Source organism: Rhineura floridana, chromosome 22 (genome assembly GCF_030035675.1).
Source record: "Rhineura floridana isolate rRhiFlo1 chromosome 22, rRhiFlo1.hap2, whole genome shotgun sequence".
NCBI lineage: Eukaryota > Metazoa > Chordata > Lepidosauria > Squamata > Rhineuridae > Rhineura > Rhineura floridana.
In genome coordinates this window covers 10,591,824-10,710,291 of record NC_084501.1, presented here as the reverse complement: position 1 = coordinate 10,710,291, position 118,468 = coordinate 10,591,824, and the positions used below count along the sequence as shown (strand labels likewise).

General features: G+C 46.1%; 4 protein-coding genes and 1 long non-coding RNA gene across 5 annotated transcripts in view; 1 reads left to right on the top strand and 4 right to left on the bottom strand.

The window, feature by feature from the left end:
- Positions 1–16,167: 16,167 nt before the first annotated feature.
- On the top strand, positions 16,168–29,772 carry LOC133374725 (transforming growth factor beta-2 proprotein-like). Its single transcript, XM_061605924.1, has 7 exons — positions 16,168–16,611; positions 18,803–18,966; positions 22,075–22,207; positions 22,871–22,981; positions 23,076–23,241; positions 26,280–26,433; positions 29,513–29,772. The coding sequence occupies exons 1-7, from the start codon at positions 16,263–16,265 to the stop codon at positions 29,669–29,671; spliced, it is 1,236 nt and encodes a 411-aa protein (XP_061461908.1). The 5' UTR covers positions 16,168–16,262; the 3' UTR covers positions 29,672–29,772.
- Positions 29,773–29,998: 226 nt separating this feature from the next.
- On the bottom strand, positions 29,999–67,273 carry LOC133375024 (trichohyalin-like). The gene is made up of 18 exons (XM_061606476.1): positions 67,169–67,273; positions 61,327–61,393; positions 57,888–60,052; positions 56,824–56,869; positions 56,580–56,641; positions 53,782–53,827; positions 52,911–52,960; positions 51,587–51,635; positions 50,331–50,383; positions 49,092–49,137; positions 47,472–47,524; positions 45,395–45,452; positions 42,334–42,409; positions 37,742–37,833; positions 36,060–36,113; positions 35,520–35,586; positions 33,733–33,908; positions 29,999–30,048 (listed from the first exon to the last, which is right to left on the bottom strand). The coding sequence occupies exons 2-17, from the start codon at positions 61,381–61,383 to the stop codon at positions 33,808–33,810; spliced, it is 3,075 nt and encodes a 1,024-aa protein (XP_061462460.1). The 5' UTR covers positions 61,384–61,393; positions 67,169–67,273; the 3' UTR covers positions 29,999–30,048; positions 33,733–33,807.
- On the bottom strand, positions 67,169–96,254 carry KCNK4 (potassium two pore domain channel subfamily K member 4). The gene is made up of 8 exons (XM_061606477.1): positions 96,180–96,254; positions 85,012–85,328; positions 82,961–83,081; positions 78,068–78,228; positions 76,637–76,823; positions 74,956–75,095; positions 67,625–69,859; positions 67,169–67,241 (listed from the first exon to the last, which is right to left on the bottom strand). The coding sequence occupies exons 1-7, from the start codon at positions 96,241–96,243 to the stop codon at positions 69,335–69,337; spliced, it is 1,515 nt and encodes a 504-aa protein (XP_061462461.1). The 5' UTR covers positions 96,244–96,254; the 3' UTR covers positions 67,169–67,241; positions 67,625–69,334.
- A 906-nt stretch (positions 96,255–97,160) lies between these two features.
- On the bottom strand, positions 97,161–100,508 carry LOC133375242 (uncharacterized). Its single transcript, XR_009760108.1, has 3 exons — positions 100,331–100,508; positions 98,512–98,666; positions 97,161–97,310 (listed from the first exon to the last, which is right to left on the bottom strand). It is a non-coding gene; the product is annotated as an uncharacterized LOC133375242 (long non-coding RNA).
- An 11,294-nt stretch (positions 100,509–111,802) lies between these two features.
- GPR137 (G protein-coupled receptor 137) overlaps positions 111,803–118,468 on the bottom strand; it is a 12,044-nt gene continuing 5,378 nt past the window's right edge. The window contains exons 3-8 of the mRNA XM_061606211.1: positions 117,794–117,843; positions 115,828–116,053; positions 114,340–114,489; positions 113,372–113,500; positions 112,360–112,454; positions 111,803–112,055 (exon numbers count right to left, since the gene is read on the bottom strand). Of these exons, the coding sequence (XP_061462195.1) occupies positions 111,890–112,055; positions 112,360–112,454; positions 113,372–113,500; positions 114,340–114,489; positions 115,828–116,053; positions 117,794–117,843 (816 nt within the window). The 3' untranslated portion in view covers positions 111,803–111,889. The remainder of the gene's footprint in view (positions 112,056–112,359; positions 112,455–113,371; positions 113,501–114,339; positions 114,490–115,827; positions 116,054–117,793; positions 117,844–118,468) is intronic.

The window sequence follows — 118,468 nt, the reverse complement described above, 5'->3', positions numbered from 1 at the left end:
CTATGTTTTTCACAAGTATTGCCGCCCGCCCAACACTCCAAAATTGCACTCTGCTGGTATGGCAAATGTTCATGAATTACACACACCCCTTGCGAAGTACGGGGCTTCTCAGAAGGAAGCTAAAAAGGATCTCTGCCTGCAAGGTGCTTGCCACCTAAAAGCTTGAGAGTATGTCATGTGTGAACGCTTGCTGTGGGGTGGAAGGAGCTTATAGGGACCCTGTTGTGCCCACCTAAACTCTCCAAGCTGGGGTATACCCTTTCACCCAACTCACCAGGCAAAAAACACACACAAAGGGAACCATCACACACATTAAACTCTTGAGGTGGGATCCAGAATAAGGCTGCAATCCTATCCCCATCCACCTGGGATTAAGACCCATTGAACTTGTGTCTGAGTAGACACACATACAGGCTCAAGCTGTACTGTTTGCACTGACTGGCAGCAGTGGCTCTCCAGGGTCTCAGACAAGGAGGCTTTTTCACAGCCCTACCTGGAGATGCCACAGGGGACTGAACCTGGGAACTTCTGCGTACCAAGCAGATGCTCTACCACTGAGCTGCAGCCCTTTCCTAAAGGTAAGGCAGTGGGGTTTGGGGACCCTGCTGCTCATTCTGCATGCTGGGCCTCCCGTATGTCTGCCCCCTTGATGACACCTTTGGAATTGCATAATTGAGGTGAACCAATGATCGTCCCTGTTTACCGTCAGAGACTCTTTCCTTCCTTCCTTCCATCCATTCATCAGATTTTACATTGTAAGCTCCTGGGAGCAGGGAACTGTCTTCCTGTTGGTCTCCCATAAATACTCACTCACACTTTCCGTCTCTTTCATCAGGTACAATTTATTCAAATGTATAAACACAGAATTCAAATGCAAGTGACCAAGCAGAGATGTTTAAGACTCTTAGGCTGTAAACACGCTAGTTGTGTTTCCATTAGCCAAACCTGCAGTGGGGGGGGAGCAGGTTGATCTGCCGATCAGTTGCAAAAACTCTTTGAAGCTGATTTTTTTTAAAAAGAACACAAGCTGCACTCACCTAGTTTTGCAGTAAAAAAGGGCCGGTTTGACGAGCATCGTTTTCAGAACAGAGAGGTGGAGACGCACTGGAACCGACAGAACAGTGAGTGTGTTTCTACACAAGTTAAGCATTCCAGTTTACTCAGTCAGCAAAGCTGGGATTTCAAATGAATGCTGAGAGCCAAGGTGGCCTATATATAGTATTTCTTGCAGTTTGCTACAAGGAAAGATATATAACATACGTACACACATACAGTGCAGTGTACACAGAGAGAACACAACATAAGAGTGCTGGATCAGGTCCATCTAGTCCAGCATCCTGTGCTCAGTGGCCAACCAGTCGCCCCAATGGGAAGCCCACAAGTAGGACCCGAGAGCAACAGCAATCCTCTCCCCACCTGCAATTCCCAGGAAATGGGACTCAGAGGCACACTGCCGCCGTCTAACCTCCTGTTGAAGCCAACCAAGTTCGTGCCCATCACTGCCTCTTGTGGGAGCAAATTCCAGGGCTTAACTATGTGTGGCGTGAAGAAGTCCTTTCTTTTCTCTGTCCTGAATCTTCCAACATTCAGCTTCATTGGATGTCCACGAGTTCTAGTGTTATATGGGCAGGGGGGAACCCTCAGTATTCACAGTGCCTTGTAATATTACGGCCACTTGGCAACGTTTTGGCTTGTGGATAATCCGTCCTCCACAGGGGTTGCCTGTTATTCTGTTGGCAGTTTGGCACCTAGAAAATGGCACAGGTGGGTTAATCAAATTTGAAAGTGAAGCTCTTGTTACCCCAGAATCAGGCCCGAAACTAGATAAGGAGAATATTCTCATGTATTTCATTAACACGCATGTGTAGATACAAGCAATTTAACAAGGAGTATGAACAAAGCAGGGCAATAGCCATATTTGAGGACAGTAGACCCCCAGGGGATGAGGCAGGCTCCATCAGGCCACCCTCAGAAGCAGTGTTTCATTTTACGTTAACAGGGATTGTTCCATCAAAATCCATCCCACTGGTTTTGGGGTTAGGAAAGACTGTTGTTAACTCTACAATGAGATTAGTTGGGCAGATCCAAAGCTATGAGGTCTTTGGAGGGGAGAGGCGGCAGGCACAGCCAGGGAGGGGTTCAGCTGGTTCGGCAGGAAGGTGAGAGACAACAAGAGAGATCTTTGCACAGTTTAAGAAGGGTGCATAGCCCAGTCAGGTTTTCTATCAGCCACAGGCCTAAAACTGGGCATGCTGTGTGTGGGAGCTGCTGGATAGAGGTTGCCCAACTGTGGGGCGCAGTGCAGGCCTTCCCCTGCCACGTGGGGAACCACAAACAGTTTGCCTTTGCTGCAGGACCTGGCCTCCAGCAGCACGAGCTCAGGTTTGACCCCGTGGCAAGCCTCACCAAAGGGACTAGCACCATGCTGAACCTCCTTCTGCTCTTCTTCCTCCCAAGGTGCCAGGGTAGACTCAGGCAGGAATTGTAGTCTCCGTGGTGTGCTCATCACGTGGCCTCGTGCCACCAAGGAGTCCAGGGAATGCTCCTCCTCCTCGCTTCAGGAAGAGTTGATACCCACCAGGAGCTGTTCAGCTTTTGGGATGGCCAGCTGGCTCTGGAGCAGGACTCTTTCCTCCAGAGGCACCACAGCTTGGCTTGGGTGGAAAACATGACCGGAAAAGGAGGAGGGGTTGGGGAAGAGGGGGCACGGGGGCGGCACCACAGGGCAGAACTGCAGGGCAGGATGGGAGGCAAAACCTAGGGGAGGGAGAGCTGTCGGGAAAGTGGCCAGAGGGTGGTCTTTCTCCTGGGTTCTGAAACAGCAGGAGGAGCTGAAGATGCAAGAAGGTGAGACAGACCCAAGACCCGGAGAGGGAAAACAGGAAGGAAACGCAGATCCCAGCACAGCTAAAATGCAAAGAGGCATCCAGAGGTTTTTTTTTGAAGGACTGTTATTTCTAACATTGTTCTTAGGGCTGAGAACTTTCACTGATCAATCGGTTACTCGATCAACAAACTTTTGCTCAACTAAAGAAGGCTGCTCCCAGTTAATCAGGCAGCAGGTATTATTGTTTTTAATTAATTCAAGCGCATGCATTTTTATAAACACTGCAGTTGACAAGGGCATTTTTAAGAGAGACTCCTCTCTCCTTCTAAGGCAATGTCCATCTGTGTCTTACTTCAAGACTATTATTCTTAACAAAGTAAAGGTGTCCCCGCACTTGTAGTGCAAGTCGTTTCTGACTCTTAGGGTGACGTCTTGCGACGTTGACAAGGCAGATCGTATATATGGGGTGGGATTGCCAGTTCCTTCCCCGGCCTTTCTTTACCCCCCAGCATATGCCGGGTACTCATTTTACTGACCATGGATGGATGGAAGGCTGAGTGGACCTCGACCGCTTTAACCGGAGATTCGACTTCCTCCTTCCACTGGAATCAAACTCCAGCCGTGAGCAGAGCTTAGGCTGCGTTACTGCCGCTTACCACTCTGTGCCACGGAGGTATTATTCTTACCCAAATACAAATTTGATTGATTGATTAATTAATCAATTAGCTAACAGTTCAAATTCCACGATCACAGGAGCACAAAAGTCAGACCATTGCTTCATCTAGCTTAGGACTGGCAGCAGCAGCTCTCCAGGGTTTCAGACTCGGGGGTCTCTCCCAGCCCTACCTGGAGATGCCGCCATTGGGGACAGAACCTGGGACCTTCTGCATGCAACGCAGGTGCTCTGCCACCACTGAGCTATAGAATCACAGAATCATAGAGTTGAAAGGGGCCTCTAAGGCCACTGAGTCCAACCCCCTGCGCAATGCAGGAATCCAGCTTAAAGCTTCCCCGGCAGGTGCCTGTCCAGCTGCCTCTTGAATGCCTCCAGCATTGGAGAGCCCACCACCTCCCGAGGGTATTAGCATGGCGCTTTCCCCGGTTGTTTATCCAGAAGCAAGTTCCATTGTGTTCTCTGGGACTTACTCCTCTCTAATCGCTCACAGGGATGGCAGGTTAATGGTGCTTCTAGGTGGGTGTTTTCAGGTGGGACCTGTGCTGCTCACAAGAACATCCAAAGAGCCAAAGGGGGCTCATCCAGTCCAGCATCCGCTTCTCACACTCGTCAACGCATGCAAATTTTTCACAGCATCCATATTGACTTTGTTGGCGTCAAAATGTCAGCCTATATCCCTCCTTTCCATTTAACCTGAATTTACCCTTTTCACAGAAAACCTGATAAATTTAAAAGAACTGTTGCCAGTGATCTGTTTGCAATACCTGAATGACCCACTTTGCGCTATTAAGCCTCTGTGCAGAAGTAAGCCAGAGCACATTTGAGGACATTGGGCAACAATCCTTATTTCTAATGCCGATTTCCCATCCTAACAGATTCCTGAAGAGGCACAGAGCCAAACAACAAGGACAAACTGAACATTTTTTAAAAAAGACACAATATTTTAAAAAAACAGCTTGGCCTTTGGGGACTGAGGGGGATGGCTATTCTCCTTTCTGTTCTCTGTCATTTATGTATTGCTGGCAGATCAGTGAATTGGATAATTTTATGGTTTTATTGTTGATTTTTAAGTCACATTCTACTGCAATTCTTGCACACAGCCCACAGAAACTTGTTAGTCTAAAAAATGTAATAAATAAAAAGAAGCCCCACAACTTTGCAAAAATTTATGAGAGTGACAAAAGGGTAAAAAAAGGTTCCAGCATCACTCAAGTTCTGTGGAAAGGCGGGGTATAAATCTAAGAATAATTAAAATTAAGTAAATTTCCACACAGCAGGAAACTAAAGCAGAGAGTTTGGAGGTGAAAGGGAAAGGCCACCTACCACATCAGCGGTGGAAGGGAGCGTTCAAATGTCTCCCAAATCACTCCACATGAGTCCTCCTATAATTTCAACCTAAATGCTCTCCAGTCCACGGAAATGGGGCTTTTAGAACAAACATAAACTGAGCCAGGTAAGTGGAAGATGTTTGAACAGGCATCAGTCACTAGGGGTCACAAGAAGATAACAAGACCAGGGCCACAGACCTGTCTCAGGCAGCGCAGGTGTGTTTGTGGCCCTTTCCATTACTGGCTGACCTACTGGAAGAGCCTCAGGAGATCACCTTGGAGGAGCAGACCCCATGGCTAGCATTTTACCAGCTCTGAGTATTCAAGCACAGAAGTGAAGGAGAAGGTGGCTGCTCAAGTGCCAGACTACAATTCCCACCAATTCACGCAGAAGCTAATCTTGCTGAAATGTTAACACTTCCATTGTGAATGGTTTCAAATTAAAATGTAATTATTTCACAACCCTTTCTGACATTTTTTTATTTAATTCGCAATTCTGCAATATTTTTATAACTTTTTAAACTGTTTTTGGAAATGGACTGCCTTCCAGTCGATTCCAACTTATGGTGACCCTATGAATACTGTAGGGTGTTCATGGTAAGCGGTATTCAGAGGGGGTTTAGCATTGCCTCCCTCTGAGGCTAGTCCTCCCCAGCTGGCTAGGGCCTGCTCAGCTTGCCACAGCTGTACAAGCCAGCCCCTTCCTTGTCCGCAACTGCCAGCTGGGGAGCAACTGGGCTCCCTGGGACTATGCAGCTTGCCCACAGCTGCACAGGTGGCAGGGCACGTCACCCCTGAGCCACTCACTGTGGGGTGATCTTTAGCTGGCCCTTTACACCCAGGAGACACAAGTGGGGATTTGAACTCGCAGACTCTGGACTCCCAGCCAGGATCTCCTCCCCACTGTGCTATACAAGCTGTCGACTGTTTTTAGAAGTTGTAATTGTATTATTATTATTAATAATAATGATAATAGTAACAGTTATGAGTCGCTTTATGTAATAAAAAGTTTCAAAATGATTTGACAAGGTAGAATACAATACATAAGGCAAATTAAAACCAGGAAAAAATGTAAAACAATGATCAAAACAAAATACAAGAACAGCTCCTGTTGGCCACCATGGGCTCCTTTGGAGGAAGGGTGCAATACAAATTTAATAAATAAATAAATAAATATTCTAAGCTGCTCAGTAATTAATGTCCCTGCTGTCCTAAATTCTTTTTTTAAAAAAAGCTAGCCAATTTATTTTTTTTTTACCCCTGCTGATGTCTTAATGCTCTGGAAAACAAAACTGTCTTTGCCTGGGGCCAAAATTATGACAAGGTTGGCGCTAGGTGAGTCTCCCTAAGGTGAGCTTTCCATAAATAAGGGGAGGGGGCTACTACAGAGATGGCCCCTTCTCTCGTCACCACCCTCCAGCCTCGCTTGGAGGTGGCACATGCAGAGAAAGGCCTCAGGTGACGATCTCAGGGCCAGGGCAGGTCCATACTGAGGAAGGCAGAGAGAAGGGCCCTCCTGTGTAACACACACAGTGTACTTACAAGCACCACTGGTGGTGGCTGTTCCCATTTTCTCCCTAGGGTCTTCTAGGTCCGACGTCAGGTCGTGGGCACCCCTGTGGCAGGCAAGGGGCTCAGGACATGCCCTTCTGCCAAACATCACATTCTGCAAGAGCTGAAAAGGAAGGGACTGCATGATGGCCGTCAGAGTTTTTAAAGGTTGCCCAGTACTATTTTTTTAATTTTTAATTGTATTTTATAGCATCTTTTCTAGTATTGCATTTTTGGGATTATAATTTGCATTCCATAGGATTCAAATTGTAATACCATAAAAAATGTAAGAAATAAAAGAAGCAATAAAATTACCATTAGAAATAAATAGGAATATTTAATATGGACATGCTGCAGACCACCTCAATGAAGCTTGTGGACCACAATATGGGAACCCGATATATAGTATTCCTGCTGGTACTTTCCTCTGGATAACACTGTTTTAGCAACATAAGAAATGACTCACTGAGAATGAAGTCACTATTAGTAAATGGGATTATTATTAATATTAATAACATGAGCCTAGAACTTTCCACTTGACATCTCGACTCTACCATATAGTCACGGTGACCTGGCTTGAATGTAATGGAGAGCCAAACCATAGCTTAGTGCAAATGTGCAGGCCATGGCTTGGCTTAGCTTTATGTCCGAACCTGGACTCATAGTTTTATCTCCTCTAGACAAATCAACCAACAGTGTTAAGCTGTAGAACAAACCTTTACACCTTGTGGTTTGTCCATAACGAAAAAAAAAAAGAACCTGGGTTTTGGTGTAATGCTAAGACTTGGCTCACACAACAGCACAGAGGGAGCAGGAACAGAGGAGAAACAAATCAGCTGTGATCTTCTGTCTGGGGAACCCACAGGTTTACTCATTCACAATAAGCCATGGTTTGGATTAACATTATGTACAAACTGTGCCGATGTGGCCTTGGGAATACTCATTCTCCACCTTTCACCTGCAATATGGGGATAACAATACTGGCCTACATTTCAGGGTAGCTGTAACTATGACCAATGAAAAAATTTCAGTGATGATTACTGAAAGAGCCTTTACAAAGAACTGTTGTCATTACTTCAGTCTTCCTGACGTTCAGCTGTAGTCCTGCTTTTGTGCTTTCCTCTTTAACTTTCATCAGCATTCGTTTAAAATCATTACTGGTTTCTGCTAAGAGTATGGTATCGTCTGCATATCTGAAATTATTGATGTTTCTCCCTCTATTTTTGCTTTGGCTTTGTTGTTGAGCGTTATGCTCATTTATACTTTGATGTATATATTTTTTTCTTAATGTTGTAGTGATTATACTTTTTATTATGTGTTTATTTATTTACTTACAGATTTATATCCCGCTCTAGTCCAAAGAATCCAAATTCAGAGCGATGTGTTCTGCTACAGCATTTGGACTCGTTGTGTGAACCGCTTTGGCACATGTGTATTTGTGGAAAATGTGGTATATAAATAAATTAAATAATAATAATAATATTGATAGTTTAATTATATTTTATTATAACTTTCAGTGTTTTACTTACATGTTTTTAACTGTTTTAATTTTTGTAAGCCAGCCTCGAGTCCCAGTTCTGGGAAAAAGGTGGGATGTAAATGAATTAACTAAATAAATGTTAAAACATAAAACAGCATTTAACAATAAAAATGGAAACATGGATAATCATTAAGGTGACTTACTAATCAAAATAAAAAATCAAACAGCTATATAGTCCTATTAGCATTATACCCTACCTTTATATCCCACTTTTACTCCAAGGAGCTAAAGGCGGCATACAAAGTTCTCCCCATCCCCATTTTATCCTCACAAAAACCCTGTTAGGTAGGTTAGGCTGAGAGGCGGTGACAGGCCCAGGTTGCTGGGGGTTCAAACCCTACACCATGCTGGCTCAAGGCAGAAGACAAAGCCCTCTCAGGATGGCTTACCCAAAAAAATGCCCATGAAACACAATAATTAAAACAGCAGTTCACATTGCAAAAGCCAGCACAGCATTCATGATCAAATCCATTTTAAACAGCTAAAAAAAGAATCATTTAATTAAAACCGGCTATTTAAACCCAGCAGCAATATATATGCTGTCAAAAAAGGTCAGCTGAGCCCAGCATCTATACTGCAAGCACCTCAGGAATAAATGGGTTTTAAACAGGCCTTGAAAGCCATCACCAAGGGGGCCAAACATGCCCTTGAATAAATAATTTACATCAGTGGAATACTGGAGAGTGCAGTACTTGAGCTTTCCAGCTCTTTCATCTAGCAGAGTTCTTCTTCCCACAGGCTTGTCTAGGGATACACTCTGGACTTAACAGCCCTGCCTGCATTTGGGGCCCTCCTGCTTATTCCACATTCCAGAGCCTCTGGGCCAAGGGATAGGAATCTTTTCAGCCTGAGGGCCACAATTCCTTCTGTGCAACCTTCTGAGGGCCACATGCCAATGGTGGGCAGGGCAAAAGTGGGCGGAGCAGTGGATGTACATTGTAGTTTTGTACAGTAGACTAGTTTTTATACACTCTCTCTCTATCTCCCATCCAGGCAAGCAAAAGGACATATCAGAATTCAAGTGTGCATTCCAGCTAGGCGAAAACATTTGGAAGCAGGGCCCGAGAGGGGCATGACCTAGGGAGAGGGGGGTGTCCTTGAGAGAATTCCAAGGGCCTGATAGAGAAGCCTGAAGAGCTGTATTCAGTCTCCAGGCCTGAGCTTCCCCACCATTGCTCAGGGTGATAATGGATTTTTCAAAAATGAGTGCTTTTTGCTGCCCTTCTGTCATTTCGAAAAGTTGAAGGGATCTAGAGTACAACCTTCCTCTTGCATCAGGTATGGGGAACTTGAACTACACAACTTCCATCGACCCCAACAAACATGGACAATGGGAGTTGTAGTTCAGCAACATCTGGAGGGCCAAAGCTTCCCCACACGTGCTTTACATGATCTGAAAGTTCCTTTAGCAGGGATGATCCAGGGGCCTAATCCCGCTCCCAGTTCAATTTTTAGGACTCCCAAGAGCCCACCAGTTTCAGCAGGGGTGGCAAAATGGCTATTAGCCTCAATGATTATGTTGTGCCTCCACTGTCGGACACAGTATACCTCTGAATACCGGTTGCGGGGAATTGTAAGTGGGGAGAGTTGCTGCTGTGCTCAGGTCCTGCTTCCTCTAATGGGCATCTGGTTGGCCACTATGAGAACAGGATGCTGGACCAGATAGACCACTGGTGTGATTCAGCCGCAGGGCTCTTCTGAGGTTCTTAAAAAGAAAAGGGGAGGGAAAAGCAAAGCCCTTGGGTCAAAAAGGGTTAGCCGACTCCGAACTGTAGATAATATTTATATCATTTATTTTAGTAATGTATTATTTATATCGTTTAATCAAAGGTGTCATTGGAATCCAGACTCTTTGACCCTAAATTGCAATCCAGTTCTTTCAATGACATCAGAGCAATTAAGCCAATGGGACCAAGGGGTAGTGATATCAGCACAGTTCACCTATGGCCACATTCACATCATACATTTATTCCACTATTATTCCACTTTTAACAGTCATGGTTTTCCCCAAAGAATCCTGGGAAGTGTAGTTTGTGAAGGGTGCTGAGAGCTGTTAGGAATTATTAGGAGACCCCTAAGGAGCAACAATTCCCAGAGTGGTTTAACAGTCAGTCCCCTCTTTCTGTGTGGCAGGATGACATCTATAGCCTGTAAATGTGATTTCCCAACGCACACTTACCTGGGATTAGGTCCTGTTGAACTCAATGGGAGTTACTTTTGAGCAGACATGTCTGGAGCTGCAGCTGCAGTCTTCACAACAGGCTAGCTGAGAGGAAAGTGATATGACCAAAGGCACCCTTTGGCTGCGGGAGAGATCCATAATCAGAACACAGTATCTTGGAGACATTGCACTGCTCTAGGAACAAACATAGGAACCTGCTTTATACCAAATCAGGCCATTGGTCCATCTAGCTCACTGGCCGTGGGTCATCACAAACCCTATCAGGACAGGCCTGGGATTGAACCTAGGGCTTTCTACATGCAAAATACATGCTCAGCCACTGAGCTACGGCCCTCCCGACTTAGCTTAGCAGTCCTCTTCACAAAGAAATGATGAGTCCTGATTGGGAATGCCCCCTGTCTGAAACCTTGGAGAGCCACAGCTGGTCAGTGTAGATAGTACTGAATTGAATGGACCAGCCGTCTGAGGCTGTGAGCACTCTAGTAGCCTACAGCAAACCACTCCCATTGGCCACACCTGGAGGGGCAACAGATTGATCTGCCAATCAGTTGCAAAATCTCTTTGAAGCAATTTTTTTAAAAACACACACTCAAGGTGATCCCACCAGGTTTTAAAGTAAAAAAAGGTGGGTCTTGACTAGTGTCGTGTGTCCCCATTTTCAGAAAAGAGAGGTGGAGACATACTGAAACTGTCAGAACAGTAAGCATGTCTCTACCCTGACAGTAAGGCAGGCTTCCTATGTTCCTAAGCCAGCAGTCCCCATCTCTCACCAGGTATTAGGAAACTTTGTAGTCCCAGTGTTCGCCACTAGATGTCACTCTTCTCTCAAAAATAATGTCTACGAACCAAGGAGTCCTTGGCTCAGCTCAGAGTTCCTCCTAGCTGTGCTTGATAGAACCCACTCTTCCCTCCTAGTGGTAGTGATATAACTCATCCGTCCTGGTACTCAGCTTCCCCCCCTGCACAAATGACTGATTGATTGCTTTATTACGGTCAAAGACCAGCAAAGACCAAAGTACAGAATATAAAACATCCTAAGAAGTTAACAGTGCAAAAAAACTGTATAAAAAGTTAACAGTACAATAGACCCATTCAATAGACGTCAAGCTGCTGACCAGGGAGTTGATGTAAAAATTGAACAGGGAAGGGGCCAGGATACAGCCCTGTTTAACTCCCTTAAAAGTAGGAATGCACAAATGAGAATAAAACCCAAGAGGCAGAAGTCAATTTATTAAAAAGAGAAAGTATTTGATCCTGCCTAGAAGCCTCAAACCCTTGACCTGGAGACCTTCACATTCCAGCTGTGAGGTTACTCTCTGTGGTACGAGAAACACTCTGAACATGCTCAGAGGCACTTAAAAACTTGTTTTCCATGACTGAGCCTGGCATAAAATCAACAAGGTCCAGGGTTAAGCCTGGCTAGGCCCCTTAGCTTGTTGCAGCTGTTGTAAGCTAGTCACCCTGTTGGCATCTGCTTTACATGCATAATGCCCAAGGTTCAGTCCCCAGCATCTTCAGGGAGAGCTGGGAATGTCCCCTCTCTGAAATCCTGGAGAGCCGCTGCTAGTCAGTGTAGAAAATACTGAGCTAGACCAGCCAATGTTCTGACTCAGTATAAGGCAGGTTCCTATGTTCACTGCTGGGTGTGTGTATTATATAGGAATGAAGGAAAAATTAATTGCGGTTCGCATTTAAAGGTGAGCCTACCTAATTTGCAGCTTCCAAAACAAATGTAAAACAAAACACAGCCATCCTTTGAAATTCATTTTTCCCTGAATTTTGCAATGTAGTTATCCAGTCAAGTAATGTACACAAAAATGCATATCCTAGGGCAGTGTTGTGCACAATTTTCCCTCTTTGGACCACTTGAAAATTGCTGAGGGTCTTGGAGGACCATTTAATGATTTTTCTGCCAGTTGTTATTCCACAGAATTCAACTTTTAGTACAGTAAAATACAAGGGAAAAACAATAAAAACACAATTAAAAATCAATTATCAGTATTTTATACGACAGATGTGCCGTCTGCCATCGTCAGTCACAAATCCACAGACATGCCACAGACCACCTGAATGAAGCTTGCAGACCACTGGTGTTCATGGACCACAGTTCGGGAACATCTGTACTAGGGGAAAGTGTGCATAAACATGTATATATTGGTGAAAATATTCAAAACTACGTTGTATTAGGGGAAAGCACTTTGCAAAAATGTTTACATTAGTCAAAACTGCACGCCAAAATGTGTCTACTAGGAGAAATTCACTCTAAAGAATTTTATGAGGCTTGAACGATTTGCAAATGGCTATTGAAATGTTGAGAGCTGAACTCGAGATTGGGGGGGGAAAGAAATTGACATACTATCATATATTTAATAGTAGGGTTAGCGATGAAAAGATGTGTCAGTTTTGGTTTTCTCAGTGTATCATTTTTCAAGTCTTAAATTCAGTTCTCCACATTTCAGCAGCAATTTTTAAAAATAAATCATTCAAATTCATCAGCACTTTAGTGTGAATTTCTCCTAATAAACATTTTTGTATGCAGTTTTAACTAACATACATTTTTGCCAGCAATTTCTCCTAATGTAATGCATTTTTATATATTATTTTCACTAATATATTCATTGTTGTGTACACTTTTCTCTAATATATGCATTTTTATAAACATTGTTTGGTTGGAGAACTGCTCCACAAAGTTCAGAGAACTGTGCATTTTGAAAGGTGGCTGTGTGTTGGTTCTCACATTTCAGAAAGGGCAAATTGGAAAGATTCAACATTAAATGGGAACAGAATCAAATTTCTTCTCCATCCCTAGATATGAGTCAGTTTTTGGCCCCGGGAAGATTCCTGCATAGCTGACTCACATCTATAGCCCTGTCTGGTACAGGCCCACAAAAACATTAAATCAATTGCGTGCATGCGCGCACACACGCATCCCCAGCCATTACAGAGATAGCCCATCACAATTATATCTCCAGGTTTTTGATGCCTGCCTAAGTATGCAAAATGTGTGTGTCTGTGTATCGTTTTGAACTTGGCAAGCCCCAGTGGGTGGCAGGCTGATTTATGCAAAAGGAAAAAGCCATGCTCTGAGTTCCTGGATGGGTGCTGCCATCTCAGAAGGTTAAGGGAGATTACATGGCTCAAAGGGCTTTCAACTTTCACCACTTAGCTTCATTCATAACCAACTCAACCAGTCCAGGAGAGTCTCAACAGTGCTCTCCGGTGGCAATAGGGAGAACCATACCTCCGTTAACGAGAGCAGGCTTTGCAAGCAGAAGGTTCAATCCCTGACACATCCAGGTAAAATAGGATCAGGGAGCAGGAGATAATGAGAAAGATCCTTCTCTCTACCAGAGATCCTCCAGACAACCAGTTTATTGTGGATTTATCATGATTTGCTTGCCCAAAACTTTTGCGGAGGTTAGATTATATCCAGTATTTATTCAGCATTTTTCCCGACTTGTTTGTGGAGAGGTTAAAAGGCCACGAGCATTCATCCTGATGTACTTGCGGGGTGTTTATACATTTTCCAATGAATAATTCATTCATACCACACTTTCAATGCATTTCTCCATCTCCTTATTAGTTCATTTCTTTATTTTTTTAAATGGGTTTGCTGTACTAGGGTATCAGCACTTTAATTCATGTTAATTGCAGAAACCTAAATTTATGGTATGCGCTCAAACCCTTCCTGCTCAGGTCAGTGCCTAAATGGATTTAGCAAAGCAGAGAAAAATGTTCCCAGCTTATTTATCACCAAAGGTGATGCTCAATGCACCTTTGCCTTTCATGTCTGCATTTGGAAACAACAAATAGCATCAAGGGTATGTGATCATTACTGGGATGGCAGCAGGTAGAGAGGGGGATTTAAGCCTTTCTTCCCCTGCCACAGTCCTGGCTGAAGTGTTATTTTCGCTGGGAGGAAATCCCCCTTTGGTGCCAATGAATTGGTTCAGGCTGCAGAGCAGAGGAAGAGAAGGGAAGCAGGGCTGTTCCATCAGCTCTGCTGAGCAGCCAGCTGCCTTTGGCTCTTCTTCAGCATGGCAACCACTCCATCAGATTACCTGATCTGTTTCCATCCGAATAGGTCCGTCCTTTTGCTCTCAGTCACATCACTGTGTTTACCCACCCTGACATCTTAGCTGTGCCAGCTGCTGGGGCATGAACTCTTCATTTACAACTCCCTGGAGCATGTTCGCCTGACACTTTAAAAGATGAAAGAAAAGGTGGAGGGTGGGGGACAGAGACACTTTGCTTCTATGATAATGTTGCTGCTGACAGGCGAATGAAGCACAGCCCAAACGCTGCTCAAGATCTAGCAGTGGAACAGAAGGCCAAGCACAGATTGGCACGGGGCATTCGCTCCGCTCATTGCTAATGACTTGGCTCGCCCCCATTTGTACAGGAGCCAGGTCCTCAATTGATCTTTTCTAGCAGACACAGAAGCATCATTAACAATCGATACGGGCCTAACTGCTGAGTGTCTGTTGGTGTACCTGGCCTTGATCACAAGAACTTAAGAAGAGCACTGTTGGATCAGGCCAGTGGCCCATCTGATCCAGCATCCTGTTCTCACAGTGGCCAACCAGATGCCTACACGAAGCCTGCAAGCAGGACCTGAGCATGACAGCACACTCCCCACTTGCAGTTTCCAGCAACATATTCGGAAGCGTACTGCATCTGACAGTGGAGGCTGAACATAGCCATCAGGGTTAGCAACCAACCATGGATAGCCCTATCCTCCATGAACTTGTCTAATCCTCTTTTAAAGCCATCCAGGATGGTGGCCATCACTGCCTCTTGTAGGAGCAAATTCCATACTTAAACCATGTGCTGTGTGAAGGACTTCCTTCTTGAGTTTTGTAGATGAGTTAAAGATTCTAAAATTCCTTTGCTGGCTGCTGGACCTTGGGGTTACACTTACTGCTCTGCTGATTCCAGTGCGTCTCCACCTCTCTCTGTTGAAAACGGGGGCACACAACACTAGTCAAACCCCACCCCTTTTTATTGTAAGACCTGGTGGGATCTGTTCCAGTGGGGGGTGTTGTTGTTGCTGTACATTCGGTTCAAAGAGATTTCACAACTGATTGGCAGATCAGCCCATTGCCCCTCCTGGTGCAGCCAATGGAAACGCTTTGCTGTAGGCGACTAGTGTGCTCACAGCCTTGCTCTCTTCCTCCTCAGCAAGGAACTGCTCTTCCACACAGTATACAAGCGGACCTTCTCCCTACCATCACCAAAGAAACAGTGGAGAAGAGTCCAGATCAAGTGGGATCAACGTCCAAGCCATTTTAAACATCTTTGGGCGGGTGGTTGTTTTTGCAGTTTTGTTTTCTCTTTTCTTTTTAAATTACCCTGCAGTTTGGCCCTTTCCCCAAACAGCCAAAGCCCCTGACTCAAAGAAAAAAAGGGAGGATTTGAAACTTTTGCCTACATTTCAATCATTTGGCGCGCCAAAGGAGCCGCCACGGCAACGTCAGTGCCAGGAAAGCTTAAGCTGGAGTAGGAGAGGTTGAGAAGAGATGTACTGATGCTGGCATCGAGAGGCACACAATCCAGACCTCTTTGCAATGCTCATGGGACTTTGTGGCGAGAGCGGGATCAATGCTGGCTCTGTGGAGCAAAAGCATGTGGCAGGAAGGGGGTGGAGGATGTGTGGGAAGGCTGTGGCTGTGGGGGTGGAAGAGAGCCTGTCTCTGAAAGGCTCTCCCAGCTTCCTGAGGCGATGGAGGGAGAGAGCAGTGAGCAACTCCTCGCCCAGTTTTTGGCTACATCTAGCCCAGCAGAAAGAGTTGTGACGAGAGAGATGAAGGTGTTGTTACATAAACCTGACAACCGCACACAGAGTGTTGTCCAGTACCTCCACTCCTTGTGACTACGACCAGGTTTGCCCCAGCACTTTGGCTTCTGCAGAACTTCCACATCTTCGTGAATTCATCAGGAGAACTTCAGAAGCTCCGAACCTGCTCTAGGGAGAGGACTGAGACTTAGCATTTGATCGTCAGCCTGTGGTCGACCCCATCGGGATAGACAGCTGGATCTTTGCATCTTCCAAAAGCACTGGCAGACTAGAGACAAAACATCCTCAGCCTAAAAGGATATTCAGAGCACCACCACTCCAGTCTTAAGTCTGGCTTTCAAGGATCATAGCACCCCGAAACATGCTCTTGCTTGTGCTGCTGGCAATGCCAGCAGTTCTGGGCCCCAGCGGCACAGCCGTGGCACTCTCCACTTGCCAAACCTTGGACCTGGAGGTGGCCCGGACACGGCGGGTCCAGGCCGTGCGAGGACAAATCCTCAGCAAGCTGCAGTTGGTGACGCCACCCAAGGAAGAGGAAGGGGTGCCTGAGCAGCTGCCCCCTGAGGTGATGTTGCTGTACAACAGTGCACGGGAACTGACACGGGAGCGGGTGGCCTGCGGCGGACGGAGTGCTAGCAGCAGCGAGGAAGAGGAGTACTACGCCAAGGAAGTGCAGCGTGTCGACATGTTGCCCGCTGGGCATGCTGACAGTAAGGGGTGTGAAGAAGAGGGGTAGTAGGGAGGGGCCGAAATGGCCAAAGTGACAGGGTCAAAGTTCAGAGCATGTGAAGGAAGGATGAGTATATTAGGAGGAAGAATGTGGAGCACAACCAGAACTGGGGATAGGTCTGTCTGGAATCGTCAGCCATACCTAAATGAAGCCTCCATTTCCAGAGGCAGTCTTTCAAATGCTGGGGACAAACAATAAGAGGAAGGTGGCTCCTGCCCTCATGCGCTACTTGTGGGCTTCCCAAGCAGCATCTGGTTGGCCACTGTGAGAAATAGGATACTGGCCCAGGTGGGCCCTTGGTCTGCTCAAAGAAACATAGGAAGGTGCCTTATCCCAAGTCAGACCACTGGTCCATCTAGCTCAGTATTACTTGCACTGACTGGCAGAGGACATTCCCAGCCTTATCTGGAGATGACAGGGACTGAACCAGGGACTTTCCGCATGCAAAGTAGGTACTCCCCACAGGCATGTGGCAGGGCTCTAAGATATTCTTAGAAGGCAAAACAAATAGGAGGATAGGAGAAAGGTCCCATCCGCAGGAGCATATTCACCACTCAGTGACCGCATTTGCATGTGTGACTGGGCTGTGGCTGATTAACCACAAATGGTTTCCTATTGTCTTTCAGTCACAGTAGGTTGTTGTGTCCTATGCACAGAGTTATCATCAAATAGCAAGGGATCTCTGAAAAAAGTAGTGGATCATGTTTTTCAAAATTTCAACAAATTAAACATTGGTTAAAATATATACAATATGTATTTGGGGGATGGAGTTGTGGCTCAATGGTAGGTAAAGATGGGCAAATCTGACTATTTTTTTGCTATCTCATTTTTCCAATCTTCAGTTCTCCATATTTCTGTAGCAATTTGCTATTTTTTAAAAACTGATGAAAATTTTTCAGCGTTTCAGTGCAAATTTCTCCTAATAAACACATCTTTTGTGTACAGTTTTGACAAATATACAGTTTTGACTGCATTGAATTTCCATCCACATTCCTAGTGGCAGACAGGGCCGGTGCCAGGCATGATTGGGTCTTTGGGCACCAGCCTGCCCTGGGCCCACGGCACCATAGTCCAACACCCCCCCATACATGCACTGTGGGGCTGATAAACCTACCCACGTGCCCCACCTACCTCTCATGTCATGTGAATGATGTCCGCACATAGCGCACATGCCTGCCATCAATCAAGATGGTGGCAGGGGCATCAGTCCCTTTGGGCAGCCCCTGAATGGCATTCAGACTGTTGGGAGACTATGGAGCGTTGGGTGGGCTTATTGAAGCTCACACTGTCCGTGTTGAGGGGAGCTCCATCTCCGTGAACTGCAGCACGGTTGGGTTGCAGGACCCAACACTGCTGCAGATTACAGAATGGGAGCGCCACCCTCCCAACCCTAAGGAGGGCCCCATCTGGGCTGCAGGGGCCCTTGGCCAGGGCCCAATCTGGCCACCCTCTGGCGCCAGCCCTGGTGGCACAGCAGATGGCTTTGCATACAGAAGGTCTCAGGTTTGATCCCTGGCATCTCCAAGTAGTGCTGGGAGAGACCCCTGCCCGAAATGCTGGAGAGCTGTTACCAGTCAGAGCAGATCAGGGATTCCCAAACTGTGGTCCATGCGCTTCACTCAGGTTGTCTGCAGCATGTCTGCATTAAACATTCATATTGATTTTTAACTGTATTGATGTTGCTTCTTTTTTCCTCATATTGTATTTTAAGGTATTACAATTTGAATTCTATGCAATGCAAACTGTAATAGAAGAAAACATAAGAAATAAAAGAAGCAATAAACATACAATTCAAAATCATACCGCACCCAGTACAGTGCTTTAAAATGAAAAAAACACACAGAAAAATAATTAAGTGGTCCACCAAAACCATTGACAATTTTCAAGTGGTCCGTGGGGGAAAAAGTTCAGGACCCACTGTGGTAGACAATATTGAGCTAGATGGGTCAGTGGTCTGACCCAGTATAAGGCAGTCTCCTATATATGTATGTACTGATTGAAAAAATATTGACAATGATAGATATTACTAGATAAATAAAACAGGCACACGTATCACCCGCCTGTGGACAGATTGGCTTTCAGTGAATCAAAAGAGGTGGAAGAGGAAGGGTTCTGTTCTCTCCATCTCCCTAATCTTCCTCCTACGATATCTCTTTTTTCCTTTCCTGCAGACTCCATTGCTAGCACCCAAAACAATCCCTTCTTCCGCCTTCTACGTTTTGATGTCTCAGGTGCTGAGCCCAACCGCAGCAGCCTCGTTCGGGCCGAACTGCGTGTCTATAGAGTTTCAAACCCCCGGGCACAAGCCACGGAGCAGCGCGTGGAGTTGTATCAGGTCAGAGGCCCATAAGCACCTTAGGGATGGACAGATCCGTCCAGGCCAGTTTCTCCTTTTCCCAGTTTTGAATTCAGTTCTTCACATTTCTGCAGCAATTTGCAATCTTCTTCTTTTAAATCCTCATGGAAATCTGTCAGCCTTTTAGTATGAATTCTAATACACCCATTTTCAAAATTAGTTGAAATTGCTTCCAAAAACGTGTACAATGCATTTTTGTATGTTATTTTACACTAATGCACACATAATTATGCGTACTTTGCCATAAGAGATGGATTTTTCATACACATTGCTTGGTTGGAGCACTACAACACAAGATTCAAAGACCTGTGAATTTTGAAGGATAACTGTGTTTCGGTTTGCCTAGTAGTTCAAGAAGTGCAAATTCGGTAGTTTCTCATTAAAATGCAAAGAAAATCAAATTTCTCCCCCATCCCTAAGTGTCCCGCACCCACTGGCACAAAAGACTCATAGCCAAGACATTCCCATTGCTCCCATCATCCTGCTTTGCTCTCCTTGGGGAGGGACCACAGCTCAGTGGGTAGAGCAGCTGCTTTGCACGCAGAAGGTCCCAGTTTCAATCCCTAGGACCTCCAGTTAAAACAGGTGTGGGAAACCTATGGCCCTTCTGATCTGGCTGAACTACAACTCCTATCAGCCCCAGCAACCATAGTCAATGGCCTGGGATGATGGGAGTTGTAGTCCAGCAACATCTGGAGAGCAAAAGGTTCCCCACATCTGGGTTAAAAGGATCAGGTAGTAGTAGATGGATGAGACCACTCTCCTTCCCCATTACTGCGTCTTTTTATTTTCACTGCAAAATTTACCAGTGGAAAGCGGACATTTTTCTCTCAAGAAATGCCCAGTGCCTTTGTAACAGCCAGACAGAAATTTACTAGGTGTGGCTTTCTCCCAACATGCAGTTTGTACTACTTCTGGGGAAATGGTTCATACTGGGTTTCTGGCTGTTTTGCAGCTGTTGTAGATACAGGGCTTTGGCCAGTGGCGGGGTGGGGTGGAGAGTTCGTGTAGTTTGTGTTGTGTGACTGAGCTCTTCTGCTTTGCTGAAAAGAACCTGGGCCTGGCCACAGCATGTTGCATCATAAAGTTTTGGCTCTGGCCTCTCAAGTGCCTGGGAGGGGGATATTTGAAGGACCGCCTCCTTCTGTAGAAACCTGCCCATTTTGCTGAGATCATCAGCTGATGCCTTGCTTTTGGTGTCCTAACCCTTCAGAGGTTAGGTGGGTGGTTGGCTGGCTGGCTACACAGGGCCCTCCTCTCACATGTTAGGAAGCTGACTTATATACTGAGTCAGACCACTGGCCCATGTAGCTCATCACTGTCTACACTGACTGTCAGTAGCTCAGGCAGGGGCTTTTCCCCCAGCCCTACCTGGACACGGCGGGGATTGAACCTGGAATGCTCTGCCAATAAGCCACAGCCTTTCGCCTAACCTAGTCACTGATATTACTATCTTTTAGTCCCAGGAAAAGGCTCAGGTTTTGTTTTAGCTTTTAGTGAGCAGCTCATGTTTCTATTGCTATAGATGCTTTTTACTTTGCCTAATTATTTCAGATTGCCTAATTATTACAGAACACAGTTGAGGAACCCAGTTGCGGCTCTTCAGGCCTCTCTAGCTGGTCCTTGAGACTCTCTCTAAGCAGCGCCTCCTCTCCTCGGGCCACGCCACTCACCAGCCCTGCCTCTGTGCCCTTCTCAACTGCTTTATTATGTCCTTGAACTGTGATGAGGCTCTTGCTAGGGGAGGGGTGAGAAATTCGATTCAGTTTGCATCTCAAGCTGAATCTATTGAATTCGTACTTTCCATATGAGGACCAAAACACAGCTATCCTCCGAAATTTGTACTAATTTGAATTTTGCAATTCAGTTCACCAACCAATGTTTACAAAAATGCATAGATTAGGGGAAATTGTGCAAAAAATTAATATAACTGAAAATAACATACAAAAATGCATTATATGACAAGAAATGGCTTGCAAAAATGTGTACATTAGTCAAAACTGCCTACAAAAATGTGTTTATTAGGAGCAATTTGCACTAAATTCTGGATATTTTTAATGAGGATTTTAAAAAAAATCACAAATTGCTGCAGAAATGTGAACTGAATTTGATTGGAAAAATGGGAAACGGAGGAACTGAAACTGACAGATCTTCACATCCCTACTTTTGCTTTCCTGAATGGAGGGGGCTGTGCGTGTGCATTACCCTCTGACTTTTGCATGGCTGGATTGTTTCCTACCATACAAAGGTAAGAGTCACATCAGTTGCTCTGCCCAGTTTTGCCTCTGGCCCCGTCCAGCACTGGCATGCAGCCTCCGGAAGGTTGCCTGCAAGGGAATGTGGCCCTCAGGCTGAAAATGCTCCCCACCCCTACTTTAAAAGGCTTTCATTTTACCCCCAACTTGTTTATTTAGCTGTATTTATTGTATCCACCCAAAAATACAGTTCTTAGGGCAGCTCACAAAAATAAACAGGATAAAATACCTCTTTAAAAATGTCATTAAAACAATTGCAGCATTGACACACCCATTCGAGACAGACCTGAAACCAAATTCACGGCATCACTAAAAATGTGATGCAAGAAGCAAGGGGATATAAATTCAGATATTTATTACAGATTTTAAGGTTGCATCCAAACATACACTGAAAGCACATTTCAAACAGATGAATCCTGAGAACCGTAGCTTAACCCACATTTCAATCAGATTTATTCTGGAAACTGTAACCCAAAGAATACTGGGAACCATACCTTACCTCTCACAGAACTTTCCAGTGCATTTTAACAAACTTCAGTTCTCAGAATGCTTTCGGGAAGCTCATTTGCTTGAAATATATGTTGTGGATGTGACCTAAAAGACCAGGAAAATAAAAATATTATTTCATCTGGTGTTAAAAAACCCATAAAGAAGGCGGCAGGTAACCCTCTCTGGGAAGGCTATTCCACTGGGGTGCCATCACCAATAAGGCCCTCTCCTTTGTAGCTACTCCCTCCTTCTAAAAAATTTTATAAGCAACCCTGAGGACTGTATGAAGAAAGTCAGGGTGTACATTAAAAAAATAAATAAAACAAATTCAAAATCTTCCCAGGTGATATGGGCAAGGGAGCCTTCAGGACCAACTCAGCGTTATGTGGGGAGCCGGACATTGCGGCCAACTGATCAGGCGCAGTGGGTGTCTTTTGATGTTACAGATACCATCAGCCAGTGGCTGGATAAAAGAGGTGAGAGCCTTTCTCCTCTTAAACCTATTTGTGCTGAGGGAAGATTATTAGTGGCCTGCTATTTTACTCGCTTGCCAGGTTTTTCTGATGCCAGTTAATGGTAAACTGTAGTGGGTATCCTCTTCTGACCCAGCTATCATAATTATGACCTGTTTTAACATGTTTAGATGCCCTCTCCCCACTTCCAATTCAGCTAATCACACTGAGAAATCTCCTGTCCCTTTAACAACCCTGCAACATCTCCCTTGGCCTCACCTATAGGTGGGATGGGGAACCTGTGGTCTTCCAGATGTGGTTGGACTATAGCTCTTGTCATCCCTGACTACCACTGGCCATACGGGTTGGGGCTGATAAGACTCAGGCATGTAGGGTTACCATCTCATGTGGTATGTGTGTGTTTCTAGCCCAGCACCTGTATCTTTTAACATCAGCCAGACACACACAGAGAAATCAGCAGGTAAAACATTTCCTGAAATCAAGGTAATGTAGTAGGGGAAAACTTTACCAGATTAATTCCTATGATGTGGGCCAGGCTCCTGTTAAAAGGCAAACAAGGAGCACCAGGGCCGGCAAAAACAAAAAGTGACAACATGATTTACTTCTGGCTATGAATACTGTCAGAATTCTCTGTTTTAATTCTCCTCCCCTCTGTATCTTCCCAAGAGAGAAACTTGGGCTTCAAGTTGGGAGTGCATTGCCCCTGCTGCACTTACGTCCCTGCTGGAAATACAATTAACCCAAACCACAGTGAGGAGTTGGAGGCCCAGTTTGCAGGTATGGACATAGGTGGAGGCACCTGAAGGAATCCCATCCCCTCCCCCCTCCCCCACATCTATGCATGACGGAGCTGCTTTCTATACGTACACAGGCTTGGATGATGGTCTTATCAAGGAGGCACGGAAGGGGCGTGCGAGACCCCCAGATCTCAGTGGCAAAGCTCCCCACCTGATTCTCACTCTGCTGCCCCCACATCGGTTAGAACGGTCTTCTAAGGGCCGGCACCGGAGGTCAGCCAACACCCCCAGCTGTGCCAGGTGAGGAAATGAGGAGATACCCACAGAGTGTTGGGTCCTTAAACATCCAACAGTCTTCATGCACACACATGAACAGGGCTGTGTGTGAAAATAAGGTTCACCGAACACTAGGAACGGAAGGATCATTCAGTTTTCGTTTGCTCACTTTCTTGTTTTTCCGATCTTAAATTCAATTTCTGCAGCAATTTGCAATTGAAAAAAAAAATCCTCATGAAAATTCTCCAGGATTTTAGTGTGAATTTCTCCTAACAAACACATTTTAGTAGGCAGTTTTGACTAATGTACACATTTCTCCTAATCTAATGCATTTTTTGTATGTTATTTTCACATATATTTGTTTTTAGGCATACTTCTTCCTAACATATGCATTTTTGTAAACATTGTTTGGTTGGGAAATGGCACTGCAAAATTTAAATAAATGCAAATTTCGAAGGATGGCTGTGTTTCAGTTCTCATATTGTTTCCCAGAGAGTTAATTTGCTAGATTCAGCTTGAACTGCGAACTGAATTGAATTTCTCACCTATCCCTACCCACCTTTGCGTGGTTTAGGAGACCGGAATGCCATTGGTCCCAAGCGAACGAGGGATTGATGAATCTGTCAGTTTCAGTTTTTCCTCAGCTCCTGATTTTTCCAGTCTGAAGTTCAGTTCTCTGTATTTCTGCATCAGTTTGTGATTTAAAAAAAACCCAATAAAAATTCATCCACATTTTAATGCTATTTTCTCCTAATATATTTTTGTATGCAGTTTTGCCGAATATACACATCTTTGCAAAGCGATTGTGTAACAAACCCGCTTCCCCCCCCCAAACTGAACATTCTACAGTAAGAAAAGTGATGGCAAAATGCATTTAACACTTGCTTAAATGCAACATCGTCTAAGCTTCCCGCAAACATCAGAACAAATGTTCAATAAATAGCCGCCATCATCTACCCTTCCTGCAAACTTTGTGAAAAGAAATCAGGATGGCATCCTCAAAGAAACTGGTCATCTAGAAGTGCCCTTTTTTCAAGGAGTTCCATGGAATCCTGGGGGGAGGGAGAAGAGAGAGGTAGTGATTAAATGACCCCTAGTGATTGATGGATTGTATAACAGTCCCTACCTTTTATACATTCTATCAATTTGGCTTATTCATTCTATCTCCACTCTTCAACAAGAACAATTGTGCTGGATATAACAGTCCATCCAGTGCTTGTTAGGGACTGTCCAGATTTCACAAACTGGGCACAAAAATCACAAGCCCTTGTTGGTCCCCAGTTTCTGACAGTCAGAATTATGTCAACTCTAAACACAGAGACTGTATGTCTTCCTATAGTGACTCAGTGGTAGGAAAAAAAACTGTAATGATTACTCTTGATCTTCTTCTTGTAGCCCTTTCCTCCTTCAGCAAACACCCATTTAGCCCTAAAAAGCAACCTAAAAGTATTTCAAATATTTTTAAATGTATTTATATACATGCATAAAATAAAATCTAACAACATCCTTTCTCACCTGTTTCCCCATCTCCTCATAAATTCCACCCCATATCTAATTTTCTAACTAAATCCTATTCAGGGTATGGATGGATTTAAGTTAGTTGTAATCAGTGGCGCAGAGTGGTAAGCGGTGGTAACGCAGCCGAAGCTCTGCTCACGGCCGGAGTTCGATTCCAACGGAAGGAGGAAGTAAAATCTCTGGTAAAAGGGGTCGAGGTGCACTCAGCCTTCCACCCATCCGTGGTCAGTAAAATGAGTACCCGGCATACGCTGGGGGGTAAAGAAAGGCCGGGGACGGAACTGGCAATACCACCCCATATATACGGTCTGCCTAGTAAACGTCGCAAGACGTCACCCTAAGAGTCGGAAACGACTCGCACTACAAGTGCGGGGACACCTTTACCTTTTTTAATCATTGATTTCAACGTGTCTGCTCTGAGTAGGTCTTAATTGCATACAATCCATGGAGTCAGAATTTATATATTTTAACTACTCCACATTTCTACCAAGAAAAAAAACACCCCAGAGCATATGCAGAATGTCTTCCTCTCAGTAACTGACCAGCTGCTGCCTTCTCCTCACGCACTTAGAATTAAGCAGGGCTTCCTTCCAGTGTAAATACTGAGGTACCCACACAGCCATTCTTTTCAGTTTGGAAAATGGCAGGAAATGCATTGAAAAGTGTGGGGTGAACAAATAATTAACGGGAAGCCGTGCAAACACCCTGCAAAGCAAATCAGCATGAATGCAGAATGAACGCTCATTGTCATGTAACCGTCCCGTAAGCAAATCAGAACAAATGATCAATAAAGACCGGATATAATCTGACTTCCACATAAGCCTTATATAAGCAAATCAGGACGAATGTGCTATAAACATGTCTAGAGGAGCCCAAAGGGGAACAAGATTAAAGTTCTCATATCAATGCAACCTAAGGAAGGTTGTCATCATCAACCATCACAACACTGGGCATTTTTTTGTTTCAAAAGGACTGTTGCTATTGACAAAGACTTAATCTTTCATCACCCATATTGAGGCTTTGCATCTTCTTTGGGGTCTTGGTGCTGACTTCTTCCTGCCCCACCCCTCAGCCACTGCCATATCCTGCGACCATGAGTTCTGTTGATTGTTGCCTAGGCTGGGAACCTTTTTCAGCCCAAGGGCCACATTACCTTCTGGACCTTCCAATAGCCACATGCCATGGGTGGGTAAAAATGGGCCTTTTGTAAATTTAATAAATAAATAAAAATTGGGTGGAGCAAGAAATATATATTTTACCTTTGTACTGTAGGCTTGTCTCTCCATACACTCACGGATCCCTCTTTATGCTTCATCTGTGCAAGCAAGAGTTCATGGGCAAATTCCAGCCAGGCAGAAATACTGAGGGTGTGAACCAAGGCCAGCGAGGAGTGTTGCCTAGGAAGAGTTCCAAGGGCCAGAGAGAGAGGTCTGGAGGGCCACATTTAGCCCCTGGCCCTGAGGTCCCCCCGACCTGGTTCACACGGTGTGGGAATCTCATCTTTATTATCTCTTCCTGCTCCCCACTCCCCCATCTTGCTCCAGGAGTACAGATCAGGGATGTTGCCTCCACAGCCTGTACATCGATTTCCGCAAGGATCTGAAGTGGAAGTGGATCCACCAGCCAAAAGGCTACAAGGCAAATTTCTGCGCAGGGAGCTGCCGTTACGTATGGAGCACAGACACTCAGTACAACATGGTGAGAGCTGCACACAAGGGTGTGGTTGTGTCCCTCCCTGAACCCCAACTTGCAGCCATTCCCCCCTCTCTTATCCTATTGCTGAGGGTCCCCAATTCCACAGCCCCCTGTGCCAACAGACATCATCTCCGGTTCACAACTTTTCCCCACCCTCTCCCAATTGCTCTGCTTCCTTGTCTTCAGACTAAGAGCCTGAAGAAGAAATTCATTCATGACAAGGGACACCTGTAACACAACAGTGTGGTGTGCTCCTGTTCAGGGTGCCAGCCAGCCATGCTGTCCCCTCCACGATACTCCAGTCCGTTCTATCCCTTCCCTTCTTAGTTTACCATTCCAACTGCAGGCACTTCCAGACTGTTGCTATTTTTGGGTAGGATTCAATCATATACCAGCAAATTGAGGTTACACAATTATAGTTAATGGGGAGGGGCTTGTGCAACAAACCCGCTTCTCCCAAAAGATTGCTCTTTTTGCGATAAGGAAAGTGACAGGAACTGCACTGGGAAGTGTGGGATAAGGCCATGCTGTCTAGGCTCAAATCAAAATGAATGCTCATTAAATAACTGACATCATCTAATCTCCTTGCAAACAAATTAGGATGAGTGCTCAATAAACAGGTTGTCTGGAAGCTCCTGGATATTCAACATTCCATGTCTGTTGAACATCCTCAATCTGCACTGGGCTATAGGGAGGGGTCTTCTGCAATAAACCTGCTTCTCCCCAAAATATCAGACTTTTTGTGATAAGGAAAGAGACTCGGAAAATGTACTGGAAATTGTTATTGTGGGGGTGAGGAACTTTTTCTAGCCGGAGGGCCAGATCATCTCCTCAACCCTGGCAGGCCGAAATTGATAAGTGGGCAGTCACCCACTTGTCAATCACCTGATGTCATAGTGATGTCAGGTCATGCTTCCCTGTGACGCTCTGATTTTCGGAATTTAAAAGTGAACTGCAGGACTTTCTAACATGGAGGGGATTGAAGGTGCATCCCAATCTGTTCATCAGCTGATGGATGGATGCCAGGAGTGCATCTTTAAATGCCTGCCCTCACTAGTGATGTCATTTGGTGAGTGTGGTTTGAGGGAAATGGCCTCATAGGACAAACTGGGCCCCTTGGGGGGCCATGACTGGCCCGGAGGCCAGGGGCACCCCATCCCTGTGTTATTGAATAAGTGTTCTGGAATACGGGTGTCCCGTGTTGATGCCACCACCGCCATCTTGGATGATAAGCATGTGCATGCAGTGTGCTGACTCTGTGATGCCGCCAGCCCATGGCAGGGGGCTGTTGCCTGGGAGGGTAGTCCCATGCTGCAATCAGTGCCAGCATTGGAGCTAGCACAGATCATGGAGTGGGATCTACACCGACCCAGCCTCAGCTTCAGGGCCCCTCAGCCAGTGCCCAACCTGGCCACCTACTGGTGCCGGGCCTGAGCAAGGGTGGTCAAATCTGTCCATTTTGGTTTCTATCACTTTCTTGTCTTTCCAATCTTAAGTTCAGTTCTCTGCATTTCCACATCAATTCTTCTTTTAAAAGGTCATCATGAAAATGCATCAACATTTTAGTGCAAATATCTCCTAATATACATATTTTTTGAATGCAAACTTCCCCAATACACTGGATTTTTGTATGTTATTTTCATGAATATGTCCATTTTTATTATTTATTTATTTATTTAGTTGCATTTCTAAACCGCCCTATAGCTAGCAGCTCCCAGGGCGGTATACAACATGATAAAACCACAATATTTAAAATACAGCAAGTGTGTATTGCGCAGACAATATAAACATTATATAAACAAAGTGAAAGAAAACTAAAAAAAATAAGATTAAAAGCTTAAATACTTTAAAATGCCTGGGTGAAGAGGTGGGTTTTTACCTGGTGCCGAAAAGATGACAGAGAAGGCGCCAGGCGTATCTCATCTGGGAGGGCATTCCATAATTTGGGGGCCACCACCGAAAAGGCCCTAGATCTTGTTACTGTTCTCCGGGCCTCTGTATGGGTTGGGACCCGGAGAAGGGCCTTAGACGTTGAGCGGAGTGAACGGGTAGGAACATAGCGGGAGAGGCGTTCCATCAGATATTGCGGTCCAGTGCCGTTAAGGGCTTTATAGGTAAGGACCAACACTTTGAATCTGGCCCAGAAACATATTGGAAGCCAGTGCAGTTGGGCCAGAATAGGTGTTATGTGGTCGAATTTCTTCGTCCCAGTAAGAACTCTGGCCGCAGCATTCTGCACTAGCTGAAGTTTCCAAATCGTTTTCAAAGGTAACCCTACATAGAGAGCATTACAGTAATCCAATCTAGAGGTTACCAGAGCGTGAATAACTGAGGCTAGGTTCTCCCTGTCCAGATAGGGTCGTAGTTAGGCTACCAGCCGAAGCTGGTAGAACGCATTTTGTGCCACCGAGGCTACCTGGGCCTCAAGTGACAGAAGCGGATCTAATAAGATCCCCAAACTACGGACCTGTTCCTTTAGGGGGAGTGTAACCCCATCTAGGACAGGTCTGACATCAACCATCTGAGCAGAGGGCCCCCCAACTAGCAGCATCTCAGTCTTGTCAGGATTGAGCTTCAGTTTGCTCTCATCCAGTCCATTATCGCGGCCAGGCAGCGGTTCAGTACAGCAACAGCCTCACCTGAAGAAGATGAAAAGGAGAAACAGAGCTGCGTATCATCAGCATATTGCTGGAAATGCACTCCATGCACACTTTCCCCTAATATACACATCTTTATGCACATTTTTGAGAACTGCACTGCAATCTGCAGAGAAGTGCAAATTTACAAGGATAGCTGTGTTTTAGTTCACATATTTTTTCAGGAAGTGTGAATTAGGTAAAATTGTTTATTATTATTATTATTATAATACTTTTACTTTCCTCGCCAATATGACCCAAACCGACTTTCAACAACAATGCAAGTTGTATCGAATTTGTTCTAGGTAGATGGGGCAGCAAGGAAGTAGAGGTGTCGTCTTCAAAGAGAGGAGGACACCTCTGACGGGCTGCAGGGTGGCAGAACTGGAGAAGCAGGGCAGGTGACTTCCCTAACGGCTTCTCTCTTCAACCTCACTATCCCACAGGTGCTCCCCTTGTACAACAAGCTGAACCCCGAGGCCTCTGCTGCCCCTTGTTGTGTTCCCCATGAACTGGAGCCCTTGACCATCCTTTACTACGTCGGCCGCTTGCCCAAAGTGCAGCAGCTCAGCAACATGGTTGTGAAGTCCTGCCGCTGCCGCTGATGGGGGGCAGGAGACTGGTCTCGCGGATGATGGGGAACTCGGCTAATTGGAGCGGAGGGACATCCTTATCTACCCCACTCCCACCTCTCTGTCCCGAGGCCACTGGGAAAGGATCGTTGACCTCACATTGCTCCACCCACAAGTATGAGGTTCCAGCCTTTTTGTTCTGACCCAGCCTACTGGGGAAGAGGCTTCACCTCCTTCTGTGGCTCCACCCACCAGTGAAAGACTCCTCCCTCTGGCTCAGTGAGGTTCACAAATCAGTTCAGTTCACAAATAAGTGCTTTCACCTGGATAATTTGAAAGGAATGGGTGGAGTCTCTTCTTGGCTAACTACGTATGGGTATCCTCTTCACACAAATTCAGTGCTTTATTTTCTAAAAAAAACAAATACACTGTGACTGAAGTCAGGCCAGACCCCTTGTGTCCTAGACGCCCTTGTGTAGGGCCCCGAGGGTGATTGCTCTGCGGTATAAGAATGGCTCTCAACATATGCTCAGAGGTATTCTCCCATTTAAGATTCAGTCATGTGTTTTCAGTGTGTCAGCCTCATGCATGTGCTCTAGGTGATTCACATGGCTCAGGTCAAGCCCCACACAAAGGGCAGAGATCCGTCTAACCTGGGATCTCTCGAAACCACTTTAGTTTTCTTAGGAGAAAACCCCCCACAGTCCTTGGGATCTGGCCACACGCACACACGCACACACTCACTCACTCACTCACTCACAACCGAGTGCCTGCTAAAGGTTTGGCTCAGGGGCAACAAGTGCAAACAGAGGGCAGAGTGGCATGTGGAGAAGCAGGTTGACAGACAAAGGCTTCCTTGATCAGGAAAGGAGAACATAGAGCGGCCAGATAAACAAGACTGTGTGTTTGTTATGAGAGTGGGGGAAAGGAGGGAGAGATAGGAAGGAAAGCAGACAGAGGGGAGGGGGGGGCTCAGCTCAGCTACAGGTAAATATTTGAGAGTGGAGCTTTGTGGTCTCGGAGCTGTGTGTAAATATGGCACAGATGGAGACGCAGAGTCCTCTGAGCATCTCCGTGCCCGACACTGAGTTCTTCACATGAGAGCACACAGTTTAACTGTGGACTTCACTCCCACAGGTTGAAGCAACGGCCACCAACTTGGATGGCTTTAAAACAGGATTGGGCAAATCATGGAGAAGAAGGCATCAGGGGCTACTAGCCACAATGGCTATGTTCTCCCTCTGGATACCGGTTGCTGGTGAATCACAAGTGGGGAGAGTGCTGTTGTGCTCAGATCCTCCCTGTGGGCTTCCTATTGGGTATCTGGTTGGAGAGCAGCATTGGTCAGCTGACTGGAAACAGTGTGCCTCTGGAGACCAGTTGCTGGGAATCGCAAGTGGGGACAGCTGCTGTTATGCTCAGGTCCTGCTTGTGGGCTTCCCAGAGGCATCTGCCTGGCCACTATGTCAAGAGGATGCTGGACTAGATTGGGCCATTGTCCCGATCCAGCAGTCAACTCTTCTTACGTTCTTTCTAGGGGTCTGGATTAGGACATGGGACCAAGGAGATGTACTGAACTAAGGAGGTGGCATATCACTGATCTCAACCCCCCCCCCGCATTTTGGTAGAACCCTAACCTAAGGAGGATTTAGGCAGAGCCAAGAAGTTTTGGGGAAAGGAGTTTCACTTGCCCTCAAAAAACTCTGCCCCCGCCCCAGGAGTCAGTCAGCTGTTCATGGCTACTAAGCACACTCAGTCTTCGTTGAGCTGTTTGGGGGTATTTCTGCAAACCTTGGAGTTCCCCAAAGCACACCGTTACTTCCTTCTTGTGTGTGGGTAGTGCTGTTTTGATGAAAAAAATAATGTCACTCACTGCTGGACCATTGGAAATTGAAGGAATGATCATAAATATATCCATGTCCAGAGCCTAAAGCTTCCAAGCATTTATTTTTTTTAAAAAAGAAAGGGTCTAGTTCAGCCAAAGCATCTATAATCAATTTTGTTGGGTGAATGAATTAAAATTATCAAGTGCAACTCTGTGGTCTTGCCTTTTCTCCTGCCCAAGGCCCCTTTGAGGCCTCCACATGTTGTCTTTGAACATTGAGTACCCATGGCATGGCACACAGCACAAACTGCTCTTGAAATCTCCCTATCCTTTCCAAAGGGGTTTGCTCCACGAGGAAGAACACACACACACCTTTTCAAGTGCACAGAACTAACTGCACCATTCTTTGGATCATGGCCTAAGTCGGTGGAGGGGGCCTTTTTCCAGCTTGAGGCCCATTTCCCCCCTTCTGGGAGCCACATGCTAGTGGTGGGAGGCAGGGCCCGAGGCAAAAGAGGGAAGAGCAATGAATGTAAATTTTTACCTTTGTACACTAGGCTAGTTTCAACACACATTCACACATCCCTTTTATCCCCCATTCAGGGAAGCAAGAGGTGTTAGCAGAGTTCAAGGATGCATTCTAGCCAGGCAAAAGCACGCATGGAGAGTATAAAGCAGGGTCAAGCGAAGGGTGGGGGCTGGGGAGAATTCCAAGGGCCACATAGAAAGACTTGGAGGGCCACATCCGTTCCCTAGGCCTGAGGTTCCCCACCCTTGGCCTAAGTGTTTAACATAGCCTTGCAGACTGGCTCATGGGAGGCATGCTGCCCGCCTGTGAGTGAACAAACGCAGATTGGCAGGGTTGGTCCACGCGTGCAGCCAGAGGCCCAAAACTGGATGCAGCTTCAGAGGAGGAGCCAGCACTGCCTGTTCCTGTATGAATCACCCTGGGTGTGAAAAATCAGCCACTGAGGCCCCTGCTCATCCTGCTACCTTCTGAGTTGCATCGGATGAAGATGGAGGTGGATGACGGTGAATGGTGAAAGAAGACCTCTTCTGTTTTGGCATCCTGTCCCTGAAATTCCCTCTTCCAAGAGGTGCACCTGGTGACCTCTTTATTTTGTATAATGTATTCTGGCTTTGCTAGTCATGGGAAGAGGAAGGAGCTATATTGAAAGAAGAAAAGGTAATGCAAGGAATTAAAGCACCTCTCCACTCTCCCTATGGAACGGAAGCTGACTAGGGGGAATGAATTACTAATTCCCTCTGCCAAGCTGAACAGCAAGCAATAAAATGGGCAGAACCAGCCAACGGTCAGCTTTTAATTAACACTGAAAAGGATCTTTGTGAATGCAACTTACTGTGAGCCTGGTGCCCTCCAGATATTGCTGGACTACAACTCCCATCATCCCTAACCATTGGCCATGCTGGCTGGGCTGACGGGAGTTGTAGTCCAAAATATAGTAGGATCTTGGCCAAGAGGAAGGGCATTGCTGGATGACATAGCACAATATGAAGTGGTATGTGGAATATTCACTTTTAATGCCATTTCCACAATTTGTGTAAAAGCAATGCCTCAGCAGCACAAAAGGGCCCCAGCAGGGAAGCAATGCCAACCACCTCCCTCCCTGCCACCTGAGGTTTTATCAAGCATTGCTTATACATTTCCAAGCATATGTCTGAAGCCATAAAGGTTGGAAACTTGGGCAGCGTACACACCATACATTTAAAGCACATGATCCCACCCCCCAAAATCCTGGGAACTGTAGTTTGTTAAGGGTTCTGGGAATCGTAGCTATGTGAGGGGCAAACTACAGTTCCCAGTACTCTTTGAGGGAAGTAATGTGCTTTAAATGTTCAACAAAAACTTAATAACAAAGGTTGAATTCTGCATCCAATACCATATTCTTTTTTGTCCCCCCTTATTTTTAACTGCCCCTGCCCCCTGCAGTTTTTTGCAATCGTAGTTAGCTTGCCTTTATGATATTGTTGCTTAACGATCACCACTGTTTTCCAAATAATGTCTGTACTCATTAAGTTACTGTAAGCTGCTGCGTTAAGGCTCGCGTGAAAAAATGGGGACATAAACATGGAACTAAATACAATTCTGCACTCTCACAAAATTGCAGCATACACACAAGTCCTGCACCAAGGGGATCCTCTCTTTCAGTCTTCCCCAGCCCACAGGGAAAAAACCCAAGAAAGGACTATTGGACAATGCAGTTTGAAAAGCAGGTATAAATTTACTTGTTTTGTTCCCACTTCTCACCACTGCTGGTGGTTTCAGGGTTGGGGTGGAGATGCGCAAGAGGTTGGATGGGCTTCTTTTGCACAGCATCTTTACTCAAAACGCTCCTCTTCCCTGCAGTTGGAAGTGAAGATTGTCCACCTGCTGCTCCATCTGGACAGTTAGGGGGTGCACCGGTCCTAATTTGTGCTGGTAGGCTGCAGTGGGGTGGCAGAGTGGAGGGAAGAGCAAGGTCAGTGTTGCATATTACATCTCTCCACTTTTTCCACCATCACATCACAATGTGACGTGTTGAAGAGCATAAGTTTCTTGAGTCTGCAGGCACCTTGCTCTGCCTCTCTGAGATGAAGGCCACACCTCTGCAGGAAAGCCATTCCCACAAGCGTAAGAATGTCAGAAGAGCCTGGCTGTTGGATCAGGCATTTAGACACAGTGGCCAACAGAGAAGCAGCAACTGGCAGCAAGTAGGGAACCCAGACTGAGGGAGGAGGGGATGCACTGAGGATGTCTCATAGCTGAGTGGAAGAGCACCTGTTTTGTATGCAGGTCCCAGATTCAGTCCCTGGCATCTCCAGATAGGGCAGAGAGAGACTCCCTGCATAAAACCCCAAAGAGCCACTGCCACTCAGTGTAGACAATACTGAGCTAGATGGAGCCATGAGGACTCATTTTATGTCTCAGAGAAGAGACATAGCTCAATGCTAGAGCACATGCTTTGCATAGTAAAATGTCCCAGATTCAGTCCCTGGTGTCTCCAGGTAGGGCTGGGAGAGAGCCCTATCTGAAACGCCTGGATAGTCTCTGCCTGTCAGTGTAGACAGTACTGAGTGCAATGGACAAATAGTCTGGCTCAGTATAAGGCCCCTTCCTATGTCCAAGGGCCTTCAAAACATGCCTTCCCGATAGGATGGCCATGTGTCCTACTTTACAGAGGACAGCCCTCTGTTTAAAGGCTGGGAGGGAACCTTTGGCCCTCCAGATGTTGCTGAACTACAACTCTCATCAGCACCAGCAAGCACAGCCAATGGCCAGGGAGGATGGGAGCTGTAGTTCAGAAACATCTGGAGAGTCCAAGGTTCCACACATGTGCTTTTTTTGAAGAGCTACCTGGTCCAAGCCCCGTTTTATGATAATGAATCGTCGAAAGAGAGGGCCTTGAAATTGCCCATCACCACTGAGCACCTGGATGGCAGACTAGGCAAGCTGCCTGCTCACAGACTTCCCCATTATGGCAAGATATCTTTTATGTCTACTAGATATATTTTATGCCAGTGTGGTGTAATGGTTAGACTGAGTGTTGGACTATGACCTGGAAGGCCAGGGTTTGAATCCCCACTCAGTCATGAAGCTCACTAAGTGACCTTGGGGGCTAATCACTGTGTCTCAACCTAACCTACCTCACAAGGTTGTTGTGAGGATAAAAAGGGAAAGGGAAAACCATGTATACCACTTTGAGCTCCTGGGAGGAAAGGTGGTATGTAAATGAAATCAATCAATAAATGGCAGCAATCATTTCTAATTTTCTAAATTTACACCTATACATATAAATTAGCTAAATTTACACCTATACATATAAATTAGCTAAATTTACACCTATACATATAAATTAGCTAAATTTACACCTATACATATAAATTAGCATGTACACATTTTATATGAATCCTTGTCCCTTTTTTGGGAGGTGATGCAGAAGTGACGACCTAACTTCATCGACAGGAATCCCACTGAGAGGGCAATGTGTCTTTGTAAACACAGAAGTGAACCTGCCTTGCAATATACCATCCCTTGCACCCTCCTCAGTTCCTTACCAAACAGGGTTTCCATTAAGATGGCCAACACCTCTTCCTCCATCACTTCCTGGAGAGGCAAGGGCATCTAAGGAACGGGGATGATAGAGAAGGATTAGGGAAATAGGTTCAAAGTTCTCAAATAGTTCTTCCACTCACCCACCCACCCTCAAGGTTATATTTTGCCTTCTTTTGAAATACAACAATTCTTCCCCCTGCCCCCAATTTTAAATCTTCTGAATTTGAATATTCTGAAAACTATACTATTAATGGTTGTATAATTATGATTAAATATTCATTCATTATTATTTATTACAATTATTCAATTCTTACTACATGAAATGCCTCAAAGTGACTTAACAACTGTAAAAAAACATACAAATACATAGTCTACCTAAAGCAAACATAAAAAAGAATAAAACAGTATTATTTAGTAAAGAGGTCCCAAATCAATAAAAATAAAAAGGGGAAGGGAAAACCATGTACAGTGCACCACTTTGAGCTTCTTGTATAGATCCCCAACTGATTTTGATATAAGGGGAGTTGGTGAAAGAGACTTACAGCTGTCTTGATGTCCCGCTCATGTTTCACAAGTCTTTGCTTGTAACTTTTATCCTAGGAGGAAAGAAAAAAAAGTCCATTCAATTATAGGTTGGCAGTCTCCACCTTCTCAAAGTTCCATGGTACTAGGGATGGAAGGATTTCAGTTTTCAGTATTCCATTTTTCCAGCCTTCAGTTGGGTTCTCCACATTTCTACAGCAATTTGTGTTTTTTTTTAAATCCTCATGAAACTTCCATCAGAGTTTTAATAAACACATTTTTGTATGCAGTTTTGACTGATGTACACATTTTTGCAAGCAGTTTTCCCTGATATAATTTATTATTTGGGCAATTTATATACCGCTTAACTATAACAGTCTCTAAGTGATGTATACTGCATTTTAATATGCTATTTTCATGAATATATTCATTTTTATGCACACTTGCCCCCAATGTATGAATTTTTGTAAACACTGTTTGGTTGGAGAACTGCACCACAAAATTCAGAAAAGTGCAAATTTGGAAAGATAGCTTTATTTTGGTTTGTGTATTGTTTCAGGAAGTACAAATTTGGTAGATTCACCTTTAGATGCGAACTGAATCAAATTTCTTCCCCATCTTTATTTAGTACCCAGGTTCCATCCCCTATTTTAGATATAGGCTCTCCTTGACAATGCTACACTCACTATGTATTTATTTAAAGTATTTATATTCCACCTTCTTGCAAAACATCAGGGCAGTGTACAGTACCATAAAAACATTTAAAAGCAATACACAACAGTAATTAAAATGACTGGCTACTCAAGAGACATTTTAAACAGCTGCATTGGCCTGTCGGTACAAAGACAACTTCAAGAGATGCCTGAAATTCAAAAGTGAGGGTGCCTGCCGAATCTCTGCTGGAAGAGTGCTTCACAGCATGGGACCACCGACACTAAATGCCCAACTTCTGGTTGAGGACGGTCAGGCCTCTGTAACACGGGGGACAATCTATCAATCGTGTTAAATTCAGAGACCCACAATTCTTTTTCCCCAATCTCTGCTGGAAGAGTGCTTCACAGCATGGGACCACCGACACTAAATGCCCAACTTCTGGTTGAGGACGGTCAGGCCTCTGTAACACGGGGGACAATCTATCAATCGTGTTAAATTCAGAGACCCACAATTCTTTTTCCCCACCCCAAATCTGGAAGGCAGTTCAAGATTTTGACGCCTAAGGGGAAAAAATCAAATGGTGTCCTTCCCCAATGGTGTTAAATATCAGCATGTGATGAGGAAATGCCTCTTCCAACACAGCAGGACCAGGCAATGACCAAGTACCAACAGAAAGAGCTCAGCTCCTCCCATGTGGGGTAACCCACAAAATCCCAAATCCCCCCCCCCAATTTACTGGAAGATACCTTGTGGAGATGGCTCTCTCCACTGTACTTTGGGCAAGGCTGATTAGCACATCTTTGCCACAAATTTGAAAGTGGGCACAAAATAGTTGAGCAGGATTCCTACCTTGAAGGACGATCCTCTTTCTGTGGCTCTTCTGCCCCTTCTGAACATTTCTGCAATCACGTTTCAACAGCACTCTCCCCAAATGCACAAACAGGTGCTGTGCTGTCCCAGTCTGCTTAATGGCAGGGGCTGTCCATCTTTCTTCCCCTCTCCCTAAGTGGACCCCACTGCTCATTATCTTAGCCATAACGGCACACACCTGAGTAAACTGGTCCACTTGATACCCACGTTGGTGGGCTGTCCGCCAGTGGGAGATTCGTTGCCCCATGTTCCAGACAGAGCTCCCCATTCCTAGCCAGGGTGAAAGGAAACAAGAGGTTAGAAGCTGGGTTTAGTGTAGGGATGGGCAAATCTGTTAATTTCAGTTTCTTGTTTTTCCCAATCCTAAATTCAATTCTCCACATTTTGGCATCAGCATATAATTTGTTTTAAAGTCCTTACGAAAACTAATGTGTTTCTCCTAATACACACATTTTTGCAGACCAATTTTCCCTGACAGAATTCATGTTTGCATGTTACTTTCATTCATATATGCACATTTTACCCCAGTATATGGATTTTGTACACATTATGACGTTTTAAAACTGCACTGCAAAATTCAGAGAAATACAAATTCAGAAGGATGGCTGCGTTTTGGTTCGCATGCCGTCCATAAAATTTCAGTGATCTTGGGTAGTGGGAGGTAATTTATTTATATATTTATAGGTATATAGCCAAGGAGAGGTGGTGAGCTACCACAGAAGTCAAAGGCAAGGCTATCTATGCCTTGTTCCTCGCTCCCACTCCTCCCATGGACGGGTTCCTCGTTGCACATCTGCTGTGCCCACTTGCAAGTGTGTGCTGTTGTTTAATGCCAGATCAGTACACAGTAAGATCACACGCATCCATGATTTGATCATGGATGAGGGTGCCAATTTGGTGTGCACTACTGAGACCTGGTGGGTGAGCTGGGAGGAGTTGATCTGACCCAACTTTGCCCACCTGGTTACTCGGTGCAATGCCAGCACAGGCTGCAGATATGAGGGGGAGGGGTTGCTGTGGTCTACAGAACTTTCATCTGTCACCAGGAAACCACTCTGTCTTGGAGCTGGCTATGAGGGCCTACATCTTGGTGTCAGACCAAGGAGACAGTAAACTAGGATTGCTGCTGGTGTACCATCTACTCTGCTGCCCGGTAGCTTCTCTAACTGAACTGATGGAGGCTGTCTCAGCTGTGGTATTGGAGGAGCCCAGAATGATAGTCATGGTGATTTCAATGTCCCTGCTGAGGCTGCCTCTAGTGTTCTGGCTCAGGACGTCATGGCCTCCATAACAACCACTGGACTGTCTCAATTCGGAAGCTACAGCTAGTGCAAAATGTGGCGGCCAGACTGCTAACAAGAACTTTATTATTATTTTATTTATTATTTATTAAATTTATATACCGCCCGACTAGCAATAGCTCTCTGGGCGGTGAACATAAAACTGGGCGGTGAACTAAGCGGTCTGAGCATATAACACCTGTGCTAGCCCGTTTGCACTGGCTTCCAATATGCTTCCGGGCCAGATTCAAAGTGTTGGTACTTACCTATAAAGCCTTATACGGCGCGGGACCACGATATCTGTCGGAACGCCTCTCCCGCTATGAACCGGCTCGTACACTACGGTCTACTACGAAGGCCCTCCTCCGGGTTCCGACTCATAGGGAAGCCCGGAGAGTGGTGACAAGATCTAGGGCCTTCTCAGTGGTGGCCCCCGAACTATGGAATGGTCTGCCCGAGGAGGTGCGCCTGGCGCCGACACTATCATCTTTTCGGCACCAGGTTAAAACCTTTCTCTTCTCTGAGGCATTTTAATTCCTGTTAATTCTACATTATTATATTTTGATTTTAGACTGTACAGTTTTGTGTACAGTTTTGTGTTATTTTTATTGTATTTTTAATGTTCACCGCCCAGAGAGCTGTTGCTAGTCGGGCGGTATATAAGCTTAATTAATTAATTAAATAAATAAATAAGTTGTCACCGGCCTGACGCACACCCTCAATTTGGTTTTTGCTCCAGATGGAAGGGGTTATCTGGAGATGGGGGCGTGGATGTCATCCCATTGTCATGGTCAGACCACTTCCTGGTGAAGGTTAGACTTACAGCTCTGGTCCTCCCCTGAGGGATGGTGGACAGATTAAGATGGTCCACTCCCGGAGACTAATGGATTCCACTGGATCCCTAAGTGCCCTGAGGAAGTTCTCAGACAGAGCAGATGACCCTGTTGAAGCACTTGTCAGGCTGTGTAATGAGGTGTGTTGGGTTCTTGACATGGTTGTCCTTGAGCACCCTCTCCAGCATTGTGGAGCCTGGTTTGCACCTTGGTACACCAGTGAGCTAAGGGCAATGAAACAGGCTGGACGATGGCTAGAGCGCAAGTGGCGAAAGATGTATTGTGAGACTGTTTGGGCATGAGTAAAACATCATAACTGTGCCTACTGTGCGACGGTGAGGGTGGTGAAGAAGGTCCACTTCTCTGCCACCATCACATCCTCAAGTAGCCACCCACTGGAGCTTTTCCGTATTGTCAGGGGACTGTTGACATCAACTCCAGGAACTGGAGTTTTAGACTCTTCGGAGGCCCACTGTGAATTGTTTGCAAGGCACTTTGAGGGTCAAGTTGCTCGCCTTTGTAGCAATCTTGATGCCCCATCCACATCTAGTGTAGTCCCCAATGAGGTGTCCAGTGCAATGTCTGCTACAACTTCTTGGGACAGGTTTCAGCTGATGCTGTCTGATGCCGTGGACAAGGTGCTTGTGACGATGTGGCCAGCAATGCGTCCTCTCGACCCTTGCCCTTCTTGGCTTATTAAAGGTTGTCAAGGGGGTTTGACCGAGTGGATCCAAGGTGTGGTCAATGCATCATTGTGGGAGGGAGTGGTTCCAGCTGACCTGAAAGAGGTGATCTGACTGCTTCTGAAAAAGCCCACCCTGGACCCATTGGTTTGTGACAACTACCACCCAGTCGCAAATACCCCCTTTTTAGCGAAGGTGATCAAGAGGGTTGTGGCGCAGCAATTGGAAGTACTCTTGGATGAAAGATTATCTTGACCCATTCCAGTCTGGGTTCAGGCCCGATTACGGGACTGAATTGGCCTTGGTCGCCCTGATGGATGACCTTTATCAGGAGAAGGACAGAGGGAGTGCAACCCTGTTATCTTTACTTAATCTCTCATTGGCTTTTGATACTACTGAGCATGGTATCCTTCTGAACCAACTTGGTGAGATGGTATCGGAGGCACTGTTTTACAGCAGTTCTGATCCTACCTTCAGGGTTGTTTTCAGAGAATAGCATTGGGTGATTGTCTTTCGGCCCCCTGGCAGTTGTGCTGTGGGGTGCTGCAGGGTACCATCTTGTCCCCCATGCTGTTTAACATCTATATGAAGCCCTTGGGGGCAATCATCAGGGGATTTGGGGCAAGATGTCAGCAGTATGCTGACGATACCCAGCTCTATTTCTCTGCAACATCTGAATTATGAGAGGCCGTGTAAAACCTGGAGTACTGCCTAGACTCGGTGGTGGGCTGGATGAGGGCCAATAAACTAAGTCTGAATCCTAGCAAGATGGAGACACTATGGGTTGGTGGTTCCTGAGTTCGGATAATTGGTCGGTTGCCTGCTTTGGATGCAGTTGTACTCCCTCTGAAAGAGCAGGTTAGTAATCTGGGGGTGCTCCTGGATCCATCTTTGTCACTACAGGCCCAGGTGACCTGAGTGGCTAGGAGTGCCTTTTACCAGCTTTGGCTGGTAAGATACCTGCAGCTGTTTGGCTTGACCATTGTGGTCCATGCACTGGTAACATCCAGGTTGGATTACTGTAATGCACTCTATGTGGGGCTGCCCTTGAGGCTGGTCCAGAAGGTGCAACCAGTGCAAAATGCGGCTGCACAACGGCTCACTGGGGCAGGGTATTGCCAACATCACCCCGCTGCTGAAAGAATTGCACTGGCTGCTCATTAGCTATCGGGCTAAGTTCAAGGTTCTGGTTTTGGTGTACAAAGCCCTATACAGCTTGGGACCAGGATACCTGAAAGATTGTCTTATCCCTTCACTATGCTCAGTAGGTGAAGGCTTCCTGCAGATACCACCTTATCAGGAGGGCAGTTCCGCAAAACATAGGACGTAGACCTTTCGTGTAGTGGCACCTACCCTTTGGAATTCCCTTCTCCTAGGGTAGAACTGGGGCACAGGTGGGGACCGTGGCCCTCCAGATGTTGTTGAACCCCAGCTCCCATCAGCCTGAGCCAGAATGGCCAATAGTCAAGGATGATGGGAGTTGTAGTCCAGCAACATCTAGGAGGGCCAAAAGTTAGCAACCCTTTAACCAGAGGAAGGTTTTGACAGCAGGGATAGGCGCATCCATCAGTTTGTTTGTCTGTTTCTGATTTTTCCACTCTTCAGTTCTCCACATCAGTTTGTGGATTAAAAAAAAAATCCTCATCAAAATTCAGTAGCATTTTAGTGCAAATTTATCCTATTATACACATTTTTGTATGCAATTTTCCCTGACATTCATTTTTGCAAAACAGTTTCCCTTTATATAACGCACTTATGTGTGCTGTTTTCATTAATACATGCACACTTTATCCTTGCATATGCACTGTCGTACACACTACTTGGCTGGAGAACTGCAAATCTGGATGGATGCGAATTTCAAAAGATGGCTGCAATTTGGTTCGATCGTTTGGGAAAGTGCAATTTGATAGCTTTTGCTTTCAATGCGAACTGAACCGAATTTCTCCCTCATTCCCACTCCTGTTACATAGTTACCTGGGTATGAGTACAAGGAGTCGCATTCAAGTTTCTTGGGAGGATGGGCGCCGAGTTCTTTTGGAGCTGTTGCAACCTGCTGGGCAAATGAGTGGGAGCAGGAAGACGAGGAAAAGAAATGTGTTCACTCAAAAAAAAATTTCAAGACTTTATCGGCCAAGGCAGACCAAGATTTAAATATATATATATATATATATATACCCACAATAGCATCGACACTCAGCATTCTCAGGTACCTGTTGAGGAATTACTGATCCCGGCCTTGAGCATCCTTACACAGGTGTCTGGGTCTGTACACTGCTTGTATCCTGTTCTATTCTTGCAGAGAAGCCCAGACAGCCCCACAGAGCGAGCAACTTGCTCCAATAGAGAGTAGAAGTGGACTGTGGCCTCTTGAGCCTCTGCCCTTAGCCCACCTCTCCTAGGCTCCACCCTCTTTTTGAAAACTATGGTCCTTAAAGGGCTAGCCCTTTGGCCTGCAGACAGGCACTTCTTCTGCACACCCTGGCCTTCCTCCTGGCGCACTCCCTGTGCTGTTAGACTGTCAAAGTAGGTGTGGAGATACTGTTCCTTGGGCCCAAAGGAAGAAGCTCACGAGGGTCCCAGCTCTGGCTCTATGGGCCTTGGTGCTGTGGGATCACCAGCCTCAGGTGCAGAATCAGAATGAGAACATGGTCTGGCTTCAGTGACTTTGCGGTCCCCGACTTAGTATCTTGGTCGCTGCTGAACTCTGCTATTTGGTCTGTTGACTGGTTGGAAGAGGAAACTGATTGTTGCCCCATAGGGCGAGAGCCTATTAGTTGGTGGAAGCTGTCCTTCTGGGTGAGAGACAGGGGGAGTGGGCACTAGGTGAGAGGCAGGGGTGGCTTCATTGATTGTTTCTTGCTGCAGGGTTAATTGGGGTTCCTAGCATGTATTCAATGCAATTGACTTTTGTATTTTGTGATCTTGCTATTTTATATAGTTCTGATTCATTTTTTGTACTTTTATTGTTTATCTCTTTTGCATCAGGAAGTGTTTTCATTTCTTCATTTTTTGTTGTTATTGTGAGGCACTTTGAGTGCCGACTTGGCAGTTGGAAAAGCAGCATGGAAATCAAACCACATTTTAATTAGTCCCAAGGTAGCATAGCTCCAGTGCACTGTGAGAAATTAAAATGGTGTTTCTACTTTAAAAAAAAAAAATCCTGATGTGCCCTGGAATGATGCCACATTGGGAAGCATTGGCACTATTTAAAACGGCAAGTGACTTAGATCTTCTGTTCACTTACCAATAGGTAAGTTCACCACAAATGTCAGGGGACTCTGCTAGGGGGTTCCCATAAACCTGCAACCAGCCCTGCTCCACGGCTTGCAGCATACTCGCTGACCTTTGCCCTTGCTGATAATGCTGCCACTTCCATCTGCTGCTACTGAACCTGAGATGGCTGCCCATCTCAAAGGAGCTGCAAGACATTTCATTGCATAAGAGGAGAAGGCAGAGGGGTGAAGTGGGACGCAACAGAGCAGCCAACCAAGAGAATCCAAATACCTGAAGGAGCATCTCTCCCTGTATTGGCCTGCCTGTGTCCTAAGTCCAAACTCCTAAGACAGGGTGAGGAACCTTATTCAGACCAAGGGCAAGATTCCCATCAGGGCAACCTATTGGGGGCCATATGGCAGTGGTGGGTGAGGCCAGAGGCAAAACGAGTGAAGCAAGCAAGAATATAAATTTTATCTTTATACAAGAGCCTACTTTGCACAAATGCACTCACTCACCCTCCTCCATCCTTGCAAGCAAGAGGCACAATCAGGCAAAAACACTCAAGGAGTGTATGAAGTAGGGCTGGTGAGGGGTGAGAGGACGTATGGGAGAGAGGGTGTATAGCTGCGGAAGGTCCTCCTGAGGTCCAGACAAAAAGGCCTGGGGGGCTGCATTTGACCCCTCCCCGCAGCTCTGAGGTTCCCCACATCTGTCCTCCTTAAGATCAGCATGGGAGGCCATTCTCGATTTTCCACCTCCGGGAGATGTACATTTTGCGATGATGCTGGAAAATGCTTTCTCAGTGACATTGCCCAGTCTATGGAATGTCCTCCCCATGGAAGCATCACATCTAGAGCACAGACACTTTTTTCTATTTTGGTACCAGGTAAAGACCCATTTGTTTGTCTAGGCATTTGTGGGGTACTAGTGCTTCATATAGGGAGGTAAGCTGCCCATTCTGCAGTTCTATGGCTTTTGCTTTTTCAAGGTTTATACAGTGCCTGTTGTTTTTCATTTGATTGTTTTAGTGTTTTATGTATTTTGGGAATCTGTACTGCACTCCACCCTGAGATCTTATGATGAACTGAGCTCCTGGGGAAGGGGCCAGCCTGGGGAGTCATCAACAGCAGGCTGTGTAAGGATTATGCTACGGCCCTGGCAACTGCTGAGGGATGCCAGAATGCCTACTAGCCATAATGACTGCGTTTACTGTTGGGAGGCAGCCTGCCTCTGAATCCCAGTGGCTGGGAATTGCAAGTGGAGAGAATTATAGTTGTGCTCAGGTCTTGCTTGAAGGTGTCCCATTTGGGCATCTGGTTCACCACTGTTAAGAACAGGATGCTGGACTAGATGGGCCTTTGGCCCAATCCAGCAGGCAGGCTCTTCTGAAGTTTTGATGCCAACACTAACTTTGCTGAGAAGGACCACAGACAACCGTAAGAACAGCCAGCTGGATCAGGCCAATGGCCCATCTAGTCCAGCATCCTGTTCTCACAGTGATCAACCAGTTGCCCATGGGAAGCCTGCAAGCAGGACCCAAGTGCGAGAGCACTCTCCCTTCCTGCAGTTTCCAGCAACTGGTGTTTGGAAGCATGCTGCCTCTTACCATGGAGGGAGAACATAGCCTTCGTGGCTAGTAGCCACTGATCGCGTTATCCTCCGTTAATCTGTCTAATCCTACCAGCAAGATATTAATTGGCTTGGGGACCACAGCAAATGCCCAGTTTCACATGCTCTAGAGCAGGGCCCAAGGTGCAGGTGGGCAGAAGTGTCTTGAATACCAAAAGTGTACATTTCTCTGCAGTCATTCACTTCCTACCTTCTTTTTTTGCTCAGGAGAAACCTTGGCAGATTTAGACATTGCACTCTCAGGATTGCTGGAAGCAATGAGGGTGGGGGAGGAGAAAGAAAGGAAGGAAGAAAGAGAGAAAGAGAGAAAGGAAAGAAGGAAGGAAGGAAGAAAGGAAGAAAGGAAGAAAGGAAGAAAGGAAGAAGAAGAAAGAAAGAAAGAAAGAAAGAAAGAAAGAAAGAAAGAAAGAAGAAGAAAGAAAGAAAGAAAGAAAGAAGAGAAGAAAGAAGAAGAAAGAAAGGAAGAGAAAGAGAAAGAGAAAGAGAAAGAGAAAGAGAAAGAGAAAGAGAAAGGAAGGAAGGAAGGAAGGAAGGAAGGAAGGAAGAAGAAGAAGAGAGAAAGAGAGAAAGAGAGAAAGAGAGAAAGAGAGAAAGAGAGAAAGAGAGAAAGAGAGAAAGAAAGAAAGAAAGAAAGAAAGAAAGAAAGAAAGAAAGAAAGAAAGAAAGAAAGAAAGAAAGAAAGGAAGGGAAAGGGAGAAAGGGAGAAAGGGAGAAAGGGAGAAAGGGAGAAAGAGAGAAAGAGAGAAAGGAAGGAAGGAAGAAAAAGAGAAAGAGAGAAAGAAAGAGAGAAAGAAAAAGTGTTTTTAGCTGACAAGCTGTGAAAGAAAGCTAACACATTATAGCAGGGATGGGGAACCTTTGCCTCTCCAGATGTTACTGAACTACAACTCCCATCAACCCCGACAAGCATGGCCGATGGCCAGGGACAGGGGTTCCCAAACTGTGGTCCATGGACCACCAGTGGTCCATGAGCTTAGACAGGTGGTCTACAGCATGTCCACATTAAATATTCATATTGATTTTTAATTGTATTTTATTGCTTCTTTTATTTCTTATATTGTATTTTATTGTATTACAAATTGATTTCTATGGAATGCAAACTGTAATACTATATACTAAATAAAACAAGCCGACAAAAGACAATTTAAACCCATACAGCATCTTAACACAGCACATTACAATTGATACAACAGGCAGAAAAATAATTAAGTGGTCCAGCAAGATTGTCAGCAATTTTCAAGTGATCCACTTGAAATCCTCCTTATCTCAATGATAATGTTATGGATTATCTTCTCCTTCTAGGCTTTTGTAGGGAGTTTATAAGGGATGCAGCAGAGCATGTGTTTTGCATGCAGGAGACCCCAGGTTCATTCCCCGGCATCCCCAGGAAGGGCTAGAAATGTCCTTTGCCGTAAATCCTGGGGAGCCACTGCCAGGCAGTGTTGACAGTATTGAACTGGGTGGGCGTGGCTTGGCGTAGAGCTGAATGGAAGCAAGAGCTATAGGATGATAAAGGCGGCAGAATTGAGCAATTGAACGTTTAAAAGACAATATTGAACTAGATGGATCAGTGGTCTGTCGCAGTACGAGGCAGCTTCCTCTATTCCCATTCTGACTTCTGAAATTTCAGCAGGCATTGCAGAAACCAGTGGTTGTGAATGTGGCATCTCCGGGAGCCCGTGTGCCTGCGGAGGCCTTCCCTGGTGCCCGCAGGGTCTCCTCCCCCCACTGAAATTAGGCTTCCAAGTAGCATTCTGTTGTAACCAATAGAGTAAGTTATGGCAGTGTGTGTGGGGTGTGTGTGTCTGTCTGTCTGTGTTGCCCACAACAGTTTCCCATTTGCAAATATGCCCATTGTTATGGAGAATCTGGCCTAAACACTCTTTCAGGTCTGCCTTAGAAACCTTAAGTGCTAGAATCTTGTTTCTTCTTTTTTTAAAAAAATGAAATTACCAGAGTGCGGGATCTGTGTGTTCATCCCTGCGTTCTGCTGTTTTCCAGAATGCACATCTCTCTCCTTATCATTTGTCATGTGATGAGGAGATGCCTCTTCCAACACAGCAGGACCAGGCAATGACCAAGTACCAACAGAAAGAGCTCAGCTCCTCCCATGTGGGGTGACCCACAAAATCCCAAATTCCTCCCCCCATTTACTGGAAGCTGCCTTGTGGAGATGGCTGTCCCCCCTGTACTTTTGGCAAGGCTGGTTGATGCATCTTTGCCACGAACTTGAAAGTGGGTGCAAAATCCCTGAGCAGAATTCATACCTTGACGAAGGGCGATTCTCTTCCTGTGGCTCCTTTGCCCCTTCTGAACTTTTCTGTAATGAGATTTATCAATTGAGAAGGGACTCTCCAGCAAAACGTAATTTCTCCACCAGTGCCAGGGGTGCCAAGGCTTCACTCAGCTGGAGACCTTTCCTTCCCCCACACACAAAGGGCTTGTGTTTCATATTGTGAAGCGAGTCAGAAGATATATAGTACAGTCTAAAGCAGGAGTAGGGAACCTGGTGGCCTCCACATGCTGGACTCCAACTCCCATTATCCCTCCCCTTTGGCCATGCTGGCTGGGGCTGATGGGAGTTGGAGTCCAACAACATCTGATGGGTGAATATGTCACTTTTGGTTTCTCATTCTTCCATTCTTAAGTTCAGTTCTCCACATTTCCACACCAGTTTGCAAATTTTCAAGTCCTCATGAAAATTCATCAGAATTTCAGTGAGAATTTCTCTTAATAAACACAACTTTGCAAACCAATTTTCCCTAACAGAATGCATTTTTGCATGTTATTGTCACTATATGTGACTTTTTACGCACACTTTATCCAAGTAAATGTATTTCTGCGCACATTACTTGGCTGCAGAACTGCGTCACAAACTTCAGAAAAGCATGAATTTCAAATAATGGCTGTGTTTGGGTTCTCATGTTGTTTCAGAAAGTGCGAATTAGGTATGTTTGCCTTTAAATGCGAAATGAATCCAATTTCTTCCCTTTCTCCTAATCTGCAGGGTCATAGTTTTAGCCTCCCCTGATCTAAAGAGTGGGCTCATTCATTCATTCATTTAATGTATTGTATTAAGACCATAAAGTCCAGTATTTAATTTTAGTTAACTTGAACAACTGATCTTTACTCCAGCCCACCTTGGCAGCCCATCCCACCCCCACCAAACCCCAATTTACATAGCATCTGGCCACGTCCAAGGATGTCCCCTATCTCACAACACGACAGCCTGGGGTCACTCAGTGAAGCTGAATGTTGGGAGTCTCAGGACAAGCAAAACACAGTGCACGGTTAAACTAGGGAATTCGTCCCCACAAGAGCCAGGGATGACCACCAACTTGGAAGGCTTTAAAAGGGGATTAGACAAATTCATGGAGGATAAGGCTGTCAATAACTACTAGCCACGGTGGCTATGTTCTACCTCTGGTATCAGAGGCAATATGCCCCTGAAAACTAGTTCCTGGGGAACACGGGTGGGAGAGCGTTATCACGCTCCTGTCCTGCTTGTGGGCTTCCCATAGGGATCTGGTTGGCTACTGTGGGAATGAGATGCTGGAGTAAATGGCTTGATCCAGCAGGATACTTCACATCAGCAGCCAGGCCCACGGTGCAGACAGAAGACTTTTACCATTTAGAAGTATGTAGAAATAGACACAGATAATTTGAGGCATGGAAGCAATGACCCAATATCCCCTTACATATTCTCTCCCTATCCTCCAACAAACAACAACAACAACAAAAAGAGGCAGGCAGAGTCTCCAGGTCAACACTTTGCAAAACGTACCACTACTAACCTGCAACCCACCCACTCCCAAATCTAGATGTGCTAGACACCCTACCATTCAGAGATGAAAAGGTGAAAGAAAATATAAAATTCGCAGGCCTACCTCATCCTCAGGGGCACATACATCCTCATTGATGGTCTTGGGTAACCTTTAAAAGAGAAAAAAGGCCCAGGTCAAAAAAGCACCCTATTCTCCGAGAGAAAGCGTGTTCTTTTCTAGCTGGCCAGGGTCCCAGGACTGGTACTGCAGAGATAACCCAAGCTGTCCAAATCGCAAAATTCTGAAGGAGAACTAGGTGACACCATCCAGGGGGTGCAGATCTGATCAGTTCATACCAGAATCCACAGACAGTGAATTTCATGAGCTTGCCCTACAGTATGTAACTGACAGTTCAAAACATACCTCGGCAGATCAAGTGTGTAAAATGCTAGGTTCTGAAATACTGCTCACACACTGACGTTTATATGTGTGTATGCCAGGGATGAGATGTAGCCAGCCCTTCTCAGAGATCTAACTTATAGAGATCTGAGGAGAGAGCTGAACTGTGAAAGATGACAACATCAGCAGTTTGCATTCACGATGTCATTTTAACAGGGCAACCACGATACTAATGTGTGAAGTCCTCCAGAGTGGGTGACCCCTCTGTCCCCTCCAGCTCCCACACTTATTGGCAGATGCCTAGGGGAGATTCTCCCTTTTGCCTTGACCAGTTGTGGGGAACTTCTGGTCTGTAGGCCTAATTAGGGTCCCCAGTGTTCCTCATTTGCCAGGTATTTGGCCAAGCCACGGCCCCTGCCCTACAACTGATGTTATATGTAAGACATCAGGTGCGGAGCAAGTACAGATGTGGCTGGACCAAAAAGACACTGATCATCTCACTGGCGACAGCTGCAAAACCCTGCACAAAGCACCCTGCACAGCTGTTTGTAAGCCCCGACAATCAGCTGAAAGACCCCAGCACAATATTTTGAAGCCCTGATGATCAGCTGATTATCAGGGTTTGAGCACCACACACAGCTCTATGCAAGTGAAAATGGGTTGCCTGTTGTCATTGTGATGCCAGTTGATTGACAGGTGGGTCACCCTGCCCACCTATCAACACTGACTGCTGGCTGGATCCATTTCTTTACCTCTGCCCTAGACCAGGGGTGAGAAAGCTGAGACCGTTTAGATGTTGCTGGACTACAACTCCCATCATCCCCAGATATTAGCCATGCTAGCTTGGGCTGATGGGAGAACCACACTTTCCCTATCCCTGCTCTAGGTTCTTGATAACACTTATGCACCTTGCCATGAATTTGAAAGTGCCCACAGGATCCCAGAGCTGTTCTGCTTTCTTACCTTGGAGAAAGGAGATCCCTCTGGGGTGGCACTCTCCTCATCAGTGTTAGTTTCTGCAATAACATTAATACATTAGAAGAGATTCTCCACCCCACCCTGGAAACTCTGCCACCCCTTGCCAGTACACAGCTCTGTGAACACTTAATAAAGCCTTCAATGGTTGGGGACCAAGATACTTTAAAGCAGGCATGGGAAACCTTTGACCCTCTGGACATTGCTGAACTACAAATCCCATCAGCCCCAGCAAGCATGGCCAATGACCAGGGACGATGGTAGTTGTAGTTCAGCAACCTGTGGAGGGCCACAGGTTCCCCACACCGCTTTAAGGACTACCTCCTCCCACACAACATTTTTTTAATTGGGGGTAGCCTTGCTCTGTGCGCCTCTGTTGGCTGAAAATGTGGAAGACATGGGAAATGTGGCAGAGCCTTCTCTTCAGGGGCACCTAGACTGTGGAATTCTTCACCCCATGAGATCTGTCATATTACTCTCTGCTCCACATTTAGGAGTCCGCTTGTTTGCATGTGCTTTTTATAAAAATATCTCCTGAACTGACTTATCTGCAGTTAACTTTGGATTATTTGGCTGCTGATTTTATTTCATTTTTTTTAAATGCTGCTTTTGTTCTGCAGGTTGTTTTGTGGTTTTGTTGGTCTATGATATTGTTAGAGGTGGTAAAAATCCATAAAGGATGGAAGGAGCAGGATACAAATTCTCTTATAAATTAAAAAAAAAACTTTCCCCGCTTATCAGTCCCTCAAATCTCACTATTTTGAATCCCTTGCAACCCCCAGCTTACAGCCCCAGTGTATCTCTAAGACACTTTAAGGCCATAAGGATGACCAGACCAAATGTCTACCTATTCCATCACCTAGCAACACTCCTGGTTTCACCCCCATCTTTAAATATAAAGGCAGTGGTGGCTCATGCCCAGTTCAGACTGGTGGGGTGGAAGGTAGGGAGCCCATCAGTAGAGAGCACCAGAACTGATGATAGGCAGACCCAACTAATTCTAGTTCTTTCCCCGTCCTCCTCCCTGCTGAGTTCTACAAGGGCAGCATGGAGCCTAAGGAAGAGGAAACTGATAGGCAGTGCCACCCCCTGGACTAGAAGGCAGATAGGTCGGCCGGCTAAGCGAAGGCTTAGGTTGGTGGGGCACTGCCCCACTTGCCCTAATGGACCAATCTCCAGTGTGCAAAGGGATCCCACAGTTCATGCATGAGGGTGCAAAACAAGAGGTAAATTGAGAATCCTACCTTGCCCTGAGAGCTACCAGAAGGCTCAAAGCTGAACAGGCTAGCTAATCTGTAAGAAAGAAAGAAAGTCCAAGTCAAAGATCTGTCCTGTTCTCTGGGGGCATGCATCTGTGCGCTCAATTCAAGTGCTAGCTATATTTATATGTATATAAGCAAGTTATAGCACAATAAATAGAAAGATTTAACAATGGAAACAAATTCAGTACTTATACTTAGCTATTTATTCCAAACAGAAATACAAGAAGGACAGACCATAAATTAAAAACATCGTATGTTTGTAAATTGTCTTGATATTTACCATTCCAAAATGTAACAAACATTGCCCATTTTCCTGTAAACATATGGCCGACCTGCCTGTGATCTCTTAAAATTAATTATTTTAATCGTTGTTGCAATAGATAGACCATATCTTCTGGATTCATTCAAATAAGGATGGCACATACTTCCTTTTCTAATTCTTTGCAATAATTATTTTTGTGGTAATTAATAAGTTAATTACCGCCTCTTAAGCATTTTCTGGAATTATGCCTTTCAGAAATCCCATAAATACAACCCAGGGGTTATGAGGTACTAAATATCCTCCCACTTCCATGATAGTGTTATGTAAGAAATCTGTGTTTCTTGCCCCACATCTCCAACAGCTAGTTTTCATGTTTAAAGCCCTTTCTGGCTTAGGGTGGGGGTGCCTAAAGGATTGCCAAATCAGGGTGAATGCTCAGTTAACAGGTTGTCTGGAAGCATCCTTAGGGCCATGGCAAAAGGGGTAGAACCTTGCTTTTTAAAAGAAGTAGAAACAAAAACCACACAAAAAACAATCCTCCCTGAAACTCTCAGCCCATTACTAAATTCTGCCATTTTGTAGAACTGCAGAATCCATCTCCTCAAATACAGTTTTTTTTAAAAAAAAATTCATTCATTTAAACTTGATCAAGAAGGGTATTACTGATCCTGGAGTCGAATTAAGGGAACGCCAAGGGAACAGGACTTTGCAATTATCAATCTTGGAAGGCTGGGGGTGGGGGTGGGAAGGGCCATAGCTCAGTGAGAGAGCATCTGATTTGCACACAGAAAGTCCCCAGTTCAAGACCCCTGCCTGAAACCTTGGAGAGCTACTGCCAATCAGTATAGGCAATACTGAGGTAGATGGACCAATGGTTTGACTCCAAATAAGGCAGCTTCCTATGTTCCTATTAGTAGACTAAATAGACAGGCATATGCCATGGGGAGACTCTGTTCTCCCCTGAAACATTTGGCAACATCTGCATCCCCCCACCCATGGATTTGAAAGTGGGTGTAGCATCCCAGGATCGTTCTTGTCTCATACTTTGGTTGGTTATCTCTTTTCTGAAATCTTCCTGGTGCTTCTGAAGTTTCCTGCAATAAACATTTATAGATGAGAAGCGACTCTCTGCAAGTTACTTCCATCTCACCCTTCATTACAGATGCAAAAAGGCATGTCTATTAATGTCAGTGGGTCTCCTCTGAGCAGGACTAGTGCTGAATACCACCCATTGTTTTTATATATGGAGTCACTTTTAATTTGTTTTACCCCTTCCTCGTTTGATGGTTGTAACAGTTGTGTTTTATCGTTGTAACCTGCCCTGAAATATTATGGAAAAGGGCAGGTAAGAAATCTTCTAAACAAACGCACAGGTACAAATACACACGGCTAATTTGTGCAAATTAAGCAACAACCTTATTTTCTTATTTGCCTTCTTCCCCACCTCAAAACTCCTAAGGGAAAAAAAATCAGGCCGGGGCGAAATGCAACTCTCCAGGCCTCTGTTTGGCGCTTGGGACTCTCCCCAGCCACACCCACTCTCCCCAGGCCACACCCCTCACTAGCCTTACTTCACACCCTCCTTAAGTGTTTTTCTCTAGCTGGAACATGTCCTCAAACTCTCATAATGCTTCTTGCTTGCCTGGATAGAGAGGGGTGCATGAGTGCATGTAGAAACTAACCTACTATACAAAGGTAAAATTGACATTCATTGCTCTGCCTTCACTTGCCTCTGGCCCCATCCAGTACTGGAATGCAGCCCCTGGAAGGTTGCCCCAAAGGGAATGTGGCCCTCCTCTTAAGGAGACTGGCAGAGTCTCCAGGCCAGTTGGCACCCCTCCCTGATATTTAAACGTGACTTAGCCCAACGTTCAGGAATGATGAAGCAAATTGAGACTTGAATGCACAGACCTACCGTGTTCTGGAGACCAGAAAAATTTGGGGTAAACATCTGAGATAACCTTGAAGAAGGAAATAAGGTTTAGGTCAAAGACAAATCCTGTTGCCTGAAAGAAAGTGGAGTCTAGCCAAGTTAGGATGTCCGTCCCTTCCCTATCACTTCCTGGCAGCAGGTGGCCTAGATCGCACCAACAGAGGTGCCATGTACATGGAAGGGTCATGAGAACATTAGAAGAGCCTGACTGCTGGATCAGGCCAGTGGCCCAGCTAGTCCAGCGTCCTGTTCTCCCAGTGGCCAACCAGATGCCTATGGGAAACAAGCAAGCAGGACCTGAGCACAAAAGTGCTGTCCCCTCCTGCAGTTTCCAGCAACTACTATTCAGAGGCATACTGCCTCTGACAAGGGACAGCATAACCATCTTGGCCAGTGCCCATTGATAGCTCTCTCCTCCATGAATTGGTCTAATCCTCTTGTAAAGCCATCCAAGTTGGTAGCCATCACTGTCACTTGTGGTAGCAAATTCCATAGTTAAACTATGTGCTGTGCTGTAGAAGCACTGTCTTTTGTCTGTCCTGAATCTTCCAACATTAAGATTAATGTTAATTAAGTCCCTGAGCTCTAGTGCCTTTTGTGAATCATCTACACCCTAATAGGGACCCTCCCATGAGACTGTATAAATTACCTTTGATTTTTTTTTAAAAAAAGGACTGATGAACTCTAGAAGAGGGAAATTTCTGATATAATTATAATCCCTGGTGGTGGTGAATTATTCCCGGAAATTATATTAGCACTGACTGACTAAAAAGCCTCTGGCTGTGGAAACTGATCTGCTTCCCCTGGCATTGCTAATGGTTTGCTTTTTAACGCTATTCCATGAAACTGGGTGCCAACTGGAGGAAGGGCATGGCGGGAGGGCAAGACGCTGTGGGGAAGGATTAGCAGACCCTACAGTCTGCATCTGTGTTAGAATTGTTTAATATGTTTTTTAATAATGTTTTTAACCCTTTTTTAAGGTTGTTTTTTAAAAAATATTTAAGGCTGTTTTGTTTTAATGTATTTTAAGATCTGTTTTTATGATTTTTAAAGTTTTTTGGCGCTTTGTCTTCTGCCCTGGGCTCCTGCTGGGAGGAAGGGCGGGATACAAATAAAATAAATAAATAAATGTGGGGAGGGAATTGCTCATGGAGGGATGACCAGTCGGAATTTTAATTCGGGGGGGGGGGCAGTGGAGATCAGTCTGTTTGGGCAGATGAGGAACTGCCTAACAGTCGATCCTCAGCCAGCCCCACCTGCACGCCTTCATAGTCACTGCCAGTCCAAGGGGCGGCACTGCCCACCAGCTTCCTGCTCTTCCACATTCCCAGTGTTGCCCTTGTAGGACTTAGCAGGGAGGATTGGGACAAAACTAGAATTGGTTGGTTCTGCCCGTCATTGGCTCTGGCTCCACCTACTGTTGGGCTCCCTGCCTTCTGCCCCACCAGTCCCAATGGGCACCAGCCACTACTGAGCAGGAGCGCTGCTCGGTGCATCTTCCTCTTCCTTAGTCTCAGTGTTGTCCCTTAGTGGATTTAGACTTAGTTAGTCTCAGTTTTGTCGCTTGGAGGACTCAGCAGGGAGGAGGATGGGGACAAAACTAGAATTAGTTGGCTCTGCTTGTCATTGGCTATGGCACCATTTACAGTTTGGGCTCCCTGCCTTCCGCCCCATCAGTCCCAAAGGCCAACAGCCGTTACTGGTTGCAGGCAGGTATGCACTTTGTTTTTCCTAATATAATTACAGGTAGAAGGACCCAGTTCTTACTAGGAAGGTAAATGGGAAGGGGAGGCTTTTCTCCTCACCATCCTTCTGTGACTGGAACAGAGATTGTCCCCAAACTGCCGGCTAAGAGCTTAGAAAAAAGTCCCCGCTAGTGTCAGTAGGGACTTTCCCCCCTAAGACTCATAGGTGTGTGGGATGCCCATTCTCCATTCTGATCACAGTGGTGGTGGTCACGAGATAAGCTGGCTCCTCCCCTTCACACCTGTAATTGTTTTAGGGGAAACAAGATGCATTGCTGCCTGCCTTTTGCCCCACCAGTCCCAATGGGCACCAGCCACTACTGAGCAGGAGCGCTGCTCTGCGCAGCTCAGGCCACAAGCCTACGACGCAATGACACACACTGATTTATGTGTCTATATACAAATTTAGGTCTCTTGAGCAAATTAAGATGGTGAGTGCCTGGGGTCTCTCTGTACTATGCTTTGCAGCACGTCCAGCAACAACTCTGGAAGCACTTTTTAAAAAAAAAATTAAAAATGGTTGCCCTGTACTCCTTTCGGAGGAAAGGTGCAATATAAATGTATAATAATAATAGTTATTATAGGAAGGGGCATAAGATCTAGGGCCCAGCACAAAGACCCAGGGCTTTCAGGCCACCCCCGAACAGGAGCCTCTCTCCCCAATCAGAAGTTTACAAAACTCTGGGCACTTCCAGACATCTTTACTGAACATTCATGCTTGCAAGGAGATTAGATGTCATTAGCTATTTAATGAGCATCTGTTCTAATTTTTGTGCGGGGTAGTTACATCATGTTGTCAAAGCAAGGCTTATCCCACACTCCCCAATGTATTTTCTTGTCACTTTATAGCAAAAAGTCCAATAGTTTGGGGAGATGCAGGTTTGTTGCTTGAGAGCTCTCCATCAACTGTAACTATGCACCCGGAATTTGCTGGAAAGTGATGGAATCCCACCTGAAAATAGGGACAGACTGGAAGTGCCCTGTGTCCTAATCAATCAGATGGCTAGTCATTCAACAGGGCCTGGGGATTCTTACTTGGCAAAGTAACCAGGAGGCAGCAAAGACAGTCTCCGTTTCTCTACGACCCCTTTCATTTTCTGCAAATTGAAGTTAAAAGCAAGATTGTGGGGTTTTTGTAAAAAAAAAAAGACTCCTCTTCCCCATTGTGCACCCCCAAGTCTTCCTCTTCACACCCACTCTCTGCCTCTTACGACAACCAGATGCCCGAGCCAAGGGGATGGTGGTGGTGGCGGAGAGGTCCAGTTCTTGCCCATCTTACCTCTTTGTGTTTAGCCCACAAGCCTCCAATGCCTCTTTGACTTGACCTAGTAGAACAGCAAAGGGGTGGCAGGGGGGAGAGAAGGCAGGAGTCAGGTAATGGAAGAACTCAGGTTGTGTGGAGAGATTCAGTTGCTCAATGGAAGGGCAGCTGCTTTGTATGCAAAAGGTCCTAGGTTCAATTCCAGCCATCTCCAGGTAGGGCTGGGAAAGGCTCCTGCCTGAGACCTTAGACAGCCACTGCCAGTCAGTGTAGACAAGATAAACCAGGGGCGGGGAACCTTTTTGCCTCCAGAGGTCAGGCTTTTATCAGGATTGGCCTTATGGGCAATATTTGACAGGTAAGTGAGGCTGCCCACCTGTCAATCACCTAACATCACAATGACAGTAGGTAATTTGGCACTTGCAAATCCTGAAGCTGATACTCCAAAGCACCTTGCTAAAGTGGAAGTTCCACTGCAAAGCCCTTCCTGATTCCGGATGCGGTTTGCATTGAATCCTGCCACACTGAGCAGGATTTAACCCCCCACTCATCAGCTGGTGGGAAGAGGGTGCATTGACTGTGGATGCCAGTTTCCCATAATGTTAAGCCAAACCATGGGTAACATGGTAGCAGCACAACGTGGTTGTTGAATGGCTTAACACTCATAGCTCGTTTGGGAGGCATAAACCAGATGCCTGGGTTAGGACACAATGCTAAGCCAAACTGTGACTCAGCCACAGGTAGCGCTGCAACTGCAGGACTGGGGAAGGAGCACACTTCTATCTGGGAATCTGCATATTTTTTCATTCTCACTCTGCCATGGTTTTATTGCTAACCAGGTCCCTGTCTTGCTTCTAGATGCATTCGGGAATATGCCATGATTATTATTTCGACACGAGTTCCATTCCAAGTAAATATCACTTTGATTTTTCAGGGTAATGGGGGAAATTATCGCTCCAGCACTGTAGGCGGAGTGCAAGTGTGTACGTGTACACACTGTGCAGTGCTGAAATCTTCCCATGTAGGACAGATAAGAGTAAGACGATTGGGGGGGGGAGTTTGTCACACATCCCTGCTCTTACCGCAAGCTAAGCTTTGCCTTTTTCTCTTTCTCCATGAGTTGATTTGCTTCATCTTCCAATAATGCACTGTCCCTTTCCTCCTGGTCCTCCTCCTTCTCCTCCATGAGTTTCACTACTTCATCCTGTAATGTGACATGGTCCATTTCCTGCTTAAATTTCCACTTTGCTGTGGCTTTCCCTACTTCATCCTGCGAAGATACACACTCCATTTCTTCCTTGGACATCCCCCTTGGTGTACCTTTCCCTACATCATCCAGTGGTGATACATGCTCCATTTCTTCCTTGGACATCCCCCTTGGTGTAACTTCTCCAACTGTGTCTCGTGAAGATACACGCTCCATTTCTTCCTTGGACATCCCCCTTGGTGTAACTTTTCCAACTGTGTCCCGTGAAGATACACGCTCCATTTCTTCCTTGGACATCCCCCTTGGTGTAACTTTTCCAACTGTGTCCCGTGAAGATACACGCTCCATTTCTTCCTTGGACATCCCCCTTGGTGTAACTTCTCCAACTGTGTCCCGTGAAGATACACGCTCCATTTCTTCCTTGGACATCCCCCTTGGTGTAACTTTTCCAACTGTGTCCCGTGAAGATACACGCTCCATTTCTTCCTTGGACATCCCCCTTGGCGTAACTTTTCCAACTGTGTCCCGTGAAGATACACGCTCCATTTCTTCCTTGGACATCCCCCTTGGTGTAACTTTCCCAACTGTGTCCCGCGAAGATACACGCTCCATTTCTTCCTTGGACATCCCCCTTGGCGTAACTTTTCCAACTGTGTCCCGTGAAGATACACGCTCCATTTCTTCCTTGGACATCCCCCTTGGCGTAACTTCTCCAACTGTGTCCCGCGAAGATACACGCTCCATTTCTTCCTTGGACATCCCCCTTGGCGTAACTTTTCCAACTGTGTCCCGTGAAGATACATGCTCCATTTCTTCCTTGGACATCCCCCTTGGCGTAACTTTTCCAACTGTGTCCCGCGAAGATACACGCTCCATTTCTTCCTTGGACATCCCCCTTGGCGTAACTTTTCCAACTGTGTCCCGCGAAGATACACGCTCCATTTCTTCCTTGGACATCCCCCTTGGCGTAACTTTTCCAACTGTGTCCCGTGAAGATACACGCTCCATTTCTTCCTTGGACATCCCCCTTGGCGTAACTTTTCCAACTGTGTCCCGCGAAGATACATGCTCCATTTCTTCCTTGGACATCCCCCTTGGCGTAACTTTTCCAACTGTGTCCCGTGAAGATACACGCTCCATTTCTTCCTTGGACATCCCCCTTGGCGTAACTTTTCCAACTGTGTCCCGCGAAGATACACGCTCCATTTCTTCCTTGGACATCCCCCTTGGCATAACTTTTCCAACTGTGTCCCGCGAAGATACACGCTCCATTTCTTCCTTGGACATCCCCCTTGGCATCACTTTCCCTACTGTGTCCCGCGAAGATATACGCTCCATTTCTTCCTTGGACATCCCCCTTGGCATCACTTTCCCTACTGTGTCCCGCAAAGATACACGCTCCATTTCTTCCTTGGACATCCCCCTTGGCATCACTTTCCCTACTGTGTCCCGTGAAGATACACGCACCATTTCTTCCTTGGACATCCCCCTTGGCATCACTTTCCCTACTGTGTCCCGCGAAGATACACGCTCCATTTCTTCCTTGGACATCCCCCTTGGCGTAGCTTTCCCTACTGTGTCCCGCGAAGATACAAGCTCCATTTCTTCCTTGGACATCCCCCTTGGCGTACCTTTCCATACTGTGTCCCGTGAAGATACACATTCCATTTGTTCCTTGGACATCCCGCTTGGCGTAACTTTCCCTACTGTGTCCCGCGAAGATTCATGGTCCATTTCTTCCTTGGACATCCCCCTTGGCATCACTTTCCCTACTGCACACTCTGAAGATATACGGTCCATGTCTTCCTTAGATATTCCCCTCGGCGTGGCTTTCCCTACTGCATTGCGCAATGATACGCGGTCTCTTTCCTCCTTGGACTTCTCCTCCTCCTTGCGCTTCTCTGCTTCATGTTGTAGTGCTGTACTCTCCCCTTCGTCCTCAATCTCCCCGGCCAAGAGCTTTTCCAGTTCGCCCTGCAGTAGACTCTTCACTTCTCTCCTGATTACCTTCTCCTTTTCTGTTAGATTCTTTGTTTCATCCTGCAATGTGACAGGGATGGGGGATAAATTCTACTATCTACTATATATTTTGGAAAGTTGTTTGTCTATTTTCTTTTTTATATATTTATTTATTTCCATTTTACATATAACAAATACAACTTTATCCCCCTATTTTATTTATCCCCCACCCCCACACAGAATCAGCAGCAGAGGCTGAGCCACCACCACTTCCAGGGAAGCACCAGCTGCTAAAGGTCAGGCCCCGTCAGCTGTCAGATGCTGAAGTGCTTACCTGAAGAATAAGGATTCCTTGGAGTAAAGGGATACTTGCAGAGCTTGGAAAAGTTACTTTTTTTGAACTACAACTCCCATCAGCCCCAGACAGCATGGCCACTGGATTGGGCTGATAGGAGTTGTAGTTCAAAAAAGCAACTTTTCCAAGCTCTGGCATACTTGTAAGGAAGCTGCTCCTCACAAGTACACTCCTTAGGCAATCCCACTGGCCTGCGGCTGTACTCTGGAGGCTCATGGTTAAAAGTCTCCAGTTCCTGGCAGAGAGTGCTGGAATAACACCAATGCTCTGATTATAGTCTGCCTGATGTCTGGATTTTGCTGTGTTTTGGCCTTAGTCTGTGAACCAAATTTTCTTTTTTAGATTGCCCTTGTGAGTTGACTTTGGACTAGGTTTGGTTTCATCTGAAGTAGAATAGTAACCAAACTTTGCATGATGGTCCTTGAGACTGAGGAGGAGGTTGTTTATGTTTGGGTACAACTGGATGCTTTTTTGGATCACAATGATGGACTTAACCTTTCAGAACTCCACTGATTTTAACCAAATTTGGCAGAATTGTGTCTAGGGTTGGACAGGAGAGGGTTAATGGAACCAGTAGGACTGTGAGAGATCACTGTAATGGTCCTGGCAAGTATCTCCTTTGTTATTGAAATAGCAGGTAACAGCCCACAACGGGAGAACTGTATGAAAACAGACTGCAGTTTGAGGTAGCGATACAGAGAGCTAAACTGTGTTGCAACATTTAAGCTGTATGCCTCCACCTACACTCAACCCCCTTCTCTCTCTCTCTCTCTCTCTCTCTGTGTGTGTGTGTGAGTGAGTGAGTGAGTGGAAGAGAGAGTGTGAGAGAGAGAGAGAGTGTGAGAGTGTGTGACAGAGAGTGAGAGTGAGTGAGTGAGTGAGTGAAAGAGTGAGAGTGAGTGAGTGAGTGTGACAGAGAGAGTGAGAGTGAGTGAGAGTGAGTGAGAGAGAGAGAGAGAGAGAGAGAGAGAGAGAGAGACCCTGCTCCCATTCCAATTACCTGCTCTGTGGTGTCCTTAGCAGCAGGTTTCCTCAATTTCCTCATGTTTCTCTCCATTCTGAAACCTCTTGAGGAAGAGGAAAAAACAGAGATGGGCATAGGTCATAACAGGAGGTCCCCATCTCCAACGGGTTCTGCAATAGGTGGATTCTGCAATAGGCCTGCACATCCCTCTAACACCCCTTTACTTCTGTGCCTCCCTCAATTCTACATGCTTTACCCAGCCATCTCCCTGAAAACCCCAGTAGTTCACATAAAACAATGGTCACCAACCTTTTTAGGCTAGTGGGCATATTTGGAATTTTGAGAAAGCGCCATGGCTGTCAGTCACAAAATGGCTTCTGTGTGTGTGTGTGTGTGGCAGAACACAGAACGGCTCCCACGGAGTGTGTGACGTAACACAAAATGGCTACACCTCCACCGCTAGCCATTCCTCCTGAGACCTCCACCCCACAACATGGAACGGATCCGGGTGCACATGAGTAAATCCAGCAAAAAGGACTGTGGGCATGAACCCACAGAACATGGACTCTCAAACTTTTTTATCCCCAGGGCCCACCTCAGATGGCTGAAAACTGTTAAGGCCCATCACCAGTCACAAAATGGTGCTGCAGGGACAAAGCCAGTCACAAAATGGTGACAGATGGAGGCAGAGTTTGACATAATCCGCTGGCAATCACTGACATTTTCTAGTGTATCTAACCCAGGGCTTCCCAAACTGTGATCCACTATTCGGGGACCATCAGCGGTCCGTGAGCTTCCACTGCTTTATGCATTAGGTATTCCTTTTGATTTCTAATTTGTATTTTTACTGCTTCTTTTCTTTCTTATATTTTATTTTCTTGTATTACAGTTTGAATTCTATGAAACAGAATACAATAAAATACAATATCAGACATAAAAGAAGCAATACAAATACAATTAAAAATCATATAACATCTAGCACAGCACATTACAATTGCTACAACAGGCAGACAAATCATTAAGTGATCTGCCAAGGCCATCAGCATTTTCCAAGTGGTCTGTGGGGGAAATAGAGTTTGGGAACCACTGATCTAACCTATCTAATCTACTGATATTCTAATCCACCTAGATTTATTGATATTGGGAAGTGCTACATTCTTTGCCGCAGCATTTTCACTGTGGCCAGTAGTTCCACAGCTCAGCTTTCCTCAAGCTAAGTACGGATCTTTGCTCTGGGGGTATTGTGACTCAGCCTCCCCAGTTTGCTGATCCAGAGGCTCTAAGTGAAGGCATTTCCTTTTACATTTTCCCTTCTCATACAACACCCTTCCATGCCTCTCAAAGTATTGTTATTCATTTCCTGTAATTTCTTTTCTCATTCACCTATCACACTCAACTTGAACCTTACTCCCTCTCCCCCACAGCACCACTACAAAACTGTCACCTTATCACCTTGGCCTTTGGACCTTAATTTTCTGCTTATGCTTTAGTGGAGTGGAGTTGGGGACACTCTCTCTCTCTCTCTCTTTCTCTCTCTCTTTTGTAAGTCACTTTGAATTTCACTTTTCTGGGAAAAAGCTTCTAATAAATGTAATTATTATTAATAATAATAATCCTTCCTCCCTGTCCCTTTGACATTTACTACTTCCTCATCTAACAATTTTCCTCTCTTGTGCCCTTCCATTCTATTTCCAGGTTTATTTTATTTTTATTTTAAAAAATTAACCTTCTGTCTCACTCATTCCCTTCAACCCCACTCTGGTCCTTTACTTTCCCCTCGGGAGGGAGGACTTTTTTTCCTTCCTCTGCCTGCTCCAAACTTCTGACCTACAGGCCGCCACCTGCACTACACATTTAAAGCCCGATGATATCACTTTTAGCAGTCATGGCTTCCCCCAAACATCCTGGGAACTGTCGTTTGTTAAGAATACTGAGAGTTGTTAGAAGATCCCGGCCACATTCACACCATACATTTATTCCACTTTAAAAAGTTATGGCTTCCCCCAAAGAATCCTGGGAAGTGTAGTATGTTAAGGGTGCTGAGAGAGTTGCGAGGAGACTCCTATTTTTCCTCACAGAGCTACAATTCTCAGAGTAGTTTAACGATCAATCCCTCTTCCCAGGGAACTCTGGGAATCCTAGCTCTGTAAGGGAAACAGAGGTCTCCCAACAACTCTCAGTCCTTCATCTCAGGCAAAAGCAATAAAATAAAAACGTCTTGGCCAAGCTGAGATAACTGTGCCTCTGTTGAATTTTCATATGTCGCATGGGCACAAAAAGCAGAGCTTGGAAAAGTTACTTTTTTAAACTACAACTCCCATCGGCCCCAGCCAGCACGGCCACTGGATTGGGCTGATGGGAGTTGTAGTTCAAAAAAGTAACTTTTTCCAAGCTCTGACGAAAAGATCCCCGTTGTCACGGACGAGGCAGGCTATTAAATGTGAACCTACTCAGAGTAAACCTATTGAAGTTAATACACATGACTAACGTCAGTTCATTCATTTCAATGGGTCTATTCTGAGTAAGACTGGTTGAATACAACTCTAACATATTTGGAACGTACCAGACGAGAGGTTGTCATAGAAAATAGGTCAGATTTGGAAGGCTGCTCCACAAAGACATCAGATTAACTCCTTCTCATCATCTCATCATGCCAATCTCTGTTTTCCTCACGGCATTAGTGATGCACTACAAACCTTAAAAGGGTGTGCGAGCACACACACTCACCACTCTACCTCTCTTGCCTCCACCCCTGTGGGGTAGAGTGGGACTTGAAAAACTGCCTGTCCTTTGCCCGCAAAAAAGAACAGACCGTTTGCAAGATGGTGAGCATCACACAAAAGAACTATTCAGCGCCATGGCAACAGAAAACAATAGGATCCAGGATTCCATTTGTTTTCCTTCCCTCTTTTACTGTTGCCATTTTTTTAAAGAAGGACTTGCTCTTGTTCCTTTTATAGCAGCCCAACACAGACATTTTTATAGCAGCCAAACAAAAAGACATTTTGGATGTTGGTGCAGGGATCGTCAATGTGGTGCCCACAGGCAGGAGTGTGCCCACCAGTACCTCCTTCAGTGCCCGCAAAAGGTCTCAATAAATATCGCCTCAAAAATCCACAATGCACCGCACGAGAGACCAGAGCTTGGAAGATTTAAAAAGTAATAAATTACAGTTACAATTTACATGGACCCCCAAAAGCAGTAACTTCCGTCACAATTACAATTGCTCTGAAAGTAACTGTTTACTTTTTCTCAAAAGTAATCACTACAATTACATTTCCGTTACTTTTTTTAAACAACGCCTACAAGGTGCTAGCCTTGGCTGCTGCACATCTAAGTAGCCTAAAACAACATTAAAAATAAACACACACATACAGAGGTAGTAGAATAATTCTTTTTATCCATAAGATAGCAATGGTGGTCTCTCCGGTGGTAAGGGAGGTGAGGAGGGAGGCAGAGGCCACTACGCACATCTTTGCACATCAAACCAAGTGCACCCCCCCCTCAGCCAGCAAGCATAATCTCTCTCACTTAACCACTTCCTGGACCCTGCCCTGCCACCAACTAAGGGACACTCACCCAAGCAAACATTTTCCCAAGATGCAAAAAAGTTAAAATACTGCAAATGCAGCACAGTAGCCAGAGAGGGTGGTGGAGGCCACTTTGTGTGCCAAGTGCAAACACAGTATTCACACACATACACGTTGTCATCTTTCACCTCCACAGTTCTTTATCTCCATTCTGCTGCTGTCTCCTCCTCCTCCTTTATCCATGTTCTTGCCCTCCAGCTCCTTTTTCCCTCCACTCCATTGTTCAACACCACTATCCATTTTTTTTAAACAATTGTTTTCTCCACTCCACCCCGTCTCGCTCTTTACCTCCTCCCGCATCGCCTCCTACCCCACAGAGCACGAGGGAAGAGCGATGCTGCACAGAAGCCCAGTTTGAGGCACATGATTTTCATCCACAAATCAGAGGAGCAGAAGACTTCCCCTGCTCCCCCCCCCAAATTAATGCTGGAAACATTACAATTACTCCACAAAAGTAATAAAATTACTCCTAGTTCTATTACAATCAAAATGTAAAGGAATTACCCACTCGTTCCTCAAAAGTAATTACAAGTAATTACAAAAGTAATTACAAGTAATTCTTGTAATTCCTCCTGCTGGGAGGAAGGGTGGGATATAAATCAAATAAATAAATAAATTTGTTACTTGTAACAAATTACTTCCAAGCTCTAGCGCTTTCCCCCGCTATGAATGGGGTGCTTGCCTGCACCATTTTGTGGTTCTGCTTCTCTTTCTGCTCTTTCACATGTGGCAGCCATTTTATATTATGGCACACACATCCAGGGCAGCTATATAAGGAAACACATGGTCACCTTGTTAACTTTTCCTCCCCTAAACTTATAAAGACAATACATTTGCTAGAAAGGCATCTCTGTTTGCCGCAACTGATGACTTCCCACAAAGTATTCTGGGAACTGTAATTTGGAGTGGATGCCAAGAAAGATGCATTAGAAATTCCTGTCCTCTGCACACTGACTCACGGTGGGGAATTGGATCTGCCCCATCCTTTGTGGGCCATGTTAGACAGGTGGGTGGTTCTGCCACCTGTCAATCACGTGACATCACAATGCACCCAGAGGCCTATTTTTGTCTGCAGTAATAATCTAAGTGAATAATTCCTGAGGACAAGGGAAATATTTTGAAAATCCACTTTATGTTTCTAGTATAGATATACCAGAGAAGCTGGAAAAGGATTCATCCTTTTTTTCCCTGAGCACAGAGCATCCCAGTCATGGAACTACTACTCTCAAGTCCCTCTCACCTTCTTCACCCTCTAGAATATTCCATAAATTATTGTAAATCATCATCATCATCATTTATTCTACTAAATACTGATCATCATCATTATGCGGCTTTTCAGCACAGGCTCTTAGAATGGCTAACACAATCTTAGCATTAAAGACACTAAAAATAAAAAAGAGAGGTACAATTATAAAGAAATAAAAATATTTTCCTTCCTACTTTAATGCCTGTTTTCCCATGCATGCAGACGCTTTCCCTACCATCAGCTTCATTTTCTTGGTGCTGCTCCTGACCTTTTTATTAGCTGCTTGAGAAATATTTTCCATGCAGAGGGCTTAAGTTTGGCGAGCGGGCAAGGAACACGGCCTGCTTATTTTCTGCAGACCAGGCTAGAAGTTCTGCTTTAGGTGAAAAGTATGGGAAAGGGCTCAGTGGCAGAGTATCTGCTTGGCATGCAGAAGGCCCCAGGTTCAATCTCCCACATCTCAAGGTAGGGCTGGGAATGTCCCCTGCTTGAAACCCTGGAATGGGAGAATAGGAAGCTGGCTTATACTGTGTCAAACCATTGCATCCATCTAGCCCAGTCCTGTTTACACTGACTGGCAGGAGCTCTGGAGGGCTTTATACAAGGAATCTTACCTGGAGATGCCAGAGATTGAACCCGGGACCTTCTGCATGCAAAGCAGATGTTCCACCACTGAGCTGACACACTGACCATGTAGCAAGCCACAGCCAGTCAGGGTAGACAATCCTTATGGAAACAGGAAGAGCACAAGGCAGTTGCACTTCCTGTCCCCCACCCCCAATTGTCCCCATTGTTATCAAAACTATTGTTGTACTTCCTGTCCCCCACCCCCAATTGTCCCCATTGTTATCAAAACTATTATCTGCCTGTTCTCTTTCATAAAATGTGCTCTCTCTCTCTCTCTCTCTCTCTCTCTTTTGGCTTTCAGACCTACAATAGTCTCTGAGCTCCAACACTTCGCCTGTAATGGTTGGCTGGTCCCCCAGTTGCAAAAATGGATCCACTATGGAAAAGTGATTTTTTAAATTATTTTTTACCTTACCTGGAAATTTCATTCAGTCACAATCTTCCTCCACACTTCCCATGCCCTCCTTTTTCACAGATCAATAGAAAACCTATTAAATAAAACATATGGCCCATTACACATCCTTAGGGGATCCTGTTATTTCTTTCAGCTCCATTTTGAGTCATCTCCCTCAACCTCTGAACTTGAAAATTAAGGGAGGAGGCCTTGGCTTGCCACAAGTACACAAAGTCACACACACCCTGTACTCCCCATAAATTAATCTGGATTAACTACCACCCCATACAGTTACCCATTTGTTGCTTAAAGTTAGGGTGGCCATTAACACAGCCAGCAGCTGAATTGAACACCCACCTCCCTGCCCATCAACTGTTAACCAATCAGCTGATTGACAGGTGGCTGAAGTTTTAAGGAAATGGCCAAACTGAACACCCTGGGGGGCCAAGATTGGCCCAAGGACCGGAGGTTCCCTACCGTGATGTACTTAAAACGAATGTGGAGACTTGTCTCTTGCGTGGAAATACAAAACAAACACAGACATGAACACCTCTTGTGTAGTTTTGGTTTTAATTTCTGGAAGACAAGACAAAAAAAATACAACAAAATGCTTCCAATATACAGAGTCGAGAACAGGCACATTTGTGAAGTGAAGGACGGAAGGCGGGAAGAGATGAGGTACCCTCCCATACTCTCCTCTGTAGCTTGGGGTAGCTGCGGAGCCCTGCCCCATATGACCAAACAGCCCTTGGAGGAAGCCCAACAAGAGGGAGCTCTGTTGGGATACACACACATTCCCAAATTTTACTATTCCTCTCCATCAATATTGGATGTAGGGGAAGGATTGGTTAGAGACCCTCCCTAGAAGACAATGAGACACAGATTTTGGCATTTTTAGACAGTTTCACCCAAATGTAGCCTTTCCAGACACCCCATAATAGGTAGGGACAAATCTGTCTACTTTTGTTTCTATTTCTTAAGTTCAGTTTGCTTATTATTATTATTTTTAAAGTTCTCATGAATATCCATTGGCATTTGAATGCGGATTTCTCCTAATATACACCTTTTTTATGCACTTTCCCTAATACACACATTTTTGCAAAGCCAATTTTCCCCAATATCATGCATTCTTGCATGTTATTTTCATAAATGTATGCCTTTTATGTACACCTTACCCTATTATAGGCATTGTTGTGCACATAACTGGAGAACTGCATTACAAAATTCAAAGGAGAGCAAATATCAAAAGATGGGTGTGTTTTGGTTTGCGTATTATTTCAGAAAATGCGAATTTAGGTTTGCATTTAAATATGAAATGAATTGAATTTCTCCTCCACCCCTACATCATAGCAAAGGAGGAAAGATGCATTAATTTGCAACCAAGTTTCAATAAGTGTAAGGGTTCAGCGCTGTCAAGGGTTCCACCACCCAAAGAATCTTAGGAATTGTAGCTTGGCAAGGGTGCTGAGAGCTCTCAATGATGATATCTGTTCAGACATGGACACGATTGAAGCTCATCGCTAAAAGAACTACAGTTCCCAGGATTCACTGGGGGAAAAGCAACAACTATTAAAGTGACTTATGCCTGTAGTGTAGATATCCTAATCTCACAAGGGAGGAGGGAATTGTGTGCGGGTGCACTTGGGGTTTGGGATGGTCAGGTGGGCATGCAACAGGAAGTCTGGTGCTTGGAGCTGGGGTGGGAGAGATGCTGATCCCTTCACCCACCCACGAGGTGCAGTTCCAGAAGACTAGAAGAGAGCAGAACAACCATAACAGGCACACAGGTGGAGATGAGGCTTCCAGTGGTACTCGGGGAGCAGGAGGAGAATCCTAGTGCTGGGAGGAAGGCTGAGTCAGGGAGCACCATGCAGAGAGGAGAGCTGTAATGCCAGGGTTTGTCCCACCAAAAGCAAGGAACTCTGTTGGCACTGCAAAGAGGGTGAAGTTCCTTGTGTTGATGGAAAGGTGGACAGAGCCCAGCTGGCAGAACAGAATGAGAAACCAAGTGCAGAGGGTTTGTGCCAGGGGACACAAAAAGGCTGGGCATTCACTTAGCACCTCACGGAAACAAAAGCTGAGACGCTCTGGGTTTCACTCTGCTGGGCACAGGAAGACAGGAATAAAGAGAACTGCACCGATACATCAGAAACTTGCTCCAAGCCAGACATTGGCTGAGTCCCATCCTTAAACAGATTCACCTTTGTCCCGGGTCCGGCTCAGCAGGACCATGGGCAATCCTGGTGGCTGGCCAGTGTTGGCACGGTGCCGAGCCCGAGGACGCAAGCGGCGGGGCAGCCTAGCGGAAGGTGGCCCCCCATCGCTCAGAGCATCTGAACTCTCATCAATGAAAGCCAGGTTTTCGCCTGTGTAGTCTATAGGCCGCAGCGGGACGCCGTTGCGTGCATTCAGTTGTGCCACACGCTGTGTGGTACCTGGAGATGGGCTCCGAGAAGATGGTGGCAGGGGAGGCAGCAGTGGCAGGGGAGGCAGCAGTGGCGGTGGTAAAGCCAAGGGATGTGATGGCACTTGCTCCTGCGGTGGCAGTGACTCTTGGTTCTCTTCCTGCGGTGAAATGGCCGAAGGCGACAGTGCCTTCCCTTTTAAAGTGCCCACTCTGTGCAGCTTCTCTGGAAATGCCATGTTTGGGACACGGAGCTGGGATGCCATGTTGCCTGTCCAGGAGGCAGCGTGTGCAGTCAAGTCCCCCATCTGTAAGGAAAATGGAGGGGCGAGGAAGAGTCAGTTACAACAGAAGGTTAGGGCAATATCTTTTCATTAGGCTAACCAAAATGCCAAAAAAAGAAAAATGGGCTCTTGCCCTCTGGAGAGAAAAAACAGGTGCCACTTAAGAATATGTAAGAACTGCTTTGCTAGATCACAGACCCAAACCCCTATATGCTATTGGAGGAAATATAAATCTGTGTTATAATTGTTTTTAAGATATTTTAAAAGATGTTGTGTTTTTAAAGGTTTTTTTAAAAGGTTTTTTTTAGTGTTTTATCGCTTGTTTGCTGCCCTGGGCTCCCTTTGGGCAGGATATAAATGTAAAAATTAATTAAATAAATAAATTGAAGAATTATAGGAAGAATTTTCTTTGTATTTATATTACTTATATTGTTAAACCTGCATATTTATAGCAATATTTTTCTTATTCATAACTGTATATGTGCACTATATATAGTCTGTATCTTTACTATTCTTCAAGCAATTGTTTTAAACAAATGCAGTCCTTTATCTGCCATTTTAGCTAATGGCCTCATCACCACATCTGGTGCAGCGAGTTCTATAAGGTAATATTGCACTGCGTTAGGAAGAGCTAAAGAACTGTGTGGTACCTTAAATAAAAACCAACCATAGCAGTAGAAGCTGGTCTATTAGAGCAAGTGGGACACCACCCCACCATGATCAGTCTATCCTCAGCCAGTCCCCACCTGCCTACCTCCTTACTTACAACCAGTCTCGGGGTTGGCACTGCCTGTTCCCCTCACTGGATCGTCACCTTGTAGCGGTGAGTGGGCTTGCGTGTTCCAATGAACCCTGTGAGCAATGCTGTTGGGAGTCATGTACTCCAACAGCAGGGTCACCCATGGCGGTAAGGTCAAGGGAGAGGAACCAGACAAAGAACGATCCAAGAAAGTCCTCAACGGCAGAACAGGTGGAGGATACCAATGTGTACATTACAACAGCTGTGAAGGCTGCAGCAGATAAAAGACTTCCAATCGTCGTGGTATCCATGCCATTGGATCAAAGCCTTTTTCTGTCAAGATTGTGTGTTGATCATGGTGCGCCGATCTCCCAACGTAAAACAAATTCACGCACAGGCGTCCTCCAAGCAAAGACCTTATCTTGGAAGACAATCTTATTCGGCCACGAGTGATCGCCTCCTCCTTGCTCTCAGTCTTGCCTTTGTAGCACTCAGAGAGGAGGAGGATGGGGACAAAACCAGAATTAATGGGCTCTGCCTGTCATTGGCTTTGGCTCCACCTACAGTTGGGCTCCCTGACTTCCGCCCCACCAGTCACAATGGGTACCAGCTGCCACTAGACCATAGAATTCTGGCATAAGATTTCATGAGCCAGAACTAAATGCAGGAAGCTGTTTTATACTGAGCTAAGATCAATGGCACATCTAACCCTGCATTGTCTCCTTTGACTGGTAGCAGGTCACTATTATACCTCCAGCATGCATCCCAGTCTGTTTGCACAAAGCGGAAATTAGATTATATCCGTTCTATATTGAGCATTTGTTCAGACTTGTTTGTAGGAAGGGTATATGACAATGAGCATTCATCCTGATTTGCTTGTGGGATGTTTATGTACATCTTCCCATTAATCAATCATTCATTCCCCACTTTTCATTTCCCCATCATGTGGCTAACCATGAAAAAAATCAGTTTCTTTTTTAGGCCCCATCTGCACGACATATGTAAAGCACAACTACATCACTTGGAATACTCACGGCTTCCTGCAAAGAACCCTGGGGACTCTTTTTAGATGGTAATGTGTATTACTCCACTTATTTCAAAATGTCAGACATTTTGGCACTGGGGGAGCCCTGCTCCTTCTGCCGAGTGGAGCCCTGGGCGTCTGCCCCAAAGTCCAGCCCTAACGGTGCCACTGGTTGCCATTGGGCTCTTGAGGAGAGATGGAGGAGGCTTTTTATAGTGATCTAACACAATTTGATGGACTGTAACTTAGGTGCCATCTGCACCATATATCAGAGCTTGGAAAAGTTACTTTTTTGAACTACAACTCCCATCAGCCCCAGCCAGCATGGCCACTGGATTGGGCTGATGGGAGCTGTAGTTCAAAAAAGTAACTTTTCCAAGCTCTGCCATATATTTAAAGCACTATGACATCGCTTTAACAATCATGGCTTCCCCCAAAGAATCCTGGGAACTGTAGTTTGTGAAGCGTGCTGAGAGTTGTTAGAAGACCTCTTATTCCCCTCACAGAGCTGTTTATCAGCTACTAATTGTTAACTGGTAGATCTTATCAGGGCTTATGCTCACCATGCCAAATTCTGGCCTGTGCATCAACCCTCATTGGATCCTCAATCCTGGTTCATTTTGCTCACTAGCAACCCAATGGAATAGGGAGGAAAACACAATCCATTACTCAAAACCACAACCTCAAAATGTATAACTGAAACGAATATACCAGTTTATTGATATACAAATCTACTGATATTATAGGACTGATAGAAAATAAAACAAAGACAGTACTGAAATTACAGCAATTTAAAGTAACTTAGATAATATCTTAAAACAATGTGATATATATATATGCATAAATGAATTAATGATTATATGAACTAACAATAAAATAATAAAAATATGAACTAATAGGATAAATCATATATTTTCCTCCTATTGATTAACAAGGGCTACAAGCCCCAGAGTGACTGAACAATCAATCCCTCTTCCCAGGGAACTCTGGAAACTGTAGCACATTTGCAGAACAAACAGCTTCACCACCAGAACCACTGTAAACATGCACCTATTTCTCTCTACCCCCCCTTCTCATCACTGTGCTGCCAGAACCCATATCCAAGTCCTTTGCTCCTACTGGAAAATCATTTGCAACTGCTGTTATTGTCTTTCCTCTGAACGCCAGGGTCAGCGAGAAAGAAATGGCTTTCAATTAGGCAAGCCGCTTAATGAGCTTATGTGCCAAATTGATGCCATCTGCTTTTTAATGGGCAAAAAGGGAGATGCTTCAAAACCTCGGAGGCTGCAGAGGCTCTCTTTCCCTTTGCTTTATTATAAAGAGCCATCATAAGGAGCCCACCGTGTGTGTCTAATGGAGGGGGAAGAATGCTGAAGGAACAAGGTCCCCCACTTTTTTCCCCACCAGCTCCTGTGCTTTTATCAGTCTGGACTGTAGACTTTATCTTCATGCTGTAAGAATCAGTGGAGGCTGATCCATAAGGGTCTAATGGCAAGGCATTTGTTAAGTAATAGTTGTGTGCCCAAATGGATACCCAGTCCTAGCTTTTGGACTCCCAGTGGACACAAATGGACACACAAAATGTAATCAATGCACCAAGAACACAAATTCAGATTGGAAACACTGACCATGAAAGTTTAGTGAAATGACTAGAAACAGTAGACCACAGGGGGCACATTACACAATAGTTCTTAGGGTTATTACAAACCACCAGTCTTTCTGAAAAACGTCTTAACAAAATCTCTCTCCCTGTACACTGTAATGACTGGTTCTCTATATCTTTGTGATTTTTCGGTAGCATAGCATGGATTGTGAACAGCAGTTTTTCATTTTAATTTGCTTTTTAATTAATGTAGTTACTGGTGGGTGGGCAGGCTAGTAAGAACTTTGCTAGGCTAGTAGCTTGTGTAAATGCATTTGCAAGGCTGTATTCACTCCATTTTTATTTTTTTAAGTTCGAACCACTTTCACCTCCAATCAAAACATCAGGGCTCGTACATGGTAGAGAGGCTTCCATGTGCAAACAATCTGAATGAAAAAAATGGACACCCAGTAACAATTCCTTAAAAGATGCTCTGGGAAATGGGTCACTGCCCTCCAACTGCCTGCCTTCTTACTTACAACTAGGGATGGGCGAGAATTTTGATTCCGTTCACATTTCAAGCTCAATTTATCAAAATTCGCACATTCTGAAACAATAAGAGAACCAAAACACAGCCATCCTTCAAAATTCACACTTACTGAAATGTTGTGATGCAGTTTGCCATCCAAACAATGTTTACATCAGTGCACATTAGGGGAAAATATGCATAAAAATGAACATGAGTGAAAACTGCTTGCAAAAATGCATTATATTGCTTGCAAAAAATGTGTGCCTTATGCGGATATTTGAAAATTTAAAAAAATTGCAAATTGCTGCAGGAATGTGAAGAACTGAATTTAAGATTTGACAAAAGAGAAACTGAGAGAACGGAAATTGGCAGATCTTCCCATGCCCCCCTTACAACCAGTCCAAGAGGTGGCACTGCCTATCGGCTTTCTCCACCTTAGTCTCAGTATTGCCCAGGGCTTTTTTGTGACAGCGCTCACCAGGGTGTGGGGCATGATTTGCGTCCTGGGGCAAGGGGTTGATGTGCGCTGCAAATCGTGTGCCGTGACCTGACACTATTGCAGAGCAGGAGCTCCACCTTCCCAGTCCTTGGGCCCGAGGAGCCTTACCTGGCCGCCCACTGGTGCAGGGCCTGACTCTGGAAACTCTTGGAAATGGGTTTCCTAGCAACTCTCAGCACCCTTAATAAACTACAGTTCCCAGGATTCTTTGGGGGAAACCATGACGGTTAAAGTGGTATTTTAGTGTTTTAAATGTACAGTGTAGATATGGCCTTAAAACACTCTTATACTACTTTAAACAGTCATGGCTTCCCCCCCCAAATAATCCTGGGAACTGTAGTTTGTCCAGGATGCTGAGAGTTGTTAGGAGACCCCTCTTCTCCTCACAGTACTACAGTTCCCAGAAATCCCTGGGAAGAGGGATTGCTTGTTAAGCAAGCCATTCTGGGAACTGTACTGTGTGAGGGGAATAAAGAGTCTCCTAACACCGCTTAGCACCTTTAACAAACCACAGATCCCAGGATTCTTTGCAGGGAAGCCATGATGGTTTAAAGTGGTATGATAATGCTTTAAATATACAGCGCAGATGGGCTGTATGAGTCAGAGGACACACCATTGGCTTTGGGGGATTATGGCCCCATCGCACACACCAAAACATAGGAAAATATGGGGAGAGGTTAATAATGGGGACCACAGCAAGAAACTACAAAGGCCACAGCATGTATGGTTGGGACACGGTGCCCTCACCTCGGCCCTTGTGCGTCGGGACAACACCCGCAACCAGTTGCCAATCATCGTCAGGATGGAGGCGAAGTAGGCCAGGCCAAGGAGAATCCAGACCACCACTAATGGTTGGTACCACAAGTGATCTTCACTTTTTGTATCCCCTAGAAGGAGCAAAGCTTAAGACAGATGCTTTTTAAACATCCCAGTTACCCAAACCAATAACTCTACATTTTAATGGGAGGGAGGGGGAGAGGAAGAAAGGGGCAAGGGGGAATGGTCCAAAGGGACTTGATCAAACAACCTTACAGAGGGCCAGGCTAAAACCAGGTATGGTCAGTGCCCAGATGCAGGCCCTGTCAGAACCCTTTGTAATAATGATAATAATAAAAATAATAACAATAATTGTATTCAACCAAGTCCAATTCGGAGTAGACCCACTGAAGTTAATAGACATGATGACTAACAGGTTAATTAATTTCAGTGGGTCTACTTCTACTTAGTTGAATAAAACCCAAAATTTCTGTTGTCTCCTTCCCAAAGGATCCTAAGGCAGCAAATGTCAAAGCAGAAAAATAATAAGTAACAAATAATTCATATATGAAGTGTGCAAGCTTTTTAGTTAGACAGGCCTCTTCTTTACTCTGGATGTTCAGTCTGCATCTGTACTGGAGCTTCTTCTTTTTTTACTGTTTCTATGTATAGATATTTTTTAAGAATTGTTTTACACCTTGAACAGTTTTTAAATTGTTTTACACTCACTTTATGGTTGTGACAGTTTTATAATGATCTCTTTTATTGTTGTAACCCGCCCTGGGTCCCTGTGGTGAAGGGTGGGTGAGAAATCTAATAACATAGATAGAATAAGATAATGATCAAGGAGCCTGGGCTAGTGTGGTGTAGTGGTTGGATTGTCAGGCTGCTACTGATGACACCCAGCCAGCCATGAAACTCATTTAGATAGCCTTGAGCCAGACACTGTTTCTCAGCCCAACCTACCTCACAAAGTTGTTGTGAGGATAAAGAGACGAGAGGAGAGCTACTTCGGGTGACGGCCAGGCAGACATGAAACTCACTGGCTTTGAACCAGATGCAATTTCTCAGTCCAACCTACCTCACAGGATTGTTGTGAGGGCACAACGTTCCAGAGCTTCTTGGAGGGAACATGGGATTATAAATGCAATTCATAATAAAAATCATGTTTTAAAAGCAAGAGAAAATACTTTCTTCTGTTCTGGCTGAAACTTGCTCTCGGAAATGTAAATTTCCTTCCTTACAGTAGTAGCAACAACAGCAACCTTGAGTTGCCAATCTGAGGAAGAGGTCAGTATAACACAAAAGCTTGCACTGAGAACAGATTGGTTCTAACAACAAAAGTGTTATTTTACTGACCTCCTAAAATCAGAGGCATGTCTAACAATCCTACACTGGCCATCTTCAAAAACCTACCACAATGGGGAACCTGTGGCCCTCCAGATGTGCCTGGACTACAACTCACATCACCCCTTATTGGCTATACAGGTTGGAGCAGATGGGAGTTGGTTCTAGTCAAAAACTACCTCTGTCTGGCCACAGGTTCCCCAGCCCTGACCTACAACTACACTCGGCCTCACAGAAAGTGTGTGGGGGGGATCAGAAAGGGAAACTCCAATGCAGCCCCCCCCCCAGAAAGATCATCCTTTTCATGTCACCCCATAGTACTCACCTGCCACATAGTCGCCAAATCCAATGGTGGTCAGTGCAACAACCACAAAGTAAACGCTCTCCAAAAGGGTCCAGCCTTCCACCCGCTGGAAGATGATGGTTGGCAGGGAAACGAAGAGGAGGCAGCCAATGAGGATGAAGAGCAAGGCAGAGATGACCCTCACAATGGTGGCACTGACCTGCCATTTCTGTGGGCGGTGGGGAAAGGGGGGTTAAGGAAGGAGAAGAACGGAACGGAGATCAATGTTGAAGAAGCAAACAGCTTATCCAAGAGGCTGTCAACTCCTCTAAGTGTCTGCAGAGGCCAACCCTGGTGCCCACAGGCAGGGCTGTGGAGTCGGAGTCGAAGGTTTGGCGTACCAACTCCACAGCCCTGCCCCCAGGGTCCTGTCTCCCTAATGAAATTAAGCTGGGGTGGGGGAAGCTTTAAATTAGTGAGGTGTTTCTGCCTCCATCACTACTGGCTTTCAGGAGGAATGTGAAAACATTCCTATTTACCTAGGCATTTGATGGCTGAAAGGGACTGCTGTTCCTGTTTCTAGAATACTTTTTTTCCTTGATGTGTTTGCCGTCCTGCACTCCTTCGGGAGGAAGGGCAGGACATACATACATACATAGATTGTGGTGTGTCTGTGACTGTGGCAAGGGCCATAGCTCATTGGCAGAGCACGTCCCAGGTTCAATCCCGGAAAGGGCTGGGACAGACCCCAGGCTGAAAACCTGGAGAGCTGCTGCCTGTCAGCGCAGACAGTACTGAGCTAGGTGGCCTAATGGTCTGGCTCAGTATTAGGCAGCTTCCTAGATTCCTATGTGGTGCCCACAACAGTTTATCCAGTTGGCGAATGGGCCCACAAAAGGTTGGAGACCTCTGATCTAGACCACCTTTCTGTTTCCAGCAGTGGACTGGCCACCCAGATTCCTCTGGAAGATTCACCCAGGAAGGCAGTGGCACCATCAGGATAGGACTCTAGGGCAGGTGCCCTGAGCTCCACACAACAGAATGAGCAGGAAATGCTGCAAGATTGGCTTACCATGTTTTGAAACGAAGCAAGAGCATCTTAGGCAGGCGTGGGGGACCTTTGGTCCTCCAGATGTTGCTGAACTACAACTCCCATCAGCGCCAGCAAGCATGGCCAATGGACAGGGATGATGGGCCACAACAGTGAGGGGCGGGGCCTGGGGAAAGGGGTGCAGCCTGGGGAGAGTTTTGAAGGCCATTAGACAAGCCTGGAGGGCCACATTTGTCCCTCCATCCCTGCTCTGTGCTATGCTGACAATACTGGCAAGCATCGCAGGCATCACCAGGAACAAAACTGCCTTAACTGTTCCATACAAGTGGTGCAGGTGTTGGAGTGGAGCTCCACACGAGTCTTGGAAAGGCTGGAGTGAAGCTCCACCCAAGGCAGAAAGGCAATACAAGGGTTTTGCTCACCAAGAAAATATCCTCCACTTTGCCAATGGCTTTCCGGAGAGACGATCCCAAATGGTCCCCAACTCCCGCAAGCAGCATTCCAAAGAGAGGAATTCCCACAAGCGCGTAGAAGATACAGAAAAGCCGGCCAGCATCAGTCTTAGGGGAGATGTTCCCAAAACCTATTAGGGCAGGAGCAGGGAGGAGAAAGACACAGAGTCAGCAAAAAGGAAAAGTGCTCCTTAAGATCGATCCGGTCTCCATTCTAATACTCTAACTCAGCGTTTGCCAACCTGGTGCCCTCCAAATGTTTGGACTACAGTTCCCATCAGCCCCAGCCAGCAAATCTGCAATATGCACATGGTCTCATTGCACAAGTGAAGAAATTAGCATCTTGGTGTTATTTATTTTAGTTTTCTAAAACCAAGTTTCCAGACCTTAAGACTGCAAAAACAGGCATGAGAGTACATAGACAATGTCTTGTGAAGTCTCACAAGCTGGGGTGGGATTGCCTGGATGCTGTGACCCGAAAGTTTGACCCTACCCTAAAATGCGAACTACATGACGATGAGCTGTGAATCCTACTTGGCAGTGAACAAAGCACACACTGCACATACCCAGAGATACTCTTGCCTACAACAACTTCATATCTTCTCTTGAACACCTTCTTATAATGAATGTTTTTCCCCCTCCCTCTCACACATAATACTAGGGATTGCATCCCATGTTAGCCCTGTTCAGAGCAGATCCATTGGAAATCATGTAGATGACCAGCTTAGCTCTATTGATTTAAATGGGTCTACTCTGAGTACAATGTAGTTGGATACAACCCTAGAACTCTTAACAGCATGGGACCTGTGTGTTTTCACATCAACTTTCTTCCACGTAAGACCCCTTAGGTGTCCTGGTCGTCATTAGGAGGCCCTGTCCTTGATCCCTCAACACAGGGAGGCACACTTACAGTGGCCAGGGCTATGGTCCCACCCTGTGGAATGCCTTGCCAAGCTCCCCCCCCAATACCATTTTATATGTCCATTGAAGACACAGCTCCTTATAAATGCATTTGGCTGAATATTTCCCGGTTTTCAACATATGCATGTTTTATTTTATTTTTTTTAAAAAGCAAGTTTCTAATCCTCGACTGCAAAAATAGGCCTGAAAGTATGTAGATAATATCTTTAAAAGGCCTTTGACTGCATATGTCCTTGTTTAATATTTGCATGTTTTATTAATATTCATATTTTATTAATTTGCATGTTTTATTAATTCTACAAGTCTGCAAAAATTGGCTTGAAAGTATGCAGATAATGTTTTTAAAAGGCCTTTGGCTGGATAGTTCCTAATTTTTATATTTGGATGTTTTATTCATTCTGATTTTTTTTTTTTTTAAAAAAGCAAAACTCTAGTCGTCAAGTCTAGAAAAATAGGCCTGAAAGTATGTGGACGATGTCTTTAAAAGACCTTTGTCTAAATATTTCCTCATTTTTAATATTTGGATATGTTATTAGTTCTGATGGGTACTTTGCAATTGTGGTTTTGGATTGATTACACACATACACTAATATTTAGAGTACTGATTTGGTTGAAATGTGATTGCTTTATATTATTATTAACGGGTTCTTTTGTTAGCCATCTGGAATTTCTTCTGAAAGATGGGCAAGTTGTAACTTTTTTAAAATATAAATAAATAATAAAATAAACAACATTCAGAGATGGGGTTGTCACCCAACAAAACTGACTGGCAGTAGATTCGACACAGACAAAAGAAAGTACTCCTATATCCAACATATCATTAACTCAGAGCTTGGAAAAGTTACTATTTTGAACTACAACTCCCGTCAGCCCAATCCAGTGGCCATGCTGGCTGGGGCTGATGGGAGTCATAGTTCAAAAAAAGTAACTTTTCCAAGCTCTGCATTAACTTATGGAATTCACTGCCACAAGTTAAGATGGATTTAAATGAGGGTTAGACCAATTCATGGAGGTGGTCTATTGGCAGCTGTTTGGTCATGAAAACTAAAACAGAGCTTCCCGGTTCAGACGCAGTCAACCTCGGAACACCAGTTACTGGGAAGCAATAAAGGGAAGGGGACTCTTGTCCACATGCCCTGCGGGTGGGCTTCCCAGGGGCACAATGCCTCTGAATGCCAGTTGCTGGGAATCACAAGTAGGGATTGCGCTGTTGCACTCGGCTCCTGCTTGTGGGCTTCCCATTAGGGCATCTTGCTGGCCGCTGTGAGAACAGGATGCTGGACTAGATGGGCCCCCTTTGGCCTGATCTGGATGTTCTCATGTCATTATTAGATGGTGGAGTAAAGAAGAGGCACTCTTGACATCCTCAGAAGAAGCCTTTGCTTCTTGATCATTACCCTAGTGAGTCTTCCAGGGATGAGACCTGGCTCAAAACGAAACTTTACAAAAAGGACAGCAAAAAAAAAAGCAAAGCAAAGCAAAGAAGAGGGCAACCAGAATGATCAAGGGGATGGAGCGACTCCCTTACGAGGAAAGGTTGCAGCATTTGGGGCTTTTTAGTTTAGAGAAAAGGCGGGTCAGAGGAGACATGATAGAAGTGTATAAAATTATGCATGGCATTGAGAAAGTGGATAGAGAAAAGTTCTTCTCCCTCTCTCATAATACTAGAACTCATGGACATTCAAAGAAGCTGAATGTTGGAAGATTCAGGACAGACAAAAGGAAGTACTTCTTTACTCAGCGCATAGTTAAACTATGGAATTTGCTCCCACAAGATGCAGTAATGGCCACCAGCTTGGATGGCTTTAAAAGAAGATTAGACAAATTCATGGAGGACAGGGCTATCAATGGCTACTAGCCATGATGGCTGTGCTGTGCCACCCTAGTCAGAGGCAGCATGCTTCTGAAAACCAGTTGCCGGAAGCCTCAGGAGGGGAGAGTGTTCTTGCACTCAGGTCCTGCTTGCGGGCTTCCCCCAGGCACCTGGTAGGCCACTGTGAGAACAGGATGCTGGACTAGATGGGCCACTGGCCTGATCCAGCAGGCTCTTCTTATGTTCTTATGTTCTAAAGGTATTTTTATCCCTGTTCTTTTCAGAAGGCACAAAAAACAAAAACAAAGGCTTCCTGTTTCCTTAGTCTTTGCAGAGGCTCCCAACCTTGCAGCAAAAACGAGCAAAGCCTCTTAGCTTCTTTTCCAGGTTGTAAATCTTTTTGGAGCTGTGGCCAGCCAGATCGATCTATGAGCCAGATACTCCCTCTTTGGTCAGTACATAGAGCATAGGAGGCTCCCTTGCACAGAGCCGGGCCATTGGTTCATCTAGCTCACCACAGCCAGTACCAGGGATAGATGTCTTCAGATGATTTGCTGGACTCCGACTCCCATCCATCCCCAGCAGGACAATGGGAGTTACACTCTGATAACATCTAAAGGACCACAGGTTCCACATCCCTGGTCTACATCACTGGGTCTTCAACAGGTGGGTTGGACTGTAACAAACCATTCATACAACTTGCAGGGCAGGAAGGACCCAATACCGCCAGTGTGGGGAACCTTTACCCCTCCAGATGTTGCTGAACTACAGCTTCCATCAGCCCCAGCAAACATGGACAATGGCCAGGGATGCTGGGAGTTGTAGTCCAGCAACATTTGGAGGACCAAAGGCTCTCCACGCCTGCAATATTGGGTCACAGCTTAATCTAAGGTGGGTCACAACAGCAGCAACACTACCACCTTCACTAACAGATGGCAAAAACAAGAAATGGGTCTCCAAAGGTATGTTTGGGTCCCAGTCCTGAAATGGTTGAAGACTCCTGGTTCTAATAAAATAAATAAAGGACTCCTGGTCCAACAACACTGGCTGGCAGCAGCTCTCCAAGGTTTTTTCAGACGGGGCTCTTTGCCAGTCCTACTTGGCACTACCAAACCGAATCAAATATAACTTTGTGTATAGCCAAAGGCCTTAACAATATATGCAAAGAATTATTAAATGAACCTTTTTCATGCAACGCTCACATTGAAATAAAACAAAATTTTATAAAACTCATCAAAACTGTTAAAAACAGCCAGGTTATTACCATCCATTAAAAAGACTGGGCACTCAGGTTTTAAAGGTAAAATTGTTATAATACATCTTAATGATTAACACAGCACGCCCGCAGCTTCTGAGATGCCATTGCCAACTGGGCTACTGATCACATCATAAATAAATATTTATCGGCTAAGAATTCCACTTCCTGGGACTTTTGATCTGAGAACAACCGGATAATATGTGTCATCCCCCCCCCCGGATCTGAATACAAGGGGCAGTACAGCAGGTAATGAATTATAACTTCAATCTGGTTGTACCTGAAAACACATTTCCGTTCTGTGAGTTGGCAATACCAAGGATAGAACCTGGAACCTTTTGCATGTAAAGTAAGCGCTCTATTCACTGAGCTACAGCCCTTATCAGAAGCAAAGAAGAAAGGTAATGTAATGGCATATTCAGCATACTTCATGACAGTCTCAGCCACACCCCCTTCTAAAATTATATAATAATCTGGTCAGGCTTGAATACCGCTTTCTGCTTCTCTGTTACTGCCGCAATTTGACTGTTGTTTAGGAATGAACAGAACTCCTTTCATTCTGATTTTCTCAAGTCAGCAGGAAACAACAAGGAAACAAGTGAGGAGACACTTCTCAGTGGCTAACACATTCTCCTTTCATGCTAACTGGCTCCTAGGGCAACAAGACAAGAACTGAAAGGCAGCAGTAAGAGGCAGGGACAGAGTTGGCACTCCATACTGATCATAGGACACTGGAGACATAGGGACCCTGCTTGGACCTGCCTCCCAAAAAAGTAAGGGGGTCTAAGTCCCCCTGAGACCCTGGACGACTACACCCCTGCCCCCAACAGCCTCTGCCTCCCTCCGCCCCAACTCCCAATCAATCCCTGGATACCGATGGTGGTGATAACTGTGCCAGCGAAGAAGAATGCACTGCTCATGTCCCAGTGTGAGCTGTTAGCGTTCGTGATGTTGATGACGGGCTCCACTCCAACTCCCATCGCTTCGCTTACTTGCTAAGAGGAAGGGCAGGGAAAGAGACGAAGATCAACTCACAGAAGGACCCAGCATTCCAACATAGACAGATTATGCACAGCTTGGAGAACGCAGATAGAGAAAAGCTTTTCTCCCTCTCGCACAACACTAGAACTTGGAGCCGAATGGTGGAAGATTCAGAACGAGGGAAAGAATGATCAGTCAATTTCAGTTCTCTCCGTTTCTCCATTTTCTAATCTTAAATTAAGTTTGCCACATTTCTGCAGCAATAAAAAAAATCCTCATGAAAATTCTTCAGCGTTTTACTGCGAATTTCTCCTAATAAATGCATTTTTTGTATGCAGTTTTGTCTGCCTACATTTTTTTGCAAGGAATTTATCCTAATATAATGCATTTTTTGCATGTTATTTACACCAATATATTCATTTTGTGCACACTTTCCCCTAATGTATGCATTTTTTAAAACACTGCTCAGTTGGAGAACTGAGTCGCAAAATTCAGATAAATGCGAATTTCAAAGGATGTCTGCTTTTCAGTTCTCTTGCTGTTTCAGAAATTGCGGATTTGATAAATTTGGCTTTCAATGCGAACTGACTCAAATTTGTCCCCCGTCTCTATTCAGGTTAGAATAGACAAAAGAAAGTATTTTCTTCACATAGCATATAGTTAAACTATGGAATTTGCTCCCAAAAGAGGCAGTGACGGCCAGCAACTTGGGTGGCTTTAAAAGAGGATTAGACAGATTCATGGTGGATAAAGCTATCTATGGCTACTAGCCACAATGGCTGTGGTCTCCCTCCACAGTCAGAGGCAGTATGTCTCTGAATGTCAGGTGCTGGGAAACGCATGTGGGGAGAGTTGCTGTTACACTCAGATCCTGTTTGTGAACTTCCCACACATTCACACATTTGGCCACTGTGAGAACAGGATGATGGACTAGATGGGCCTTTGGCCTGACCCAGTAGGCTCTTTTGATGTTCTTATGTAGGTATCAGTGCCTTTTCCAGGTTTTATACAGGCTCCAACTAGCACAGAATTTTCTAGTCCCCCATGTCTGGTGAATCACTGGGGGCACTTCCAGACCATCACTATTTTCGAGTGGGATTCATTCATACACTGTACCAGCAAATTCAGGTTTCACAATTACAGATGATTGGGAAGTCTTGGGCAAAAAAATCAGACTGAACAAATCAGAAAGAATTCTCAATCCATAGCTGACACTGTCTAACTTCCCTGCACAATAACTCTGTGGAAACAAATCAGGATGACTCAATAAACAGGTTGTCTGGAAGCGATCCAGGTCTCACAAAGGATATCTCCCGTCAACTCCTGAGTTTCATCTCTTCTCCAGTAGTACTGTTAGATCATTTTAGATTCTGGACTTAATGGTTTTATCGGTGTCTTCTTTAGAACGTGCGCGTGGGATCTCCGGCCCTACAGATGTTGCGGAACTTTAACTCCTATCATCCCTGGCCTTTGGCCATGCTTGGAAGGGCTGATGGGAATTGTAGTTCAGCAACATCTGCAGGGCCAAAGGTTCCCTGCCCCTGCTTTAGAAGGAATTGTGTATTAGTTACAGCTTCCTTCAACATGTGGCAAGCCAGCTCTACCTGCTGAATGGGGCCATGGATATTTGCACCAGAGCCCTGCCCTGATGGTGTCACTGATCTTCCTACCTCACCCCAACCCCGTTACTTGCCCCCTCGTCTTGCCTGTCCCATCAGAAACACAGGAAGTTGCCATACACAGAATCAGACAAATCGTCTGCCTAGCTCAGTATTGTCTACACTGACTGGCAGCAGCTCTCCAGGATTTCAGGCAGGAAGTCTCTCCCAGCCCCACCTGGAGATGCTGGGGATTGAACTGGGACCTTCTGCATGCAAAGCACTGATCTATCCCACCCCCAAATTCCTTTCTCCCCCCCTTTCTCCTTCAGCCACCAGCTCTCACCTGGATGAGGTCCTCCAGTTCTTCAGCAGCTACACATTGGTGCAATTTTAAGAACTGCTCCAGGTAGGCTCGAATTTTCACCTGCTGGAGGGTTTCATACGGCTGTTCCAGCTGGCGGAAGATGAAGGCACCTGTCACCAGGTAAACAAGGACAACAGAGCAGAGGGCTAAGACAGTGGTCCGGCGCATCACAGTGCTGCGTTCCAGTGGCCACGGGCTCAGGATAGACTCTTTGGATGGATAGCAGACTACGGGCATGGAGCCATGATGGTCCGGGGGGCAAATGGCGGGGGGCATAGGCGGCAGAGGATAATTCACTGCAGGGGGAGTAGAGAGAAAGAAGACAGAGTGAGTCCATCTTGCCTTACTCCAAAATTCAAAGCCTATATCATATCTTAAAGGAGTCTTGAGATCACCCATTAAATGAGAGACCAAAAGGGCATACTTCTTCATACTGTGTTTTGTTAACCTCTGGAACTCACTACCACTACCTTGAACAGCTTTGAGGGGGGGGAAAGGAGGAGACAAATTCACAGCGGATAGGTTTATTGTTAACCTCTAGAACTCACTGCCACGAGGCTTGGACAGCTTTGAATAGAGGAGGAGGTGGCAACAAATTCAACAACAGACATGATAGATGTGCATAAAATTATGCATGGTGCAGAGAAAGTCCTAACACTAGAACTCGGGGCCATCGAATGAAGCTGAATGGTGGAAGATTCGGGACAGACAAAAGGAAGTCCTTCACACAGCACTTTGTTAAATGATGGAATCAGGGCCAGCACCAGCCTGCCCAGGCCCCAGCACATCCATGCTCCACCTACCTACCTTTCCCTTGGTGAATGCTGCCCATGCTGCATCCCTGGCATCCACCAAGATGGCGGCAGGGGCATCTAACCTTAGGGAAACCTCGGCTGCCATCTTAGTTAATAGCAGGCTTGCACCTGCAGCGCCACCACCATTTGCATCAAGGGAGAGGTAGGTGGGGCATGCAGGCGGGCATTGAGGGCCTGCGTGGCAGTAGGGGGGTGCCTGGGAGCTCCCTCTCATGATCCACGGCAGGCACAGAAATGTGACCTTTCTTAACCTTTGAAAACTGACCCAAATGATTTAGTACTGAGCCGACACTGCTGTAGATCGCGGGAGCGCTACCCACCCACCCTAAGGGGTCCTTCAGAGGCCCCTTGGGACCGAGGGGCCCTCGGCCAGGGCCCGACCTGGCCGCCCTCTGGAGCCGGCCCTGGATGGATTTATTTCTCACAAAAGGCAGTGATGATTAAACAAATTCATGGAGGATAAGGCTATCAGTGGCTACTAGCCATAATGGCTATGCTCCGCCTCCACTGTCGGAGGCAGTATGCCTTTGAATACCAGTTGCTGGGAAATCACAAGTGGGGAGAATGCTGTTTTTCTCAGGGACTGCAAGCAGACTTCCCAGAAGCATCTGGTTGGCCACTGGACTAGATGGGCCCTTGACCTGATCCAGCAAGGTTCTTTTTATGTTCCGTGACAAATTCTGCTGCTGAGTAGAATTTGAAATCATAAGAGTAGGAAGGGATTTGGAGGTCATCTAATCCAGCTGTACAGGATTTGCAACAGAGGACGCAATAACAGTATGCCTGAATGATGGCTGCATAAATACCGCAAGCGAAAGAGAGCCCGCCACCTCCTGAGGCAGCCGCTGCCGCTGCCAAATGGCTTTTGTCATGGAGAAGCCTCTCCTAATGTTTAGACAAAATGTCCTGCCCTGCAGTTCCCCATCCATTGGTTCTAGTCTCGCCCTTTGGAGCAACAAGTCTAAATGGAACCTCTGCATTCAGGGGCACTCTACCTCCAAAACCAACAGAAGCAGGAGGCAAATCAAACGAGGACTATTAGGAGCATAGGAAGCTGCCTTCTTCTGAGTCAGGCCACTGGTCCATTTAGCTCAGTGTTGTCTACGCTGACAGGCAGCTGCTCTCCAGGGTTTTAGACAGGGAGTCTTTCCAAGCTCTACCTGGAGATGCTGAGGACTGAACTTAGGATGCTCTGCCACTGAGCTACAGTCCTTTTACCTTCTTGCCTTGCTGGTTTTTCTGGACACAGGACTAGATGAACCCTTGGTCTGTCTGATGCAACAAACCAGTGCTTGCAAACGGAAAGCAGTGGCTTCTTCTGTCCTGTTTCCCCATCCCCTGAACTTGGCCTAATCTTCTCCCATCCCATTAAGTTAACAGAAACGTGACCTTCTTAACCTTTGAAAACTGACCCAAATGATTTAGTACTGAGCAATTGCATCAATAACTATTCTTTTGATTTAAAAAGGATACGACTGAGAACTTCGGCAGTTGTTTTAAAAATCAAGATTGTTCTTGCTTGGAGAACAAAAATAATACATTCCCAAAGCTGAGCACAATCTCACCCTTGTGATGATCCCTGCCCCAGTTCTTCCAGCTAGTGGCTCAAGCCATCCCATAATTTCTTCATTCAGTTTATTCCCATTGCCTATACTAGAATAAAAAATAAAAACACACACTTCCCAACAATTTACTCCAGGGACTAAGGGTAGGGGAGAAATTTGATTCAGTTGCATTATTTATTTATTTATTAAATTTATATCCCACCCTTCCTCCCAGAACACTAAAAACACTCTAAAACATCGTAAAAACAAACTTTAAAATATATTAAAACAAAACATATTTAAAAAATCTTTAAAAACAAGCTTTAAAAACATCTTAAAAAGCAATTCCAACACAGATGGAGACTGGGATAAGATCTCTACTTAAAAGGCTTGTGGAAAGAGGAAGGTCTTCAGCAGGTGCCAAAAAGATAACAGAGATGGCGCCTGTCTAATATTTAAGGGGAGGACATTCCAAAGGGTGGGTGCCACTACACTAAGGTCCGTTTCCTATGTTGTGCGGAACAGACCTCCTGATAAGATGGTATCTGCAGAAGACCCTTACCTGCAGAGCACAGTGATCAGCTGGGAATATAAAGGGTAAGACGATCTTTCAGGTATCCTGGTCCCAAGCTGTATAGAGGTTTGTACACCAAAACCAGAATCTTGAACTTGGCCTGAATGTATCCAATTTGCACTTTCCAATACATGAACCGAAACACAGCCATCCTTCAAAATTTGCACTTTTCCAAATTTTGCAATGCCATCCAAACAATGTTTACAAAAATGGACACATTAAGGGAAAATGCGTATAAAAATGAATACGAAAAATGGGCTGGAATCCTAGGCCACTTCCCTGGGAGTTAGACCCACTGAACTCAAGAAGACTTACCTTCCAAGAAGACACGCATGGCCTCTGATGGAAATTTTGATATTTTGGGAAATGTCATATTGCAGAACTTTTAAAAAAATGTGTTTGTAAACCTGCACGGTCTTACCTTTTATATTCACACAGATTTTCTTGTTATACCGCAGATCTAATTTTTTAAAAAACTGCTGTTTGTAAAAATCGCACAATCTTGCACTTCACATTAATACACACACACACTCTTACTTTCTTATTTAAGAGGGTGAAAAAGTAATAAACCCTTAAGAATGAAATGTTCACAAAACATCCAAAGGCACAGCTTGCCCCCTGCTGATGTACTGAGGACCTGAAGCCTATCTTACTTAGACATGGTCCACGCACAGATGCTCATTGTCCTTCTCCTGTCCATCAACAGGGGTCAAAGATGGACCGGCAAAATCAGAAAAGGCAGAGCTGGACCAACTCTTCTTGATAGTCCCAGAGTGCAGGACACGGAATAATGGGCTCAAGTTGCAGGAAGCCAGATTTCGACTGGACATCAGGAAAAACTTCCTAACTGTTAGAGCCATACGACAATGGAACCAATTACCTAGAGAGGTAGTGGGCTCTCCGACACTGGAGGCATTCAAGAGGCAGCTGGACAGCCATCTGTCGGGAATGCTTTGATTTGGATTCCTGCATTGCGCAGGGGGTTGGACTTGAAGGCCTTGTAGGCCCCTTCCAACTCTACTATTCTATGATTCTGTGAACTCAGGGTGGGTGATATTCCTATCCCATTTGCACTTGGTGCAAAACATAGTGCATTTGCACACTCAGGGCAGATCTCAGATCTCAAAATGTTGAGAGAAAGAGGGAAGAGAATCCTGCAAATAATGATCTGGGGCACTTTTTCTTGCACAGTGAAGAATAATTCACAGTAAAGGGTGCAGTGGGGAGGGGAGACCTATGAACCTCCAGTTCTTCCCAGGACCCTCCCCCATTATCCACTCACCTTCAAGGCCACGGACTGTAGACCTGACATATTCATTACACAAATCATCCCTTTTATTGCTGAGAGCTGGGGGTGGGCAGCTCCAAGAGTTGTTGTGGAAGCTGCCAGCCCTTCCGAGCACTGCACTGAGGATTTAGAGGGTGATGTCTGTGGTACCCTGGGCCCCCTGCCAATCCCTAGGAACCCAAGGATGGCTTAAACTGAAGGCAATTCAATTAGATGCTGTTCTCTCTTCAAGACTAAACTCCCCAGGCGTATCCAACCAACCACAGAAGGAAGCAAAATGCTTGCCTGGATTTGCCAGGGACAACCCATCCTGCCCTTGTTTTGGACAGGTCTCCTTTCCCCAGATTGGGGGGGGGTGCATTTAAACCAGGAGAAGGCTGCTGTGTATGGCAGGGAATCTGCCACTCGGTGGCGATCTAGGAAAGGGAAATACATATTGGCACTTCCAAATCAAGATCCCAGTTTTCCACCCTGTCTGAAGAAGTGTTCTGTGTCACAGGAAAGCTTGCTACACTAGTCCCAACCTTGATACAAAGCATCACGAATCCTGCAACAAAACTGAATTAAATATACCAGAACACGAGGTGTTTTTCAGAGCCACAACAGTCAAGGAAGAAGGCAAGGAGAATCTTTTGAGACAAAAGCATTTTCTTTTCATGATATTTTCCCTTCACACGGCATTTATGCACCCATTGTTGATAACACAGAGCATCTCTGCGATACATCCCTTAATCCCATTCTCCCCATCACTTGCGCACACATACTCCTGGTATCACTCATGTGTCCCCAGTTTCTCTCTTTCACATACAAACCAGGAAAGGCCAAGTAGCTCAGTGGTTAGAGCATCTGCCATGCATGCAGAAGGTCCCAGGTTCTATCCTCAGTATCTCCAGATAGGGCTGGGAATGCCCCTTGCCTGAAACCCTGGAGGGGGCCATAGCTCAGTGTTAGATCACCTGCCTTCCATGAAGAAGGTCCTGAGTTCAATTCCCGGCATTTGCAGGTAATGCTAGGAATATACCCAGTCTGAAACCCTGGAGAGCCGCTGTTGCCAGCCAAGCTGGACGATACCGAGCTTGATGGACCAGTGGTGGCTGGTGGGGCGGAAGGCCGGGAGCCCACAAGTAGGTGGAGCCAGAGCCAATGACAGGCAGAGCCACCCCTTGACTGGCTGCAAGTAAAGAGGGCAGACTGAGGTTTGTGGGGCAGTGCCCCATTTGCCATAATGTAGGCGTAGAGAACCTCTGGCCAGCAGGCTATTCTTACCCCACCAGGGATTCCAATTTGCCCTATGAGGCCTTTTCTGTGAAACCACGCCCACCTGTCAATCTGCTGACATGTCAACAGATGTGTGGGTTTCGATGGCCACAGTTGATCCCTGCAGAGAGCAGGACTGAACCCCTCACCCATCAGCTGATAGGTGGAGTGGGGGTTCAATCCTGCTTGGTCACTATCTCCCCCACCCTTGTCAAAGTTGACACATGGGCATGGGGGGAGATAAAGCTTTGGCTCACTGGGCCAAAAAGATTCCCCACCCTTGCCCTAACAGACCAGCCTTCACTGAAATGGACTGGGGGTCTGATTCAGTCAAAGGCAGCTTCCTATATTGCTATGTGCACGTCCCGCACACACACACGAACGCATGCACTCCTGTCATGTGTCACTTACGACATGCACAAGCAGCATGTCACTTGTGGGATGCACACCCACCGCACAGTCCCAGGCTGTACAAAACACCTGACAACCAGCTTTTTTGTCCTGTCCATCTCTCTTTCACAGGCACTCGACACACACAGACCACATGCACACCACACATTTATTCCACTATTGTTCCACTTTAAGCAATTGTTCCAGTCTGAGTGTGCCAGGATGCATGTGCGCCAATTGTTGTTGTTATTTATTATTGTTGTTATTAAATTTATATCCCACCCTTCCTCCCAGCAGGAGCAAACAAAAACACTAAACACACTCTAAAATCATCTTAAAAACAGACTTTAAAATATGTTAAAACAAAAGATCTTTAAAAACATTTTTTTTAAATGAAAAAAATGAGTTATGCTTTCATTGAAGACCCACGCACACAGACACACACGAACTTGTGCTATCCTATCTCATTATTATACTGTTTCTCCTCACACACAACACACACTTGTGCTGCCCCATACTGCTCTATGCTTTATTCATCACCCCTCCCCGTTCATTCTTTCTCTCTCTCTCACACACACACACCCCTACCATTTCAAGAACACAACTCAGCTTATGCTCCTCTCACCCTGTCACTCTTTTTCCTAGTGTCCCTCCTTCCTTCCTTCCTATACACATACACACACACACCCTGTTTCACAATACCAACATCAATGCACCCTTTGTGATAAAAAAACCCCCCAAACCCAAACATATTTAACATGGAAGTCAGCTCCCCAACTAAAAGTGAGAGGGCTTGCTCCTGTCCTGAGTAAACAACATGTTTTGCACTCACTCTCACTCACACACACACACATGTTAATGCTGTCTCACCCTCCTGCCACATGGCGCCAGCCACGCTCTCTCTCGCTGTCGTGCTTTGCAAAGGCAGGAGGCACTCCATTCCATCGCAGACCAGCCTTCCTTATGCTCCAGTGCTCCCTTCCACAGACATGCACACAAAAAGACGACACGCAGCTTCCAGACAATGCATGATGTTCCCCCCCTACCCGCAACCCATGTCTCCCTTTCTCAAGGATGCAAAGGGCTAGGGGAGGGGGAAAGTGATGGGCGGAGGGGGAAAGTGATGGGCGGAGGGGGAAAGTGATGGGCGGAGGGGGGGTGCAGCAGACCCGCCCGAGCATCCCTGCAGTTACTCACTCTCCTGTCTCTCTCCGCAGCAGCTCCTCCTTTGCTGATGCTGCTGGCTTGTCCCTGGCAGGTGAAGAAGCCTCCTCCTCCCTCCCCATCAAGCCTGCCCCACCTTCATTTGCATCTGCCCCCCCCCAGCCCTCCTTGTTCAGTGTCCACCGGTCTCACCACCCCACCACCAGCCAGATGGAGCCCCAGAGCAGCCCCAGGGAGATGGGTGGACGCAAGCAAGGTGTCGTGGGTGGGTGTACTCACTGTTAGCCCTTGGGGGGGAAATGGAAGGGGGTGTACTTCTGGCAGATTTCGGGAGCTGGGGCCTGTGGGAAGCCAGGTGGCCACTGCTACGAAGTTTATGACATCAAGAGGGTTATTATTGTTATTTTCTTCAATAAAAAGACATTAGCAAAGCATTGTGAAGAATTGAAAGTGACATCTAACATCTGCACAAAAACCCTCTAAATCATTCAGGCAGTGGGGGGAATAGTTTGCCTTTTAGAGAAAAGCTAGAGGAAATATTTTTTTAGGGGAGACACACTCTTTTATCAGCCCCTTGGAATGGGGGTGCCTCTACAGACATGCAGACCTGAACTTACAAGATCTGAACAGGGTGGTCCATGACAGATGCTCTTGGAGGTCACTGATTCATACGGTCACCATACGTCGTAATCGACTTGGAGGCACGTAACAACGACAACTACAGACATGCAGACTGTTTTACATGCTTTTATCTTTCATTCTATTGTTTCACCACTTTGGCATTTCCTGCCCTAGGGTCCTTTGATTGGAAAGGCAGGATAGAAAATTTAATTTTAATAATAATGATAATTTTCAGCTAACTTTATTTTTGCTCTCTCTAGATTTCTTTTGTAATATTCAATATATTCTACGTTTGCAGAAGTGTTGGTTCAGTGCTATTTGAATGGATTGCCGCCCTGGACTCCTGCTGGGAAGAACGGTGTGCTAAAAATTAACTAACTAGCTAAACAACAGCTGTGTTTTGTAAACTGATTTTTCTCCCCCTCTCCTCCGTTTTGCATTTTGATAATAAGTTGTAAGCTGCTTTGGGCAAAGCTCATTGTGGAAAGGCACCATATAAATAAGCTAAATCACATCAAATCAATGATTTAAAAAATTACTATATGGGTAGAAGCAAAGCAGCATCCTTTATAATGGAGGGCAGAAAATGAGGATAGGTAAGACGGTACTCGATGATGCACACAAATGACCCTCTGGCATGGGCCAATTAACTCTTTGGGTGGCTAAACCTAATACACCATCCTGCCCCAAAACTAAGGAAAACAAACACTGGCCACATACTCATCATACATTTAAAATAAATTTAAAGTGTGGTTTCTCCCAAAGAATCCTGGGACTTACAGTTTACCCTTCACAGAGCTGCAACTCCCAGCATCCTTAGCATGCTTTAAATGTATGGTGCTTTAAATGTATGGTGTGTGTACGCAGAGTAAGTGGACATTTGCTGTAAGCTGCTTTGAATATGGCTTTCTGAGGAAAGGCAGCATATCAACAAAACCAACCAACCAACCAATCAATCACTGATTTTTAAAAAATCACCATATGGGGGGTGCAAAGGAACATTCTTTGTGGAAGGCAGAAAATGCAGGTAGGTAGACGAGATAGTAGCTGACCCACAGATGAACCTCTGGTATAACGAGTTAAACCTCTGGGTGACTAAGCATGACTAATACGCCCTCCTGCCCTAAAACTAAGTAAAGACACAGGAATCATATTCACACCATACATTTAAAGCATGTGCCATCCGCCAAAGAATCCTGAGAACTGTAGTGTATCCCTCGCAGATATAATTTCCAGCACCCTTAACAAACTACAGTTCCCAGGACTCTTTGGGGGGGAAGCCATGTGCTTTAAAATCACTTTTAAAACGCTTTAAATGCATCGTGTGGGTGTGACCCAGGAGGAGTCTATGTGGACCAAATTTGGGTTTGCAGCTGGGGAAGGGAGGCCAAAAAATGCAGTGGGGGAGGATGCATCCTTCTTCTGGAGAGTGGCAAAATTACATTTGTTAAGAGTGGCTATGTAAGACCTAAAAGTTGCTCCCTGCCTCCACCTTCCTGAAGGTGGCAGAGACATGGAGAGAACCTCATGTCTAGAATCAATCATATCATAGGGTTCTGGACTAGGACCTGGGTTCGAATCCCCAATCAGCCGTGAAGCTCACTCAGCGACCTTGGGACCAGGCACAGTCTCTCTGCTGAACCTACCTCACAGGGTTGTTGTGAGGTCAGAAAGGGGAGGGAGAGAACCTTGCACGCCACCTTGAGCTCCCTGGAGGAAAGGTGGGATAGAAATGCATCAATAAACATAAACCTTCTTCTTGCATTCTGGGAGGAATGAGGGTCTTTATTTTAATAACAGTCCTCCACACACCCCTCCCCATTTGGAAAGATCCACACAGCCCCTTCTTTTCCACAATAAGGCCACCTGTAGCCATTGCAAGAAATGAGGTTCAAAACAGAGGTCCAAGCTCTGGACCACGGATTTGTTACCCCTTCATAGCCTTTAAGCACCTTGCCACGTTTACTGTCAGATGTCGCCTTTACATGTCATGGTGGTTCAAGAAGATGGAAACGTCTCTCTCTCTCCCCCCCACCCGGCCCCTTAATTTTCCATGCACTTGTAAACATGTCAAGGAATTAAAGACTGGAAGTTGGGGGGTGGTTATAGCAGAAGGGATCACTGCTCAGCTGCAGAGCACCTGCTTTGCATGCAGAAGGTCCCAGGCTGAATTCTTGGCATCTCCAGTTTAATCAGGGATGGGGAGCCATTTTCAGTCCAAGGGCCACATTCTCTTCTGGGCAACCTTTCGGGAGCCACATGCCAGTTGCAGAGGCAAAAGTGAGAGGAACAATGGATGTACGTTTTATGTTTGTACAGGAGGCAAGGTAAGAAATCAAACAATATTCATTTTATATCATTATGTATTGTTAAGTAAGAGGCGATTTGATAGAAGTGTATAAAATTACGCATGACATGGAGAAAGTGGGCAGAGAAAAGGTTTTCTCCCTCTCGCACAATCCAATGAAGCCGAACGCTGGAGGATTCAGGACAGACAAAAGAAAGCACTTCTTTAAGCAGCGCACAGTTAAACTGTGGAATTTGCTCCCACAAGAGGAAGCAGTGGCCACCAACTTGGGTGGTTTTAAAAGAGGATTAGACAAGATCATAGAGGGAGGATAAGGCTATCAGTGGCTTCTAGCCAAGATGGCTACACTCTGCCTCCATAGAGGCAGGATGCTTCCAAATACCAGTTGCTGGAAACCACAGGAGGGGAGATGCTCTTGCGCTCAGTCCTGCTTGTGGGCTTCCCATAGGCGTCTGGATGGCAACTGAGAGAACAGGATGCTGGACTAGATGGGCTGCTGGCCTGATCCAGCAGGCTGCTCTTATTAGGTTCTTATATTAATAATAAAGCTATTAATAATGAAATACATAATACAATTAAAAAGCTGTAGATTCCCACCCCATCATCCCTCCCTCAAAGACCTGAACTCCCCTTGAATGACTAGACAGCCATTCTGTTCTCTCCCCCTCCCCAACCCTCAATAGTGATTCTCCTTAGGTTCATTCTTGCAGACGACTTCAAAATCCCTACGCTTTTTGCATTGGGAATAATCAGGTGAACCCCACGTATGCCACCTCACACGACAAACACACATGCCTTTTTCGTATATACGCTCCATGTGTGTGCCGTGGCCCCACGTGATTATCCTACACTCGGGTTACAGCCGCACTCTCCTGCCTCAACTTTGCCACATCTCAAATACGTTCTGAGAGTAAAAGCACGTTTGAACAGAGCAACGGGTGCCAGGTAGCAGTGGGGGTCCTTTGACCGTCCTGATTATTGTTGATAGGAAAGCAAAAGGGGGGGGGCAGAGAGAAAACCAACTACAGCCATGTGTTCAATCCTCTTTGCTATTGGTTACTTGAAAAAAGCAAACCAGAGCAATGGAGGCCGTGACTGGCTGTCAAATAGCAAGGACCACTATGGAAAGATGGTCTCCTCCAATGATGGGCAAGGGGTGGCAACAATCTAAGAGAGAAGATCTTACCTTTTCTTCCAATCTCTGCCAATTGATGCTCCCGAAATCCTCGTTTCCAAAGAGTCTTTTGCATATTGAAAGGATGGGGTAGGAGGGACCGAAAAGACTTTTCTTCTTTTTCTTTAGCTTAGAACGCTTCTAAGCAACATCGTCCCTCAGAAACTTGCAAATCCTTGCAGGGAACCAAAAAAAAGGAAGGACCCGATGTACCTTGTGGCCGAGATTACGAGCCCATCTTCGTTTGAAGATCCAGCCAGGGCAGGGCAGTGAATAAGGAAGCCCCACAAGGAGTTGCTGCCACAGACGCTAATCTTTTTGGTGGCTGGTGCAGAAATATTGGCGTGGGTGGAAAAGGCTAGGTACCACCGTGGCACAACACAGAGCCCAAAATAGCCTGGGCTGGGACAATCATGGGATCAACAGAAAGACAGAAAAGGTTACATCTTATACTCAAAGAGGGAGGAAATTGTGTTGACGGTGGCAAAGGGGAAGGGAGGTGGCTCAGGGGCAGAGTACCTGCTGTGTATGCAGGAGGTCCCAGGTTCAACCCCCGACATCTTCAAGTAAGGCTCGCAGAGAGCCCTGCCTTGAACCCTGGATAGCCGCTGCCAGTCAGTGTAGACAATACTGGGCTAGATGGTCTGACTTGGTATAAGGCAGCTCCCCCTAGGTTCCTATTCCAAGAACTTTTAGAACCTAGGAAGCTGAACCTAGGAAGCTGACAGGCAGCGGCTCTCCAGGGCTTCAGGCTGAGAAAATTCTCCCCAACAATTGCTACCTGAGACCCGTATAAACTGGAGATACCAGGGACTGAACCAGGTGCTCCCCCATCAAGAGACAGTCTCCCACTATATTCCCCCTCCCATTCTCCATTTTTACTTGAATGGTGCAGAATTGGTTTTGCAGTGAGAGATCCCACACCCAGCCTGAAAATGCAGCTGACTCTAGGGTGGTGCAGCTCTTTCAGATGCACAGATTTCTTACCTGGTGGCCTTTTTCAGATGCCTGTTCCCGCCTCTGCCTCAGAGGAATCCTCCTCTGGTTCCATGCACCGTGCCAGCTGGGCGATGGGGGCGCTTCCCAAAATGCCCCAGCAGAGAACATATGGACAAGAGGGGCCAGATGGGATGTCAGCAAAACCTATAGGGCAGAACGGAGGCCAGATCTGATAAAGGGGGCGGGGTCTTTTCTGCCAGGTTTTCTAGTTGCAGAGAATCCTTCTAGCCTATGAAAAGTTTCATTAAAAAATGTGTATGCATTTTTCTAAGCATTTCCCCAAAACATATTTTGCAATGCTTTTCTATGCACTTTCCCATAAAATAGACATTTTATACACAAAAGACGTATTTTTCAGCATACTTTTCGCGCACTGAAATTGCACTGCAAAATCCGTGGAAGTATGTCATCTGATTGGAAGTTGCATTCTGATTTGCAAGACAAGCCACATCCAAACCATACATTTAAAGCACTCTTAGACTACTTTAGTAGTCATGGCTTCCCCCAAAGAATCCTGGGAACAGCTGTTTAAGGGTGCTGAGGGTTCTTAGGAGACCCCTGTTCCCATCACAGAAGTTCCCAGAGTGGTTTAACAATTCATCCCTCTCCCACAGAACTCTGGGAATTGGAGCTCTGAGAGGGGAAGAGAGGGTCTCCTAACAACTCTCAGCACCCTTAACAAACTACAGTTCCCAGGATTCTTTGGGGGAAGCCATGACTGTTACAGTGGTATCATAGTTCTTTAAATATATGGTGCTGATGGTGCCTAAATTAGAGCCCATCAAATTGTGTTAGACCACTACAAAAAGCCTCCTCCATCCCTGCTCAAAAGCCCAATGGCAACCAGTGGCGCCGTTAGGGTTGTACTTTGGGGCAGACGCCCAGGGCTCCCTCAGCAGAAGCAGCACTCACAAAATGTCTTACCACATTTTGAAATAAGTGAAGTAATACACATTACCATCTAGAAAAAGGGTTCCCCCATAAGTTCATTGGGTTTTATCCAACACTAGTCCTACTCAGAGTAGACCCATTGTGGGCATGACTAACTTAGACTTCAGCGGTCTACTTTGAGTAGGACTTAACTGGATATGAGCCATTAAGTCCACTCTATACAATTAAAGTACATAACTTCCCCAAATCATGGGAATTGTAGTTTATTAAGGGTGCTGGGAAGTTGTCGCTCTGCAAGAGGGAAAACCGCATTTCCCAGGATTCTTTGGGGGAAGTCATGTGCTTTAAATACATGATTTAGATCTATGGTGTGGATCTGTACTAAACTTACTGAACTGGACTCCTGATAGCTGTGTGATGCTCCCTTCTCCCCCTTCCTCCCGTTTCCACATACCTTTCATGACCACCGCAGGGAGCCCATACGGTGCATACTGAGTGACATCAAAAGCCACTGAGACATGTTTCAGGCCGGCGATAGTCTTCCTCTGGTCTGGGCGTTTCAGTGCCTTTCGTGAAGCAGGGGCTCCCTCTTCTGGGCAGCTTCAAGAACTGCAAGACACAGATGCTTTGAATAAGAAGAGGGGCTGGATGGCCAAACCAGGGGTTGTCAAGTTTTCCCTTTCCACGGCAAAAGGAAAAACCCTGCCATTTATTTATTTCCATTGAAAGGGCTATGTGTCTATACCTCCCTTCGTAACCCAGGGCGGTTTACAACACAATTATTAAAAACACACAATAAAAACAGTTCACAAAAAAAACAAAATGGTTAAAAGTGCCTAGAGGTTTCATTACAATCAAGCAGTACATACACATTTTGTGAAATAAAAATAAAATATCGCTAACACAATTCATTCAGTCATATCTGAACCATGCAACCCTCCCCTAAATTAAGAGAGAGCTGGTGTAATCCTAGTAGCACAGAGCTAAGTTTCAGCGTTGCCCTCATACAGGGGGGCCCTTTGGCCTTCCAATGTTGCTGAACTACAACTCCCATCATCCTTGGCCACTGGCCTTACTTGCTAGGGCTGATGGGAAATGTAGTTCAGCAACATCTGGAAGGCCAAAGGTTTCCCTTACCTTCCCTAGCAGAACTCAGCAGAGAGGAGGATAGGTACAAAACTGGAATGAATTACCTCTGCCTGTCATTGGCTCTAGCTCCACCAGTCATCAGTTCTGGCTCCACCTCCTGTTGGGCTCCTCACCTCCCGCCCCACCAATCTCAGTGGGCACCAGACACCACAGATTCCACCTAATGCAAGGGTGAGGAACTGGATCTATCTTCCCCATTCCTCCGTGGGCCAAGTTTGAAAGGCAAGTGGTCAATCACCTGATGTCACAACAAGGTTAGGTGACCCATTTTTGAATAGCGTTGTGTACAGAAGCCCCAACAATCAGCTGATTGTCAGCGCTTTTGGAATTATGCTAGCACAGGCAATTAGCGGACCATTGATGCTTGGACAGCATGGAGTGCAGGGCCTTGCAATTCCCTGTAAACCCCCTGTGGACAAGCCACGTCCTTGCCTGTCTCATGCCTAACGTCAGGTATGACACCAGGCGTAGAGAAGGTGGGCCAAAACGACCTCATGGGCCAAATGGGAAGGGCTGGCTGGCCTAATTACGCTCACGGGCCAGAGGTTTCCCACCAATGAGCACCTAAGGACTGAGAAATTCAATTCAATTCGCATTTGAAGGTGAACCTATCCAACACTCACTTTTCAAAACAAGCAAAGCAAAACGCAGCTGTCCTTCAAAATGTGCACCTCTCCAAATTTTGCAAGGCAGTTCTCCAGCCAAAGTAATGTGTACAAAAATGCATATACTAGGGTGAAGTGTTCATAAAAATGCATGTATTAGTGAAAACAACATGGAAAAGTGGGTTTGTATAAGAGGAAATAGCTTGGCAGAAATGTGTATATTAGGCAAAACTGCACACAAGAAATGTGTTTATTAGGAGAAATCTGCACTATAGTGCTGGTGAATTTTGGACTTTAAAAAAAATTGTAAATTGATGTAGAAAACGTGGAGAACTGAACTGGAAAAATGGAAAATGAAAAAGAAGTGGTCAGATTCGCCCTTCCCTACTGCTGATCTCATGGTGGGGCAGCAGTGTGAGGTAAGCCGATGCGGCCCAGTGCACCAAAGAGGCATTTCTCTTCTCTTCGCACTCTCCCAGTTTGGATTCTCTTTCCATACATTCTACTCCCCCTCCTTACCGGCTGCCCTCTCAGCTGCTTCTCTGCCATTTCCCGAATGAAAGGATTCAAAGGGGCCAGGGGTGCCATCATCTCCTCTTTGTTGCTGCCAGGCCTCCAGCTGTGCCAGTTCCTTGCACAGGGCCTGATTTTCCTGCTGAAGTTTGGCAAGAGAGGTCTCCAGCTGCAGACAGATTGGCAAGGGGTGAGTCCAATAGCCATCCATGAAAACAGAAATTCTCTAGATCTGGACAAAAAAAAAAAAATCTAATTAGAATTCCCGGCTGTTCAAATGCATGTCTGTGAACATGAATGCACAACATTTCATTTTTTTAATGAATAAATATCATACTTATTTATTTATTTATTTTTATTTTATTCAATTTTTATACCGCCCAAAGCCAGAGGCTCTCTGGGTGGTGCACAGCATAGCATAAATACGATACAATAAAAATACATTAAAATGACAATAGTAACACTAAGCATATATGTTAAACAATTAACAGCCTGGTCTATGTAACAACAAAAATTTAAAATATTTAAAAAGCCTGGGAAAATAAAAAGGTTTTAACCTGGCGCCGAAAAGATAGAAGTGTAGGCGCCAGGCGAACCTCGTCGGGGAGACTATTCCATAGTTCGGGGGCCACCACTGAAAAGGCCCTAGATCTCGTTAACAGAGTGTAACAGACATTGTACTCACACCAGGTAGCAGCCATCAAAACAAGAAGCCTGTTCTTCCCCACTCAGGAGGAGTTCAAACACACATTGGTGGGCGGGGGGGGGGGGGGGATGACCAGCTCACCTGTTTCTCATTTATTAACTAAATAGCCTTCCAAAACTTCTGAATGAGAAGGCTACACTCCTAATTTAAAGGGCCACAGCTCATTAGAACGAACACAAATAATAAAAAGCAGAGTGACCGTGTAGTGTAGCAATTAGGGTGCTGCACTTGGACCTGGGAGACCAGGGTTCAAATCCCCACCCGGCCATGAAGCTCGCTGGGTGACCTTGGACCACTCACAGTCTCTCAGACTAGCCTACCTCACAGGACTGTTGTGAGGGTAAAATGGGGAGGTGGAGAACCATGACCTCTTTGGAGGAAAAGGTGGGATGGAAATGTAATAATGAAATGAACAAATGAATGGAAAAAACAGGGAACAGAGTTTAAAAGAAGAAAAATCTAGTCAAGTCTTGAAAATGGAAATGGACTGCCTTCAAGTTGATCCCGACTTATGGCAACCCTATAAATAGGGTTGTCATGGTAAGCGGTATCCATTGCTTCCCTCTGAAGCTGAGAGGCAGTGACTGGCCCAAGGTCACCCAGTGAGCTTCATGGCTGTGTGGGGATTCGAACCCTGGTCTCCCAGGTCGTAGTCCAACACCTTAACCACTACACCACACTGTAAATTGGTTGCATTGGTTGCAACAGCTCCAGATAAAAGGATCTCACACAGTAGCTGATGGGAAAACCCTTCTCTAGAGTGTTTTATGGCAAGGCGTGTCCTATCAATCTAGCCCAGGGGTGGAGAACCTTTTTCAGACCCGAGGGCCGCATTGCTTCGTGGGCAGCCTTCCTAGGGCCACATGTCAGCCATCACTACAAATGGCAGTGGTGGCCACCAACTTGGATGGCTTAAAAAAAGAGGATGAGACCAATTCGTGGATAAGGCTACCAATGGCTACTAGCCACAATGGCTGTTCTCCCTCCACTGTCGAAGGCAATATGCCTCTGAATAACAGCTGCTGGGAATTGCAAGCAGGGAGAGCGCAGTTGCCAAGTGGCTGGATCGGGCCGCTCCGCAGTCAGCGTCTCGCACCCCAGCGGCTGCCAAGACTCTCTTGACCTTGTAAAAAAGCACTCCGCTGATGAGCTGCAGACTAGTTCAATTCTCTACCCGCAGATTGGGTGGCACCAGGTGTGTGTGTGTGGGTGAGCGGGTGATGAAAAGATCTGGCCGCCACCTCCAGCAGCATTTCCAGGGAGTAAACACGGGAGATAATTCATGACACTAATATCTTTGCTCAGCCAAGGGATGAGGACTTGGGGCCTCGTAAAGACGTCAGGCGATGCCGGAGAGTGAAAACGCAACACCAAGGTTGCTTTGACATAGGGGCTTCGGGGTGGGGGATGTGCAGAGCTCCATGATATGGGCTGCCCCATTAAACAAAGAGGGGCGATTTCCATCCTTTCCCTTTTGCAAATCTGCAGAGGTGTCCAGTGCCTGTTGGGACTGGTGGGGCGGAAAGCAAGGAGCCCAGCAGTAGGCGGAGCCAAAGCCAATGATAGGTGGAGCCAGAGCCAATGACAAGCAAAGTCACCTCCTTCTAGTTTTGCTCCCTCCTCCTCCTCCCTGTCGAGTTCTACCGGGGGCCACACTGAGACGAGGGACTAGAAAGCTGTCATAAGAAGGCAGGCAGGTGGGGGCTGGCTGAGGGCAGACTGAGGCTGGTGGGGCACCGCCCCATTCACACCAATGGAGCAGCCTTCACTGCTTGTACCAGGTCAGCCCAGTGGCTGTTGGTGCCCATTGGCACTGGTGGGGCAGAAGGCAGGGTGCCCAACAACAGGCGAAGCCAGAGCGAACGAAAGGCAGAACCACCTCCTAATTGGTTGTAAGTAAGAAGGAAGGGAAGTGATGGCTGGCTGAGGGCAGACTGAGGCTGGTGGGGCAGCGCTCTGTTCCGCCTAACAGACCTGCCTTCCCTGAAGCTCTGTAACCACATTGCAGCCCCACGTGGTATCCCAGTGAAGGGTGATGGATCCACTGCATTGGGGGGCCCCTCAGCCTTTGCAGTCAAAGTTCCTTATGAGAAAGTGGCAGTGGAACTCAAAGGATGCTCTGAAGCCCCTCCACCATACAGAAGCCCTGGACTATTGACCGTTACGGGACAAGCAGGTAGGAGAGGCAGGGCAGTGTAGTTTAGTGGCCAAAGAGTCAGACTAGGACTGGCAAGACTTGGGTTCAAATCTGCTCTCAGTCATGAAGGTCTCTCTCTCTCTCTCTCTCTCTCTCTCAGCCTAACCTACCTCACAGGGTTGTTGTGAGGATTCAACAGTGGGGGCCAGGGATGGGGAGAGGAAAAGAACCACTTGTATTGCCTTTGGGATATAAATGGGGGGTGGGGAAATCAGGGGTGGGGAAACCTGTGGCCCTCAACTCCCGTCATCCCTGGCCATTGGCCGTGCCTCCAGGGGCTGATGGGAGTTGTAGTCCAGCAATATCTGGAGGGCCCACAGGTTCCCCAGCCCTGCAGTAAAGCCTACGAGTTTCTAGAAATGTCTCCACTGGTGCACATCACACTCTTCTGCCCCTCATTAGGCAAGACCCATCATCTCATTTATTTATTATTACATTTCTATCCCCCCTCCCCCTCCCCTTGAGAAGTTCAAGGTGGCAAATACAGCTCAGCCCCCTCCCCATTTTATCCTCACAACAACCCTGTGAGGTAGATTAGAATGAGAGACAGTGACTGGCTCAAAGCCACCAAGTGAGCTTCATGGCGGAGTGGGGACTCAGACCCTGGTCTCCCAGCTCTTAGTCTGACAGCAGACACTCTTAGTCTGCTGCACCACTCTGGCCAAAGTCCTGGAGCTGACCGCCTTTAAAGGAAACAAACCCTGGCTGTTGCTAATTTGTACATCTACGCTGTGGAAGGGGGGGGGATGCTGGGTCACCACTGCATTGCGACACCCCTCCTTTACACCTCCATATGTCAGTTATTAACAAGCTGAGCCCAGAGGCTGGCCTATTCATATACAGATCAGTTATTAAACAGTACACACACAAAAACTAGATAGAAGGTTCAATTAGACCGGGGAGGGTGGAGGGGGTGCCTGGGTTCAAATCTGGCTATTATCTCTCTTGGATGTAGCCATCGGGGCAAGCCTCTCAGCCTCTCTCCCTCCATCTGGATTATTAATGTCCTACTTCGCAGGGCTGTTCGTAGAGAGACAAATGAGGTAATTACTGTGAGGTGCATACCATCTGCGCTGCTAAAAGCGCCAAAGATGAAATCAACAGGGCTTCTCAGAAAGAACTCCCTCCAGCCCTTTAAACAATGCAGTTTTAATGTCTTTCTGTAGCCTCCGCATACACAAAAAAATATTGCCTAATAAAATATTTTTAAGAGCAACCAGGCAAATGTGTGTGTTAAGTTTGTTTGGGATTAGATATTTAGGTGTTGTCTCAGAAGCCCAAGTATGTAACAATTGCATTCACTCATAAGTGGCCCTTTTGTATGTGGGCATATCTCCCACTACAGCCCTTTCTGTGGGGATGCGTTACTAGGGGATGAGGGCCTTGCAAATTCGGCCTAACAATTCGTTACCTAGGAGGGCCCACCAAGGCCTCATGAAAAAGATCTGGATTTGCTGCCTGCCTGGTTTGGTATGAACCAAAGGTTTGGTCAAGCAGGCCACCATTGATTGCATAGACACCTACCACAGCATAGACACCAGAAGTTTGGTCAAAGAGACCACTGTACTGAGGACCCCTAGCACATCACAGACACCAGAAGTTTGGGCAAGCAGGCCACTGTACTGAGGACCCCTAGCACATCATAGACACCAGAGGTTTGGTCGAGCAGGACACTATACTGAGGACCTCTAGCACATCATAGACACCAGAGCACAGTACAATGGCTATTACAGGCAGGGAAACAGCATTATGTGGTCTGCCAAGATCTGCAGCAAGTTTCAAGTGGTCTGTGGGGTAGAAAAAAGTTTGGGAACCGTTGGCCTAGGCAGAGTCCCAATAAAGTGGCCTGGAGGGCCGCATTTGGCCTCAGGGCTCAGGTTCCCAACCCCTGAACTGATATGCCAAATCAGCATCACAGAAACCACTCGTGCAGATGGGCCCAGAGAAACTGTGAGAATCTCACCTGATGCAAACTCCCTACCCCATTGCCCCTTCTGTTACCTGCTGCCATTGCTTGTGCATCACAGCCTCGAGCGTGTCCAGCTGCACCTGCTTCTGTTGGCGCTCCTCTTGCAAACGCTCCAGGCGTTGCTCTGCCTCAGCGATGCCCTGCAAAGCCCAGGCTGGAAGCCCCACCTTCCATTCCTCACCCGGCCAATCCATAGTGCTCTCAAAAGGAAGGCCAGGCTGGGCCCACAGCTATACCAGGCTCATCAAGGCCTCCCATCTGCATCCCTCCAGCTTCCAAGGGCAGATTTGCTAGGATTAAAAAGGCAGCCAAGGCTTACAGCGGCGTCACGATCAAGCTGGCAGGATCCTTCCTGTGCACGGAAGCAGGCAATGGGGCAGGAGCAGGTCAACCTGCCCCTAAAAGGGGCACGTTGTGCAAGATTGCCCTGCTCACCGTCAATTTCAGAACAGCCAAGTCTTACGGCTTGCACCAACCTTTTAGAGCCTCCTTCTCAGGCTCTCCAGGGAAAGGAGTCGAAATAGATCTCAGGATGAGGAATCAGAGCCCAGGGCTGGAAGTTTTATGTTCCCACTAGGGCCATTGCCAGCCTTCTCCACATCATTCCAGAATTATAATCCACCTAGTTTTTCCAGTTTGTCCCCCTTAAGATTCTTAAATTATCCATCCTTCACTCTGTTTTCTCCCTTGCAAATGAGAAAGGTGGACGACCAAGGCAGGCATCCAATGCTTTTCAAACAGATGGGAATCAGCATAGATAGCATTACACCCCCATTCAAAAAAAATTAAAGGGCTCAAACCTCTCTCGCTCTTTTAAAACACTTAAGCGCTACTAAACTCCACTCTCTGCTTCAACAGGCACCGCCCATGACCTCCTAGGCTCCGCCTCCTGCATATTAGAGATGGGGCTTCAAACTGTACACAGGCCTCCAACTTAAACCAGATTTAAAACGGCATGTTGCAGTAGCCACCACCCCCTCCCCGATTCTCGTCTTCCTTCCCTCTGTCTGGTTCTGGTGTGGCTTGCAAATATCAAAGGAGACTGGTTCCTTAGGGCAAGTGGGGTCCTGCCCCAACCACCTCAAATCTGTCCTTGCTTAGCCCCCACCTTCTTACCACCAGTCCAGGGGGTGGTACCCTGTCATCTTCCTCTTCCTTAGTCTCAGGGCTGTCCCTTGCAGAACTCAGCAGGCAGGAGGAAGATGGGGACAAAACCAGCCTTTGTTGGCTCTGCCTGTCATTAGCTTTGGCTCCACCTACTGGTTGGGCGCTCTGCCCTTCTGCCAGTGCCAATGGGCACCAGCCATCACTGGCAAACTGTATCTGCTGGAGACTATGACTGTTCTGAGCCCGTGGTTCTGAAACCCACTTTGCCAGACAGTCAACTCAATCTCTCTCTTTTAATCAGAACTATTTTATTAAACCAGAAAACACAAAGGTATACAGAAACTTCAAGGAAAACATACAGTCTGGGGGTCGGTGAGCTGAGGATGGTGATCATGATGAAGGTTGATGGCAGGTAATTAATTATATTGTAGGATTGTTGAAGAGGTGGATTCAATGGAGGAAAGATACCTTCTGAGAGAGACAGCTTCTGGAAGAGGCAATTCTGGCAGAGAAATAACTTCTGAGATAGGTAAAAAAAGGAGTGTTGTCCTCTGGGGCTACTAGGCCTGCAGCTGGCTTCACTGATGACAAACAAACTGAGGCAGGTTTTGGAGGGGAAACTAACTAACCAATTAAAGAGAGGGGTGTTGTCACCTGACAGGAAGTTACTGTAAGACTGAGGGAGCATAGAGACAGACCGCTAGAGTTCCATAACTAACCCAGTGGTTCTCAAACTTTTTTGGTTTGCGGCGCACTGTAAAACATATAAACATTTTCTGGCGCACTTTGTGTACAAAATTAAAAATATATTAATATGCTTTAAACTATGAATAAAAATAACTGTACAAATGGGTTTCTTCTCATTTTTAAAATATACTTTCATAATATTCGCGGCACACCTAGTCACCTCTTGCGGCGCACCAGTGTGCCGTGGCGCACCGTTTGAGAATCACTGCTCTAACCTAATAAATGCTTTGTTTAGCACAACAGGAGTCTCCCTATCAGAGCTTGGAAAATTTACTTTTTTTTAAACTACAACTCCCATCAGCAGCCCCAGCCAGCATGGCCAGTGGATTGGGCTGATGGGAGTTGTAGTTCAAAATAAGTAACTTTTCCAAGCTGTGCTCCCTGTATATACAGTAGGGCTCCACTCATACGGCGGGTTACGTTCCATACTCCAGCTGAAAAGCGAAAACTGCTGAAAAGTGGAACTCATTGAATAGAATGGCGCGCGACACCTGCAAACCACCGTAAAAGCGGAACAAGAGCCATATCAGTGGGTGTCGGAAGGCAGAGCTGGGGTCCCAATCCCGGGGAGCTGGATCCCGGAGAGTTGGGAGAAGAGTATTCGGATGGATGGCAGAGGGAAGGGGGAGGAACTTCCCCCCTTTGGAGCGAAGACGAAACAGAGGAACTGCCAGTGATAAGGTCGCTTAGCAACGGGGAGCCTGAGCCCTCCCTGGACATTCTCACGCCTCCCCCTCTTTCAGGCTCAGAGCAAGAGGGGGAAGAGGGAGGGCTGCTCACAGCCGAAAAGCGGGGAGGCAGTTTACCATCAGCCCCTCCCCTATCCCCCATCCTGGAATCGGAAACTTCAGAAGAGGAGGGGGTGATGCTTCCCCCCTCACCGCGCACACGCAGACAGCTGAAAAGACAGGAGAGAAGGGGGGGAAGGCGGGCAGTACCTGAGGGGCAGTTAAGGAGGAGCGAAAGATTGCGCGCCTTCTTAAAGAACAGGCGGGAAGAAATCCCTTGCTCTGTCAACTTTCTCCCAATGCCGCAGGACCTGTATCCCTGTATTGATTCATGAGAAAACGCAGTCTTTGTTTGGACATTACCCTAATAAAACACGAATTAACTACAATCGTTGGTCTGGTTCCTGAGTCACATCCTAGGCCTGACAATGGGGCTTTAGTCTAACTGCGTCTAATTGAGACCACCGCATTAGCAAAGCGCTGTAAACTGAAGCGCTGTAAAGCGGGGCCCTACTGTAATTCTAAATCCTGTGGAGGCAGCACAAGGAGTGCGTGTGGAGGGGCCTTGCAAAAGCAACAGCGAACAGGGGTCTTTGCTCTGCTTTCTCCACTTAAAGGTCCAAACAGGAAGAAGCTGTCACCACTGAAAGTGGAGGCTGCCGTGGACTGACGTACAGAGTTAGGAAAGATCCTGGTGCTATTGTTGCTTCTGTGGAGCACAGGCTGTTGTGTCAAAAGATTTAAAACTGGATGTCTTTAAAACAGGGTCGGGGAACCTCCAGTCCGCAGGCCAAAATTGCCCCTTCAGGCCTCCCCATTTGGCCCATGGGGCCGTTTCCTCAAAGCCACACTCATCTGCCCCACACCTGACATCATATGTGAAGTCAGGTGTGAGGCTAGTAGAGATGTTACTGCAGAAAGCAGAGATTGAAACCCACCCACCCCGTGCATCAGCTGTTGCACGGAGAGTTCAATCCTGCTCAGGCACACCAGCTAATTTAAATGCACCCTCCCTCTCATTGTTTTAAAGGAAAAGATCTAGTTGGCTGAAATGTACCTTTGCATCGCAAAATGGCTGCCTTCCGCTGTCTTACATGGCCTTGCCTTCAAGTCGATCCCAACTTATGGTGACCCTATGAATAGGGTTTTCATGGTAAGCGGTATTCAGAGGGGGTTTACCGTTGCCTCCCTCTGAGGCTAGTCCTCGGGCCTGCTCAGCTTGCCCCAGCTGCACAAGCCCACCCCTTCCTTGTCCGCAACTGCCAGCTGGGGGGCAACTGGGCTCCTTGGGACTAGACAGCTTGCCCACAGCTGCACAGGTGGCAGGGCACGTAACCCCTGAGCCACTCACTGTGGGGTGATCTTTAGCTGGCCCTTGAGGTCCAGGAGACACAAGCGGGGATTTGAACATCAAAACATCCTAGCCTTTTGGCTTAGTCGCACAGCCACTTCAGCCGTGTCAATACCTGCCCCACACCCAACATCAGGGGAAGGGCCATAGCTCAGCGGTGGAGCACCTGCCTTGTATGCAAAGGGTCCTACGTTCAATCCTCAACATCTGCAGTAGAGCTGGAGATCCACTGCCAGACAATAATGAACCAGATGGACCAATTGTCTGACAGTATAAGACCCCATCCGCACTATACATTTAAAACAGTATTAAGCCACTTTCAACTGTCATGACTTCCCTCAAAGAATCCTGGGAACTGTAGTGTGTTAAGGGTGCAGAGAGTTGTTAGGAAACCCCTATTCCCTTCACAGAGCTATAATTCCCAAAGGCTCCTTTCCTGACTATTTTTAAACAGGCCTTCAAAGACTTGGATGTTTTCATCTCCTTTGAATAGATGCTGCTTTTATGCTTTATAAGTAATGGTTCCACCTATTCCTGATGTTTTCGTTAGGGATGTCATTTTAATGCTGTTGTTTTGGCTAATTATATCTATACGTATCAAGACGTTTTTTTAAAATCATTAAAGACAGTATAAAAATATTTTTATAAACGATAGAAATAAAATTGGCACGATGTGCAATGCGAAAGAAACTCATGTAACCACCAAGTTCCTAAGCTTTCCACTATCTCCAGGCTAGGCTGACAGGGTAGTTTAAAAGGGCCACCAGAAACACAGAATCCTCAGAAAATCTACACAGATGGAGACAGATAACCATTGAGTTGTTAGAAGCAGATCAAATGTTTTAAAAACTACATGCACGTGGCATGCAATGGTTACCCAATTAAAACCGAGCCAGTCTTGGTCCCAGAGTAAAGAAAGGTTAGTACCATATAGGACAAAACAGTTAATATAGAGATATCACCTTCTTGTCTGGCCCACAACTCCACCCCACAGGGTTAAACCAACAAAGTTTTGTCAAAGCAATCATTGCCTCCCCAGAGCCCAATACAGTCTTGAAGTATAAACCAATGGTAATATTGGATGTATATTTTTCGAATGTAATCGTTTAAATCACTTTGTTAATTTGACTCAGGGATGGGGAACCTTTGACCCTCCAGATACTGCTGAATGACAATTCCCGTCAGCCCCAGCAAGCATGGCCAATGTCTTTTTTCAAAGGAATTGCTACTGGGCATCCATTTTTTCATTCAGATAGCTGGCACGTGGACCATGGACCAGCCCTGACATTTGGATTGTGGCAAAAGCAGTGAACTAAAAAACAAAACAACCAGGGAGTGAAAACAGTCTCGCAAATGCATTTGCACAAGTTACTAGCCTAGCAAAATTCTTATTAGCCTGCCCATCCCCCAGTAAATACATGAATTAAAAAGCAAATGAAAATTAAAAACTGCTGCTTATGATCCACATCCTGCTATGGTAGAATTCTTATGAAAAAAGAACAAAGATACAGAAAACCAGATGTCACAGCATACAGGCAGAGAGAGAGACTTTGTTAAGTTTTTCAGAAAGTCTGGTGATTTTAATTATTGTGTAATGCGCCCCTAATGTTCTACTGTTTATTGAATTTCACTAAAAAAAATTCACACCTCTCATCAGTGTTTCAGTAGCTTCCAACCTGAATTTGTGTTCTTGGTTCATTGATTAAATTTTAAGCGTCCGTTTGTGTCCACTGGGTGTCCAAAACCTAGGACTAGGTGTTCATTTGGACACACAACTATTGCTTAAAAATGCCTTGCCAAGGGCCAGGGATGATGGGAGTTGACTTTGGAAGGTCCAAAAGTTCTCCATCCCTGAATTAACTAAATATAGCTATAGTTAAGAAAATGTATAGGCGTAACATGATAATTGTAAATGTGATTAACCTGTTTCATAGTATTATTTGTTACTTTTTTTTAATGTGTAATAATTCCTGAAAAAAATGAATGAAGAACCCCTGGCCCTCCAGATGTTATTGGCTTCCAACTCTCATCAGTCGAAGCAGCCAATGGCCAGGGATGATGGGAACGGCAGTCTAGCAACATCTGCAGGGCCAGAGGCTCTTCATCCCTACTGTAACGCAAGCACAGAAAACTGCACACAATGTCGCTAACACAAAGTTGACTTTATTGTAAGGGGGGGGGAGAGAGAGAGCATGGAATAGCACCAAAACTGCAGCATGTCTAGCAAAGAACAAAAGGCTACTTCAAAAACACTGCAGCTACCAGCTCGCGGGAAGAGGGCAAAGGAGGACCCCCCCAACACACACACACACACACACACACACACACAGAGTTGACCAGAATTCATTTAAACAATGACATCACAGATAAAACTGACCTCCCCCCCTGCAATCAATCCAGGTCGATTAAAGTGCCAGAGTTCTCAGTATACTATCGGTTAAGTACCTGGGGGTGGGGGGCAGATAATAGGCGCTGGGGAAGGAGGAAGGGGAGGTGTTCAAGCATCGAGCCCAAGATGCCAGCAAAAATAAGACAACCAGCCCCACCCACCCCATGGGTAAGAGGAATAAAGCTGGGTTTTCTACAGAGTTTGGGGAACTGGGTAGTGGTTATAACACCATGCGCACATCCCTGCCGCCACCCCTTCATGCTCGCGCGCACACACACACCTGTCCTGCACCAGTAGACATTCCCGGGTTTCCACTCCCAATTTTGCCCTGGCCACCCGTCCGCCCGCCCTGCAAAACCTTCCCACTCTTCTCAGTTCTGTGGGGTGGAATACAGGCTGTGGTGATGGCTGCCGGAAACAGTGGCCTGCGAGAACAGAAGGGGGGCCGTGGGAGGGGGCCCTCCAAACCAGTCCTGCTCCCCACTGCGGTTGATCGAGCCATACCAGCTCCCGCCGCCGCTCAGGCGTCCCGTCAAGCTGGAAGAGAAAAAAAAGAGGCGGGCGGGGTGCATGCGCGCCTTAGTAAGCGAAAGGGAAAAAAACAGAGAGATGGGCCTCATCTGCACTATACATTTAAAGCAGCATGATACCACTTGAAAAAATCGTGGCTCCCTCCAAAGACTCCTGGGAACTGTAGTTTGCTAAGGGTGCTGAGAGTTGTTAGGAAACCTCCTCTTCCCCTCATAGAGCTAATTTCCAGAGTTCCCCGAGAAGAAGGATGGATTGTTAAACCCCTCTGAGAATTGTAGCTCTGCAAGCCATAGGGAGGAAGCGGCGTTACCTGCTTGTCAGTCCGTCGCTATCACGCTGCCCGGGGTGGTCAAAGAAATAGGAACGGGAGACTCCGAGCTGCCGGTTGAAGACACGGCTGGCGCTCTACAGGAAGGAAGAAGCTGTTACTAGGATGGCAAGACAAAACTCTCTTCCTGCACCGTGAGTCTTCCTTGTAGCGGGAGACATTTCCAATGGACTGCGCCCAAGGGATCTAAGCTCCCACACCGGGAGGACAGTACAGCACCGACAGGAACAGCTACCACCTATACACTGCAAAGGTCCACCAGGACAGAAGCCTTATTGGTGGTGGCCCCACCTCTACAGAGCTCCCTCCCACACGGCAGGGCCCTTTGTGGCTGGTGGCCTCGCAGCCATTCAGAGCTCCTTTCCACAGGGAAGGACCCTTCTCTGCGATAGCCCCACAGTTACGAAGCTCCTTTCCAACAGACTTACAGCTGTCCCCATTCTGTCCCCATTCTGGTGCCCATGGATGATGGGAGCTGTAGTTCCAACAGCAGCTTCCTCGTTCACCCGTGATGTGCCTAATATATCCACCATCTCTTTTCACAAATGCCGCTTTGCGAAATCAGTGGCCTTAAAAAGTAGGGTTCTTTTTTAAAAAAAAGTCTGGGATTCCTCCTGCTTTTGCACAAACTACAAGGACTAGCATCTTGTGTTTGGATTTTTTTTTTAAAGGAGTGACAGCAGAGAGAGATTGCCTGGACCCTTCAAAAGCCATCAAATCCTGATCCTGTATTACAGGGGTGGGGAACCTCAGATCCAGGGACTGAATTTGGCCCTCCAAGCCTCTCTGTCTGGCCCTCAAGACTTCCCCCAGGCCACACCCCTCACTGGCCCTGCTCTGCACCCTCCTTGAGCGTTTTCACCTGGCTGGGATGTGCCCTCAGGCTGACAAAGGTCACATCCTCTAAATGGAAGACTGGACCTACAACCCCCCACCTCCCTATGCTTCAGGAGTCCCCTTACACCTCATTTTTTTGGAGTTCCGCTCCTCTCACCATATCCTGAGCTGGCCGGTGTACCCGGAAGAAGCCGACTAGCAGCGTCGTGGGCAGCAGTTCCCAAATGAAGAGAATGAGGCCGAAGACGATGTAGCCTTGATCTCCCAGGTCTGTGATCAGATCTGCCTGGAAGGGGAGGGAGAAGGGAGATACCTCAGCAGCGGTGCCTGGTGCCTGTTGGAACCGGCAGGGCGGAACACAGGGAGCCCAACAGGAGGTGGAGCCACAGTCAATGGCAGAAGCTTCCCCCTGGCTACTTGTAAGTAGGAAGGCAGATAGGTGGGGGCTGGCTGAGGGCAAACTGAAGTTGGTGGGGCAGCGTCCCATTTGCCCTAGTGAACCAGCCTCCGCTGGGCGGGGCCTTTTCAGTGTTGGTGCCGAGAGTGGAACACTCTCCTCAGAAATATAAATAATATATGCTGGGCCCTTGCTTTTCTATCTTTAGATGTCAACTTAAAAAAAGCCTTATTTTCCTGAGCATTCAAATGAATTACAGGGAGGACGGTTACCTGTTTATTTTGTTATTACTGAATTCAGTGTGTTCTTACTAGAGTCCCGTTCCAGCCGCTATTTCCCTGATACTGCACTTGTAATATTTGGATGGGAGGGATTTTGTGTGTGTGTGTGTGTGTGTGTAATAGTCCTCTCCCCCCCCCCAGATTTTTTGTCGCTAATGGGTTTATTTAGACTTTCTAAGCTGCCTTGAAAGCTCAGTGGGCAAAAGGGCTTAATTAAAATAATAAAATACATGCATATGACACGCTGGGGCTGAACGCAGCCCATACAAGGGTTAGAGAAATGCACTTCTCGTGAACTTGGAGGCACTCTTCACAATACATAAGACTCCTGCTGAATCACTAAATGAGTGGCATCAGTTCTGTTTCAGTGGGTCTACCCTGAGTAGAAAGCGCACTGGACGCAACCAAGAGACTGAATAAACCTGAACTCGCCCCAGTCCTTCTCACCTGGTCAGATACGTTGTACCAGTCGTAATCGAAAGAGTCGAGACGAGTGCGGGAGGACAGTGCCAAGGCAGCCAGGTTGTAGCAAGCCCGGCTGGCGTAGAGCAAGACGATGACGCCACCCATGGAGGCTGTTTGGCACAGCGTGGTGCCCTGTCACAGAAAAGGGGCGGGGAGAGAGGTAGACCGGTCAGTCAGTTACAACAAACTCAAATCAAGCAGTTTGTGGAACCTGAATGTAGGGCATGTGCACTCTGTGGCCCTCCAGATATTTATCAGACACCAACTTCCATTGCCATCCCTGATCGTTGGTCATGCTCGATGGGGCTGATGGGAGTTGGGAGACAGACAGCAACGGTGTAGTGTGTGAGACTGAGACCTTGGGGGACCAAGGTTCAAATCCCCACTTGGCCACGAAGCTCACCAGTTCCTGTCTCTTAGCCTAACCTACCTCACAAGGTTGTTGTGAGGTCAGAACCATGTTTGTGCACCACCATGAGCTCCTTGAAGGAAAGGTGGGATAGAAATGTAATAAATAAAGACATCCAGAGGCCACAGGTTTCCCATCCTTGCCGTAAGGCAGACTTCCCCAACCTGGTGCTCTTCGGAGGCTGCTGTACCACAGCTCCCATCAGCACCAGCCAGCATGGCCAGTAGACAGGGATGATGGGAGTTGTAGTTCACATAGGATAGGGGAAGGTAGCTCTAGCTCAATGCCTGAAGTACAACAAACAAAGAGAGGGTGGATTTATGCCCACCAGATGCTGCTAGCGAGGTCTGTGGTCTGTTTGAACCAACACACTCTTATTTAGGAAAAGCTGTGGTGCCTGCTTCATTTGAAAACTAGGTAAGAGCTGTTCTGTTTTGTGTCACTCCCTTCCAGGCTTGACTCTGGTATCCCATAGAAGAGAGGGAGAAGGAAAGAGGTTTAGATTTGGAATAGGTAAACCTGGGTCTGCCATGATGAATCCATTGGTCTAGTTTGCACACAATGTTAAACCATGGTTTACTGAAGTATGGTTATTAAACCATAGCTTAGTGTTATGTGTGAACCCAACCCAGGAGCTTTTTGTGATAAGAGAAAGCAATGGGGAAAAGTGTGAGAGATCACTCGCATGACACAACATCGTCTAATCTTCCCACAGAGAAGTAATAATGAATGGTCAATAAAGCAGATCATCTGGAAGACTCCCAAATCAAAGCCCAGAGGTCAAGCTGCGTGTGGCTCTAGCCTTTAGCTCTTTGGGCCGGTGTCATCTTGCAGAGGTGGGAGAAATGGGGCAACTCCCATCATTCCCTGCTCTGCCAGTGAAGCAGATTCCCAGCATGCACTGCTTCAGCAGCAAGGGACACTTATTCTTAAGCACAGAGTCCTGATAAGAGAGAGAGAGCGCCAAAGACAACAAAGCATAATACAGCATTTCAGCGGCTTAGTAGCACAGCGGAAAGGAGAAACGACAGCCCCTTCCAATTCCCTTCCACAGACTCCACCTTGGCTTCCAGGTAGACACGGGTGGAAGGAGAGCCACGGGCAACGAGGCAAAGGCAAAGCGCCAGAGAGACAGCCCCGAGCACGAAGAGCGAGTCGCTGATGAGAACCCGCGCCAGGACCACTGCCCAAGGCTCCGCACGGCGTGCCCGCACCAGCACGGCACACGCCACATTCACCGCCAGGAAGAGGATGCTGGCGCCCAGGCACGCCCCTCGCACTGCCAACCTGGGGAAGAGAAGACAGACAGGCAGAGTTAAAAGCACCGGAGAGAGCCGGTGTGCCTTGGGAACCATGTGAGCTCCGAGACACTCCTCGCTCGTGGCTCTGTGGCTTTCCTCGCACCGCTCTAAGCTAGGATTAACAGTGGTTCATAAGCCTTGGTTAACCGTCCTTTATAAACCACAATTAAGCCACAGGGCTGGGTTCAGATGATCATCTTTAACTACGGTTAGCTAAAACACAGTTTAGAAAACCATGGTTTAGTGCAGGGCTGGGGAGGCTTTTTGGCCCAGGGGGCCCGTTGTTTTTCACTCCACCTCATGGGCCAACTCTGACAGTGGCCAGGACCACCCACCTATCTAAGCTGCCCCAGAGTGAGGGGAGACAGTTACAGAGTAGGAGTTAACTCTTCACTCATCAGCTGATGGACGGTGCGCGCATGCGTGCATGTGTGAAATCCTGCTTTCTGCAGGGATTGACTGCAGGGAACTGGCACACACAACTGAACTGAGCTGAGCAGGATTTAACCCACCCACCCCACTCATGAGCTAATGGGTAGGGAGGTGTCATCATGCTTTCTGCAGTTGTAGTTCACGCAAAGGCGCACGTTTCCATCACTGCTCTACAAGTGAAATGTCTGGGTGAGAGGTAGGGTGGCCACCGACACATGGAAAAAAGTAAAAAAAGGAAAGGATGATTTGTATACCCTAATTTATATGTATAAATGTAATTGTGATTAACAAAACGGAGGTTTTTATTGTATTAACAAAACGTTTCAGCTTCTGCCTTCACCAGCTGCCAACATACAAATGCTGTTACCAGGTTCAGGCCATGTGGTGCACATTGGCACCTGGAGGACAGTACCACCACTACTCAGCTCCTGCAAATGAAGCCCCTCTGAGCATTCCATCCTCAAAGCTCTATAACTGCCACCTTGTATGTTAGCAGCTGATGAAGGCAGAAGCTGAAACGTTTTGTTAATTCAATAAAAACCTCTGTTTTGTTAATCACAATTACGCTTACATATATTTTTAGGTGATTAACGGTATCCTTATAGGGATCCAGAGCAAGCTTGAGTGAAGTTCTGCATGTTGCTTTCAAAGCTGTCTAATTTATACGTATAGATGCAGTTTTGGAAATCTACTATCGATTAAATAGAAATCCAATGCATCTCGCGATCGTGGAAAGGAGACTGTGACCAGGTGAGCTGTGTGCTGGCTCGGTCCCAAACCCATAATCCAGGAGTGAGAAAACTTGCGGCCCACATCTGTGCAGTCGGACTACGACTCCCATCATCACTGGCCATTGGACTTGCTGGTTAGGGTCGATGCCAGTCTTCCCCCCCCATCTCTGCTATACTCCTCAAGGTGTTTTTCAGAACCCTTAGGGCTAAAATGGCTCAGTCTTGAGACTTCACTCTAACGGCTCCTTTTGTACTACAAGCTGCTGCCATGCGATGCACCTGGGGGAGTGTATATTATCAACTGTGATTTTGCCTTTTTTATATATGCATTTGTGTATCCTGTATTTATTTCCCCACTGTTTCATTGTTTTTGCGTGGAAAGCCACTTTGGGTTTATTTTGATCTAAAAAATAAAAAAGCACAATGCAAGCTTTTAAAGAAAAACAAGAGAAGAATACTTGTTTTTTGCCCCTTTTTTCTCACTGACACGTGGGAGGGAATGAATGGGAAAAGGGGACGGCGCCAAGTGTTACGACATTACACAGACACACGCGGATACTCACAGGCCTTTGGTCATCTCAGGGCGGTATTTCGCTTTGGCCTTGAAAACCACCTGGAGGGAAGCGGAAGGGGGAGAAGAGATTAGCAGTTACACAAGACAAGTGGGACCCGCAACAAAACGTCACAACATAACCTCACCTCCTGACAGGCCACTGTGAGAACAGGATGCTGGACAAGATGGGCCATTGGCCTGATCCAGTAGGCTTTTCTTAGGTTCTGAACAGGAATGGCTCCTGGTCAGGGTTCCAGTCTGATCTTTCATTCAAGGAGGGTATTCCACTCTCCTCCTCCTCGTTACGTCTTTTTTTCTTTTTCAATCGACACTTGACATTCCATGACCACTGAACATGCTCAGTCCTCACTGGATTTTTTTGTGTGTGACTTTCACCACTTAGGCCAGGTGTGGGGAACGTTTGGCTCTGTAGGTGGATTAACTCCCATCCTCCCTGCCTGCTAAGCCACGCTTTCTAGGGCTGATGGGAGTTGTCCTTTAGCAACATCTGGCAAGCCAAAGGTTGCCCACACCTGCCTTAGGTCATTTTTTTTTTAAAGTACTTCTACAGACCTTGGGGTTCCCCTGAGCATGTCAATACTTCCCGATCGCTTCTCGCTGATCTCATTTTTTAATCGGCACTCGCCACTGGAGTTTGGTATTAGGAAGAGTGTTAACATAAGAC

Coding starts and splice junctions, on each gene's coding strand:
- KCNK4 (XM_061606477.1), bottom strand. CDS start 96,243: ATGCAAAAGACTCTTTGGAAACGAGGATTTCGGGAGCATCAATTGGCA. Junction 85,329..96,179: donor GGCAGAGATTGGAAGAAAAG/GTAAGATCTTCT, acceptor CTCCCCCTGCAG/TGAATTATCCTCTGCCGCCT. Junction 83,082..85,011: donor AACTGGAGGACCTCATCCAG/GTGAGAGCTGGT, acceptor CCTTCCTCTTAG/CAAGTAAGCGAAGCGATGGG.
- LOC133374725 (XM_061605924.1), top strand. CDS start 16,263: ATGCTCTTGCTTGTGCTGCTGGCAATGCCAGCAGTTCTGGGCCCCAGC. Junction 16,612..18,802: donor GCCCGCTGGGCATGCTGACA/GTAAGGGGTGTG, acceptor CCTTTCCTGCAG/ACTCCATTGCTAGCACCCAA. Junction 22,208..22,870: donor CCAGTGGCTGGATAAAAGAG/GTGAGAGCCTTT, acceptor TATCTTCCCAAG/AGAGAAACTTGGGCTTCAAG.
- LOC133375024 (XM_061606476.1), bottom strand. CDS start 61,383: ATGGAGAGAAACATGAGGAAATTGAGGAAACCTGCTGCTAAGGACACC. Junction 60,053..61,326: donor CTAAGGACACCACAGAGCAG/GTAATTGGAATG, acceptor GTCACATTGCAG/GATGAAACAAAGAATCTAAC. Junction 52,961..53,781: donor TTTCTGGTCTCCAGAACACG/GTAGGTCTGTGC, acceptor TGTTTATTGCAG/GAAACTTCAGAAGCACCAGG.